The following is a 117,103-nucleotide window of genomic DNA, read 5'->3' on the forward strand; positions in this document are numbered from 1 at the left end:
AACATTCTCGCATTGAAATGTATCCAAGTGTAAAATAAAGTGTCCCGTGTGTCCCAACTGTGAGTCCCCCCTTTTTGTCCATCGTGTACGTTAAAAATGGGGCGCTTGTACTGTATTTGTTTGCTTTTTGCAGTTCCGGAGAATTACTGAGAGGGGCAGCAGCAGACCGCAGTTAACCAAAGAAGCGAGCAAGAATCAACCACAGACAAAATGTAAATCAAAACAGTTGACCTTTTCTCCTTCCTTCATAGTTGTTTACGAATTACATTTTTAAAGTGTCCCATATGAATTGACTATACATTTCTTATCTTTCATTATTTCTGTAATTTTAATGTACTCCTCGCTGTACCTTTGACACGCTGTCCCGTCGTTGAACGTGGATGAGCCACCAGTCAGCGGCCCCTCCCGCCCGCTTTGCTCCGTGCGAGTGACTCTCCCTTCGGCTTCACTACGAGGAGGAACCGGGTGCACCCGGTTCGTCGTTTCTTTTCTTTTTTTTTACAACTATCCCAAGATGGAGACTCACAGATGGCAAGATTAGTTCTTAGAATACAACCGTACCGCCCGCCTGTCTTTAATGACGCCTTGGTTGGCAGCAGTGGAGATTTTTCTCACATCTTTTTACCCATTTTGAAGGATCTAATCGGGAGATACTGAGCTCCGGGGGTCGCGTTTGTGGCAACCATGAGCTCCGGGGAGGGAGCGGAGGAGACGACGAAGGACCCAGGGGACATAACGTTCAGGACAGGTAAGCTCAACGCTGACGAGATCCACCGGTGATGGTGATGGACATTTATCCCCGACTATGGTGACTGGTTTCGGGGTGCTAGACAGTGAACGATTGAGGTCGAGAGGGACCGCTGAACTTGACTATACATTGTATTAAAGTCATAAATCGACTGTCGGTGTTCAACCCGTCGAAATGTTGATGTATTTTTATGTGCAATTGACTACAGTATGTTAGACTGTGTAGCTAAGCATTAGCTTGGGTGCTAATGCTTCGCCCCCCATCTTTTTCCAACATGTGGCACCGTTTATCGACAAGCTCCTAAAAGGAAACACTCTCCGACACTTTTGGCTTTACTCTGGCCCAATTTACATCCATTACACGTGTAATAGATTGTGAGCAATGTGAGTTTTTTACCCAAGTAAACTTGGAAGGCGTACAGCAACCGCGTGCAATGCACCTTCCAAGCACCACAAATGGGGAGGAAAATCGAGCATCTGCCATTAATATTAAGTCGCCCGTTGAGCTTGTGTGCGAACGCTTGACACTTGATTTGTGCTTCGACTTTGTGAACTGTGAGTCGAAAAGCGAGAGAGAGAGGCTATGGGGAGGGCTGACCCAGTATGCACCTCTATGGTGAGCGTTTTAGCTAGGAGTTAGCCTCCTAAAAGCCACCCAAAGCCTGTTTGGCTACCAAATGCTAATGTAGCATCGCTAGCTCACCACTGAGTTGACAAAGCCGGCTTTTACTTTGATCGACTTCTTCCTTGTGAAGGGAAAAAACGTAGATACGATGCGAATAGTTTGAAATCAACGCCCCCCGCCCCAGTAGATCATTTTCTGCTCTTAGTGTTGTCAAAACTAAACAACAGTGCGAGCTATGTAAACAATACATGGCACATCCAACATTCTGGGTGTGTTAGGCTAAGCTAAGTGTGACACATATCAGGCTAAAAACAGGCTTTCGAAACGCTATCACGGTCCGTAACTTTGGAGGTTGCAACCGCAGGAAATCAGTGCTTTAATTGTGTCACAGCGACACCAATGCTTCGCACAATGCTAAGATGACCCTTTGCAACTCAACTCAAACACTAAGAGTGACAGGCCTGAAGGATGGAAAAGACAACAACAATGGGCCATAAACTGTAAATTCCAAGACGTTAAATGGCATTGGCAGGGTCTGAGAACGGGTTTTACAACACTTTTCAGTGCCAACTGAGGTACGAGTGGTTTATTTTGGTAGCTTCTCAGGTTATTCCACTGCCCCACCTATATAGACATTTTAAGTATTCAGACATGATTGAATTATATGGCGGATCTGGATAAGCCCGTGGGCTTGGCTACACTTGTGCAACCATGCCAAGTCACCCCCTAGCACAGTTCGCTCAACTGCTTCCAGCGCCTGATGTCATGCCTGCTTTTGTCATCATGCTTGAGCTTTGCTGCTTAAATGCATTTCAAATCAATTCCTATGTTGTCAGAGTCTCTTCGTGGCATTCTCACATATCCACGAGCATTTTGCAGTGGCTGAGATTTAGGTATGATAAATACAGAGATGTTTTTTAGAGTTAGAAACCAAAAAATGTATGTTATACTCGTACTCTCTCCTCCCCTCTCACAATAGTCTAAAATTAAGAGTTTAACTATATCCCAAACAAATATAATTTCAAACTCCTCTTACATCACACTTAAAAGATGAACAGCTTCCTGATTGTTTGACTCCTGCCTATTCTTTATGTATTGATGTACAAATTCGCAGTTGAGCTCGTGTCACGGGCTGAAACGATCAAAGCTTTGCAGTGCTAATTTTCCACACGAAATAAGGTTACAGCTGACTCACGCACCACTCTGTGTGAGACGAGCTGGGAGGAAAAGACTGTTCACAAAAAAAAAAAGAAAAAGTGAGTGTCATTTCACATTTAAAACTGGAACATTAAGTGCAGTGACCCTACTGCAGAGCAGATCTTAACGTACAACAGCAGCGTGACTACGATTGCCAATAGAATTTAAAATGGCCCTCCAGCACTTGTTAGAATGTATTGTACCGTGTGTATATAATATTGTATATTATTTGACACCGTCATTCTCTGCCTCCCATGTCACTCACCAGGCCAGGGCCTCACATTTGAAAGCCTCACACACTCAGACTCCTGGATGTTGTCGAGTGGAATGTGAGGATGGTGACCCCCAAATGGTTCACAGTAATCCCTGCAAACTCATTTTCGCTCACTCGAGGCTGTTCGAAATGGGATTGGACAGTCAACTAAATATACCAGGCTCACAGTGACACGTGTTGCTTGAAATAAATGTGAATGAAAATGTCCCAAAACCCAGTGCAGCTCTCAAGTTTTCAGTGAGCCCAGATGGAGCGAGATAATGCCAGTTGCGGAACCGCTACAACCTGACTCGAGATCCTGTAACCTTTTGCTTTGTACACGTAGTACAAAGTAAACGGAAGGCTAGAGTGTCACATGCAAGCTCTTGTTTTGCACTCGCAGCTACTTCCTCCATCCTGGGTCTCTTGTTCAGACTTGCACAATTTTGCGTGTCTGGCCACAGGCTATACGCACCCTCCCTCCCTCCCCTTCCCTACATCCACATCTTCAACCTCATCATCATTTTCCCTCGGCGTTGCTTTTTTGTCAATCCGACGTTGTCTGTTGTTGCGCGTTTCCTCCTCTCATTCTTGTTGCATCGTGTCAGGACAATTCACGCTGATGCGCGGTGACAAATGAAAAAAAAAAAAAGCCTTGCCTCCTTTTTCTCCCGTTCCAGACTGGAATTAATATCTTGGCTTCGCTGCACAGAGACGGGGGAGGTTTGTTGTGGCCTCCTGTCAATCATCAAGTCGTTTCATGCCAAGGAACGTCGCTTTGCACATGACTTGAATATGGCTTCCAATCGTTGATTGCAAGTCGGTCATGCGAGCTTTTCTTGTGTGCGGCTGGCACAAAGTCCGTATCATCCAGACTTCATGAATGAACAGCATGGTGGCCGTTTCCGGTATGTTTGAATGAGCGGCGGTGTGTGTGTTTGTGTGTTTAGCAAGCCAGCAGCCCAGGGATGGAAATTTGATTCAGAGCCTACATTTATGACTCAGGCCCATTCACCCAGGAAGAGGTTTATACACACACATAACTCATGCCGGTCCTCACAATGTTGTGAGTACAAGAACACACACACACACACACACCGCTGATCTTGGAAATGGAGACTGATTGAGGTTTCCCTTCAGGTTCAATTCAAAGACGTCTGGAGGGGGAAAAACAACCAATAAAAGGGAATTGCATGCTTAGTTGAGCTTCCTTGAGTGCATTATGCTAACTTAGTTCTGCAGCCCTTTTTCTTATCACAAGGTGATACGACAGGACGACTGGTCATCTGGGTCAGGTTTACTTTGGCTTTGCAATGACGTAGTTCAATGTCTGCGGTTGTTTGCGCAGCTTTGGTAACGCTGTACTTGCAAGAGAGAGAGTTTGATGTTCAACTCGCTTTATCTGGCCATCCGAGTCACGTATTTTAATAACGGGCTGGACTCGACTCCTTAGTTCTCTCCCAATATCAGTTTGTCTTCTGAAGACTTTTTGTTTGTTGACGATTTTACGCTCCCATTGTAGGAACAGCTTGGGGAAGGCCCTTTTCTGTTCCAGCAGTTCCAGCGTGACTCTGCCAACATCTTGTAGCAATAACGTCAGGGTCCCAAAAGCTTCGATTCGTAGAGTGGATGTCATAAGGTAAACCGAGAGAGGCTTTTCTAATACGTACATCAGCCCAGTAATAGTTTCCTGTGTGAAACACTCAAGATTTTTTTTTTTGGTGGAAGCCCATCTGGCAGGAAATTGTGTTAGCTCGGATAAGCGCAAACTGACCGGCCACTGTTGAATTATGCCGGTCGTTAAACGGTGACGTCGTCGGCGTATTCCCATGAAGATGCAAGTGCTGACGCCAAGATTTTGGGCACAGTCATGGGAAGGAACGAGCAAAGACGGGGGGAAAATGTTGTGACCTCATCGTTGGGTTCCATCGGCCCCCCAAAAAAAGAAAGAAATGGAAAAATTCATCCCACATGCCTGGCTGCGCCGCACACTGTAATTATTCAATGAGAGCACTACGAGCGAAGCCATGGAGCGCGCGGCGCTGCGCTCGCCGGGACCCCGAAGCCCGCATGACGTCATGCGCCAGCCTTTCGGTGCACCTCAACAATACGAGCCTAAACTGGAACAAAGCGCCGCAGATTGAATTACGGAGCTCAGTGTTTGCCGGATGTGTTCGACCAACAACCCGATTTGAAGAATGGAATCGTGACTGCCAGGCGTCAGTGTGAGCTCGGGTCGCGATTCGCACGGACCGATGAATCGGAGCGACCCATTTCCTAAGACTGCCGTTGTCCCAACATTCTTCAGCGGAGTAGCAGTAAAAATTTTGCGGTGGGGCCGCGCGTCCAGCATGAACGGCCTCGGGCCTATTTGAGGTGAGAGGTCATTGGATGACACGCTAACCTAATCCAGACGTGTTTGTTCTGCGCTGGCGTGTATTTTTTTTTTTTTTGGGCTTTCAGGAACTGAAGTCCTAGTTTAGTTCCTTTGTGGAAGTTGGTGGGGGGGGGGGGGGGGGTGGATGACGCACACAAAACTAGCCGTTGAGTCACTGCTTCTCAAAGTTTTCAAAGGTGAAAAATGAATATCGTCAATGCTAAATTATTTCCTGTCCACAATTCGGCGTTTCCACCAAGCTGTCTGGTTAACTCCACTTTGATACCGTCGCTCAAATTGTGTCTGGGCTCTTTTGTGGCGAAAGCAGTTGACGCCGTTGCACTGATGCGGTTTTTACGCAACTAATTAGCTGGCTGCGCACTCTTATGCCGCCAATTTGCTGCAAAGGGCAGCGTGAAAGCAGCTTTACAGACTTCACAACGTCCACAGAAAGCCTCCGACTTGATACGTCAAAGGCCAACTGACCTCTAGCGATATGTAGTGTCATTTTGTCGCGTGACTTTGCGCCAGAGAGCTCAAGGATAGATCTCGAAACCCATCAATGACGGGAAGCCTCTTGGAAGACTTTTGGGCTTCGACGAGTCGATTCGTCGTTGCTGCTGCAGTGTTGAGGTGTTTGGTAGATGCGCTTATCAAAGCGCTCATCTTGTTTTGCATTTCCCTCACAATAAACAAAACATCAGTACACTCGTGTACAAACATCTTGCCTCCCTGTGGGGTTGCTTCAAAGGAGCTTGTCCCCCCCCCCCCCCCCCCAACTCCTCTCATCTGCTGAGCTCTCTTCCGCTAGTGTCTCTGGCGCGTCCACCAGTCAGGTGCAAGCTCAGGGTAAAATTTCTCCTTTTCCAACAATTTTAAAGGAGAGAGTCAGGACGTAAGGTGGCGACACGTTGGTTGCAAGACGCCATGACATCACAACTCGGGAGAGAATCATTTCTCAGTGCATTCTTGTCGCAGCAGTGGAAACCAGAAGCCGACGTCCGCCCTGCCTTGTGCAGATATTGTTTGAAAAACCTCCTTGCACTTGAAGCAACTGGGATACGCATTTAGCAGGGAGGGCCTTTGAAAAAAAAAGGCAGTGAAGACTTCACCAAAGTAGGACAGGTCCTGAAAGACCGTTGTACTCCTTTTGCCCGCGCTCTCATCTCTAGAGCATGCAAAGGTGCTAACTCACTGTTGCTCGTTTTTCTTTTTTTTTTGGGTGGGGGGCATTTTTTTTGCAGTTTTTTCCGCAAATAGAAAACAAACTGCGCCGGACCGAGGTAGCCTTTGGCTTTAGTTCTCATTTCCGAGTACGCCATGGAAGTATAAAGCCGAGGGGGGACGTTCTGATCGCCTGAAGTGAAAGTTGTCTGTGCCCGTCAAGACATAAGCGTGTGTTTATTTGCTGCGTGACATTTGGCTGGAATGAAGAACAACTCGCTGGCGTAAAGACGACTGATTCATCTGTTTATGCGACAGCCGCAAAATATCATCTGGCAAACTCCTGCAGTACTTCCAGTGGTGTTTTAAGAAATGAATTTGAAATGAAAAACTCAAACTTTATTCTGATGATATTATGGCTGCGACTCCAGAAAAATGATTGCCCCCCCCCCCTCGCAAAAAAACCCTTACTACTATAATGCCCTGGGCATACCTGTAATCCTACAACGGTGCCACAAAGGCAAATAAATGCCTTTGCTGAACTGGACTTTGAACTCACTTTTTAACATTTGGTGTCACAACAACTGGGCGACACTTCAGGTTCAAGCTAAACGGTTTTGTTTTTGGCAGTTTCACAACTCGAGGGAACGCTCACAAGTGTTTCGATCACATTCTTTGCTCATTCACTAGGATGCCATCCCCGGCGGAACGACCTCAACACCAGTAGGCTATTAATAGTTTTCCTGCCTGACATTTGAATCGGCGTGACCAAGGCGAAAGGTATTCTCCAAATGAAGGGGCTTCGTTCTTGCGCGCCCGTGAGTCAAGCGATGAGTGCGCCTGTCGAGAAGGGGAAAGCAGGGGCCCGTAGCGAGGGCGGTCTTGTGTTCACGTGGGCCGCCAACACAGAAACGGGCCAGCGTTGGGGACAAGAGGGAGCTGTTGTTGTTGATTTTATTTTATTTTGTGTGTGTGTGGGGGGTGGGGGGGGGGTTGATTCTCCCGCATGCTGCCCCCATATCTGGGCTGTGCGCTTTTAAGGTAAACTAAGATGCTTTTTTTTTTCAATTTGTACGGTTCCGTCTCCCATGATTGGCACTCATGATGACGCCGGTTAGAAACCGGAATGTCCCCTCTGGGGGTCTAACAGGAGAGCAGTCCGAGGCGGAGTCCCTTGGGCCAGGAGCGCTTGTGGCCCACTGAGTCACCCACTTGACCCGCTTGACCAGTCACCGTGTTTACATTTAGACACCGCGTGACACTGAGACGCAGCGCGTCTTCGCTTCGGTCACGGCAGCAGCGACAGAGTCTCTTGCTCACGCTGCGTACAGGCTGTGCCTCAATGGCCTGATTGTTGGTAGGGCGCAGTCTTGTCATGAGTCTTTGTGTGTGTGGGGGGGGGGGGGGGGGGTGGGGGGGGTGTTATACATCAGGCCTCTGAATTTGTCAAAGGAGGGAGGAGCATTGTAAATAACAATTTGGAGAAAAACAAATTTTGGTTTTTGGTTCATTTGTCGTTTGACCGCTCCCTCCATAGCGATTGGACCCTCATGAAGAGAATTGATTGGATCGATGGATCCCTTGTTTAATATCAGGATGTTTAGATTGGCTTTGAATCAATGATCCAACTCAATTGACGCCTAAACGGCTCCTTTCGGACCGGAAGTACAGGTGCTGGATCGACAGCAGCACCCGGAGAAAACCCACGCAGGCCCGGGGAGAACATGCAAACTCCACACAGGGAGGCCGGAGCTGGAATCGAACCCGGTACCTCTGCACTGTGAAGCCGACATGCTAACCACTGGACTACCGGGCCGCCCTACCCCCGCCTCATGTGAAGCGAAAATACTAAACAGCGAAGCAATAAAGCTCAATGCGGGATCGTTTGCTTCAGACTTGAAACCAAATTTGAGTCGCACCGACAGATGCTCATGGTCATTTTGATCTGTTTTGTGTTTCTTCTAGATGGATCCCTCCCTAAGGAGACAAAAGGAGATGTGTCCAGTCACATTGCAGGTGAAAACGGCACAAGCTCACATCCCTTTTTTTTTTTTTTGCCCCTCCTCAAATGTGTCTGCGCACGCATGACTCGCGTCTATTTTATTAGTTTGCCGGATGAGGCCTGGCCGCTGTCGTCACGGTAATGTCTCACCACCACACTCACCTCGCTCTCCCGATTGGGTGCCCGTCGCCGTAGCGACAGCGCCTCTCTCTCTCTCTCTCTCTCTCTCTCTCTCACTTGATTACAGATAGATGTGCATGACCATCGAGGATTTCAGCCCTCTGCTGTCCTTTTTGTAATGGGGATTTTATCATGTACTTTGAAATCTGGTGTAGTTGTGTATCTCTGTCCCGAAAGGAGGAACCTGATGGTACATTTTGATCCATCACCTCCCGTTGGTTGTAAAAAGACATCGAAAGGAGGCCAGTGAATTTGGCGGGTTGCACTGAGGCCCGGGGGCAATGCTGGGAATGGCTCCCGTTGACCAATACGATGAAAACATGAATTCAATTGCTACACGGCATCGCTGCCGCTTTGTCTTGGCACGCTATTTTTCTTCAGATTCTGTCACTTTCCAGTCATGAATCGAGATTTGTCAGGGATTAACTCTCCACATCTGTCGGCCCTGCGATACGACTGGTCCGACTGGGCCGGGGCTAGTTATGTCATGACTGTTGCGCCTTCTAAGCCGGACGTGCGGGCGGAAAAGCATTTTTGCTGTTGCTTTTGTATGTATTTGTATTTGTAAATGTAGACGTGCTCCAAAATACATCCCAATTGCATTTCTGCTGTCGGAATGCAATGCCAGTTTCACCTGCAGAGGGCGCATTCGCACCGAGTACAATATAGAGCAGAGGGCCAAGCGCCACGGCCTGCATTGAATCTCCTCTCGTCATTAAAACGTAACCGTGCAGTCAGACCGTATTCACAATATCATGAGATTGTTAAACATTCTGCTTTGTTGTCACAAGGAGATCCGGAAATGAACGTTTGGCACCGACGAGCCATCCTCCTCTGCCTTTTTCTCCTTGTTCTTTTTTTTTTCTTTCCTTCGTCATCTTCTGGTCACTGGGGCAACCTTGGCCTGCTTTTCAATTGCTAAGCCTACCCTGCCATTTGAGGTCTGGACCAAGGGAGAGAACCGAACAAGGCGAAGAAGAAGGCTCTTGGCATCGTACGCCATCTCCAACGAACGAATGAAGGAAGGACAAGAACGGGAGAACCTAGACGCAGTCGGTGCGCTCAATAAGAGTGGATCGCAACCAACACTGGATGAGGCAATGAGGATGTAGGTTAGGATTCCAGGTCACGCATGTCCTATTCCTGTCTAACTCCATCCCACCTTTGAGAAATCCTGCTCTTGCCACACATCACTGCGACAGGAATTTCTGGCACGCGGTCAATGCGTAAACTTGGCAGCTCTGTGGGGGGGGAGCGCACATGTGCAACCGTTCTGGTTTCTCTTGCCCCGCAACAGCTGGCGCGCAGGACGCGCATCCCAATCAGCTGCCAGGGAGCTATTACACTCTTGACACCATGTTTGCCGTCGTTCTTCAACCCGGCCGGACAGCGAAGCTCGTTTTGTGGTATGAAGGGAACCGTGCCCCTCCCTCCCTTTGGACCCGTCCCATCTGTCCCGGTCTGGGCAGCCGTCGCCTTCTCTCTTTCTCCACTGCGGAGGTGTTTGTCACACAGCCGTCTTGCGGTTGACTTAACTAATCTGCTTTGTTGTATCAAGCCCATCTAATGCCCACTTGACCTCCCGAAAGCCCCCCCAAGAGGCTGCGACCATTGAAAACAGTTCTCTGACACGCATGACTCGCGACTGTGCTCGCAGGCAGGATGCAAAGGACGTCTGTAGAATTTCACTCGCATCCTTTGCCCTTTCTCTATGCGAGGGCGTTGTCCCCTATCCATTTCGCCACTGCCCACTTCGTGTATTCCGACAGGAGATAAATCAATTCAAGGGAGTGATCTTGGCACCCCCGCCGCGCCCTGAAACATTTTGGGAATAACTTGCATTCAGTGTACAGTTAACCCTCGGATCTCAAGTCTTCATGCTAAGCAGCTTGTCAGGATGCGTAAATGCTGTGCGGCCATCTTGTAATTATGTGCCGGCTCGAAACATTCCGGATTACCTCCTGCAACCCGGCCCGACCAAAATGCAGCGCAGATGAGCGGCTTGGTGTGTATGTACACCCGGTACCCGACACCTCGAGGCGCCTGTCTGCTCGGAAACGTTAGCCCCCGGCTTTTCCAGGGGGAATGCGTACAGACTGGAGCAAAGCACACAGATTTGGTTGTCTCCCGGATTGGAATATCTCTACAGATGAATGCCGGGATTAGGTGCAGCTGCCGACCGGGATTGGTCAGTCATTCGCGCCAATGGTGCCGTCGAATGACTCCCCCCATCTTTTTCCAATTGGAAATTATTTCTGGAAGAAGTGTGGAGGATGGCTTGCTGGACGGTTGCTCACACACGACACAAGTCTGCTATCATGTGTGTGACAGGTACTAATCCTTGTGTGTGTGTACTGAATTATTTTGGTGGTACTGTCACTTCCTTACCTCTGACCCGGACGCGTGCTTTTTGTTTGCATGTCTGTGCGTTGCTGTGACGGGGGCCGCTCTTTATTTAGCTCCTGTGCTACTTTTGCCACTCTCTTGAACGGGATAAGTAAACGTATGCGGGGTGCCTAAACTTAGCTTTTGTGTTTTGCCCGTGTCCTACTGAGTTAATTGTCTGGCTAAATATAGACGAAAAAAAAAAGGGATGTCGCAGGAACGTTTGAAGGTAGTTGGCACTCTAAGGCATTCTTGGAAAGACTGCAGTTAAGTTGTTTGTTCTCTCTGTAGGAATTCGTGTTTTGCGGAAATGAAACCATAATTCCTGAACTGCCCCAAACAAAAAAAAAAAAAGATCGTTTTTTTTTAATAGTACAAGACAATCCGTGGTTTTAGTCCAATCCAAAGGTTATTGAATTTCTGACAAACTCCATGATTTAAAATGCACGTTTACTTTGCTCTACGAGCGGTGGATTGCGTTGACCGGAAATGTTGGGGCCATCTAACTGCCTTTAACGTTCATGCCGTGTATTTTTTTTTCTTCTTCTCCCCCCCCCCCCCACTTCGTCTTGTCAGCATCGGAACGCTCCATTGACCTTTTGGTCATCCCCACGCTTAGTGGCAACCTGCCAGACTGCACATCAGAGATTGTCCTTTTTATTTGAAGATGACTCACTCGGGGGGGCAAAAAGACACTGACGTCGTGATCATCCGTCACTGGCATTCTCCCTTCTTTCGTTTTCCCCCTCACACTTTTCTGCATTCATTCGCACGACGATTAATTGCTGCTAATTTAGCATGACTCAGCAACGGACAAAGTAGCCGGCTTTCGGGAACGCTAATGACTCTGCGACGTTAATAAGCGTTCACGCTAAAAATAGCTCATCTCTCATCCATAACGGAACAAATGTGTCTTTACATCTTGACTGAGGATTGGTCCCCGGGCATCCCTCCATCCTTCTCATTGATCATCTGTTCAGAAGTGCAAGCTGTGTCTTTTGCTGGAGCGCACTGTGGGAAAATGGACTTGATCTTAGCAATTTGTCTTTGTGGCACCCTAAGAGGTCGGCAACAGCACAGCGGCTGGCCGGAATAAATGCATCCATTCTCGGCCGTCGTTATTGTGCTGTAAATATATATAATTATAGTCAGCGCTATGAAGAATAAATGCAGTAATTAAATAGCGATCTCGCTCTTATGTCATACACTTAAAAAGTGCAAGAAAAAAAATGAAATTCAAGTCGCTCAAATGTTTAAAGGTCAATTTTGGGGAGAAATTTTAAAAAAAATTGAGCCTTGGTCAAATGTGACGTTCAGTTCTTGTGATTGCTTCAAAAAGGTGCCAAACCCCACTGCGTCGGGTAGTTAAAGGAAAGGAAACGGCACGCGCTTTACAACATGAGCGGCATTTGTAAATTGATGGAACGGCAGCGCACTCTGTCTCTCGGGGGGGGGTGTTGGCTCATCAGAGTGAATTTCTGAATGCACCCCATGTTGACGGCAACGAACGAGTTCCGGTTGGACCAAACTCCCACTTCTAACTATGGCAATGTTTTTAAAATGGCATACATTAACTAGAATCCCGTGTTGCATTGGGGCCAAAGGTCAAATACTGGTTGCGCGCTGCACCTTTTTAGTGCTGGAAATGCTAAACGCTCGTGGCGGTGTGTAATGGGAATTTCTCGACTAAATCTCATCATTTTTTTATGAGACTTGTTGTCTTGGTTTTCCTGGACAAGACAGGTGTACGCCTGCGTGCTCATGTTTTGTCATCTTTGAACATCTCCTGACAGCCGGCGCATCACTCTTGCCGCATATTAGCAGCACGGCGGAGACACCCTGTCGTCAGTCGTGAGATACAAGTTGACGCTCACAGAGGGGCTGTTTGTGATCTTGATTCGCACTCGTTCCATGTCATATTCGATTCATTCCAGAAGCAACATGTGATGCGCAGCGTTACTTTTATGCTGTTTGTTTTAGGACCGGGACGAGGCATTTTCAAACGCTGCATCATTTGTGTCCCATGGTTTCATCAGACTGCCACTCACTTTGTGTTGTCGTTTAAAGGTTGAACTTAAGCCTCTCGTTAAAAAAAAAAAAACATTTTTAATGCAGTATATATCCCCCCCCCCAGTGATTACCAGCCACTATCAAGTGTGCACTACAGACTCAAACAATGTTCCCAATAATCTGCCTCCAGCGATGACAAAGGCACATTTTCCCAGCTTGTAAAGAATCAAACGTAAATGGGCGTCCAGTTTTAATAAGATAAAAGAGCTTTCTCTCCTCAAGCAAGGCTCGTGGTCTTCATTTTCTCTTTCGTCCTTTCTGTCTTTCAGGTTTCAGGCGAAATGAGGACATGAGAGCGATGGAGGTGCTTCCCATCCTTAAAGAAAAAGTCGCTTTTTTGTCAGGTAAGAAAACTGGACGGCTCCCAAAAAAAAAAATGACAAATACATTTTTGGCACAGCTTGCTTGAGGGATTTCTCTACTTGTACATACAACATTTCAAATAAAGTTATGAACGTACAACGATGTGCCGAAGGCAGACTTTTCGTGAATATTTTGGTCGCACGGCGAACCCAAAAGGTTCCATCAAGAGCTCGAGAGTCAATAGTTGGCCCTTTGCCTTGACCCCGCCTGCCTGCATGCATGAATGCAAACCTCCCCCGCTGGTTGTCTCGTCAGCAGAGCTGTCCAGTGTCGATGCCCCCCCCCCCCCCACACACACACACACTGCATATGTGACCATCCGTCACTGTTTGTATTTGAGTACTGTATCCGTGTGTGTGTGTGTGTGTGTGTGTTTGTGTAACTGTGTATGTGACTTTTCTGTCTGACACACCACCCACAAACACACACACAAACACACACAGTGTGTGTCGTGTGTACCACTTTGTGTCAATGTGTGCGTACGTGCCAGTGTGTTTTCCAATGTGCCGTCTGTTATCACCTATGTCAATGCGGGCCATTGTTTTTCTTTTCGTTTTTTTTAATTTTTTTATTGTCTTTGCACTCTTGATTTTGGGAAGGTCAAACAGAGTAGCAGTGACACTCACGATGACTCAGACAAACACACCGATATGCAGAGAAACAAAGTGGGAGAGACGGCGTGTTGCCATAGTGACGGCAAATCGTCTGCAGCGGCATCCCCCGAGTTGTAATTGGGTTCATATTGAAGAAAGGAGACCCCCCCCCCCCCCCCCCCCCCAAAAAAAGAGATTGCAGATGGGGTCGAATGAGCCGTGTTATTATATCTGTCTCCTAAAACTCTGTTTTTATTGATTTGTTGGGTTTTACATCTTCGTGCGCGCCGCACGCCGCCTCGACTGACTAATTTGTGGGCTGAGCGCATTCATCTCGTGTTTAGCAGCACAGCATCTCTACGTGCTTCCATTTCACGAGCAAAATGTTCCCAATGTTACGCGATTGTGTGGCAGTAGAATGGAAATTCCTCCTGCTGGCCCTTTTTCTGCAAACAGTAAGATGTGGTTTTAGGCAGCGTATGGCGTAAGAGCGCAGCCAGCAGGAAGTCAGTCAGCATACCGAGAAGTTACAGCCGGCTGCCCGCATGCTCAATGTGACCGCTGCTTCTTGTTTATTGCTCCCTTGCAGCATTCGCAACTGATCTGCCGTCTAAAATATTTTAAAAAATGCCTCTGCTTGGACATACATTAAGGCATACGATGTGATGGGAGATTCTTACACACCCTCTACATATCTTTACATTGCACGATTTACTGTGTCGGATGGCGTAATGCGTAGCCGAATTGTGCAAAAAGATGAGAACATTTCCTGTTTCTGATGAAGGTGATGCAACAGACGCGCGGTCAGTCCAAACGGAAAGATGTGATTCATTAACGTAGAATCTGTTTTCAAGCCCTGTGTGGCGGATGCGCGCAGATGTAACGAAAAGTGGATCATGTTGGCCAATGGCAACCATGTAGTAAGGACAAAAAGTAGTGGGTATGAAGTTGATCCTTGTGGTTTCTCACTTCTCCACCAAAAAAAGACCAATGTGCTTTTGTGTCTTAGGTGGCAGGGACCGACGCGGTGGTCCAGTGTTAACCTTCCCATCACGCAGCAACCACGACAGAATACGCACCGATGACCTGAGGAGACTGATCGCCTACCTGGCTGGCATTCCCAGGTCTGACTCTTCAATTTTTTTTATTTTTGAAATGCACATGGATGTCCAAATCAAGTTTGTGTGTGAGCGCGTACGTGAAAGTGCTGAGTGCGGCATGTGACGTATGCGAGGACAAGCGACAGAGAGTGAGAGAAGGGAATTATTCCAGAGCGGTTAGCTTGCTGCATTTAAAAAAAAAAATAATAATTTCTTGGCTGCTAAAAAAATCAGCTGAGATGCCCAGAAAGGACGTGAGGGAAAGCCTGGATGGGTATCGGAGCGCGAGGGAAGGCAAGAAGGGAGCCACTGGGAGAAAGCAGTGAGGAGGAGGAGGAGGGGAAGGATTAAAAACCCACAGAGATGGAAACGCGCATGTGTGAGCTCGTGTGCGCGCGTGCGTGCGGGTGTGCAGAAGCAAAACAAAACGTCTCAGTCGCTGAGGCAGTGCAGCAGTCATAGTCAGTGTGGACCGCTCCTCACTTTGCAGGTAAATCCCTCCATTCATCTCCATTTCAGCATTTCAAATACACGCCTATAAAACTCAAGTTTTTTAAAATTGCCATCCACGTCGTCATTTGGTTGCAAATCAAAGCTGTACGTTTTGTCCTGCTCGTTTTCAGAAACACGCTCTCGTGGCGGACGACCTTTACAATCTCGCGGAAGTAGTTTTAGTAGAAGATGAGGGTTCAGAAATAGTTCACGTCACAGCGGATGTACAAAATGTGCAGATTATTAGTCATTTTTTTTGATGGTGGGCTGAGCGTTGGACGAGTCGTCGCGTGTGTGTGGGCGGCTGTGTGTGAGTGGGTGTGTGGGATGCATGTTTTGACTGCATCTGCTTGTAACGCGATAGAGAATTGCGTCACCTCATGGATTTTTCTCCCCCCCACCCCCCACCCCATCCTTTCCGTCATCCGTCCCCTCTTGCTGGATTTACCTCCAACCTCCAGCGACGAGGTCTGTAAACATGGCTTCACGGTCATCGTGGACATGCGCGGCTCCAAGTGGGACAGCATCAAGCCACTGCTGAAGATCCTGCAGGAGTCGTTCCCGTCGTGCATCCACGTCGCTCTCATCATCAAGCCCGACAACTTCTGGCAAAAGCAGAGGACCAATTTCGGCAGCTCCAAGTTTGAGTTTGAGGTAAGGTGTGGCTTGACTGAAACGATAACTCCATTTTCTTGTTGCTGTATTTTTACTGTCAATCCTCTCTGTATATATTGCTTCACCATAACACACGACTGTATTTATAAATTCATCTGCACCTGTGGCTGAAAAGCGCAACGCGGGGAGACTCTGCTGCCGTAATTCTCCAGCGCAGTAAATGCCGACAGCCTCTCGGATAGCCACACACTCTCCTTTGTCACCCAAAAAAAAGGAAGCTCTCATTGTCCACCGCCAGACTCTCACTGAACTACTATTGTCGCACGTCCGTATCGATTATTTGAGTGGCAAAGTCGCGCGCAAGCTGCCATCGAAACACTGTAAACTTCCACTGTGCTCGTCACACTGCCTTTAATCACTTCATCAGCCGTGACGGTAATTCGTTTATGAATTGCATGTGAAAAATAAATGCTCATTTCCTCACTCACACGCTCACAAATCAATTAACCTGGCAACAATACCCACAACACAATGGTGTCAACGCCCCCCCTCCCGCCCCCTTCCCCGCCGCATCGGTCGGCCCTCAGCGAGCCGTGTAGCCTCGCTTCTCTGCCCATGTGTGTGGGGGTGTTGTGCGGAGGAGGAGGCTTTGCACAAAATGCGTCGAGATGCTCAAGGCTTCTCCTCGCTCTCTCCCGTGCGCAAAAATGCAATTGTTGCCTCGTACGATGTTACGTTGCATTAGTAGATCATCACGGGGGGAGTGAATGGCTCACCCAGTTGCGAGGGATCCTGGGTTTGACGCCGCACGGTGCGGCTCACTGACATAATTGGAGGAAGACCGAGTGTTCGAGTCAACTGCTAAATGCTTAATGAGTTGGCCACACGGTCTGCGGAGATTAGTGAAGACTCACGCATTAATTCTGCTCCATTAGGATCCCGCGTTGGTAGTTTTCGGGAGGTAAATGCTCAGCTCAAGGGCGCTAATTAAAAAGTTCTCAACAGAGAGGATGAGATGAAGCAATTTACACCCATTTGACTGACTTCCGCTTTTGATCTCTCTCCATCTTTTGCCCCAGACTACCATGGTTTCACTCGAGGGCCTGACGAAGGTGGTGGACCCTTCGCAGCTGACGTCGGACTTTGACGGCAGCCTGGACTACAATCACGAAGAGTGGATTGAGGTGAGAAGCCTTTACTGACTTTTCAACAAGATTTTTCTCTAGAGGTGGGAGAATCGCTTTATAGCCTCCGAGTTTCAAGCAAGTTCCAACCTATTGTGGCAGAAATCTGGGTATTAGATGATTATTCTCGCTTAATCAACCCAAGTATTGATACTGATTTACATTTTTTTGCTCAGAAAAAAAAAAAACAATCGTGTCATGTATGTGTTTTGGCCAAAAAACGGCAACCGTTTTGGAAGAGCTAAATGGAAGTTCCTCAGTGAAATGTTCACCATGACCTTGGTCAGATGTGCAGCAGATGCGGGACACAGATAGTAGACAGAATGGGACCCAGGAGTAAAAAAAGTAAACCTAGAAAGTAAAGTTGTCTTAATGTATTTTAACACACCGAGATATGATTTGAATCAATTGGATCATCGGAGTGACTTTGTTGGCTTCCCGTCCAGGTCCGCGTGGCGTTTGAGGAGTTCTCCGGTCACGCCACGCAGATGCTCGCCCGGCTGGAGGAGATGCAGGAAACGGTGTCACGTAAAGACTTCCCCCAGGACCTGGAGGGAGCGCGGAGGATGATCGAAGAACATGCCACGCTAAAGAAAAAGGTCATCAAAGCGCCCATAGAGGAGCTGGACGCCGAGGGACAAAGGTAGCCATGCAATGTTTTACTAACACACACACACGTGTTTTAAAAACCATTTGGTTTATGAATGGTTGATTTCTGCCACGTCGCACTCAATCCAGACTACTGCAGCGGATCCAGAGTAGCGAGCCTTCTTCCAACCGTAATGGCGGCAGCAACACGAGCATCGGCGGCGGCGGCGACGCTGGGGTGTCCAATGTCGACACGCAGGGCTTGGTTCCTCGTATCACCCAGCTGCTGGACAAGCTGCACAGCACCCGGCAGCACCTCCACCAGGCCTGGCACGTCCGCAAGCTGCAGCTGGACCAGTGCTTCCAGCTCCGCCTCTTCGAGCAGGATGCTGAGAAGGTCGGTTGGCCCGGGCGTTGGCGGTGTGTCGCTCACTGCGAGCGATGATGCGGCGGTAATTCGGAACAACAGCGGCCGATCGCAATATAAACACAACCTACTTATGGCCGCGGTGAATTGATTTTCACTGCGTGTGCCGAGCACATCGATTCAGGCCGGCTTTTGTTTTAGAGGAGGAAAAAAGTACAACAAACCCCCCCCCGTTTGTCGTTGGGGATACATTTGACATGCAGCTCGGTATGGGAACAATATGAAAAAGAAATTCAGCACATTTAAGGTAATGTTAATGGGTTATTACAACACCTTTTTTGAATGAAGGTTCGAAACCTGCTACGAGAGGCGGAGTATTCACTTTTACTCAAATAAAGATAAACGTGCGACCGAGGCAAATTTGTAGTGAACTAGCATGGCGACGTTGCCTCACAAAGCAGAGAGGTAGAGTCTCATTTTCTGGGGAATAAGTAGGGTTTTTTTTTCAATTTTCACTTTTATTAATGTATCTTCCATGCCTGTTCAATGGGGAAAAAAATTATATCACCAATCATTTTTAGATCTTCTTGCTTAGATTTGTCATCCCGTTCGAAATAGGCCTGCGCCTTCTTTTAACACACTTTAACTTAATAAAAACACCACACAGTTCCGGTTCTCAAGTTTGTCCCAAAAATAAATGGAAGCCGTTTATTCCTCAACGCCACTGAGGTTGCCAGCGATTGCAAACTTTTCACAAGACGCAGGCGTGATGTTGCCGTCATCCATTTTTCCCGAGTTTGAGTGGGCAAGTAGCAACCACCAAGTGGGCTGGTGCTTGAATAATGAGTGGCCAATCCATGTCACGGTGACCAACTCGGATGCGCTTGTTTTTGCAGTAAAAAACACTGTTATTACAGTAAAAACCACGTAAACCTTGAAACAGCTGCTGCTTTTTGTTTTTTCCTGTACCTGACAACTGATAAAAGCCACTGCATGAAAGAAGACAGAATGAGGCAAATTTACCAGATCAATCTTTGAAGCGAACGAAGGGAGAAAAAAAAATGGAAAAAGCGGGTTGCGATACCACAGATAGCTGCTGTCTTCGATACACTGCAGTAGCAGAAGCTTGTTGCTAGGACACCATAGGCCACCGGTTGTTCTCTGGATGAGGCTACACTTAATAGATTCATTTGTCTGCATGCTGACCTGGAAAGATGGCAGCTCCGCACCGGCTGCGGTTCACCAACGCACCTGCGCTGCTTGTATCCCACCTGGTACACAATCAAGTGTCAACAATAAATTTGCTCTTTCTTCTCCCCGCCCCCCCGTGCCGCAGATGTTTGACTGGATCATGCACAACAAGGGTTTGTTCCTGGCTGGCTACACCGAGATTGGCAACAACCACCCGCACGCCGCGGAGCTGCAAACCCAACACAACCACTTTGCTATGAACTGCATGGTAAGACGCACGCTTACTCACAGCGCGCTCCCGTGACCGGCGCGCTATTCATGGGCCCCGCCCTTACGGACGGTCAAGCATCCAAAGTCACACACATCCATTTTCTGTTTCAATTTGATTCATTGATTCATTCATTCATTCATTCATTCATCTTCCGAGCCGCTTGATCCTCACTAGGGTCGCGGGGGGTGCTGGAGCCTATCCCAGCCGTCTTCGGGCAGTAGGCGGGGGACACCCTGAATCGGTTGCCAGCCAATCGCAGGGCACACATAGACGAACAACCATCCACGCTCACACTCACACTTAGGGACAATTTAGAGTGTTCAATCAGCCTGCCACGCATGTTTTTGGAATGTGGGAGGAAACCGGAGCACCCGGAGAAAACCCACGCAGGCCCGGGGAGAACATGCAAACTCCACACAGGGAGGCCGGAGCTGGAATCGAACTCGGTACCTCTGCACTGTGAAGCCCACGTGCTAACCACTGGACTACCGGGCCGCCCGATTTGATTTTGATTCATTTCTGTTCAAAATGTTTATTGAACAGTACTAACTTGGTATGACAGTTAAGATTGTTCAAAACATTTCTCAAAATAGTGTCCGTTTTGAAAAGAAGAACACATGAAGTCCTCTGATTTGCCCAACAAGTTGAATTAGACTTTGCACGTTCCACTGTATGCGCCTCCTCGTGTAAAAAAGGAGGCCTCGATGTTTGGGAGTTGAACCGGAGCCGCCTCTATTTGCACGAACCTTGTATTAGTCCTGCTTTTCACCCCACATTACATAAGCATTATGAAACTAGTGAGCCCCCGGAGATCCTCTCCACACTTGAGAAATGAAGGCGATGCACAAGTCGAGCCGTAGAAGTTGTTCAGCGAATCTGTCTCCTCCTCAGAATGTCTACGTGAACATCAACCGCATTATGTCGGTGGGCAACCGGCTGCTGGAATCGGGCCACTACGCCTCGCATCAAATCAAGCAGATCTCCGGCCAGCTGGAGCAGGAGTGGAAGGCCTTTGCGGCCGCGCTGGACGAGCGCAGCACGCTGCTGGAGATGTCCGCCAGCTTTCACCAGAAGTGTGATCAGGTTTGTGAAACGCACACTCAAAACTGCAAAAACGGGGCTCATGAAATCAAGGGAACAATGTAGCCAACGAAACCTTGCCTTCGGGTGCCACAAAATGGCGGCCAGGGACTACTGTTGTCTAAATGAAGCTCCCCAACTGACTTGAGCAACATTTTTCTCGAACTCAATGTATCTCCCTATTGGCCGCATTCAGTACTCGAGCTTTTCCGATACCAATTTGACTTGATTAAACCTGCAAAGCTTGATGTATGCGCCACATTTGCATTCATTTGCATACATGACATTTCCATACATCTTGTCCAGCGTTATTCCTGCTCATTAGTGGCAAGATAGAATGGCCGGAAGCCAGTTTGGGAACTTTCATGTCTGTGAGCAGCAATAGAAATTGTTCGGCCTTAATCTCACCCGTTTTAAAGATGCACTCGTCCATCTTGCTTTCATCATGAGAGCAATATGTAAAGGCTCTGATAATAATAATAATCTCACGTGGCCTTTCGTCTCACATATGAGGCTTTAGGAAGTACTTTTCAGTCACTGCAGGCCAATTAGCATCCCCGGTGAGTTCATAAACGTAGTGGGACGGTAAGGAAAAGGCTGTCTTACTAGCACGTGACAGTTTTTCGGGGTTTCCTCCGCCCCCCCTCTCTCCTCCCGCCCCTCTGCAGTACATGAGCAACGTGGAGTCGTGGTGTAAGGCCTGTGGTGAAGTAGATTTACCCTCCGAGCTCCAGGACCTGGAAGATGCCATTCATCACCACCAAGGCTTATACGAGCACATCACCGCAGCTTACTCAGAGGTACCAAAAAAATAAAAAAATCCGTTGGGATGTTACAATTAGACTCCTTTGTCACTGAAAATTGAGAATTCCGCCATCTTTTTTATTTTTTCGAACCCCAGGTGAGCCAGGATGGCAAAGCCTTGTTGGACAAACTGCAGCGACCGCTCACGCCGGGCAGCGCCGACTCGCTGACGGCATCGGCCAACTACTCCAAAGCGGTGCATCACGTCCTGGACATCATCCACGAGGTGCTGCATCATCAGAGGCAGCTGGAGAATATCTGGCAACACCGCAAGGTCCGCCTGCACCAGCGGCTGCAGCTCTGCGTCTTCCAGCAGGACGTTCAGCAGGTGCGCACATAATGTTATCTCTTTATTTATTTGTTCTCATCGTAGTTGTTTTAGTTTGAGTTCGATTAAATTACCCGGGAGTTGACAAAAAGGACCTTAAATTTAGTCGATTGAAACGGTTTGTTTGAATGAAAAACACATTATATCGCGAAAGTTGTCATGTGCTGTCAGTATCACTGAAGCATCCAGCACATTTATTTGCTTCGATTCATTTGAAGCTCTTGTTCTTGCAACCTTGTGACACTGAATATCCTCACCTCGGTAAAGGTGTGACATTTTAAAAGTATCCCAGTGTCACAACTGATGGATTGTGAAAGCTTTTTATGGTGGAGGTTTTTTTGTGTGTGCGCTGCCCCTTACAAAGTGTGAAAATCAACATTGCATTTTGGGGACGGGGGCGAAGCAAATGTGGTTCCGCCAGTCAAAGGTCGCAAAACCAAGTGGATTCAAAATGAGACGTGAATGTTCCAAAAAGGTCGCAACGTATGATAATGTGCATACGGACTGTCCTAAAATATCAGGGGGCCATTCTGCACCGTGTTGACTTGGCAACCGTTGCCACGGAGAGTGCATGCAGATGCTGTGAGGCTGCAAGTGAGAAGCTCCACAGATAACACAGATTGTAATCATCTCTGCAGTGTTTCTTCTTTGAACCATGTTTACAACTGCAAGCGTGACGTAATAGCTCCCCCCCGTAGCAAGCGTGACGTAATAGCTCCCCCGTACGGTGGCCCCTGTGTTGATCGTCTCCCGTTCTGTCATGGCAGGTACTAGACTGGATAGAGAACCACGGCGAGGCCTTCCTCAGCAAGCACACAGGAGTAGGCAAGTCCCTCCATCGAGCTCGAGCCCTTCAGAAACGACATGAAGACTTTGAGGAGGTGGCGCAGGTACACAAACAAACCAAAAAAATTACTGGCATGCATAAGGTCCATTCCGTTCATTAACTTGGGCAAGTGAGGGCTCCACTGTGTGAGATAAATGACAAGCATTGGTTGTAATTTCACTCGTGGAGGCATCACATCATCATCAAGCCTAATGTATGGATCTCTGAATGTGGCGCATGCAGCTGACACCGTTTCAGAAATGGGCAGCTCACAAAAAGAATTGGTCATTTCACACCCGGGTGGACAAGCGCTCCGGGGACCCAAATATCTGTGTAAAAAGCCAATGCTTGTTAATTATATGATCCATTGGTGCTGTAATACCAATAATGATCATCTCATTTCATCGAACTAAATGGCGTCGAGCTTGTCCTCCCTGCGTTCGCCTCCTCACTTTGTCCGTCCGCCCCCCCCTCCCTGGTGTAGAACACTTACACCAATGCAGACAAGCTACTGGAGGCGGCCGAACAGCTGGCCCAGACGGGAGAGTGCGACCCGGAGGAGATCTACCAGGCCGCCCACCAGCTTGAAGACCGGATCCAAGACTTTGTTCGCCGCGTGGAGCAGCGCAAAGTCCTGTTGGACATGTCTGTCGCCTTCCACACGCACGTCAAAGAGGTGGGCAGACGGACGGAGGGGATCGTGGCTTGCTGACGTAATGCTGAAGTGTGGATGGTGGGCTGCCTGTTGAGAGCCGTTCACACCGTCAAGGCAGATCATTTTCACACTGTATTCTATGGTCCTGACATATGATTAGTCAACTCTGAAGCAAAGGAAAATATGGCAGGAAGAAAAACTGCCAATAAAATAATTTTGTCATTTTGGCCCAACCTGTAAATATGTAAGAATCACGGACCAGTTTACTCCATCCATCCATTTTCTGTACTGCTCAAGATGGTTGGGGATGTGGAGTCCTTCAGTACTTCCTGAAGTAAAAATTAATTTGCGCTGCTGCTCTCGCAAACCCCCCCCCCCCTTTTTTTTTTTTAAGCTGTGGACATGGCTGGAGGAGCTCCAGAAGGAGTTGCTGGATGACGTGTACGCCGAGTCGGTGGAAGCCGTCCAGGATCTGATCAAACGCTTCGGGCAGCAGCAGCAGACCACGCTGCAAGTCACAGTCAACGTCATCAAGGAGGGCGAGGACCTCATCCAGCAGCTCAGGTAGCCGCAATGGCGAAGCTGTCACAAAGAAAGAAAAAAAATGTTCGGAAAAATGAATCGAGAACCAGTTCAAAAAGAAAGCGACCGGGAGTCGGAGAAGCATTTGCAGCCGACCCTTGTCTTCCATTTCTGTTTTCATACTCTTCATCCATCTCTTCTTGCTCTGCTTCCCCCCCCCCCCCCTCCTCATTTGTTCTGTTCATCATGGCCTCGTCCCCGGCGTGTTGGCTCCATCGTGTATTGCGTAACTGCGCTTTTAAAAGCTTACGTCTAATTGTGCGGCAGTCTCCTCCACACATCTCTGGTGTACGTGTGTTCGTGAGTGTGTGGGAGTGTTTGCGATAAGCCTCCAAACACCAATCAGTTGTCAACTTTCTCACTCGTTTGCCCTTTTTTGTTTTTGTTTCTCTCAAAAATGAAGAATCCATGCGTCATTTGTTATGCATTCACATCTGACCATACTGTATTATTTCAGACTCAATTTTATTGTATTTCTGGCCCCGTCGCTGTTATCATTTTCCAGCACTGAGTTTACGGCGTCCTCAGCAGGTTGCAACAGAGAGACTGGAAAAGTCACAGAAAGGCATTGAAATGAACATCCTTTGAAATCAAATTCAATAAGACGTCTTCCGGATTTTTCCGCAAGTTAGACATGTCAAGGTTATAGTACATTGAGGTTCATCCCAAAAGCCCTGGCTCCCTAACTTTGAGTGTACTTTAGTATACCATTTGCATACTTTATGTCTCCCATTCCCAGGGACTCGGCCATCTCGAGCAACAAAACGCCGCACAACAGCTCCATCAACCACATTGAGAGTGTGCTGCAGCAGCTGGATGAGGCTCAGGCCCAGATGGAGGAGCTCTTCCAGGAAAGGAAGATCAAACTGGAGCTATTCCTCCAGCTACGCATCTTCGAGAGGGACGCCATTGATGTGAGATGTATTTTCTCTTTAAACGCACATGCCGCCGCTCCGTCGTCTTCCATCACTTTGACATGGCGTCGCTCCCGCCCTTAGATTATCTCCGACCTGGAGTCGTGGAACGAGGAGCTGACGGGTCAGATGAGCGACTTTGACACGGAGGACCTGACGGTGGCCGAGCAGAGGCTGCAGCATCACGCCGACAAGGCCTTGACCATGAACAACCTCACCTTTGACGTCATCCACCAGGGACAGGAGCTGCTTCAATATGTTAATGAAGTCCAGGCTTCTGGTAAGTCCCTTTTGAAAGAGAAATGAAGACCCAAGTTTTTTTTTTTAACATCCAAACTTGAGGGTAGAAACAAGTGTTCACATCTCGACTTCTTGTTTTTCCCCTCCAGGCGTCGAGCTGCTCTGCGACCGTGACGTGGACATGGCGACCCGTGTTCAGGACCTGCTGGAGTTCCTCCACGAGAAGCAGCAAGAGTTGGACTTGGCCACCGAGCAGCACCGCCGGCACTTGGAGCAGTGCGTCCAGCTGAGACATTTGCAGGCCGAGGTCAAACAGGTGAAACGTCGTTGCTTTGACACGCTGTCGCACTTGGTCACAATTTTCCCTTTTGGTGGGGGATTTAATAGTATCTATCCGTGCAGGTTCTGGGTTGGATTCGTAACGGCGAGTCCATGTTAAACGCGGGTCTCATCACGGCCAGCTCCCTGCAGGAAGCCGAGCAGCTGCAGAGGGAACATGAACAGTTTCAGCATGCCATTGAGGTTCCGTTCGTTGATTGCAGTTCTTTCCCAACATTTATTGGGCCAATGCTTCTTGTCTCCATCACCGGCCACCCCCTCATTGTGTTTTTTTTCCCCCACTTTCTGCCTGCAGAAGACCCACCAGAGCGCCCTGCAGGTTCAACAGAAGGCCGAGGCTCTGCTGCAGGCCAACCACTACGACATGGACTTGATCAGAGAGTGCGCCGAGAGCGTGGCGTCGCACTGGCAGCAGCTCATGCTCAAAATGGAAGACCGGCTCAAGCTGGTCAATGCCTCTGTGGCCTTCTACAAAACTTCGGAGCAAGTAGGACATGCAATAGGCCAGATTTCACATTGTAATGCCCCCCACCCCCTTTTTATTTTTATAGTGCATGCTATTAATCCGACCGAGTAGGATGCATTTATGGGGCTGAAGGAAAAAAAAAACACTGGCGTTGACGTTCTCCATTGTAGGAGGCGATCTAATCTGCTCTTCCCCTTGCAGGTGTGTAGTGTGTTGGAAAGCCTGGAGCAGGAGTATAAGAGGGAGGAGGACTGGTGCGGAGGAGCCGACAAACTTGGCCCCAACTGCGAGACGGACCATGTGACCCCCATGATCAGTAAACACCTGGAGCAGAAGGAAGCCTTCCTCAAGGTTGAAATGAGCCCCCTGGAAGCTCAAAGCCGTTTCTACGCGACACCTCTGAGCTCGCCCGTTTTGTTCTTGTTGTCAATCAGGCGTGCACCCTGGCCAGGAGAAATGCGGACGTCTTCCTCAAGTACATGCACAGGAACAGCGTCAACATGCCGGGATTGCTGAGTCACGTCAAAGCACCGGAGCAGCAAGTTAAAAGTCAGTTTTGGCTGGTTGGGGAGCGGCTGCACAATTTGTCCTCCAAAGATGGCAATTTAGACAGCAGATGGGCTGGATGGATCTAATAGATGACAAAGAGTTTCCGTTTTAAAGTAGGAATCCGTAAGAAATGCTTAATACGGATAGGGAATCATTTTCACACATTCAATAGGAATGTTGTCGAAAGCTCTCTAACTCCACTGACTTGTTTTGGAACGCTTCGTAGCGTTACTTTGTAAATACCACTGAGCAACATGCCTTCCACAAACTGACTAAAATGTGATTGCGTCAAAGTATTTGTTCAAGAACAATCAGATCCAGCTTAAGGTGCGAATACACTGGTGCATCAAACTAGAACATACGTACATCCCATAATATGAGGTTCGAATTGTTCGATATCGATTCGGTAGTCCAGTGGTTACCACGTCGGCTTCACAGTGCAGAGGTACCGGGTTCGATTCCAGCTCCGGCCTCCCTGTGTGGAGTTTGCATGTTCTCCCCCGGGCCTGCGTGGGTTTTCTCCGGGTGCTGCGGTTTCCTCCCACATTCCAAAAACATGCGTGGCAGGCTGATTGGACGCTCTAAATTGTGCCTAAGTGTGAGTGTGAGTGTGAATGGTTGTTCGTTTCTGTGTGCCCTGCGATTGGCTGGCAACCGATTCAGGGTGTCCCCCGCCTACTGCCCGAAGACAGCTGGGATAGGCTCCAGCACCCCCCGCGACCCTAGTGAGGATCAAGCGGTTCGGAAGATGAATGAATGAATGAATCTTGACTCATCTTTGCTTCCCTTACGTGTGAGTTTTTGTTCCGCTTTTGCAGACATTCTCAATGAGCTACTGCAGAGAGAAAACCGCGTCCTCCACTTCTGGACCATGCGGAAGCGCCGTCTGGACCAGTGTCAGCAGTATGTGGTGTTTGAACGCAGTGCCAAACAGGTGAGAGAGATGGCAGGCATTCGTCCGGTTCCGCTCGGCTTGACCGGACATGAACCGTTTCTTTTCAGGCCCTTGAGTGGATTCACGACACGGGCGAGTTTTACCTGTCCACGCACACCTCCACTGGCTCGAGCATCCACCACACGCAGGAGTTGTTGAAGGAGCACGAGGATTTCCACATCACCGCCAAGGTGGGTCGCGGCTCACTCTCTCTCGCCCTGGCCGGGTGGACGCACGCGTGCGAGCCTTGTCGCTTTGCTCCTCCCCAGCAAACCAAGGAGCGCGTCAAGCTGCTCATCCAGCTGGCCGGCGGCTTTTGCGACAAAGGTCACAGCCACGCCGGCGAGATCAAGAAGTGGGTGACGGCCGTGGACAAGCGCTACCGGGACTTCTCCCTGCGAATGGACAAGTACCGCTGCAGCCTGGAGAAAGCCTTGGGCATCTCGTCCGACTCCAACAAGGCCGTAAGTCCGTACAAACTCTTGTCGCTCAGTGCCACCCCGTGTTGTAAACGTATCATGTCATCACTACTTTGTCAGAGTAAGGATCTGCAGCTGGACATCATTCCCGCCACAGCTCCGGGCTCGGACGTCAAGCTGAGGGATGCCGCCCATGAGCTCAACGAGGAGAAACGAAAGTCCGCACGCAGAAAAGAGTACGTAGCCACTTCTTCGTTTTACGACCTCTGACCGGGATTTGCCTGTGAAAAGCTAAGATCGTTGCAATCAATACGTGCCTCCATGTTTTTGTTTAGGTTCATCATGGCAGAGCTGATCCAGACGGAAAAGGCCTACGTGCGAGACCTGCGGGAGTGCATGGATGTCAGTTTGAAATCGACTTTTTTTTTTTTTTTTTTTTAAACATCGACAAGCAGCACAATTGAATCTTCATGCGGCTTCTTGCAGACTTACCTGTGGGAGATGACGAGCGGGGTGGAGGAGATCCCCCCGGGAATCCTCAATAAAGAGCACATCATCTTTGGGAACATGCAGGATCTTTATGAATTCCATCATAAGTAAGCTCCTATTTTTTCCCCCTCCGTGCATCTACTGGGCCAAACAAAATACTGAAAACCAAACGGTGTGTTTTTGCGCCTCCGAGTGTTCGCTTAGCTCTTTCCGCATAGTTGCATTGCCACCTTAAACATGCGTTGTCTTGGTGCATCTTCTCCTTTTTCAGCATCTTTCTCAAAGAGCTGGAGAAATACGAGCAGTTGCCTGAGGATGTTGGGCATTGCTTTGTCACGTGGGTATGTGTTGCTTCTCAAGAAACATCATGTCGATCACCCGTGACGAATCCGGATCATTTATGGCTCTTGTTTTTTATAGGCCGATAAATTCCAAATGTACGTGAATTACTGCAAGAACAAGCCAGACTCCACTCAGCTCATCCTGGAGCATGCCGGGAACTATTTCGATGTACGTTTAAATGTCACAGTCATCACAATACAACTGCAGGACATGATGTTTTGGTGTCTGACGTATGTTTTTTTTTTTTTCCTCTCTCCGCGGGGGTTTGACAGGAAATTCAACAAAGGCACCGACTAGCCAACTCAATCTCCTCCTATCTGATTAAACCTGTGCAGAGAATCACAAAATATCAGCTCCTGCTGAAGGTACCTGCATCAAAATGACAACCAAAAAGAGAATAGGTGCTTTGGTATCGCCAGACAACACACACCAAATGTTTTTTGTTGTGTGTTTTTTTTTTTTTTTTTGGTGCTTTTCTAGGAGCTGCTGACATGCTGTGAAGAAGGCAAAGGCGAGATCAAGGACGGGCTGGAGGTGATGCTCAGCGTTCCCAAGCGAGCCAACGACGCCATGCATCTGTCCATGCTGGAAGGTGAACCACGCATTCAGTCGCTCATTGCTGACGTGTCATTCGCTCACGCTCCCTCCTCCCTCCTCCCGCAGGTTTTGATGAGAACATTGAATCGCAAGGCGAGCTGATCCTCCAGGAGTCCTTCCAGGTGTGGGATCCAAAGACTCTGATCCGCAAGGGCCGAGAGAGACACCTGTTCCTCTTTGAGATGTCGCTGGTCTTCAGCAAGGAGGTCAAGGACTCCAACGGCAGGAGCAAATACATCTACAAGAGCAAACTCTTTGTGAGTCCTCCGCAACGCTTTTATCTTTGCGACATTCCCGGTCCACATGATTATTACCCGGCTCTCTCCGTAGACCTCCGAGTTAGGGGTGACCGAGCATGTTGAGGGAGATCCCTGCAAGTTTGCTCTTTGGGTGGGACGCACGCCGACGTCAGACAACAAGATCGTTCTCAAGGTAAAATACTTTTCACTTTTTGCCCACCAAGCAAGTTCATGTCGTACTCTCCAAACTGCACCCCGAAAGACCAAACGAATGACAGCATTTCGATTTTAACAAGTGGACTTCTCCTTTGTTGACCATGGAGGAAAAAAAAATAGCATTCTTATCGAAGTCAAAGCTATGCTGGCTGTATAAAAAAAAGTACGTCAGCTTTATAAGGAAGAAGCGGAGAAAAAAAAGATAATATGCATTGAAAATGTCAACCAAAATTGATTTTCACGCGACAAAAATTGATGTGTTAAAAAAAAAAAGAAGAAAAAAAACTCCGATAAAACTGCTGGACCCAACAGTTCATTCGGGTGATGCATGCGGGTGATCATTGGGAATGACACCCAGCAAATAGCAATGACGATGTTTTTATACGGTCGTTGTGTTTTTTTTTTAAAAAACGACTCTGCTTGGTCTTGCTGTCACTCGGCGACGTCTGCCTTTGATCGCATGAGCGGCTTCAAGGTGGCCGGCCACTTTTCTGTCATCACCATGCCCACCTCAATTCCCCTTTTTTTGCGTTTTTTTTGCACGTCTCCGTTGATCCTTTGCTTTTGATTGTGCCTTGTTAGCGCTCGCGTCTTGTCTATCCGGGGCTGTGTTTTCTGTGGATGTTTAGTCTCCAAAGTCTCTCTGTGGGCTGACATGCTTCCACCAACGCCGCTGACACTTGTTTGACTTCTCAACGCCCACAAGCTGGGCTGCACGCCGTTGTTTCGAAAGCAACAACTCCACTTTTTATTGATTGGACCACCATTTTCGGTGTCATTTTCTCAAATCCCCCCCGCCCCCTCCTTTATTTCCAAAGTGGCAAAAAGGTTGCGATTTGTGTCAGTGTTTGGAAGAGCATGAAGCTAAAGTCAACTTTCCACTGAGTAACAAATGGAGTTGCTCAACTAACAGCTATGCAATGTTCTGTACGTACCATGCGACAAGCTCTCATGACTAACTCCATATTCACCGCCGTCTGCCGCGGTTTTAATCGGGCTACACCGTCTAGGCGGGTTGTTGGTCTTGTGCCGCTATTTTTTTTTGGTTGTTATTTTATTGACTGGTAATCATGTCATTCTATCATGTGATCAAAGAAAATGTATCCACATGTAAAACCAAACCAGTGAAATTGTCTATCTCATATTTCAAATTCAAAGCTAAGTCAGGGATCCAAACACGGAGCGATGGTGAGTACAAAATATCCCCTGCAACACAGCCCTTCAACTTCTCCCAAGTCTGAAACCGCAACGCAAAAGCAACTCTTAATTTTGGGGGTCTGTATTGACTTTCTTCAGCGTGAAATTTTAAAGAACTCCTGTAACTACCGGAGTCCAAACCTCCAGCTGCGAAGAGAAGCCAATGTTTCATTCAGACTTGTGGGAAACACGGCGCGAAACCGCAAATCTCTTGAAATCGCTTTGATTTCCAAATGGCCTTAACCTTTTTGACTGACCTGCTCGTCAACAGGCCTCCAACATTGAGAACAAGCAGGACTGGATCAAGCACATCAGGGAGGTGATCCAGGAGCGCACCATCCACCTGAGGGGTGCGCTCAAGGAACCCATCCATATTCCCAAAGCCAGCACTGCCAAACACCACAAAGGCCGAAGGTAACCAAATGGCAACGTTTAGACGACGCCAACGTGAGGTTTGAGCTCATGCGGCGACATAAGAATACGATCCTTGTGTCAACGCGTGGTTCCCGAGCCAATTCTCAGGGGTAATTACTGCGGGATAGAAAGCGAATCGATGTTGTGCTTTAGGGATGGGGAAGATCTTGACAGTCAAGGTGAAGGCAGCAGTCAACCGGACACCATCTCGCTGGCCTCACGCACGTCACAGAACACGCTGGACAGTGACAAGGTGAGGTGCCCCCGTCTGGCTTCCAAGCGCGCGAGCCGCTCGGTTCCTCCTCACCCTCCTCATGCCGCAGCTCTCCGGCGGCTGCGAGCTGACGGTGGTGATTCACGACTTCATGGCGAGCAACAGCAACGAGCTGACGGTGCGGCGCGGGCAGACGGTGGAGGTTCTGGAGCGCTGCCACGACAAGCCCGACTGGTGCCTGGTGAGGACCACCGAGCGCTCCCCGGCTCTGGAGGGCTTGGTCCCCTGCTCCACGCTCTGCATCGCGCACTCGCGCTCCTCCATGGAGATGGAGGGCATCTTCAACCACAAAGGTAACAAAGAGTTCCGCCGAACGACCGTCGCAGCAGCCGAAATTGCGATCAATATGATGAAGTCCTAGTCGATAAGATGCACCGAGAGTTAATCGTTTTTGACGAGACGTTATGTCATTGCAGACACCTTGTCAGTGTGCAGCAATGACTCCATCTTGCCAGGATCCTCTGCTACACTTCAGCCCGGTCATGGCCACGCTTCGCCCGGGCCCAAACGACCAGGTAGGCGAGACGACGACGCCGCCTGGAAAAACAAAAGGCCGTCCGACTGTCTCAACATGTCGGCGACTTGCGCCGCGTCCGGCAGGCAACACGTTGCGAAAGTGGCTCACCAGCCCCGTGCGGCGGCTGAGCAGCGGCAAGGTAGACGGTCACGTGAAGAAGCTGGCCCACAAGCACAAGAAGAGCCGCGAGGTAAGGAAGAGCGGCGAGATGACCACGGGATCCCAGAAAGACTCGGACGACAGCGCCGCCACCCCTCAGGACGAAAGCGTGGAGGAGGTGGACAGACGCCGCCACCGCCGCCACTTCCTGTCGCCGCTCTGCAGAACGATGCGATTCGATAGGCTGTTTATCTGTGTTGCAGAGGGTGCGCAACGAGGGGCTGTCGAGCGGCACCTTGTCCAAATCCAGTTCTTCGGGCATGCAGAGCTGCGGCGAGGAGGAAGGCGAGGAGTGTCCCGACTCGGTGCCACTGCCTCCGCCGATGGCCATCCAGCAGCATAGCCTGCTCCAGCCGGACTCGCAGGACGATAAGGTGACGGCGCGGGCGCAACGCGAGGCCGTTCGAAGCCGACGCGCAGGAAGAGATTTGCAAAACGTGTTTTGAGCTTTCCCTAAAGTCACCTCCAAGTGATGTTTTTTATTTAGTGTTCAGTTATCGATCGTATGTTTGAGTGATACATTTTCTCAAATAAAATGCGCAGGTAGCAGGTGAAAAAAAAAGGTTTTGAGCCGTGTTTGTGTGGACGCTGACGGGAGAAACTAGATGTTATAAAAAAAATTTACCTCAGAGGTTTGTTATTAAAAAAAAAAAAGTGAGGAGGGGAGGTGACACTCGCAGAACACGTCATTCCTCATCATAATTTTTAATTTGTCCAGGTTTGAATTTACTTTTAGTCTGAATATTTTTGTGATAGTTTGAGGTGGATCTTCCTATTCTTTCCTTTTCTGACAATTTATTTGAGGCCGCTGCGAGTTTTTCTTCTGACACTAATTTGTGTTTCTCTTTTTTTTTCTTTTTTTTTTCTTTTCCTGATTGTATTGTTTGCCATACTGTGTAGCATTACCTTGATTTATGTCCTGTCTTTGCTTTGTCACAGTTTCCGTACCTCTCCATCTGAAAAGCCTCATCTTCCTCCCGCTTTCTTCCCTCACTCCCCCCCACCCCACCCCCAACCCCCCCCCCCCCCCAGCACTCCTCACCTCTAAATGCTCTTTTCCAATTGCTCTTTTTCTTTTGCTTTTTTTTTCTAACAATGTATCGCCACGGATGAAGTCCCCCTTTTTTTCTGATGTGAGCTTCTTGAAACTTTTGTCCGTTTTGTATTCCCCCCCCCCCCCCCCCCCCAAACAATACTCTTAGTATCTTAGTGACTGTTCCCACCGGTGCATCTATTTCTTTTCTTTTTGACTTGATGTTTCTCGAGCACACAGTTGTAGTCAGGGCAACAGAATCGAGAAGCCGTTCTCCTCCCGCCCGTTGAAAATGCAACAACGCCGCAGCTTTTTCTGCGCGCCGAGAAGCTCGAAAGACTTTTTCCAAGCGCAAAACATAGCTGATGTATCAAGTCCAAAGATGGAGCCCCAAGCCCAACGCCGTATTGAAGAGGTTAAAACGTTTGTTCCCCCCCCTTGTTGCCATCACCACTCTCCCTCCCCCCCGCTCGTCCCTCATCTCCCTTTTTTTACCCTCTGTGCGTTGAATCTCATAATTGGCATCTGTATAAATGCTGGCGAGGCCACAAGAGCACACACAGGCTCACCCAGAAAACCTAATTGGGGAAGCACAGCAGCGCAAGGGTGAGACTCTCCTGAAATATGCATATTGATTTTTTTTTTTCTTTTATATACTTTTCTATACTTACGTAAAAGGACTCCATCTCCCTTTTGTCCCATTGTAAAGATGACATCACCTCAAAAGCAGGACCGCATATTGCACTTGAACAGATTTTCTCCCCATTGTTTTGATTTTTTTTATCCTCACATGATCCTGTATTTTCCTTTCTTTACGCATTTTCACTTTCGAAAGAAGGCGGCCCGGTAGTCCAGTGGTTAGCACGTGGGCTTCACAGTGCAGAGGTACCGGGTTCGATTCCAGCTCCGGCCTCCCTGTGTGGAGTTTGCATGTTCTCCCCGGGCCTGCGTGGGTTTTCTCCGGGTGCTCCGGTTTCCTCCCACATTCCAAAAACATGCGTGGCAGGCTGATTGGACGCTCTAAATTGTCCCTAGGTGTGAGTGTGAGCGTGGATGGTTGTTCGTCTCTGTGTGCCCTGCGATTGGCTGGCAACCGATTCAGGGTGTCCCCCGCCTACTGCCCGAAGACGGCTGAGATAGGCTCCAGCACCCCCCGCGACCCTAGTGAGGATTAAGCGGTTCGGAAAATGGATGGATGGACTTTCGAAAGATTTAGTGGCACATCTTTTCAACTTTTGTTTTTAACCCCTAACTTCGTTTTCACTGTGATTAGAACTTTGATCATTTGACCATAGCTCTATATTTTAAAATCACATCACTAACAAAAGAGACCAATCACCCTGCAACAAAACTGTCAATGGACCCGCTTCCCAACACCAGGCTTAAAACGTTGCATTCCATTTATACGCTACTGCTTCATCGGAGTCCACTTTAGACCGGTTGAATGTGAGCTGCGCGGCGCGCGTGACTGTGTTGGACACGGGCCCTAAAGGAAGCAGGTTTGTTTTGAAGCGGAGCTCATTTTCTACCCGTATTCCCGCAGAGCTCCTCTCGTCTGTCGGTCCGCCCTTCCAGCTCCGAGACGCCCAGTGCCGCCGAGTTGGTGAGCGCCATTGAGGAGCTGGTCAAAAGCAAGATGGTAGGAAATTTGAGCGCAAACGAAGGCTAATGAAAGCAGAAATGAATGAAATCTTGAACGCAGCCCGCGCGCCGAATCACATTCGGTTCATTGTCGTTCACCTCGCTGGTGCAGGTTCTCGAGGACCGTCCCAGCTCGCTGTCGGTGGACCAAGGAGACAGCAGCTCCCCCTCCTTCAAACCACCCGACAACTCCCTCCTCTCCTCATCCTCCCCCGTGGAAGAGATGGACGAGCGGCGGGCCGGCATTCTCAAGAAGAGGCAGTATGTCACCTTCCGTTAGAAATCCTGACACATTTTTTTGTAAATCTGTCCTGACTCTGCAATTTCTTTGAAGATGCATCCTGATGGATTTGGTGGAAACGGAGCGGGATTATATCAGAGACCTCGGTCAGGTGGTGGAGGTGAATGAAGCGTCACTCATTTGCCGTCAAGTGTGCGCCGTGCGTGCGTTTTTATCGCCGCCGTGATTGTGTGTTTGTCCGTTAGGGTTACATGAGCAGGATGAAGGAGGAGGGCGTCCCCGATGACATGAAGGGAAAAGACAAAATGGTGTTTGGCAACATCCATCAAATCTTTGACTGGCACAAAGAGTAAGTAAGGGATGTCTGACGAGACTTTCTGCGACAAAGCTTAACGGTCTTCTCGTTTCTTCATTCCTTCAGTTTCTTCCTCGGTGAATTGGAAAAATGTTTGGACGATCCAGACAGACTGGGACCGCTCTTTCTCAAGCAGGTTCGTTGTCTATGTGGTTCCAATCCTGTGTGTTGCTCTTTTTTTTCTACCCCATCATCTATTTCTTTTTTTTTTTTCTTCACGTGTAGGAGCGGAGACTAAACATGTATGTGGTGTATTGTCAAAACAAGCCCAAGTCGGAGCACATTGTGGCAGAGTACATCGATACTTACTTTGAGGTAATGTGGAAACTCCAAAAAAAACGCAAGTGAAACGCGTGCCAGCGAGCTTTCTTTTCACCGAGCTTCACCGTCTGTCGTGCCAGGACCTGAAACGGCGGCTTGGCCACCGACTGCAGATCACAGACTTGCTCATCAAGCCGGTCCAGCGGATCATGAAGTACCAGCTCTTGCTCAAGGTTTGGTGTCTTGTTGTACACTAGGGGGCGCCAAACATTGAGAAATCTTGCTGCCTCGCTGTTTTTGTGGGCTCTCTGAATTGCCAAGATATTCCGCAAGATAGCACCAAACGTTGTGTGATGGAGAAGCGGTCCTCCCTTCCTATTTGACAACATTTGGTCCCAAGCGCCTATGGGGAAGAGAAACCGACTTTGAGTGTTAGGGAGGAGCCAAATGTACCGGCTTTAAAAGAGGACGTTCTGAGTGTTTGCTGTGTGCAAAATCCTAGTTTGGGTGCGCTTTATTTATTCATTCATTCATTCATTCATTCATCTTCCGAACTGCTTCATCCTCACAAGGGTCGCGGGGGTGCTGGAGCCTATCCCAGCCGTCTTCGGGCAGTAGGCGGGCGACACCCCGAATTGGTTGCCAGCCAATCGCAGGGCACACAGAGACGAACAACCATGCACACCCTCACTCACACCTCGGGACAATTTAGAGTGATCAATCAGCCTGCCATGCATGTTTTTGGAACTTGGGAGGAAACCGGAGCACCCGGAGAAAACCCACGGAGGCCCGGGGAGAACATGCAAACTCCACACAGGGAGGCTGGAGTTGGAATCGAACCCGGTACCTCCGCACTGTGAAGTCGACGTGCTAACCACTGGACTACCGGGCCGCCCTGCGCTTTATTTATTTTTTTTCAAATTCCAATCATCATTATAACATTTTTAAATTTAAATTTTAATTTTTCGGACCGTCCTTTGCGGTTATATGTATCCAGTTTCAACCAGTAAGTAGGCCAGGGGTGTGAAAGTCATCTTTGTCTCGGGATTTTGGGGGATGACTGTGCCATATGACTTACAAACTTACAGACCACAATAGCGTCTTGATGGTGCGTTTGTTGTAGGACTTCTTGAAGCACTCGAAAAAGGCAGGGCTGGAGTCTTTGGATCTGGAGGTAAGAAAACAGACGAGACTCACGATTTCCCTCGGCAGCAACACCCATTTGTGACTCTTACAGAAAGCAGTGGAGGTCATGTGCATCGTACCTAAAAGGTGCAACGACATGATGAATGTTGGCCGGCTTCAGGGATTCGAAGTAAGAAATCAAAGCAAGCACCCCCGCCCGGATCTTTTGTTTCGAACACGGGCTCACGCGGCCCGCCGGCTGTGCTCTCCAGGGTAAGATCGTGGCCCAGGGACGCCTTCTGCTGCAGGACACGTTCATGGTGACGGACGCGGAGAGCCGAGTGAAGGAGAGGAGAGTCTTCCTCTTTGAGCAGCTGCTCATCTTCAGCGAGCCGCTGGACAAGAAAAAAGGCTTCTCCTTACCCGGCTTCCTGTACAAGAACAGCATCAAGGTGAAAAAAGGATTGCGGATTTATTCAAGCGCCTTCCGTCGTCCAAAACGTTGATTTGTTGTATGTGCTGCTTCAGGCGAACAGTTTGGGCCTGGAAGACAACGCGGACGGCGACCCCTGCAAGTTTGTGTTGACCTCCCGCTTGGCAAACGGCACCGTGGAGTCGTTCATGTTGCACTCCTCTCACCCGGGGGTGCGCGAAGTGTGGACTCTTCAGATCGGCCAAATATTGGAGAGCCAACGCAATTTCTTAAACAGTGAGCTGAAATGTGAAGGGGGCGGGGCATGTTTTACAGAAGTTAAAAGAACACGTTGCGTCTTGTCTCCCGCGTGGTAGCTCTGACCTCACCTATCGACTATCAGAGGAACCACGTTGGGGCGAGCGCGGGGGGGCCTTGCGTGTCCAGCGCGGGCTCTCCAGGCGGAAGCAGTAGTGGGCCAAACGCACCGGGAAGTTCCACGGCAAGCGCATCGATCCCTGCGGGATCCCAAGGCGGCTGCCGTCGACCATCCAGGATCCCGCAGCCCTCTCGCCTGCCCCAACCCCTCCGCCACCACCCCGGGGCCGATCCCGAAGGCCCCAACAAGATGTCCGGTACGACTCCACGTGCCAGCCACATGCTCTCGTCTGTATCGTCAAACCTTGGCTTGATTGATGTTTTAGTTGTGCTCACTTATGATCCAGGTCCAGGTCCCCGTCCTCTTCCTTCCCCCGCGCTCCCCCCAGGGGGCAGTCCGCAGGGCAAGCGTCCCCTCCAGAACCTAGAGGACCAAGCACAGACCCCTACCAGTATTGTGGCTCCTATGGTCCGGGCCACAGTGGGGCAGTTGCCCTCTATGCCCTCTCCCAAAACGCGGCCCGGAGCCGTGCCCCCTTTGGCCCTTCCGGCCTTTGTCAAGGACGTCCTTCCGCCGCCGCCGCCGGCCAGCCCCGGCCAGAAGTCCGGCTTCTGGAGCTCCATGCCGGGCTCTCCGGCGAGCCGCCCCGGCTCCTTCACTTTCCCGGGAGAGGCGTCTGAGAGTCCGGTCCGCCAGAATTCTAACCAGAACCCAAATCAAAGCCACAGACACTCCACGCACAGCAAAGACGCTGACCGCATGAGCACCTGCTCGTCCGCCAGCGAGCAGTCCATCCAGTCCACGCAGAGTAACGGGGTAAGAGCTCAAGAGCGCCGCTGATCCGACTAACACGGAGGCCGAGGGGAGGCCGGCCGGCCGCATCCCGTCGCCTGTGCCGCAGCGGCCGGCGCCACTAATCTGACCCCTCCTGCGCATCTCCGCTCTTCAGCACCATCTCCTTCTGGCTTTGATCATCTGAAGAATTTCTTAAGATCTCACCTTCTCTGGCGGACCAAAGACTTGAGACCACTTCTCCATTTCTGACTTCTAACCACGCTTTTACTAACACCCGCCCTGGGTCCTTCTCTTGCTCAAATGGTCCACTTTCCCGCAATTAACTCTGACCTTTGTGGGCTGACTGCGAAGGGATGCTCTTACCCAAGCTAACGACCTTTGACCTTCGCCCGGAGCCGCCGAACAAAGAAAACCTTCCCCTTTTCCCAACCTTCTTGTACACTCTGCAAATGATCATACCTTTCCATCTACTGTTTCGCAATGCACTAAGCGACTTGTTCATGTAGTGGTACCTTGTTGCTCAGTTGAGTCACCTCGTCACTCGAAATATCTACAACAGAGACGAGTTAATTTTCTTAATATGATTCATAACGTGATATTGCTTACATATTTTTAAGGCCACATACATTTTGATGTTGAAGTCAAAAAGTTTCGCGTATTTGACTGTGTACTCATAAGCCATGGTACCACTACAGATCTTAAAAGCCTTCCCACTTTTCTACATCCGAAATGAATACGTCGATCCTAGGAGATGGCGGTTGAGTTTTTTGATTTTGATTCTCCCCCCTCCCCCCTCCTTCCGTGTGACGCAGAGTGAAAGCAGCAGCAGCAGTAGCGTCTCCACCATGTTGGTGACCCAGGACTACATTGCAGTCAAGGAGGATGAGATCAGCGTAAGTCAAGGCGAGGTGGTCCAGATTTTGGCCAGCAACCAGCAGAACATGTTCCTGGTGTTTCAAGCGGCAACCGAGCAGGGTCCCGCCGCCGAAGGCTGGATCCCCGGATTTGTCCTCGGTCACACCTCAGCCATGACACCCGAGTGCCCCGAGGGACCCATTAAGTAAGTTGGAATGTCCGGAGAAAAGGACATTCCAAATACACCAAATATTTCATAACGTACTTAAAAAAAAAAAAAAAAAAAAATATTATTGCAGTCGGAAATCTTCTTCCTGGCATACAACCTTGCGCATCCGAAAGAAATCTGAGAAGAAGGACAAGGAGGCCAAGAAAGACGCCAAGTTGGAAAATGGCTATCGGAAGTCCAGAGATGGCAATAAAGTTTCTGTAAAGGTGAGTTCATCTCGCCAAAGTCTTAAGCTGGAGTCACTCCATCCTCTCATATATCGTCTTCCTCTTTCATTTCCAGCTTCTAAATCCAAACTACATTTATGATGGTAAGCGTCTCCCGCTGCAGCCGGCAGCCGTGCGGCATGTTTTTGAAAGAAAATCATCATCATCATCATAATAATGATCATTTGGCTCCCGCCCTTGCAGTTCCACCCGAGTTCCTGGTGCCTCTGAGCGACGTCACGTGTGACAATGGCGAGAGCGTCACCCTCAGGTGTAAGGTGTGCGGTCGCCCCCGGGCTTCCGTCACCTGGAGGGGCCCCAACCAGAGCAACCTCACCAACAACGGCCGCTTCAGCATCGCTTACAGGTAGGCTAGCAAATCAAACTTTGTATGTTGAGATCATTTGGGGGGCTGATGGGCCCCCGACACACGTGATGAGCCACCCGCGAACACCATCGTCAGCGCGTTGTCTCCTGAATGCGTTTGTCTCAGTGACACCGGCGAAGCAACCCTGCGGATCGTGGGCGTGGCCTCGGACGATGACGGCGTGTACACGTGCATCGCCGCCAACGAGCTGGGCAGCTCCGCGTCCACGGCGAGCCTCAGAGTGCTGGGTGAGTCGCAGACACCGGCGTGGCCGCGCGCGTTCCGCTTTTGCTACGCCTGTTTAAATGACGCGCGCGCGCGTGTGTGTGTGTGTGTGTGTGTGTGTTTGTCAGCCGTGTCCACCGACGGATTACGAGTGAGCTGGAAAGACAACTTTGAGTCCCACTACATCGAGGTGGCGGAACTGGGCAGGTAACATGTCAGCGTTGAACAGACAGGCACTGGACACTTCATTAGGTACACGCGGTCCAAAGCACGATGCGTGAATTTACATAAAGTAGCTTGCGGGTTTATTATGTCAACGGACAGTTAGCTCTTTGTTGTTACTGTCAACACTGAGCGTACCGGTGAAATGAATCACTCCAAAAAGAACCTTTTTTCCGCACTATTGTATGACGGGTCTGCCCAAAGTAGGCCAAAGATGTCCATGAGCGGCATGCAGATATCAGCTTGAGCGGTTTAGCACCACAAATAACCTCAAATCTCCAGGTGAGGACCAAGAGAAGACTCTAAAATGGACCTTAAGTTGAATGCTGAGGAGATTGAATTGAAGGCTCAAACAGCTTCCCGCGGACATGATCCTGACTTCCTTTGTTGTCCACCAGGGGTCGCTTCTCAGTAGTCAAGCGTTGTGACCACCGGGCCACGAAGAGGCCTGTGGCCGTCAAGCAGGTGAACAAGAAGCTGATGAGGCAGGACCAAGTCACGCAGGAAGTCAACCTGCTCCACAGGCTCCAACATCCCAACATTGTCAACCTGGTGGACACGTACGAAAGCCCCAGCAGCTACGTCTTGGTCCTGGAGATGTAAGTCGAAAGGCGCACGCATATATGTATTAGTATGACGGCAAGAAGCTAATATGTTTTTTTCTCTTGTTGTTGTTGTTTTTAAATCAGGGCCGACCAAGGCCGTCTGCTGGACTACATCGTCAACTGGGGCAATTTAACCGAGGAGAAGGTGGCCCGTTACCTCCGAGACCTTTTGGATGCTTTACACTACTTGCACAACAGCAGAATAGCTCATCTGGACATTAAAGTAAGATGAAACGGAAATGTGTTTTGACGAATGTATTCAGTGTTTTTGTTTGTGTCTGGACTGGACTCAAAATTTCCAATTTTCAGCCCGAGAACTTGCTGGTGGTGCACGGTTCCAGTGGCCAGCCACTGGTCAAACTGACGGACTTTGGCGACGCCGTGCAGCTGGGCGGCGCCCCCTACGTCCACCCGCTGCTGGGCAGCCCCGAGTTTGCGTCCCCGGAGCTGGTGCTGGGCGAGCCGGTGGCGCTGACGTCGGACGTGTGGAGCGTGGGCGTGGTGGCCTACGTGATGCTGAGCGGCGCCTCCCCCTTCCTGGACGAGAGCGCGGAGGAGACGTGCCTCAACATCTGCCGGCAGGACTTCAGCTTCCCCAAGGATTACTTCCGCGGCATTAGCCGGGAGGCCTGCGACTTTGTCCGCCTGCTCCTGAGATGCGAGCCCGCCGGGAGACCCCCCTCGGGGCTGTGCTTGCAAGAGGCGTGGCTGCGGGCGGCCGGCGACGACCGCGCCGCCGCCGAGTGCTGCCTGGACACCTCGCGCCTCGTTTCCTTCATCGACCGCAGGAAGCATCAGACGGACGCGCGGCCCATCGAAGGGGTGCGCGGCTTCGTCCGGAGTCGCCTGCAGAAGCGGGTCTGAACCGGGGTTGCAAAGGGCTGCGAAATTTTTTAAAGGTCAATTCCCATGGGAGGTTTGTCGTGGCGAAACTCCGAGCGCCCCGTTGTCTGAATGATGCAGAAGCACGTCTTCCAAGTATGTACAAGTCATCAATTGAAGGCAACCTTCGATTTGGCCAAGCACCGTTTCGTCCATGGGAACTTTCCAACTTTGGAAAAATCCAGTCGTTTTGCAACCCGAGTCGAAACAAACATCGGGAACGTTGGCTGCGCCAAAAGAAACGTTGAGCTCATCCTTCTTTGCAAGAAGAAGAAACCCCCCCCACACACACACACACAAACAAAACCCCCAAAACAAAGCACGAATGACCCAAAGTCCTTTCGGCGGTCACACATGCTCTCGTCTACTGCTGCTCGCTGCTTCACACTCACATTTGGTAGGGAAACTGACCCCAACAGGAAGAAAAAAAACGTAAATTGTAAAGAATAATGCAAAGTCTATATACAATACTGTATTAGTAATTTATTTTTCTGAGCAATGGTTCAAACGCGACCGGTGTTGAGCTTTTCCATAGAAAGTGACCCCAGCGTGTGCGTTTGTGTTTGCTCTCCATGCACCAAGGACGTTTTGTACATTTCTAGAAAAGGACAGCCACAGACTCCCGATTTGAGGACCGTTGCCGTGGAGACATACGAATACGCTGTCCAGTGAGGACCCCCGCCCCCAACCCACCTTGTTAAAAGAATAAACGTTGCGTTTAAAAGCCTTACCATGTCGATACCTTACTCTCCGAAAAGTTGGGGTGTTGGGTTTTCCGCCGAAAGTCCCGAATGAAGCTATACTATGACTGAATGGTATTGTGGAGTTGAGGACCACCCTGAAATCGCGCCTAGACATCCCAAACTTTTTTGTAAGCAAAGTATTTGACTCCATCGCCTAAGGAAAACACAAGTGGAAATGCACTCGTCTTAAGTTCTTTTTCTCATGTGCAATTTTACAGTTTTAACGTTGAGTGCAACTATTTATGAAGACATCCGTCAATACGTTTGAGCGAGTGTGGAACGCAGTTATGGACCAGGTACTGCAAGAACTGCCGCTTGTTGCGTGCCACCTGCTACAATCATCATTCGCTTTGATCAAAAGTTGTTTGTTTTTTTTGTTACTGTCTGTCCTGCGTAGTATTGGTACACCAAAGTTGCTCGCCTTTAATCGTACTTTTTTGTTTGTTCCTAAGGGTTAGATGTGTGTAAAACTGTTGGCTATGTGAAAAGATTGTTTACACAAGGCAAAAAGCGGCGTTGGGAGGGGAAACAAAACTCGACACAAATGCAAAAGAGAAGTGGAATTGGAGGAGCAGTTTTCTAAATTGTTTTGTTCCACTCAGTTGTGGATAGAAATATTTCTTGCCAAAATCAAGCTCAGAAAGTCTTTCTGTGTAACATTGTATTTATTTTGTGACAAAGTGCGCATACTTGAACTGGATACCTCAGTCGAGGGCTTTTTTTTGTTTTTGTTACATGTCCACATTTCACTTGTTTGACAAAGTGTTTGCTCCTTGTTTTCATTTTGTACTTTTGCATGTATATTTCATTGTACAGATCGAGTTTAACTTGTAAATAGTTCCATTTTGCCATCAGTTATTTGAAGATTAAACATAAGGTACACGAGCCCTGTTTAGTAGTGTCCTCACTTTTGATGGAGTGATTGATTCCTTCTTTTAATGACAGTTGTAGTCCAGGGATAGAGCGACAAGGTTTTGAGCCGAAAAAAACGACATAGTATAGTAAGGCGTTTTTGAGCCCCAAAAAACGACATAATATAGTAAGGCGTTTTGAGCCGAAAAAAACGACATAGTATAGTAAGGCGTTTTTGAGCCGAAAAAAACGACCATGTATAGTAAGGCGTTTTTTAGCCGGAAAAAACGACATAGTATAGTAAGGCGTTTTTTCAGCCGGAAAAAACGACAGTATAGTAAGGCGTTTTTGAGCCAAAAAAAACAATATAGTATAGTAAGGCGTTTTTGGCCCGAAAAAAACGACATAGTATAGTAAGGCGTTTTTGAGCCGAAAAAAACGACCATGTATAGTAAGGCGTTTTTGAGCCCCCCCAAAAAAACGACATAGTTTAGTAAGGCGTTTTTGGCCCGAAAAAAACGACATAGTATAGTAAGGCGTTTTTGGCCCGAAAAAAACGACATAGTATAGTAAGGCATTTTTGCGCCGAAAAAAACGCCACAGTATAGTAAGGCGTTTTTTAGCCAGAAAAAACGACAGTATAGTAAGGCGTTTTTGAGCCGAAAAAAACGACATAGTATAGTAAGGCGTTTTTGAACCGAAAAAAACGACAGTATAGTAAGGGGTTTTTGAGCCGAAAAAAACGACCATGTATAGTAAGGCGTTTTTTAGCCGGAAAAAACGACATAGTATAGTAAGGCGTTTTTGGCCCGAAAAAAACGACATAGTAAGGCGTTTTTGAGCCGAAAAAAACGACCATGTATAGTAAGGCGTTTTTTAGCCCAAAAAAAACAACATAGTATAGTAAGGCGTTTTTGAACCGAAAAAAAAACACATAGTATAGTAAGGCGTTTTTTTAGCCGGAAAAAACGACATAGTATAGTAAGGCGTTTTTGGCCCGAAAAAAACGACATAGTAAAGTAAGGCGTTTTTGAGCCCAAAAAAACGACCATGTATAGTAAGGCGTTTTTGGCCCGAAAAAAACGACATAGTAAGGCGTTTATGAGCCGAAAAAAACGACCATGTATAGTAAGGCGTTTTTTAGCCCAAAAAAACAACATAGTATAGTAAGGAGTTTTTGAACCGAAAAAAAACACATAGTATAGTAAGGCGTTTTTTTAGCCGAAAAAAACGACCATGTATAGTAAGGCGTTTTTTAGCCGGAAAAAACGACATAGTATAGTAAGGCGTTTTTGGCCCGAAAAAAAACGACATAGTAAAGTAAGGCGTTTTTGAGCCCAAAAAAACGACCATGTATAGTAAGGCGTTTTTGGCCCGAAAAAAACGACATAGTATAGTAAGGCGTTTTTGAGCCCAAAAAAACGACATAGTATAGTAAGGCGTTTTTGCGCCGAAAAAAACGCCACAGTATAGTAAGCCGTTTTTGAGCCGAAAAAACAACATACTATAGTAAGGCGTTTTTGAGCCGAAAAAAATGACCATGTATAGTAAGGCGTTTTTGAGCCGAAAAAAACGACATAGTATAGTAAGGCGTTTTTGAACCGAAAAAAAACGACCATGTATAGTAAGGCGTTTTTGCGTATGTCGTTTTTTTCGGCTCAAAAACGCCTTACTATACTATGTGGTTTTTTTCGACTCAAAAACGCCTTACTATACTATGTCGTTTTTTTGGGCTCAAAAACGCCTTACTTAGTATGTCGTTTTTTTCGGCTCAAAAACGCCTTACTGTACATGGTCGTTTTTTTCGGCTCAAAAACGCCTTACTATACTATGTCGTTTTTTTCGGCTCAAAAACGCCTTACTATACATGGTCGTTTTTTTCGGCTCAAAACGCCTTACTATACTATGTCGTTTTTTTCGGCTCAAAAACGCCTTACTATACATGGTCGTTTTTTTCGGCTCAAAAACGCCTTACTATACATGGTCGTTTTTTTCGGCTCAAAAACGCCTTACTATACATGGTCGTTTTTTTCGGCTCAAAAACGCCTTACTATACTATGTCGTTTTTTTCGGCTCAAAAACGCCTTACTATACTATGTCGTTTGTTTCGGCTCAAAAACGCCTTACTATACTATGTCGTTTTTTTCGGCTCAAAAACGCCTTACTATACTATGTCGTTTGTTTCGGCTCAAAAACGCCTTACTATACATGGTCGTTTTTTTCGGCTCAAAAACGCCTTACTATACTATGTCGTTTTTTTCGGCTCAAAAACGCCTTACTATACATGGTCGTTTTTTTCGGCTCAAAAACGCCTTACTATACATGGTCGTTTTTTTCGGCTAAAAAACGCCTTACTATACATGGTCGTTTTTTTCGGCTCAAAAACGCCTTACTATACTATGTCGTTTGTTTCGGCTCAAAAACGCCTTACTATACATGGTCGTTTGTTTCGGCTCAAAAACGCCTTACTATACATGGTCGTTTTTTTCGGCTCAAAAACGCCTTACTATACTATGTCGTTTTTTTCGGCTCAAAAACGCCTTACTATACATGGTCGTTTTTTTCGGCTCAAAAACGCCTTACTATACATGGTCGTTTTTTTCGGCTAAAAAACGCCTTACTATACTATGTCGTTTTTTTCGGCTCAAAAACGCCTTACTATACATGGTCGGTTTTTTCGGCTCAAAAACGCCTTACTATACTATGTCGTTTTTTTCGGCTCAAAAACGCCTTACTATACTATGTCGTTTTTTTCGGCTCAAAAACGCCTTACTATACATGGTCGTTTTTTTCGGCTAAAAAACGCCTTACTATACATGGTCGTTTTTTTCGGCTCAAAAACGCCTTACTATACTATGTCGTTTGTTTCGGCTCAAAAACGCCTTACTATACATGGTCGTTTGTTTCGGCTCAAAAACGCCTTACTATACATGGTCGTTTTTTTCGGCTCAAAAACGCCTTACTATACTATGTCGTTTTTTTCGGCTCAAAAACGCCTTACTATACATGGTCGTTTTTTTCGGCTCAAAAACGCCTTACTATACATGGTCGTTTTTTTCGGCTAAAAAACGCCTTACTATACTATGTCGTTTTTTTCGGCTCAAAAACGCCTTACTATACATGGTCGGTTTTTTCGGCTCAAAAACGCCTTACTATACTATGTCGTTTTTTTCGGCTCAAAAACGCCTTACTATACTATGTCGTTTTTTTCGGCTCAAAAACGCCTTACTATACATGGTCGTTTTTTTCGGCTAAAAAACGCCTTACTATTCATGGTCGTTTTTTTCGGCTCAAAAACGCCTTACTATACTATGTCGTTTGTTTCGGCTCAAAAACGCCTTACTATACATGGTCGTTTTTTTCGGCTCAAAAACGCCTTACTATACATGGTCGTTTTTTTCGGCTCAAAAACGCCTTACTATATACATGGTCGTTTTTTTCGGCTCAAAAACGCCTTACTATACATGGTCGTTTTTTTCGGCTCAAAAACGCCTTACTATACTATGTCGTTTTTTTCGGCTCAAAAACGCCTTACTATACATGGTCGTTTTTTTCGGCTCAAAAACGCCTTACTATACTATGTCGTTTTTTTCGGCTCAAAAACGCCTTACTATACATGGTCGTTTTTTTCGGCTCAAAAACGCCTTACTATACATGGTCGTTTTTTTCGGCTCAAAAACGCCTTACTATACTATGTCGTTTTTTTCGGCTCAAAAACGCCTTACTATACTATGTCGTTTTTTTCGGCTAAAAAACGCCTTACTATACATGGTCGTTTTTTTCGGCTAAAAAACGCTTTACTATACATGGTCGTTTTTTTCGGCTCAAAAACGCCTTACTATACACTATGTCGTTTTTTTTCGGGCCAAAAGCGCCTTACTATACATGGTCGTTTTTTTCGGATCAAAAACTATACATGGTCGTTTTTTTCGGCTAAAAAATGCCTTACTATACTATGTCGTTTTTTTTCGGCTCAAAAACGCCTTAGCGTTTGAAACGCGTTTGAAAAATGATTTCACCAAGGCATCTTTTCGCTGAGCCGGTGCTCATTTGAATGCTGGGCTCACACATGCGCGCACGCACAGGCTATGGCGACAAACCATCCTCTTCCCCGAAGGCATCCCCAGCCACTTCTCTGAATAATTCACAGAATCTTGTTTGTCCATCGATCCCCCGCCAATGCACACACAGACACATCGAGCAGTGAGCCCGGGGGGACATGGGCACATCGTAGCCGCCTACTTCATCACCATTCAGCGCCATGCAAACTTTTTCCTCCGCTTGCACCTTGAGCAGCACTGCAGCTACTTTGCCACAGCGCCTTTGTTCCATGTTCACGGGCACCAATTAACACACAATTTCACAACAGAGCCCTGAACTCACCGGTCCTAATGAAAGCCACTGTTCCTTTGAAGGTATTCCCGAGCACGCCGCACCCCCGCAAGCACCCATTCGCAGACTTTCATCTCGGCACGGCTGCGGCTTGACCTTTCTCTTGCCGTCATTATTGCCTTCCTCATACTCAAACGGCACACATGATACCTACGTTCCACCGGGATGGAGTCTGTCTGTCATGAGACCCCGCCCCCCCTCCGTTTGCAGGAACACACATTCAGCAGCCCCCCCCCCTCCTTCCTGTATATGTGAGGCAACATTTTCTTTTTTCCGAGAGAATGACTGATTCATTGACGCTTTCAATTTGAAATCAATTTCAAGATGACATTTTATTTTTATCTTTTTGCATGGATGATTCTCAGTTATGACTTCAAACTCACCATATTACAGGACGGTACAACAACTGCAGACAATGCTCCTTATATAGATGTCAAAAAGTCTCAACAGAAGTTTACATGACTTTTAAACATTAGGCAAAGAAAAGCCAGCGTGAGACCAGCAGTCACGTTTGTTTTGATTATTCGGCCGAGTAAGTCTCAACGTACCCCCCCGACACCACATTTCCGGCACTTTCAAGACAATAACCAAATGGGAGACAGAGAGGCAAAAGTTTGGCATATGTATATTGCATTTAACAGTACATTACAAACAAATGTACAACGTCATCAGGTAAACTGTTGTGTTTCATGTTGGAGCGTTTCCGTTCTACGAGGAGTACTCGTACTCCTCCGCGCTGCGCCGTCCAAAGTCCATCCAGCCCATGTAGTCCCTGTCCGCTATCCGGTGGTTGGCGCCACTCGGCCCGCCGCCTCTGCTGTTGGCTGACAAGTTCCGACGCACCGAACCTGCGGGAGACGACACAAATGCAGGTTTTGATTGACATTTTGTCGGATTTGAGGAGGAAAAGGTCCTTTCGAAGCCATTTCGACTATCGCGATCCTTTCACTGGAGTTCATTACAGAGCGCTAATGCACACATGAGAGCCCCCTGGCTGGTGTTCTTAATATTGTGGCCGGCGAGTCCAACGAAAAGTTTCTCTCCCGCTCCCGTCATATTTTATTTTTATTTTTATCGCGATTGAAGTCGAGCAGCATTTCTGCGGATGGAGATGTTCTGCTCCCCCCCCCCCCCCCCCCGCCCACTTACTCCTACGCACACGCGAAGCACAACCTTTCAAGTTCCCTGGTGTGCTGAGAAAAATTGGCCGCAGAAGGCTCGACAACGACACCTCCCACACCGAAAACATGCAAAGTGAACGCCGGAGGAACACGACTCCCCGCGCGGGCGCGCACGCCGGCGCGAGTCGCCGAGAGGACTTGCTGATCCTTGTGACCTTTGCCCTTTTTCTCGAAAAGCCAGAACTTTCCTTCTCGAAAGCGATCGCAAGAGTCAAGTCGAAAAATACTAAAAGCCCATTTTGGGAAAATGTCTCGGATGTACAAACGGAACAAGTGCCCCCCCCCCGTTCTCTCTGGAAAAAATAAACATGAATTCAAGTAGCAACGTGTCGTCAAGTGGCCAGAAGACTTTGATCCGCGCACTTTGGAACCACAAAAGCTTTCCAGAACCGCTAATTCGTTTTACAAAGCCGCTCAGCACTGGGGCCAATAATTAGTGAGACTGATGTGGTGGTGACGGGTGGGAAGGGGGGGGGGGGCATCAAGTGAAGAGCACTTGTCTTCAGTAATGAGAAGCGCATATTGTTGATGCCACATGCAACCCCCCGACCCCCCCCCCCCCCTCCCCAACCCTTGCCGGAAGGTGAACACGCACCTTTCCTGGAGGAGATGAGTCTGGCCAGCAGCTCGCGGAGATTGGCTCGCGACTCGCCGTCCTCCTGTGAAGCTCTGAGCTGGGGGACGGAGCGGCTGTGTCGGAGATGCGGCTGCCCCAAAGTGTGGGCGTCGGCTTCCAGGTGGCCTGCAGGCACATCGACGCACACACACACACACGCACACACGTCACATTTCCGTGGTTGCCATTGATTGACACGGACGGACGGGATGGTGTACCTTCTTCAGGGGAGGAACGCCGGTTGTCGTCCCCAAGATGGGAGGAGAAGGGGAACCCCAAAGAACCTGCGCACAGGACCACCAGAACCACACACACACTCAGCCCTGCAGGCATCTGCAACACACACACACACACACACACACACACGGGGCAAGTACAGGAGACAATATAAGCTTGATGATAGAGCGCTCTCTCCATTTGAACGCTCATTGCAGCAATCGCTGAAATAAATGCAACGGTCACGTAACAACGGCCGGCATGCAAGGAAAAAAAGACGCAGGCCATCTATTTCAAGCGTTACATCATGACAATCTAGTCCGAGTATGATTACTTTCCTTCACGTCAAACAAATTGCATACCAGCAATAAGACAAAGTTATAAAATAAAATTTGCATACAATATTTAACGTGCATATAAATACTGATAATAAAGACGTTTTTTTGTTTTTTTCCCTACCTTGAGAAAAGAGGTTTGGTCCGTTGAAGGGAGTGTGTGAGCGTTCGAAGAGCACTTGTCTGCTGAGTGGGAAGGATGCGCCTTTTATACTCTCTCACTGCTCTGCTTGTGTGTGTGTGTGTGTGTGTGTGTGTGGTCAGAGGCTAGAGTGTGTGTGAGTCTGTGTGGTTTTGCAAAGACTAATATGAACGTATTTTGCACATCATAAACGCAACATGACGGCGGCCGCCTTGTTGACTTGGACTATCGGCGTGTTACGACTGTGTCATAACCCGTCATTGTGCTGTAAAATTAATAATCTGCATCAAAAGCATACTTTAAGGTGTACAGATGTATAGGTACAGATGCATGTTCATAACAAACAACTATTTTCCACTCATTCATAAAAGTAACAAAAAAAGACTCTACTGTGTACTTCATTAGAGTGTGTCCGTACCTCAAATCAACTTTTCTTTTAGTTTTTACCGGATCCGCATGGAAGGAGGTCTCGCCCGGCTTGTGGGTGAAATTCAGGTTTGGCAACCACTGCGATGACGTACGGGCTCCCATAGATGGCAGCACTTTGGAAAATGGGATCAGCAAAACTTTTGAGTAGAAGATCAAGATTAGGCCCCGGCCTGTCATAGTAAATGTTCCAGAGAGAAATGTCGACATGTTGGATATTTGAAAAATGGAGGTAGACATAAAAGTCCATTGGACCCCCCCCCCCCCCCACACACCCCCCTACACTGTCCAGCCAAATGGGATTACCCAGCAGGCCCATCGATCAGCCACCGCGCAGCAAATCTTTCGGCGCTGACTCCATGGATATTGATCAGCTCTTGCCACTTCAGATTTTTAGGAACAAAACTGTTGTCGAGGATTAGCCGGCCTTCTCATCGGAAGCGGGGCGGATTGCTTTCTGCACGGAAGAGCCCCTTCCGGTCAGAGACGACTACACTGCTGGGAAATAACAAAAAAACGTGCATTCAACACAACAAATAGGTTTAAAGAACACCGTCCATGAGTGAATTCCCACTGGCAAAATGTATTTCCGCAATCTCAAGTATGGCGGCTGTGGGAATGTCGGCCATGTTGACGTCACAATGCTTACTGGACTGTGATTCATTAAGCTTGCGGTGGAGGTAAAGGGGGGGGGGGGGCAAGTTGCGGCATTATTGATGCGTCATTGCTTTTCTGTCCATGAGCTCGTCGGATTTAGTCAATGGGCCAATGAAAAGCGTGCGCGCTATCTGGAACGTTGCGGGGGGAACAAGGTGACAAAAACGTTATTTTGTTGATTTTTTTTCCTTTTTGGGATTCCAAACATGGATTAAAATGAGCTCTCATTGCAGAGCGACGACTTACAAAAAAAAGTACAAAATGAATTCATCATCATTCTCACGAGTCTTGATAAGCCTTTGGAAAAGACCCCCCCCACCCCCACCAAAAAAACAATGACGCTCTTTGTTCTTGTGCTAATTGCGCCACAAGTGGGATTCGGCTCCGCCTCGCGAGAGCTTCGAGTTGACTTTGAAATCAAAAGCAAAGGATTCCGGTTGAGGTCGGTGAGCTGACGAGATGACTCACGGCCTGCAAGACTCGTTAGCATGAGGTCGTGATCGGCCGAGGTTCCGCAGCGCACGTCGCCATTTAAGTTGCCCGGTGGGAATTTCACAAAGTCTTTTTCATCATCGGCAGTCGACAATTGCGCAGGAAATGCCTGAGAACTCGCCCCCCCTCCCCCGCCCAAGGCTCGTCTTTTTCTCCCCAACTTCCACATTGCCTACATGGATGACTTTGCTTGTAAAGCCGCCACAACGCGAAATCCGGTCGGTGTGGGAGGCCAACCAACGCTAGTTGCGCATGGAGTTTATTAGCCGTGTGCTGTGGGAGGTCTGCCTTTTTAAACCCGGTTTTCAGGCACTCTGGAGACTTTTTTTTTTTTAACTCGGGACACCTGCGCACCTTTGGGGATTTGATATTTTAAATGTGAAAGGGGAATAGTGGCTATTAAGAGGGGGGGGCAACGTATCAGCTTTAGTTTCTGTGCTTCTTTTCTATCACAGTCAGCATTTTTACGGAAACATACGTATATATGATCGATAGCGAATGGTCCGCAGACCAGGACGGGGGGGGGGGGGGGGTGCATCGACAAATTTTTGGAAGCACTTTCAAAAGCGACTGGCCATCATCCTGTGAAGCTCGGAGCTGGGGGACGAAGCGGCCGTGTCAGAGATGCGACTGCCCCCCCCCCCCCCCCCCCCCTCTGAGCCTCCCTTTACTTCTTGCTACTTCTAATCATGTCTGGTCTGCAGACTTGAGGCAGATGAGATCAGAGAGGTAGGGTGGCGCGGGGGTCATTTCAAGATTTGAAACCAAATCGTAGGGATCTTAAAAAGAACTCGAAAAGAACTCACGGCAACCTATTAAAAAGCCGTTTTTCTTCCTGCGTCTTTCTCCGGTGAGCAAAATACTCGCAGCACACCGCAGGTCTGCGAGGTTTGAGGTTAAATGCTCTTTAAAAGCGTCTAATTGGCTCGAGAGACAAGTTGGACTCATAAACGGGCAAATGTCCAGCCATACCTGGCTGAGGCCACTTGCCACAGCTAGAATGCGGCGCGTAAGTAAACACACTAAATAATGCAAACATCCAGTCAAGTACTTGTCGCAGCGACGGCATCCTCCGAGGATCGTTTGAGCATAAGGTTGCAGTCTTTTGGAAGGTGCGTGCGGCTCAGCGTGAGCACATCACGCAGAACATTGCATACAGCACACCCATCTGCTAGCACGCTAGAAGAATATCGCTAGGTGTGCAGTATAAAGGAGCTGTGGGCACATTATGTTGGTCTCATGATGATTTATGATTTATCATATCAACTATATGATAAAATAAGGATCTATGTGAGAGTGTGCTGAAAAAATGGTTACAATGTTACATGACTCACATTTAATTATGACTAAAAATGAAGTTTAAAGTCAGCTGGCTGTTGCAAATTATGGCAGTTTTTTTGGGGGGGGGGGCTTTGACACTCAAGGCAATTCCATTGTACTATTACGGAAGCATCCTCAAGTCATGCATCCTTGACGACAACCAAACCACGCCCACATCCAATCCATAAAGGGTACGTTTACACTTCCAATCAGCACGGACACACGGACGGCCGCACGCGCTCGTTGTGACGCCGGCTGCCAAAATGATGGAGAGCTGCAGCTAGCGCGTTGGCGCAAGGAGCTCTCGAGACCAATGAATACACTCTCCAGCGCTCGCCGCATGCGGAGAGCCGACAACACGCACGCACCGAAATGATCAAGCCATTTCCATGCGATGTGTGACAAAGCTGCTGCATGTCTGAGAATAATAAAACAGGATGACACAGTATCTTGAAACAGATTGAAATCCCGTGGATTCGTCCTTTCCTTTTTGCTTCGTCTTCCCCGAGACGGGTCGTCAAAAGTAAAGCCCATAGGCAAGGACCAAGCGCACGGAGGTACAAAACATGAACAGCAATGACAAAAATCTACTTTGACATGAAAAGAGTAGCTTTTTGGCCAATTCCTCACCACTGCCATCTACTGCAGTGGATGTGCTATTACACTTGCATGCGCCCTGAGGTCACACACACTGCCCCATGAGGCATAGCCCCCACCCAACCCCACCCCACTATTTGAGAAGGACACTTCTCAAGTGAAGGGTGTAGTTCGTCAAGGAGAGGTCTCAAGGGTCCTCCAAGCAATCGCTCAGCAATTAAGGGCCAAACCTTAGCGGTCGCACAATTCTGAACTCCTGCCCAGGGTCAATACTATCGACTAGCTTTAATTAAGTGGACGCCTCAGCAGCTTTCAGCGGGTGGGAGGCCCTCCCGCTGATATCCCACAATACCCCACAATACGCGGCCGTTTCCCGTGCGTGTGTGTGTGTGTCACTCGAGTTCAATTTGCTCCTGTTAACATGATTGTGGCGATTTAACACTCTTGTCTTTCTGCACGCGTATGCTGCGCAAGGCTTTTTAGAATCACCTTCCTTTTCCCCCCACTTTCATATCCCCCCCAGTCTAATATTTACTACGTTGCGCAGCCACATAATTGCCTTACGGAATTACACACACATAAAGGAATTGCGGTGCACGTGGGAACAGGGAGGAGTTGGGACGAAGAAAGCTTATTGATCATATATTATTCGGAGCTTGTGTAAAAGGGCATTTAGGCTTTAGTTACAGTTGCTGCGAGCGCACCTCTCGAGAGATCTTGCCCGTTTGCATGCTCGGCGTTCCCGCTGACGAACGGCGCTCGAGGTGCGGCGTAATCTACGCTTTGTTGACAGCTAGTTAGCCAAGACGTACGACCGAGCGCCGGCCGCGCACCGCGCGCCGCCAAACGTGCCCAATTAGCAAGCAGAAAGCAAGTCGCTGCATGTCCTGCATTGCCGCTGCAATCGATGAATGCGATTCGTTCGGCACTTTTCTTGCTTCGTCACTACACTGGGGGGGCTTGGGCGCCGTCACAAAGCCAGATGAGGCCCTCCAATATTTTTCTTTTATTTTTTTCTTTTATTTTACAATATGTTATATAGTGTATGTGAATTATTTTCCCTATTATGGCGGCGGGTTCTGTGTGCGTTTTGCTACTAGGAAGCAAGTGGAGTCCGCGGCTTACGAAGAGGTGCGAGCGCGTGCACGCGGATCTCTTTTGCATCCAATTAGGCCGATGAGGCTTCATTAGGCGGCCGCGCTTCCCAATTAAAAGGCTTTTTTCACGTGAGGACGGGCCTGGCGGACACAACGGACAAGACAATGCTCCAAATGGTTGCCATTTGTCAAGCGTGCAAATAAAAACAAAACAAAGACACAAGCCAAAAGGAAAAAGGGCGACGGCTTCCGCCGCTCTTCGGGACGCGTCGTCATCGCCTCTGCGTGTGGATTTCAATACGCGCACGCCGCTCAGACGGTGACATCTCGCTGTAGCATCGAGATGTGGTCTTGCCGCTGAATTATAAATGAAAGCGTGGCGCGGACGCGCATGAGCTCCCGTCTCGCAACGAGTTTGTTGGGTCATTTTGGTCGGCAAAGCTCGACATTGATTCTTTCGCAAGGCGCAGAAATGACTTTGAATCGGCGCACGGTGATTCCATCCCAAAAAAGTGATTCCAAAAACACCGAAGCACAGGGCAAGAATGACATCCTTCCATTTTTCCTGCTCTCCTACTTGCCCACTGCTGTCAACGTGAGCACGAATGTTTATTCGTCGAAGCGCCCAACCCATCCAGAGTGTACCCCGCCCGTCGCCCACGGTGCCGAGAGTCTGCGGTGTGTAATTAAAGCCGAGTGACGGTCCGATGGCGGGCCGTGACTGTGATGGAACATCACTGCTGCTCCGTTTCGCCTTATTTGAATGGGCCCTCTTCAAAAGCGTCTCACCCCTACGCGGCCGCATAAATTAGCGTCCGTCATCTGCTCGTCGACGGGCTAGTTTGGCAAAACACTTGCGCCGGTCAAAACTGATCAGTAAGCTCCGGTTATATCAATATAACTATGTCAATATTTGATTGACATACGGTAGGTAACTAGGTGGACGGAGGTGTGACAGATATACTGTAAATGCAGAGTCAGTAATTTCATTTCATTGTTACATATTGTTAGCTAGCAGGCTACTTCCTGGTTGGCTCAGATTGACTAAAGATGGACTGCATCCACCCACGACTATGGATATATACTGTATATATATATCGGTCAATATTTGATTGACATACGGTAGGTAACTAGGTGGACGGAGGAATGACAGATATACTGTAAATGCCGAGTAATCAGTAATTTCATCTCATTGTTACACATTGTTAGCTAGCAGGCTACTTCCTGGTTGGCTCAGACTGACTAAAGATGGACTGCATCCACCCACGACTATGGATATATATATATACACTGTATATATATACATGTATACAGTATATATATATACAGTATGTTGAGTTGCAAAACAAGACTCCACAGCTTGCCAATTTCATAAACCATGCTCAAGAGCAAACGGACAAGCAGCGCTCAATAGAGCGAGCGGCCTTTGCCTTTACATCAGCTTGCGCCATAGCTTGGTTGGAAAACTTAAATGAGTCTAATTAGGGATGACACAAAAATTCGATACACTACTGAACACACACACACACTCAGTATGCACTCCGTGACTGTGTGTGTCTGAATTTTGATGAAAATGTTTTATTTGCGTCTGGCTAAGCAGATGGGGACTGGAGAGTGTGAGTCTCCCGAGCACCTGTTCTCATATTAAAAATCTTTTGAGGACGTCTGGTGCGTCTTTCGCTCGAGTTCAAAACCATCCAAAATGCGGAATGCGCAAGCCTGATTAGTTGAGTGCGTGGCGACATCAGCTGCGCTACGGTGTCCATCTCCTAAATAAGACAGAGCCTCGGGGGCATGAGATTCCAAAGAATGACGCACTCTCTCCGCTATTTGATGACTATTATTATTTTGTCGAGTCATGCTTTTGGTAATCCAACCTGGTCAGTGGTATAGGACGGTTATCAAAATATAGGAGATGACGTCAAGAGGACGAGGATGGACAGTCAATTAGGCGCATGTGCACAATCCACTGATGCTCATTACTCATTTCATTTACAAAGCTCATGATTGGTCCTTACCTTTTAAACTTATTCAATGTGCTATTTTCCAAATGTCATTTATTTTATATTATATATATATATAGGGTGGCCCGGTAGTCCAGTGGTTAGCACGTCGGCTTCACAGTGGAGAGGTACCGGGTTCGATTCCAGCTCCGGCCTCCCTGTGTGGAGTTTGCATGTTCTCCCCGGGTCTTCGTGGGTTTTCTCCGGGTGCTCCGGTTTCCTCCCACATTCCAAAAATATGCGTGGCAGGCTGATTGAACACTCTAAAAATTGTCCCTAGGTGTGAGTGTGAGTGCGAATGGTTGTTCGTTTCTGTGTGCCCTGCGATTGGCTGGCAACCGATTCAGGGTGTGCCCCGCCTACTGCCCGAAGACAGCTGGGTTTGGCTCCAGCACCCCCCGCGACCCTAGTGAGGATCAATCGGCTCGGAAGATGATATATATATATATATATATATATATATATATATATATATATATATATATATATATATATATATATATATATATTTTTTTTTTTTTTAAACTGTACTTCCCACTGTGTGTGATCTATTATGCTCACTAGGAATGGGATAAACTTGATTTATTATACACTATATTATTTACTACTACTTTGCGGCTTTCACACAATCAACATTGCAAAGAGCTGATGATTATCTGATTCGGTTGTCTCCCAACACTGTGCTGCCGCTTTACGGGGCCCAGGCGAAGCTGGCGAGTAATCATTCTGCCACAGTTGCATTGTGGGAATTCGCCGCGGAAAGGACGCATGGTCGAGCGCTTCACTCACATCTGAAGGCAGCGTCGAGCTCAACTCCAATATTCATCATGACGCCGAGGTCTCGGTGCCACTCAGCCTCCATTTACGTCTGCCTCGGAACGTCTCTCTGGTCTTCATTACGCATTTCAGTCCTGACGTGTTTCAACAGAGGCCCAGATGAAGACGCTGGGAATAAAAAGGGAGAGCAAATGAAGGGAGATGAGAGAGACGCGTGTGGCGAATGACAGCCGACGCGATTACTTCCACACACTGCGCGGGCCTGATGGTCTTTTCAAAGCGCAGACATATTGGATGCGGAAAACATGCACGGCGGGCTCACAGAGTGATGCGAAATGTCTTGAACAGGCATCGCCGCGCTGGTGTCTGGTGATGGCCGAGTCGCTGAGGGAGACATTAAAGCTGTTCAAACGGGTTGCAAATCAACAGCAAACGGGTTGTCGGTGTCAAGCGCCTCCCGTCTAGCCTCTTTCAAGGGCCGTCACTCACCAAAGGCATCAGGCGACATCGGACCGCTGTCGACTTTCTGCATTTCAAATGAGGCCCACTTCAATATTGATGACTCCTCACGCCGAGCACGACTCCTGTCGGCTTTTGAGACTTGGAGGGGGGCCATCTCGAAGTCTGTCGTGAGTGTCTTCAACATTTCTCTTGGAGTTGCCACTTTAGAATTTATTAGAACATGGGGTTACACATAAAACTAAGAAAATTACATTCTATATATCGAAGAACAATGCCTTAGGAATCTCCGCTAGCTTCACGTCAACATAACGCCAAACACCACGAGCAACACAACTGCCATCGCCTTCTCGGTAACGTAAGCCTTCAGATTTATGGAAGACTGAACACAAACGGTGAAGCAACATGTATCCATTCATTAAAATGGCTGCCACTTTCTCCGACCGAGCGACGAAACACATCGGTTTCATTTCAGAAGACTGAGCGGCCGCTTGTCACTAAATCAATGAGCGATCTTTAAGGCCGGCGGCGCCTGCTTGGCCCTGTTTAACTGATATTGACGGAATCATTATCCCAGCGGCAAAAGTGGGCTTTATCTCATTATTAGACGGCATTTTAAACGTTGAGCACACACACACACACGCGTGGCTCGCCAATCATTGACAGCGCCGCTCCATGCCAACATGCCGGATACATAATAGCTCCGAATTTTGCAAAGACAGGATTGCCTGGAATGAACCCAAATGTTTAGGGCACTTGGACTTGAGATAGATGGAAGTGATTCAAACTTGCTTTGTTAGAGGGTCCTCTGGAGTAAGTCAAATACATACTCGATAAAGTTTAAGTCTGCATATTTTCTTTATCCTCAGCATCAAACGACTAACATTACTGACTGCAGCTTACTCCATTGCGGCAAAAATAGGTCCATTATTTGTCTTACTGAACTATGCCATTCCTGTATGTTTTCATCGTGTACAACATTATAGAGTGTAATTTTTAAAAAAAGGGACGGGGGCGGGAGGTGAGGGGGGTTGTATTAATGGTGTCTTAATAACTCGAACAAATGGCTGTGACTCAAAGTAGCCGTAGGGACAAGTACACTCTGCTGCCGTTCAAACATTACATTCTATCGATGAGTGGGCGGTAAAAGCTGCGAGGAACACAAGGAGGACACGTTTCAAGGACGTCAGGGGGGCAGGGGATGTAATCTCGCCTGTTTGCGCGCTGACCTTTTTCCACACTGCAGCGATTTGGGGAATATGTTAAGGAGGGTCCGAGTCCCTACGGCTGTTTCTGTTGAAGACCTACAGACATGAAGAAATTCGCATATGGACAGCAGAATTTCTGTTACATTGTGGGGTTGAGGAATAACTAGTTGGCTGTATCAACTCACTATCAATCAGTGAATGAGAGTCTGCGCTGTTGACAAAGTGTTATGTAGCTTCAAAAAGCCCCCCCCACGAAAAAAAATCCCACCTAGATCACATTTCATTCCTACATCTAACTGATTATAAAGTACCTCAAAATTGGTTAAGCGGGGTTGACTCACAACCTAACAAGGTTGTTTTTAAAAATCAAGTCATCATTGACTTGGCTTATGTAAATTACTTGCTACTAACTAGCTATGAAGCACAGGGCAAAAACGTAAACCCAAACACTTTCTTAAGATTGAACTTTCCATCTTAGCAGTACTTCCTGTTTGTGGTTTTGCCAAGCATGACCGCTCAGGATGGACCAGCAGCTAATTTGCGAGGAGGGCAACAAAGGTCAACGAGCACCACCGTGACTTCCGATTCTACCCAGCATGCATCTGTCACTTTTGATCAATGCACTCGCGGGCTACTCGGTTCGCAAGTTGCGCTACATTACGTGTACGTGTGTCGAACAGACTGATGCGTCGTGACGAGGTGGAGATGCCGGTCAGCTAAGACGATGTGAGGGGTTAAAAGGCCGTTGTGAAAATACGAGGGATGTTATTGGTGAAGCCCTCCCCCCTCCTACACGGACGGCGCAGTTGCCATGACGCACCCTGAAAGCAAGAGCCATGTGAGGTTCCAACTCATCTGTGGAGGGATAATGTGATGGCATAATGACACGCGTCCCCCCACTTCCGCTACAACATAAAAACTTTGAGGAGCGCCTGTCTCCAAGAGGAAGCGCGTGACTCAACGATTGTACAAGACCCATTATTAGGTACACTTGAGAATTGTACAACCAACTCCGACAATACTGCATTTTGTATATATTTTGGCCTGTTTTATTGCCGCTTCTCTGTCCTCACAAAGTCGCTTGTGATCAAGACTTACATATTGTACAAATTCGGATTAAAACTCATTTTTGGATACTGCTTTTTACAGATTGTAGATGTGCAAGTGTACCTCAAGCCACCAATGAGTGAGAAAAGGAAGCCAATCACACGGCGTATTCGTACGGATGGTGACACGGAAGGTAAATACGACTCTAAATTGGAGTCAATGTGGACTTGAAAAGTCTTTGAAGGATTTGAAATTCAAGACAGGAGCAACCTCTCCATTTCCTCCATCTGCTTGTGCCATCTCCTCCCCTCTGAGGAATGACTCGTCACCAGAAACATGGCACAGGTCACGTTCCCAAAACTAAGGGCCTTATACACCAAAACCACCTCCCAAAAAAGTGCCGGCAGATGATTTAATTTATGTATAAGTATAAGGAAGGGATCTTTACATGGTGGCATTCACCTCCATGATTTGAATTTCCCTTTGTGGCTTAAGCTCAACAAGCTCAGGCAGTGTACAAAGACACAATCCCACTCCCCGCAAGTGCCTTTTGCTGCCGGTCTGCTCCTGCTAATTAGTTCCTCTGAGAGCTGCGTACATTTACACACAACTACTACCACAGATGGTGTGCGTACACACACGAACGCACGCGCGCGCGCGCACACCACCTCTGCTGCCACCGTTAGCTGTATGGGGTGTTGGAACACACATTTGACCGACGTGTCACTTCAAAATTCAACCTTCCATCCCCCCTCACAATGCTGACAATGCTGACATCTAGCGGTAGTGGCAGGGAACTACAGTACAATCATTGGGGCGGAGAAAAAAGTCCAGACTGAAATGTGCTAGAGTAGAAAATTGTGAGTTGCAAATTACATAGATAATTGATCACTTCTTATGATAGGAAAAAAAAATCAAAAAATAAAGCTAGTGTACTGTATATCGACACACTCGTTTCCCTGTTCACGCCCGAGTTCGATCACCACCAGGAGGTCATACTGAGACACTATTTGAATGCACGCATGGGCCACAAAAGACCCGCTCAAAAGATGTGAAAGAACGCCAATCACGCGTGTTGAAGTCAGACATACAATCTTTATTTAAGTGTAAACAAAAAAACCAACAACAACAGCAAAAAAAAAACAAAAAAACTGCATAGGAAATGTTTAAAGTCCAAAGAGGACAGCGCGAGCAGCAGGTGGCCGAATATATTCTACAGTCTCCTTTGCCTTTATTTAGACTTACATCTGCACTTCCACTCAGCACAAAGTGTGTGTCGGTCGACTGACAAACACACCCACACCCACACACACCAGGCCTGATGAAGAAGCGCCAGCAGCACTCATCTAAACTCGGCGGGCCACATGCAGTCGCGCTGCCTCTTGGGACTGTGAGGGGTTACATTCAGTGGAGATCTGCTTTGACAACAGATGAACAAAGAAACAGCCACTCCCTCCACGCCGCCTGCTGGACCATCACCGGTTGGACTAAAGATCCATCCGGACAGATGTTAACGCTGGTTTGTGCCACCCGCCGCTACAAATATTGCTGATGTGGGAATGCAGTGGCAATGAATACGGACTTGTGCTGCGGTCCAGCGGCAGGTTGTCGAGAGCGGGCGTCGACCGGATGCTCAACCCTTTTCTTCACAAAATACATTCTAAAAGGGCCAATGAGCATCAGATGGTGTGTGGTGTGTGAAAATTGTGTAAAAGAAACAAAGAGGAAATAATGGGGGTTGGGAGGGGGGGGGGTCGTTAATCAAAAGAAATATTTTGGATTTCATTTTTTTTTATTATTATTTAAATGGGCACACAAAAAGAATCAGACTAAGGCTAAGATCCAAAATGGGGAAAGGGTTGGTCGAAGGGGTAGGGGCGATCTACTTTTTATTTCTAAAAGACACGTTTCAATGACGCCAGCAGCACGCGGCTGCTGAGAACTACCTGAGATATAATTTTAATTTCATTTCTAAATTTTCACCAACCATATATTTTTTTTGTCTTTACGTTCGATTATACAATCATTAAAAAGGAGGTCTAAGACCTCGCACACAACACCCGGTGCAGCTTTGATTCCCCCCCCCCCCCCCCCACCCTCATAAGTCACAAGAGGGCAAGAAATGACAACCCGTCACATCGTTAGCAGCCGTCACCCAACTTCCTGGATTGTCAAGAAGAGGAAGACGGCTGGCTGCTGGTTTGGGGCTAGACGGGCCAAAACTGGTGACCCTGTGACAAGGGGGGCTCCGAGAGGCTGCCCCGTGTGAAGCGGCCAAATCAATCAATTCAGAGTGGCGAGTTTTAGAAGTTTCCGCATGTAAAGCGCCTGAGCTGCGAGGCACGCAAAAGAAGCCTCAAGATGTTTTCTGCCTGCGACGTTTGTTGGGAATCGAGGCGTTGGCTGACCGAACGGGTTGTGCTCTGCCGCCGATTACAAGGGCAAAAGGTCAATCCCATTCTAGCGCACGCATATTCGTTCTTTGGGTACATTTCCTGATCTGATCCATCTCCCAGAAAGTCAGCTTCCCAACTCGGGTTTTGCCCAACATTCACCCAAAAGAAAAGACATCAATATGAGAAGGATCTCTTTCTTTTAAGCATGCAACAAAAATGAATAAGTATTTAAAAGGTTAAAAATATGGTTTTTTTTCCTCTTAAAGAGAGAAGATCTAAGGATCTTAAAGATAGAACTCTACAATCTTAGTTTATCGAAAAAGGATGCGGACGTCGATGAACATAGTAATACTGAAAACGCAAAAACAAGCACGACTGTCGGTATTGTTCCCTCCGTGTGCCAAGTAGAAAACCTTTTCGTTAATGACGTTCATCAATGTTGCCACCGCAGTCCAGACAAGTCCCGCCGTGGCCATAAATATTGGTCAGTTGTGCTGAAAGTTGAGCAAAGTCTTTGTGTAATTCTTGTGCGGCGAGTGAGGGTTTTTGTTTGTTTGTGTTTTTTACACCCCCTCCCCCACCCCCCCGCTGCCCCCTTTAACTAGCGTACAAGCGGAACTCTGCGGAGGTCATCGTCGTGAGGTCAAAGAGAACCAGGGCCCAGCCCTCGTAAGTGCACGCCATCGGAGAGATGCAGGATTTATCCTGGGCTGCCCGACTCACTCAACATTTATATATCTACGATATCGTGGTCCAGTGGCGTTTTATCATCAACAACAGAGCGGTCCTTGGCACACAACTCCCAGAGATTTTGGCAATATATTATTGACGGAACTATTTGGTTTGGTTGGTGATTTTTTTTTCCAATTAAAAAAAAAACGACAACAACAAAGAAAATAGGCAATTAATCGTACAGCAAAGTCAACCTCGCGGAAAAGCTGCTCAAGGTTGCCCGTTGGGGACACGCGACCGCAACAAGTTTTCAACGGTGCCACAATCTTTGGTCCTCCGGCTACGGGCCACGCGCTGTACTGCAGCGGTCAAAAGAATGAGGTATAAGAGTGATGTATACACATCTGATGAGGTATGTCAACACATGAAAAATGCACAAAATCAAAAGTCAAAATGAGGTATCGAAATAGAAACTACACAAGTTTGAGGTATATGAAAAAGAACAGTAGCTACAAAGTGAGTTGAGGTCCATAAGCTGACGAAACGCCGAGGCTGAATCAACGTATTTCATTAGAAGGTGTCGGTCGGGATTATGTGCGGACAGGTCCTCTCCTCAGAGAAGAGAGCCCGTCGGTAATTCTTTCCACAGTTTTTGCTCCAACACGAAAGCCGCCAAAGAACATGAATTGTCGAGTGCGTTCAAGCGGGGCACAGATTGAAATAAGGGCGAGGAGCCAACGCCCACCCCCGCCCCCACTAATTGGAGGATTTGTTCACAAGGGTATTTTCGGGGCACGACGGATTGTTCTACATCGGATAGGTGGGGTCCAAAGGGGGACGGGGAGGGTTCTCTTTGGTTTTCTATGCGGCTGGATTCAGAGAGGATATCCAAGTACTCGTGCAGTGTCAGCGGGCGGCGCTGCCAAACGCCACGAGTTACAACCGCTAACGTTTCCCAGCATTGAGGATTATTGAAGAATGTGACTTTTTAGGAATCTTTTAAATGCCAGTTTTTTAGTTGGCCACTGTGCAGATATTCTAACTTTGGTTGAATCTCGTTAGTTGGTCGATAGACCTCCATCTTTAGAGGAATGGTCTACTAGCGCACAGGTCTGAAGGTGCTTCCTGAGACCTGAGCGTTAATAAATTGGGGTGAGCTTGGGTGGTGGCGCCCTTTCGTTGGTTCCGAAGAGGGCGGCTTTCAACCACAGCTTACGTCCAAAGGATTGTACAGTGAACCGCCGCGTATTCGCAAGGTGCCGGGGAAGGCGAATGCCACCAAGCTATGTTGAAGCGAGTTTGAGCTTCATTCGGACAAACGGTGCTTTGTCACCATCTAGTGGCGTCTAGAGGTAATTAAACCCTTTCAGGGGGGCGGGGCGTGTCATTTAGGCATGGATTTTGGCGACAGGGCTCAGTCCATATCCCCCGCGAACAGGAAGCGGTCACTGTATTGTCAAGTCTTAAGTCTATTTGATGTTCGTCCTCTGGACTTTCTACTTCAGAGGCATTTGTCAAACACTGCCTCGGGGGAAAAAGGTGTCATTTAACTACGATCAAATCTCTAACTTTAGGATCCCTAATAGATCCGGATCTTCGAAAAATGTATACCCCACATCCATTTGTGGGTCCTCCCTTTTCGGAGGAGAGCAAGCGGTCCTCGCATACTCATCTTGGCATCCTAGTTGGTCATGCAGTTGACTGGACCTTTACGAAAACACAAATCCAGTCGAACAATAGGTCGAAAAATCTGCGGCCTCGGGTAAAGGGCACAACGTTTTAGAATGTCATCACAGGCCTGATCCGCTCTAGTGAACATCCGAGTGAAGCTTAATGGAGGCCTGAAAAGCGCCGATCTTTTCTAATCAGCCGACGTATTACCTGAGCTTGTTTATATTTTTCTTTTAAATCATGTCATTGTGGCATTTTCTTCCCACGTTCTGGTTGGGCCGTAATGCCTATGCAAACTCAAGCATAGCGATGAGGGGGCAATGTCATAAGCCCCCCCAAAAAACAAACAAAAAAAAAAGTAAACATCCCCCCAAAAAACATTTGCCTATAATGGAAACGATGAAGACACTGCCGTCCTGTACCCTAATTCCTTTTTAGCAAAGCCTTCGAAAAACAAGGAATCATGCAGCCTCGACAGCAATCTGAGTATTGTCTCAGCAACAACATTCAGGAGGTTCACTTAATTCCGATTTTTAAAAAAAAAATGCACAGCATGAATTCCATTAATCCTGTGCAAATAAAACGACCAAAGAGTCTATTTTTTTCCTTAGTTTTGTCTCTCTTAAATAAAAGTATAGAGGTAGACTTTTCTTCTTTGTAAAACTTCACGGACTTAATAGACCTCTGCTCGGTGACTAGGAGTACATTCATAAAGAGCTCAATGAGGTAGGTGTGGAGCAGAGGGGACGAGGTTTCAAGAAAAGTGAGAAATTCCCTGAGAAGGATGCTCGAGAAGAGCTTACAGACAGAAGAGAGCAGCTCACTGTGAAGAAGGGAAATGAATGGCTCTTTTGCTGCTTCTGATTATCCATTTGGAGAGGTCCGCGTTGAAATTACATACCGCATAACGGATTGACTCGGGGTGGGTGGGGGGGGGGGGGGTATTCAGATTTGATTTCCCTTCTCATCAACGTGCTCTCAATCCTCTGAGCTCTCCTCCTACCATTGTGTCACTTTTTTAAATTCATTCTCTGGCCTCCATTTCTTTTGGTGAGAAAAAAAAACACCCAAAAAAACCCAGCAAAAGGCCAAATAGAGGGAGCCAATGTTCCGTTTCCTAGAACTTGAGGATGCGATTATTCCCAAAGTCCACGACCACAATGACGCCGTCCGGTGTCACGGCCACCCCGGAGGGACGATCCATCTGTCCAAAGCCACTTCCCTGGCTTCCAAATTTGCATAAGAAATTTCCATTGGGCTCAAACACTTGCACGCGGTGGTTGCGCGAGTCCGCCACGATGATTCGGTTCTCCTGGTCCACGGCCACGCCTTGGGGCCTGAGGAACTGACCGTTACCGATGCCCTCGGAGCCCAGGAAGCGGGCCGACTGGCAGTCGGGCCGAATGACCAGGAGCCGGTGGTTGTTGAAGTCGGTCACCACCAGGTGGTCCTCGTGGTTGAAGGCCACGCCTCTGGGTGAGTCAAAGTGTTTCCACAAAGCCCCCTCGAAGCCGTACTTGTTGAGGAACGAGCCGTCGGGGGAAAATAGCTGCACGCGGTGGTTCCTTGTGTCGGAAACCAAGATCTTACCCTCAGAGTTGACGGCCACGTCCCAGGGGTAGTTGAACTGCCCGTTCTTGGTGCCCTTTTCCCCAAACTTTAGCAGGAACTGCCCCTCAAACGTAAACACCTGTCAAGCAGAGCAAATCTGTCAGGGCACATCCTGTTTAATTGCAGGGGGGCGGGGGGGGGGGGCGGGCGAGCGGCGAAGGAGGTTTGTTTATACAAGTGCCGGAGTGAGTGTAGCCACTTTCCGCGGCCGCTTCGGAACTCGTGGCCACAAATATTTGCATTTGTCAGCATGCGCGTTTTGGCGAGCGCAATTCTGTACCTGCACACGGTGATTGTCCTTGTCGGCCACAACGATTCGTCTCTGACCGTCGCAGGCGACCCCGGCCGGCCGATCAAACTGACCGGGTCGAGAACCCAGAGAGCCAAACTTGTGGTGGAATGAGCCACAGGGCTTGAATATCTGCACAGGGGGCGAGAAAACTCGTCATTAAATTATTTATTTATTTTTTGAATCAAGAGGAAATATTTTTTTATATATATTATTTATATTCATTCATTCATTCATTCATTCATTCATCTTCCGTACCGCTTGATCCTCACTAGGGTCGCGGGGGGTGCTGGAGCCCATCCCAGCCGTCTCCGGGCAGTAGGCGGGGGACACCCTGAATCGGTTGCCAGCCAATCGCAGGGCACACAGAGACGAACAACCATTCGCGCTCACACTCACACCTAGGGACAATTTTTAGAGTGTTCAATCAGCCTGCCATGCATGTTTTTGGAATGTGGGAGGAAACCGGAGCACCCGGAGAAAACCCACGCAGGCCCGGGGAGAACATGCAAACTCCACACAGGGAGGTCGGAGCTGGAATCGAACCCAGTACCTCTGCACTGTGAAGCCGACGTGCTAACCACTGGACTACCGGGCCGCCCGGTATATATTTTTTTAATATATTATTTATATATAAAATATATTTTTTTAATCAAGTGGAAATATTTTTTTATACATTATTTATATATAAAATATATTTTATTTTTACCTGTATGCGGTTGTTGCTGCGGTCCGCCACCACCACGTATCCCTCCTTGTCCACGCTGATCCCCCAGGGACGACACAGTTGACCATCGCCCTCGCCTTCGCCCCCGAACGACGACACTTGGGAACCCAGGGAGCCGTAGCTGCGGCCCGATTTCACAAACACCTTGAAGGGGCTGCCTTGGATGTGCTGGTTGCACACCAACACCGACACGAGGTGCTCCCCCTCACTCCTGGCCACGTAGCTGACCGTGTACGAGCCGTTCTGGTGGTCGGTCACCTCTGCGGCCGAGAGGTTGGCGTCTGCCACGGACATGACTATGGCGGTGACCATATCGCCGCCCGAGAGACGGGGCTCGCCGTCGTGGTCGTAGCCAATCACGGTAAAAGCCGCGTGCTTGCCGCGAAGCGCGCCGTTGAGCCCATCGCCGTGGGCTTTGGTGACCGGGGCAAACGCGCCGCTGCTGATCAGGCCCATGGATTGGATGGCGATGTAGAGAGCCTGTGGGAGCAACGCACAACGCGTTGGAATCGGTGAGCGTCCCCCTCACAAGTACTGGAGCGCGCTTGTTGAAACCTTATCGCGTCCTACCTGGTCCGGAGGCGTGAACATGAAACGGTCGTCCTCCTGCGGCTGCATCAGCCCCCTCAGTGCTTTGAGTTCGTGAATTTGGGTGAGCATGCGCTCTCGGGCCAGCAGCACGTCAATGTGGCGGCCCTCGTCCAGAACCTGGCTGACGGCGGCGATGGTGCTGTCCAACTTGGTCAGACTCTGGTGCAATTTCTCCACCTGCAGGTACAGCGACTTGGCCTTCAGCTGACGGATCTTCTCCAACTGCAAGAGGGCGGAGAGGAAGGCCATTGGTTTAAGCGAACAGAAAATACACAGAGGAGAGCTTGTTGATCAAGTAGCAGCAAAGAAAGGGTTTCAAACTGCAACATTAAGCTTCGATATTCTATTTTTGGAGGGTGGGAAATGAAAATATTTCGCATTAAACAGATGGCGTTTTTAATTTTTTTTTCTTCTATAAGTAATAGATCGTTGATCTATGTAAAAAAAAAGGTGCTCATGTGCCTTTTTTCTACTGTAAAATTTGTAAAGCTTGAGGAAAAACTTCATTGTGACAATTTGACAACATGTCCGTCCACAGGATGGCAGCAGAGAGCAGAATTGGTTTTAAGCACATGAAATGTCTCAAAAGCCAGTCGGACTTGAATGAAAAGGAAATGGCCACATGCAGCGTGAACCGTCTAATCTTTTTCATTTTTAAATATTTTCCCCATGATGGGCTTCCGCGGTCATTTTTGGTTGGCAGAAAAATTGGGAGTGTGTCCAGCAAAACCCAGCCTGCTGTTAGTTCCGAGTACTCAGTCAGGAAAAGAAAAATGGTCAAAAGTGTTGACGGTGGCCGTAGAACCAGAGAAGCAAGCGTTGGCTCTTACTTAGCGTCACCTAACAAAAAGAGTTGAACACAATAGGATGACCGCCCTCGGTCCCTCCCGACTCAAGATCCAAAAGAGGGCTCTTTGTTGAGCCTTGGCCTCGGTGGAAGTGCAATTTGCACATGTGAGAGGAGATTTACACTTTATAGTCCGTGACGACAAAGGCTCTTGTTGGCCTTTATGACGGATACCGTGAAGAGGAGCCTCCGCGCCAACACGTCGGGAAGATGGAGAGATAAGTAAAGGGCCCCGATAATCACGCCCGTCATCACGCTCGCTGGGCAGGAAGCTCCCACTGAGCCAATCGCGAGTGAGCCGCACTCATCTCATGGGGGCTTTTGTCATGGCAGGGCAGAAAGCATGCCCAGGAAGCGGACCAAAATCGGGGCTATCTGGTTAATGAGCCATCTTTAACCTCCAAATCTCTCAACGAAGTGACTGTAAAATGAGCTGGCGGCTAACACAGCCGAGTCCTTAGAGGAGCAAAGGAGCTGATGTTGTTCTTGTTCTCATTTGGGGTCCAAACTGAAACCTCACCTTTTGGTCTTTTTCCAGAATAGACCTTCCGTAACAGAAAACAGAGGCTCTCATCTTGAATGGATCAACCGAGTTCTCCTGCAGAGATCTCAGGTTTCAGGCGCGCACGAGGCTCTGTGGCATTCCACTAAGTCCGCACTCCTTGTAGAAAAGCTGACAATTTACCACAGCGCGGCACAGCCTTTTCATGGCTAGAGGATTCAATTGAATTAAAGAGACATTTACGGCCACAGCGAAAACCATAAATACATCCATGTGCTCTAGCTGGGATCCAAATCTCCACCAGCGCAGATGTAGACAAGCCAAATTGGTCACATTGTTATTTTTTTTATTATTACCTGGTCTGCTTATTTCAGGCCAATTTGACATCTCCACCACACTTTAACAGCCGCAGGGTAGATAGGAAGAGTAATCGGATCAAACGGTAGGTTTCATAGCGGCGTGGCGCTCCACAACAGTAAATGCCTTCCTAATCGAATATTCCAAAGGCAATTCAAAACTATGAACCATATGCGAGATTGACACGGAGCCGTACGACACCCATGTACACCTTTCCCTACTTGTGACTCAGCTTTCATCCGACCCGACTGGTATTCCTGCCGCTCTCGCCCGGCATTCCTTCCAGTTCAGTGAGCAGACAGAGAAAGTGCAGAGCATCGCAAATCTTGCTGACAACCGCCCTCATAAACGCAACAGTTACGGGAGACTGGAGAAATCTATGGCACCTCTCAACGCGTAGTAAGTCAGTCGGTCGGTTGAGTCACTATTGGGGTGAAGGGGGGGTGTTACACGGGTGGTTGGTGTCTAATGACTTTGTCAGGGCGGCTGTGTAGGAAAGACTGAACGGGGGACTGACCCGCAAACTCATCACAAATGTGGGGGCAGACGGGCGGGCTGTAAGCAAGGTGAGACGAGGTCAACAAATAACAGGAAGAGGTTTACCTTCCACAGTAGTTCACACTCCCTCTCCTCCAACGCCTTCTTATGTCGGAGGACCAGGGCCTTCACTTCGGTCTGGACCACCTTTGCCTTAATTTCCACCTGCTCGGCGATGGCCTGGACCTTCTCCATGCTCAGCTGGATGGGGGAAATAACACGGGTTGATGTGATCTAACTTTTGAAAGGAGGACATATCCTGCATGCCGTGGATGTCGGGATGAGATGAAACAAAAGTAAGCTTGGCCTGTTATTGCTCACAAGGGCTCAAGATGACCCCCGCACACAGGATGCGGGGAATAAGGCAACAATCAAAGCAAAGGGGGGCTTGGCGTGTGAATGCGTAAACATCTGCTTCAATACGCCCAGCATATACCAAATAACCTTTCCAACAGTTTTGCATCACTTTGCTTAATAATGCGAAAATACATTTCGCTCCCTGTGGTCAAAAGATGCATGTTGAACATGATCCTTACTCAAAAATCTGAAGCATTTCAAGCATGACAATGAGCCGTCAAACTGGATGCTTGTCACGGTATCAACGCAACCCCCCCGCAAGCTTTCATGGTTGAGGCGGGCCAGCTCATTTAAATATTTGCAGAGCTCAGATAAAAAGTCAGTGAATGGCAAGTTTTGCGACGCATAAATGGGCAACATCCTTTTTGGGCAATTTTCAGCGCCATTTACTCCGTGCTCGCCTTCCACAGGGCTCATTTCTTGTCATGCAGGAACAATGCGAGAATGTCTCGGCACATGCGGTTTGTTTCTTAGCAAGAATGAAAGTTGTTGGGCGCGTTTTTTTTGAAAAGTAGTTATTAGAGGGGTTGAAAGAGGTGCTAAATATAGCGACAAAGTAAATACTTTGGCAACACTAACAGTGCTTTACTCCGTTCACAGTCATTTTTCCGTTTTTTAGAAGGTGCTTTAACTACTCTTAACAAATTATGATAACTTGCATCATGAATATGTTTAAACTTGACAATGCACAATTTGTGCCAATATTTATCTGTCTGCTCCCATGGCGTTTGGTGGGGGGTCGGGGGGGGGGGGGGGGGCGGGACCTCACAGGGACAAAGGGGAGGTGGGATAAGGCTGCCTTTGTGAAACTGGCCGCAGGGCTCAAGGGTCAGTTCAAGCTTACAGGTCATGATCTGCAACCTCTGTCTTAGGACACATACCGCAACGCCCCTCCCCGCTGCAAACCCTGACAGAACAAAGACCGGCAAGCGGGGTCTTTTTCTACTCTTTGAGGTGGCCATCTGAAGCGACGACTAAATTAGCCTTCCGGAAGGTGCGATAGAAACGTCTTGTGTGTCACCGCACTCCAGTTGAGCAGTCAAAATGTAATCATATTCCCGATCTGTTAAGAAAATGCTCCGGGGGTCAATATTTACTCAGGCAGGAGAGTTTCGTCACTCGACCACTCTTTCTTCTTCTTATTTGGCAGTCTGGGTGCCCCGTGGCAACACGCTGCCTCCCACAGGTCAGTCTTGGTACTAGACGACACATCTGGTTTGCGGGAGGACACTTGGATTGCCGGCGGCGATATGGTTGAGTGTGGTGTGCTCCGTTGGTCATCTCGAGCACATCAAATGAGTCAACGTTTACGGACGTTGCCTTTGAGATTTTTTAATGAGATTGTCCCTTTAACTTAATATTTGTTGTATTAAGTCCATGTTACTGTTACAAACGCATTTTGGTCAAGCTCCCACACATTTTAAAATCTTCAATAAGAGCAAGCAGAGTAAGCCAAGTTGATATTTACTGAAAATGGAATGTAAATGATCAATATGACTTACTTTTATCAAATAACTTGGTTTGAAAGGCAATTGAGAGTGATGTTAACCCAAACACCAGCCGCTCTTTTTCCTGCCTATGTCGTCTGTGACAATATCAAAAGCGGTTCAGGTGTTAAAGATCAATGTGTACACATCCCACTTTAAATAACTACTCTATACAAACGCAACATTATTTTGTTATTTTTGTTCAAACTCCATTGATGACTAGCCGCGCACAGCTTGCTACACAAAGAGGGTCAAAGTGGCCAATCAGATCGCAGAGGGCCAGAGCTTGGGCCAAAAGGGAGACTCACAAGACCAGGGTCAGAGGTCAGGGAAGATAATGGGGGTGGAGTGGGCGGAAATTTCCTACCTCAGGGTAGATGAGTGTGTGTGTGTGTGTGTTTACATATTATCTGGCGTCAGCATTTACTCCTGCGGTGACCTCCGACAGAATGGACAAGCAAACACTAAGTACGCGCACGACGTGTCGCCAGATGGTCGGCTAGCTTCTCTTGAAGCTCAGCTGCTAGCTTGAGACCCTGGGATTTTTAAAAAGTAAATAAATAAATAATGCGCCCTCTGCGGGACCTGGTCTCAATTTCAAAGTCTGCTCCACGTGGCGAGAGCGCTCTGACATTTGCCAGAGAGACGTTCCGCGTTAGGCTAAAGGTTTTGGAATTTGGGTAAGACCCCGGGTGAACTCGGGAGCCGCACATGCATGAGCGGAGTCACACAGATGTAGGTCACCGAGATAGGAGAGAGGTGAGGCGCGGGTTCTGCTGAGGAAATTGTGTGCGCTTGCATGTACCATGACCTTAGATAGCATTTCATGTTTCCACCATGTCCTACCAAGGTCAGAAGTGTGTGTTCTAAGAGGACTGACTGATAGGGGAGTTGACTTAAAGAGCACTTATCTGTTGGAATGTTGACAGTTTTTATAGATTGCTTTTTACACACTTTAAAATGACAGAGACAATTAAAAAAAAAACCCCACATTGGCATAAAAGAAAAAAAGTCTCCGTGTCTATTGGAAAAATGGCTGAATTAGTTGGAGATCAAACAAACAAAAATAAAATGCTCATTTGGAATTGAAAATGACTTTGGATAGACGTAGCATCAAAACACACCAAATGACTTCATGTGCAACGTTTGAATATGTTTCTCTCTGTGTAACGTGGGCCCTAAAAGGCCAGCCCTCCCCCTCTACATTCCATAATTGGCTAAATGGAAAGAGGCAGTAAATGTCTGTGAGCATAAGGATGGGGGGGTGCACGAGGGGCCATGTGAACAAGACGTGGGCAAAGCGTTCCACGGGTTTCAATGAAGACGGGATTTTTCCTTTCGCCCAAATCCTTTAAATACTTCATCTACCCTCCCCCGTCATTCTCCTCTCCACAACCCCTCCCCCCTATGACCTTCATCCCCACCCCCGCCAGACCTCACGCCCGTGTGACCCGCCCCCTTTCAGGACCAGCTGGACTTCTCCGACTCAAGCGGAAAAAAGAAATCCAGGGACCGGTCACGACTGTGATGGATACACACATTATCGGTACTTCCTGCTACCTAGCCGAGTAGCATTTCAATCTTCTGCCTGTTGCTACGTGTTGCCGGTTCATGACACGCTAAGGTCTCACTGCACAGTGGTTAGGAATCAAGATGTAGACATGCATACGTTTGGAATTGGGCGACTTCACATCAATATCGTCAAGCAAAGGAGGACAACATGGCTGTCGAATTCCGCCTATTCACTCCATACTGCGCAAAGATCCATTTGGGGTAAAAAAAATGGGTGCTCAAATTTCATATAAGCACCTGCATGCCCTGCTATAAAAGCCCCTTTTTTTACACTGGCTATATAAAAGCCTTTCTTACTGCGTCGCTGCCGTGTGTAAACAGAACGAGGTGGAGCCGTCCATTTTCTGCCTTGCGAGCTAGTTGGGGAGCCGTAAGTGGGCGAGTTGGTGTTCTACAACGTCTGTGTTTGGTTTGACACTCGACACTCACTTCTGCTGCTCTGCTGTGTCGAAAGCTGTCAGGTAACTATTGACTACATCACACCAGAAAAACTGTTACCCCCCCCCACCCCACCACCCCGCTCCAACCATCTTTCATGCACCATAAAGAGCCTTTTATCCATTTCATTAGTCATTTATACTTCTTTCAGATTTTCTGCATGTTAAACTATAGCTCCCTTCGATGAAATGTGCTTTACTGGTATTTTTGGTCAACTGGAAAAGATGATTTGGATGCGCATTTTTACGGACAGGAAATAGTCATGTAGTCAGACTTTTCGGAAGGGCCAAATTACAAAACCGCGCTGCCGCCGTACAGTGCATGACGCGGCGGCGTCCGACTCACCTGTACGGCCTGTCGTCCCTTCTGTGCGTCGGCCAGCAGCTGGATGGTGACGGCCCTGCAGTCCTGCACGGCATCTTGGAGGTAAACAAAAGTGTGGCCCACGTGGCGGCTCATGCTGCACTCCCTGCAGATGGGCACCGAGCAGCTCTCGCAGAAGAACAGGAAAACCTGGGAGGAAAAAGCAGGCGGCCCTCGTTACCATTGCTCCTCGCGACAGCTCTGAACAGGATGAAAAAACGCAAGGGATGCTATGCAAAACTCACGTCCAAATGATCGAATGCATTTCCATTTTCTTGAAGGATTGCTTGCTACGTGCACTACAATGCTTAAGTTGAATGAATGAATAACTGTAGTTTTTGCTCAAAATACTGTAAGTTGTAAAAAAAATTATTCATACTTTTCCTGTTATTTTTCATCCAGAACCGTGCATGTTTGGTGAACTGAAGATTCGAAAACGGTCCACACAGTACGTGTCAGCGGTTGTTTGGATCTTAAAATAATGAATGGTATTCGATGATTCAAAGCGATTTCCTTGAGGCGGAAATATGATAAGCTCAAGAATACAATGTACTTCATTTAAACATATAATTCATGCACACAAGTACATCTGCTTGAGTGTAACAGCCCCCCGCATGACCCCCGCAAAAAAAAGATCAATGAGTAAAGATTGAATGAGCAAAGTCATCCATATGCACGTGTGACCCGCAAGGCTCATAAAAACCCTTCTGTAAAACAAAAACCGATGGAGTGAAGTCAAACAAAACTTGATCAATAACCATTCTTAACATGTAGGATGCTCATATTGGTTTTAGTCTAGCGGTGGATGCCACAGCAGCATAGGTGGCGTTTGACAGAAAAGTGTCCACGTCTCTTGAGGGACGCTCGCTGAACCTTTGTTGCCAAAACTTGTAACGAAAGGCTAATTAAAGATGCGCTGACCATCATATCCCAAGGAGATGCCAGATCAATGGGCTGCAAGAGCAAGAGAGCACTGAGTGGATGGGGATGGGCCTGCAATCAACCCATCAATAACAACCATGTTCCCCTGGGGGATTGGGCAGGGGGTGGGGGGGCGCATAATCTAATGAGACGCACGTTCACGCACGCACAGACTTTTATCTGACTTGCTTCTCCTTTCTTGCGCTTTCCTTTTGACCGAAGCTCCATCATTCGAGAAGCTCCTCTTTGCCTTTTCCATCCAGCCCTTCTGCTTCTCCTCTATTGACATCTCCTAAATTCCAAGGGGACGCGGCATACAAAAGACAGGAATGCGGGGGTGGTGCAAAACAGAGGCTGGGCGACGGCGGACAAGGAGAGCGCCATTTTGGTGCTTCAACCACGGCCCGCGCGCAGTTCTAGGCAAAAGACGCTTATCGGTTCGAGCCAACCGGCCACACCGCGTGCATCTAACTTTCTTAGTTGTGGGCAAAAACAAAGATTTTAAACGGTTGCGAGGAAACAAAAGGAGGACTGTCCATGACTCTCTTATTAGAATCCTTGTGCTTTTGGCCTGGCGTTTCCCTGCTGTTCCCCGACATGCCACCACCACCACCACACGCCATTTTACTCTCGGCACCAGGCCTGAGCCACATGATGGGGGGGGGACAGGGAGCTGGCTGGCGGTGAGTTATAGGATTTCATTTGCGCACCGGATGTTAGGCTCTCTCTCGCCCTGCCCATTAATCTCTCACGTTACCAATTTACACCGAGACACCACCCGTGGTGTTCACCGATCGCCGTTTGGCAAAAGCCTGCAAATATATGACGTGTGAGCATTTGTTTTATTCTGACTTAAGCCTCCTTTGTTCAAGCCAAACCAATGAACGGATTGATATCTTGTTTGTGAAATCGAAGGTGGCGTTGGGTTAGGATCATTACAAAGCGGCATTAAGCCATTTGAAGAAACGACTTGCCTCCAAAATGAGACCAAATGTCTTTTCTGTCATGATTTCAGTTACGAGCTTCCTATATTGTCAATGCTTGTTTTTTTTGGGGGGGTTGGATTCTACATTCTGCTTCAATCGTCGGACAGCATTTTACTGCTTGCCATTTGACAAGCACATACAACATACATAGTGTTGATTTTTTTTTTTTTCCAATGTGATGTATGATATTACAGTGAATCGTGGAGACTATCTACAGGAACTGGGAACTAGGGGAGAGGACACAAACCCAAGGAGCCAGTAGAATCCCTCCAAGCTAGCCAAGTTGGGGGAGGGGCCGCCGGCCTCGTAATGTCACACTGCGCTGCCAGAAAATAAGTGGGCCTGCTCGACAAGAAGCGCATGTACAAAGGGCTACACCGTTTGACCGACACCGGCAAGGAGACATTCTACCCCGTGTAAAAGGCATTTCCCAACTGTTTCCTCATGAACCTCGAACCCACATGCGCAGAAAAGGCACCAAAAGTGCTCAATGCGTATAAAATCAAAGTCCAAGAAAACTAAACGTTACCTTGGAGTTTGCAAGGGGCTTTTTAATCATTCAAAATACCATTGTGTCGCTGTCCTGTGAAGGAATCTCAAAAGTTGGTGATTTGTTTTTTTATTTTTTAAAGCTAAAAAATAACACGATGTTACATACAACTATGATTTTATACATCTTTCGGCGCATAAAACAAGACACGACAATTAACTCCAATCAACATTTGCCGAAATGTTTTATCTTTCAACGGCTGGATTTCTCTATTTGACTTGTCCACAGGCAGTGCCTGGGGCTTTTTTCCATTTAACGACGTGTCAACAGGCAGAAGACAAGAACTGTTGAGGTGTGGGCGCACGCACACCGACGCATCACAAAGTGACATTCCTGCAGGCTGTTCACGTCCAATATATTTGGCAAGCGCAATTTAGAACTTCCTGCTCTAAACTGGACCTGCAGACACCAAGTCTGGCTTTTGTGAAAGGAAATTCCTGACGGCCAACTCGCCCCCTGTATGCGTGTATATACACATCTATCTATGTATACACACCCGCATATATATTACAGTTGTCCAAGCGTCTTAGCACTGCTTTTATCCTATTTGTAGGCTCATTGCCATTGTCCATTGATGTTTTATTTGCCCGATTGTGCCTCGAGTGCAATGCTGAGGCTCCGAGCGGCTAACGTCAACGCTACATCATGTGATGCGGACGCCATTTATTTGTGCACATTATTGAGAGCACTATTGGCCAAGAATATGACCTGACAACCCCCCCCTCCAAAAAAAAACTGCCATGCTAAACGGTTGCCAGCCTAAGTGTGATACTCATTCATCAGCTTTCAAATTATTGTATATTAGCTTTTTGAGAAAATGTATAAGACGCGTCAAGGTGGGATCCAGTCTTCTGGGTTTATTGTGAGGATACAATGTAAAGAGTATGACCCAATACACTGAGGCGTATTGGGTAATAGGATTAAAACGAGCCGGGTACCACTCAAGTCTCTCCGCCCCCCATCAGTTTTCCTTCTTTCTCTTCTCCCTCATTCCAATCTCGTTTTCTCGCCGGCTGGGAGGCGGCCGCCTCTCGTGGCAACCTTCTGCTGGCCGTTTGCCATTTCCGGAACGCGCATTTGGACACGCCTGTTGATGTTTTGAAACTCTGCCAGATACGAGACGCCCGAGTGCGGCGGCATGTCGGGGGAGGGTGGGGGGTTTATCCGATCCGGCGATGCGATTGGACGGGCCTCCAAGCGCAGAGGGAAAACAAACCCGCCGTCAGCTGGTCTTCATAGTAAGCACGTGACGAAGTGTGCTATATTATCTACAGTGGGGGCGGGGGGCGAAGGCGGGGAAAAGGATCGGGGGGCGTGGGAGAGGATACAGTAGGGAGAAGCCTGTGTTGTGGCCGCATTATGAACACGTGCACTTTGCAGGTGCATGTTGGCTTGTCATAGTAAGGCGTGTGACAGAAACACACTCATGTAGCATTAGCATTGCAAATTTAGTGTTGCAGTGAAGCGCAATGGTCGGAAAGGGCAAGCCCTTTCTGTCTATTAACTTTATAAGGACCAAAGTGCTCGGTTGGACATCAAAAGCCAGGACACACACACACACACAATCACACAGGAAACAGGGCAACACCATCTAATTACGCGCCACATGTTGCGCGTTAGAAGCCTGGAAGTCAGAACTTCATAATCCAACTGCGCTAACTATTTGTGCACTCGCGCCGCAGTCCTATTCAAAGGATAACTACGTGCAGATGGCAGGGGTGATCGGAAAAGGGAACGCCTCCGCCACACTCTCGCACGGCCACATTCAGGAGTGACGAAACCAAATAGCGACAGCTGACTAAAGGGGGTGTGTGGAGGGGGGGTCCTTTAACTTGCATTGTCTCACAAAACAAAAGGCAGGATACAGCGGGCAAAACTTCAAGACATTCTAGAGGCCTTACTTGAATCAAAAGCATGCGGGGGGGGGGGGGGGGGCTCAAGTGTCCCGAAATGATTCTGGTGCCACATTAGCATCGAAGTAATTCATTCGACCTGACGCACGACTCGATAGAATACAGTCACAGCTACTCAATCAGACTATTTAGTGAGTTTGTGGGAGGTAATTCACAGGCGCAGTGACTCCCTTTGTCGCCGTGACGACCGTTTAATCTATGGCAAAGACTGACAGAGGATTAACATATCATTAGCCGCTCCTCTGACCGAGCGGCGTGGATTTGGGTGTCGGAGGGCGACGTCGCAGCAAGAGCGGGGGCGCTCTTTTGGTGTAATCCCATTTTCCATTTCAAGTTCCAAACACAAGCAAGCCGCTCGCTTGTTGCCCTCGATGCCATTGACGCCTCAGACGCAATTAACACTTGGGGTATAATACGGTTTTTTTTGACGGGTAGAATCACATGAAATGGAGGATTTCTTGAAAACATCCCGGGTCAACTTTTGGTACAAGGGTCAACTGTGCACATCATCATGTAAACCTTGCGTCAACTGAGACAGGTCCTTAAATAATTAGCTGTGCTACTACAAAATGCCCAGTGGACCCGTATATAAAAAAAAAAAAGTCAAGGCTTTTTAGTTAGCGATAGTCCATAAATTATTCTGCGATATTATTTGTACTCATACAATAAAAAGGGAGTTTTACTAAACTGCGAAGGCCAAACAACAATCATGATGACGTGCCGCCATGTTGGCTGATGCGTAGCCCCGTGCCACACGCTCGTTGCTACTCGACTCACAGGTAGAGAACGCCTGACCTTCTCTCGTGTCACCCCCCCTAGGGGGACCACAGTGAGTGAGGGCGGCGTTACTGGGAAAAGAAGCTCTTACTGGAAAACCGAGCCCACCTACTTACTGGCAAAGCAGGGGGAGGGTCACCGCCAAGCCTTAATTGGTTTCAGCAATGCATTGAAAACTGCAGATTAGGCCAATTGACTTAACCGATGACAATAAAGCAGATCTTGGTTGCTTCCACGCTATTGTCGAAAAAGTCAATTGAAGGGCGTATCAGCATTGTGTTCCTCTGGGCTCGGGTTTGGAAGGAATGGACAATTTCCTTTAAATTTCCATGGTAAATTGATCGACCCCAAATTTGAAACTTTCAACAGCAACCGAAGATGATTTTAGGGAAAAGTATCATTTTAGCACAAGTATAAATATTTGTTTTGGCACAACAAATCTCACTCGTTGAACACGTGCATAATAAAATACAAATGTGATATCCGGCTTTACTCACAATTACGAAGAAAAACATTTTCACAAGATGGCTGCCTACTATCTGAAGTACACAAATTACAAAATGGAAGACCTATCCTCTCCCCTCATGACGTAGAAGATACAAAAAAAAATACCGCCACTCCCATCATACGTTATTCATTCAGACCATATGGCTCCACCAAGATGGTTTCCATTGCAGCCAACTTTATCCTGATCACATGATCAAACAAATAACTTGAGCGTGGGTTGTTACTTTGGGGGTCGGTTGGGGGGGGCAGCTTCTGCCCCGAATGCCTTGTGTGGTACACATTAGGCAGACTCTGCATACATTTGTGTGTCAATGCGGCCATTTTGACAATGAGGAACTAGGCCAAGAGTCACTCGGCTCCCTTTGAACTTCTTGCCATACCGAGTATGGTTCTTCGCCATAATGCTACGGTGAAGTGCCAACCGCTTAGCCGTGAGATATCATCGGGTGTGCTGTGGGAAATGATACTCTTTTTCCATAATTGGCCCGAAGATCATGTGACAGGCAAAGCTAGTAATTATTCTTCAATTAACGAGCAGAAGGTGCAGAATTGACCCACGCAGACACTTTTTGCAACAGTTTGCAAACGCGCACTGTGGCTCAATATAGGTTGGGAAACACAGCATGACAGGGCTGCAGCTATCAAGTACTTTTTTTTTTAAATAATTGAGCACTCTGTTCTAATGATTAATCAGATGAAAACAGAATAACACGCATGTGAGGCACAGAGAATATTTCATCCACTTACAGTCGCCAGCCTTACTTTGTCCATTGTGCTATCTGAGATTTGGCTGATGTCGCTTTAAAAGGCCTGGTGAGTGACACGGGCATCTGTGAATCAGTCAGTGTGCAGCCGTGGTTAGCTGTTAACAGGACAAACCTGTTAGCCTGTCTGCATATTGAGGGACGAGCTACGGACATCAGCAGCTCGTTTATAAACGTGCTCGTTTGGCTCGTTAGGCTAAATAAAATTGGCTAACTGCGCGCGTATCATAAGTAGTACTCATTGCATTTTATCATCCTTGTAAAGTGTGAAAGCATGCCAAAGTTTGACATTGCGTCTTTTATGGACTGTTTTTCTACACAGAAGTGGTGCATGACGGTAATAACAAATCGGTGATCCCTACGAAGCTTCATTTTGCTTCAACTTGTTCTTGTAATAGAATTATTTAAGTTGCTGAATTAATCATTGTGGCAGCGAGTGAGTGTATTTTGTTTTATTGCCCAACTTTAAACTGTATCCAAGTTTGTCGCCTTGAAGTTTTTTTTTTTTAACAGTGCAAGTGTTTTTTGCTCACCTCATTGTCATGGTGTTGGCAGAAGCTCATGCGGTCCTGGAAGAGGGAGAGCAGCGCAAAGTTGTTTTGCAGGGACTGGGCGAGGGACACCGACATGCCCGGTTGGCCTGGGCTGCTGTTGACTCGGCCCAGGTGGAGGCTCTCCCCGAGGCGCTCGATGAAGTGGTCCTTGGTGAGCCTCACCCGTTGATGTGCACGCACGCAGTTGTCACACAGATACTCTTGGCAGTCGAGGCAGTGGGACGTGGCCAGGTTCTCCTCGTCGCATGAACTGCACTGAGGCTCTGCCATAAGTTGCGGGGGGTGCAGATGGCCTCCGTGGGAGGGATGGAAGCCCGAGGAACCCATGCCTCCTCGATTAGGGTGGTGGTGGCCATTCTTGTTCTGGATCTGATCCTTGGTGCTCACCACCACATCCAACAGGTTGCTGAAGAGGAAGTTGGAGGAAGGCAAGGATTCCACGCCGGCCTCTGAGATGGACACCTTCTGGTCACAGGTGGGGCAACGTAATTTGAGCGGGTCTCCCGGACAGCGCTGGCCTTCCAGGCACTGCCTGCAGAAGGCATGGAGGCAGGGCAGGACGTGGAGCCTCCTGTTGGTCTGGCTGGAGGAGGAAGAGGTGTGGGAGGAGGAAGAGGAGGTGGACGAGCTGGAGGAAATGGGGGCCGAGGAGCCGCACAGCTCCTTGCAGAGCGGGCAAGTCTGCAGTTCCGAGTCGGGAAATGAAGCCATCTGTGGCGTCGTCGCCTCGAACACAAGGCTCAGTTTACAATTGAGGTATACATTTGGGCACACGGCGAGCCGATGTGTCGAGCTGGTGAATAGCTGTTGTTTGAGGTAGATTCATGAGGCATTCAAGTCACTTCACCGGGGAGAAGGGTGTTCATCTGCGCACAGATAGGTCTCTAATACATAACTCAGATGCGATGCAAAAATCAACGAGGTAGTTTTGAAACTGAACTAGCAGATGGCAGCAAGACGTTATCAATCAATCCCTGAAACGTGACAACATCAAACAACATATGTGATTCTGCGTGGGAGGCAGGAGGTGTTAACCTAAGGCAAAAATATATCTTATCTAGCTGGAGTTATCGAGTGTTCCGCGTTCTAGGTGGAGGGGGCACGGCTTCTCCTCCCCCACCGGTTCGGCAACATGACCACGGAGCTCGGCGTTCTGGTGGGGAAACAAACAGCAGCGTCGTTCCGTTCAGTTTTTCTTTTAGCCCCCAGTGGGTCACTATCGGTGGGGATTGGATTCAGGTCGGAGGAGAACCTCGAACCCAAGCGTGGTCGACAATTCACCAAAGCGACAACTACGGAGCGGACATTGCGTGAAAAAAACGTTAAAAACAAACATGTAGTCTCTTATAGATAACGATCATATGGAGGGGAAAGGGAGGGGGGCGGTCTACCTCCTAGCTATCCTTCTTTCCCCACGGTGGGCTCGTTTTCGGCGTGGAGGAATTTCACGCAGGCTTTTCCTCAGACAGCATGGGGCAAAGGGGAAGGGGAGGGGGAACACGCCAGACGAATGCTCCAAGCCTCCACTCGGTCGTCCACGCTTATATTTGCTTCCTCCGGGAAAGAACCATCAACACTCGCTGAAGATACGAGCTCCCACGGGCGCGTGCTGCCCTGCCTGTGGCTCCGAGAGCAGCTCCAGTTCGACTGAGGGAAAAAATGGACTCACTTCCGCTGCAGGGACTGGGAGGAAGGGGAGGAGCGGACGTTGGGGGTGCACATCACGCGCTCGTACCCGAGTCTGTGTGCTTGCGCGACCGACGTTCGCATTGGGTGGGGGGCTGTCGAATATTCATTCATGACTAAAGATCAATTTGTTTCGACACTGTTACGGCTCCATCTAACCAGAATTAAACGCCATCGAATAAAAGCCAGCGTCATTCATTGTATTTGATTTACAGTCCCCCAGGATGTAGCCTTACTCTGACAGCACATCGAGCTAACATGATTGATGCTAATATTTTAGTGTTGGCCTACTAAGCTGTTAGTTTGAAGTAGGGGTGCTTTTACTCGGCTGTACGTGAATGTTTAGCGTGTCAAATACTACTCACAAATCACCGTGTGGTCTGGAAATTAGACTATAAATCGAAAAAAGTCCCACTCAATCATGGACTAAAGGGAATGAAACACACATTTATCAACTCCTTTTCCCATCAGGATAATGCCAACCAAACCGGACATCCAAATTTTAACATCGAATTGAAAGACGTCATCAATTGGGGAAAATACACGCTCCTCACTTAAATATAAAGCAGCTGATGCGTTTCCTTGTTGCTTTTTTTCCTTTTTACTAACTTGTACTTTGCGGGGGGAATTTAGTATGCAGTTGCTACGAACTGAATGAAGTCCTGCGTTAACAATTCCACTTGCTATCTTGTACTTTTAAATGCGTGGCCAATTTTATTTTCCGAAATTAAATAAAATGATCGTCATTCGACAGGTCCGACACTACTCATCTGTATTTATAGAGGAATTTCAGTCATAGCTGCATACAAAGTTCTGTACATGGAGCAACTATCATATATACAACAATAAATCCGTAACAATGACGGTAGAAAGCACCAAACAGTAAAACTAAGTCTGAGTCATGCTGAGTCAAATGCCAAAGAATACAAGTGAGTTTTTATGGCGGGTTTTAAAGATGGGCAGCAAGGGGGCTTACCGAATGTTCAGTGGGAGGTCAATCCAGAGAGAGGGACCAGCAACACTACATATTGGTCAATTCATCTCTGGTCCAAATGAAGAAAACAGCAGCTTCTTAGGCCCAAAGTCCCAGAAGATGACAGTGAGGTGATTTATGATAGCACCTCAATGATTCAAGTAAGATGGATTTGTAAAAAGCTTCAGAACAGGGCAGGGGTTATGCTGATATGCCATATTGGGAAAACATTCCACCTGATGGACTACACCAGAGAGCTTTCTTAAACAAACATTTCATCCATTTTGTCACTACTGTACATACAATGCAATGGGATAACAGCTCTGACTTTTCTTGACTAGACATAAAAAGAAGACCCATCACTTAAAAGGCAGAGGTGGGGGATGGGGGGGGATACTTGCACAAATGGTTCCGTCAACACTTCTTATTCATCACTGTTTACACAGTGGTCTTTTATCACTTCGCAGGAGCATAAGACCCTTCATAATGCTTATGTCAAATGACATCAGACATGCATTTATCTTCTCCTGACCACATGACGGTCTGTGTTGAGTTGCCCTGGGGTAACTTTCACAAATTAAAAACAAAACAGTGCTGTTGATGGCACTAAAATTTGCCTAAGTCTGACAAGTCACAATTAGAAGTTAAACAGATGGAGTGCATATGACATTGCCAGACACACTTTCTGATTTCTTTCTCAAAGACAAGTGGCTAACAGCAGGTTAGCAACAAGAAGAAAATGTCATTTTTCCCCCTTTGTCCAGCCTATGCCTCATAAAAGCTAAACTGTAAAATATGTCGAGAAGTAGGCTAATTGCACATTAGATACATAGCCACCCATATAATGTGTCATGCCTGGGCTTCCCCCGACACATACAAAAACAAAAAAAATAAACAGTTTGGTTCATTCAGAGCCTGTGATAGCATTTGATGAGGCTTGCCACGCAATTCTAAAAAGACAAACTCAGAGGAAATGTATAAATATAACAGACAGAAGAAGGAAAAGCTTCCTGCTCCTTTTAAAACTCCTGACATCTGGAAAAGCGGGACAAAATACAAAGTAAATCCAGAAAACGGAGTGGGAGAATTGAACTAAGCATAAGTCACACGTCTTGACGTTACTTTGCAGGTTGAACCCCCATATTGTGTTATTCTCAAATGTTCAGTAACACCGTTACACTTTTAGTATAAGAATGAAAACCACAAAGAACCATTGTGGAATAGAACTTTATACCTGAACACTGAGAACATTTTGTAAAAGTATGACAACCAAACTATACAAAGTACAGTAACAATACTTACATAGCTCATACAATAAACCAATCACACTATTGTCAAAACAATAACGCTTACATTGCATTACTTTATGAAATTCTTCTTTTTTTTTTTTTACTTACTTACTTTATAAACTCACTCCACAACTTGTTTGCCCACATCTGATTTCTACGCAGCCATCGTAGGGCCGAGGCAACGCTAAGTGTGAAGACTTGTTCCTGTGAGGAGTTTACAGTGATGTAGTGGACCTCCAGATTGGGCTGAGGAATGAGGGCCGCTGAGAGCAGGCGGCTACCAGCTGAGAGGTACTCTTTCTCGCTCTCCTGACTCCTGTTAGGGGGTGGAGGGGGGGATACGTCAATCGCATGTAACAGTTACAATAAGTACATCCAACATGAGTAATTTCCGGTGTTACCTTTTCAGGATGATGTTGAAGGTGGCGGGTGTCATCTCAGGAAGGGGGAGAATGAATGAAGCATTGACAGTGATGAACATCTCAAATGTGAGAGCTAGTTCCACCTCCCCCAGTTGACTGGGAACGATCAGGGACATGAACTCAGCGGGGGCCGACACAGCTGGGTAATGGCCGGCGGTTAGAGAGCCTTGGCGGGAGTCAAGCAATGCACAGAAAATGAATTCAATAAAAAAACGGCAACGGTGTGTATTTTATTAATCAATGAAAGGGTGTTGGACCGTTGTCCTCCACTTACGCCCGAAGAGTTCGCGCGCACGTTGCCACTGGTTTTGTTTCCCTAGCTTGTGCAAAAGCGCCTGCAGCACAGCGCCATCTACGGGTACCTTTCTGGAAAGCATTAAGTACGCCAAGTCTGAGGCCACGGGGAGCACCAGTCTGTCCACACACACTTGCAGGTGAGTATTAAACAAGGGGGTGTATTTAGAGATGTCAACCTGGTCTGGAGAGAAAGACACCCATGCAAAGTAAGACATCCCGTCCATCCGTAAAAAAAAAAAAATCAGACAGTAGTTGGTGCTACACGGCGGCTTAAACTGAAAAGAAGTTTGCAAACCACGCATGTGAGCTCACCGTTAGGCTTTTGTATTCCCGGGAGATTACGCAGGACCTCTAATGCATCTCTGTGTGAGGCTTTCTCAGCCAGATGGGCGAGTAGGCGACTTCTTCTCTCCAGGTCGGGCTCCTTACACGGCCAAATGTTTGAACTCACAAACCACTTGCTTTCTGTCGTCAAAGATAAAAGTTTGGCACAACACTGCGGTTAAAACTAGTTTTGCCGATGCCCTCGGGCTCCAAGTCACTAACCTCGGAGAGTTTGCAGAGCTCCTTCCAGGCTGCCGCCGAGGAAGAAGAGCTCTGCTGCCAAGGTGATCAGGTTGCAGCGTGAGCCGCCGTCCTCATTGGCAAACAAACCTCTCTGCATCGAGTAGTTGATCTTAAACCGGGTCAGCACCTCCATCAGACTCCGACCCTGCCACACACACACACATACACACAAAAGGTAGTTGTGAGCACCCCTACCGGATGTGATCATATTTCAGGTGATTTCATTTGCTCTTCAATTAGATACTCTTGCAGAGGGTAAAATTAACCTGGGTTGTTTTTGTGACATTTGTTTGGCGGTGCGCCAGCAGACTGTAAAACGCGTGCCTTGTGTCAATAAAGTTTGGGAAACACTCTAATAAGGTGTAGCAATATTTTATGTACCCCCCCCCACCACCCCATAACATCAAATTCCAAATGTTTGTTCACATGGGTCCACTTACCTTGGCCCACTGTTGAGTTTTATGGTATCTTTGCATGAGAGAGACTCCAATTCTGCCAATGAAACCCATCAACAGGGAGTTTGGATCTTCAGTGGGACAAGCTTCATAGCAAAGACACGAGAGTGCATAGATTATAGGCATGTACAATGAGTTAAAAAAATAGTTTTTAGGGAACCCCCCCCGCATCTTATTTATTTATAAATCAAAGTTGCTTACTTGTCTCAGCAAACGCCGCAAATGGCACAGACAGATTGTCTTTGGTCTTGGACAGAAGAGCGACAGCGACATGCCCGCTGATGCGCTCCACTTGGCTGGGATGTTGGCAGGGTGTGCAAACGGAGCGAAAGGCTTTCCCCAGGCAGCACCAGTCCTCTTGCTGTGTACAAAGCTGGCGAACACAACAATGTCGGGCAAGCTGAGGCCAGAAGGAACGCAAGAAATAAACTGTGCGATCTTGCGGGCGGGTTTGAAAATGGCTACGGTGGCTAACCTCGATCTCCACAATGACATGGGCCAAGATCAAGGAGCATGAAATGGGCACGCCGTCGGACACAGATGGTCTTTGATATCAAAAGAGACAGACGGTGAACTACTACTACGGCATGGACAAAATCAGGTCATACAAATGGATGCAGAACAATACAATCACAATACAGTGTTCCTCCTATTATTCGCATGGGAAATAGGGAAAATTCCGGAGTAATTGTCACCCCCGTGCCCCCTGGAAAAAAGTTTTTATAGTTGCCTCGAGATGCCATAAAATGGCAAAAAAAAACTATTTTCCTATTTGGGCAAAGCTGTTGCCTGTCAAAATGAAGCTCCTCCCCTCACTTCAACATAGTTCCTTGGCACCGAAATAATCAAGTAAATTGCACAGGGTTGAGGCCTCCCGAGCGCAAAAACAGCAATCTTTGAATGTTGAAAAAAAAAAACCCTCACCTTTGACAATCAGGCACATTTGGATCAATGATCTGCTGGAATTCGGGAATGTTTCGAACACCATCGAAGCAATCCAAGCTCAGCATTAGATTTTCACTGGCCATCTGTCCGAAGGCGAAAACCTTATTACGGATAGACCGGCATACGTGGACAAAGGAGTTCATTTACCTTGTATGTTAGCTGCAGGAGGCGAGGCACGCCGCTTGTGAAGCCTTTTTCTCTCACACAGGTGAAAAGAGCGAGCAGGAACTCATGAGTAGGCTGAAGAGAAGGTGAGAGAAACACGTTTCTCCTCAGACTCGTTTTCTCCGGTCTTGTGAACCCAAAACATCAAAATTTTCTGCCATCTGCTGGCCGACATGACAAATTACACGGTAGCTCACTGGAAACTGACCACGATTTTATGAGCCAAGGCGACACAGAGCACCGACAGAACATCAGCTATGATGTCCGCTTTCAGCAGAGTCCAGAGGAGGGAGAGAAACACGGGCACGGAGAAAAACATTCCGGGGATGTTGTGCTGGTAGTAGCTTGTGAACAAAGCCACTGAAAATACAGATGTAGACCAATTATGTGCAGATGAATTGAAGGATGCTTTGATTTAATTCGGATGCGCGAATGGAAAACGGCTCACTGGTAGGACGGAAGGTCCGTTTTAAGTCGTACCTGCTTTCTGGAGGCACAATGGATTTTTGGTGAAACGCGACACTGTGTTGACACAGAACTGTGAGGAAAAAGAGCAACCGTTACTTTGATCTATGCAGGAGATAAAGAATTTATCTGGAGGTTCCACTGAGCATTCAAAGGTTCTGATTGCTGCCGAGTTTACCTTCTCGTCGCCCTTCATCGGCACATGCAGAAAGCGGCATATGTTGTCGTGACAGGACTGCGATCCACCGAAGAACACGTTGCAGTACTGAATGTTTAACGGGGCGAAAGGAAGTTTTCACATGACTCAAAACGGCTCCCGAAAAACAGACACGAAGGCACCACATGCGAGATGAGAAGCTCTGATATGAATACATCCACAACTCACAAAACGTTGGGGATATTTTGGCTTTCAACACCAGCTCTCATTGAAACGGGACATTTATCGGTTGATTTAAGGACCAAATTTTGCCGTTAAGCTCCTCATTACAGAACAGCAACTTGTGCAAAAAGTACTGAACATTTTCACAGTTGGACATTCAAAAGCTTGGAGAAGGTCACATTAGGGTAAGTTCACCCGTAAAGATTCGAATGCATTTTAGGGTGGTCCTCAAAATTTCACCTCAAAGCCAAATACCCCCAACTTTTTGTGAGTGACGCGTGTTGGTCTGCAACACTTGAACCTTTTTTCCTTATCGACGCAATACTTACAAAATTAATTTTCGGACACCTCAGATCAGTCTTGTTTGCAGTTTTTGGCCTCGATGGACCTGCACAATGAACCACCCAAAATAATGGAGACAGCCATTGAAAGCATACCCCTTCGCCAAATCCCCAATGCTGTCACGCTGCTTGAATTCCCACTCACCTTTCCACGCTGGCCCGAGCGGAGGGACGGGGTGACGCGATTGGCTCTCTGCCTCAACTTGCGCGTCCCTGTTTTGGAAAGGACAAATCAACGCAAAACCAGAAACCCGCGGACGTGCTGAAATGTGCCAAAACATACCTTTCCTGGATGTCTGCGCTTATGCGATCTCTGCCGGCGTAAGATGCGTCCTGTTCAATCACCGAAAGTAACAATTAAAACGCTGTCGGTGTCTATGTAATAACCCGAACTGAGTTTTGATCCACTACCATCGGTTTGGTGGCGATTTCTTTTCCGTATAGGTTGCGTTGGCTTTTGGGAGAAGTGTTGCTCTTCTTAGGCCGCCAGGGCCTGCTCGGGTTCTCCTCTGGAAAATTCACAAGTGGCGAGGTGATGAGGCAATAACTTGAGGTCGTTTCTCAAAACAAACAAACAAACAAAAAACAAGAACCCCCCCCCCCCCACATCACTCATGTATTCATTTTGTCACAACGCAATGAGATTGCCGTCAGTCTGGTAAAAACAATTTCTTTGCTGCGTGGCACATCGTGATAACTTTCAGCAAGGTCCTTAAATTGGCCATACCGTTGTCTGAGCTGTCGCACGGACGATTTATATTAACTGGGGTCCAACTGAAACACAAGTAATATCGTAGAGTATGTTGTCACAATAAGCCGTTGACAACTGGGAGATGGCGTCAAATATGAGGCTTTACCTTTGTTTGAAGGTCTGCGACGCTCCATATGCGGTCAAAGTCTTTGGGTTTTTGTGAACTATGTTGGAACCCAGTTTCAGCGGACTCTCCTGGGGTAGGATGTCAAAGAGCTCCGAGTCGTCGTGGTCCACATCAATAAGCAGGATGTCCCGTTGATATGCCGTGAACTCGTCCAAAACGCCCAAATGAGCGCCACCACCTGTCCCGGATTCGCTTGGACAGCATTCTGCTAGCTCAGTCGAAGGCGATCCTTGGTCACTAGAGGAAGGCGACCGGCCCTCGCCGTTGAAGGATTCGTCATCGTCATGATCAGAACTGCTGATGGGAGGACTGCAGTCGAGTTGTTCCGCGTTACCTCGTACCTCAGTGACCTTTTCATCCATTTCCTCCACAACGCCATCGCCGGCGTCACCGCCTGTGTCGAAAGAGGGCGACGGCTCTCTTGGAGTGAGAGAAACAGGCGGGATTTCTTCCGTTTGTGCAAAGTCACTCGTGCGGGTTTCCAGGTTCATGAATCCACTCACAAGCAGTTGCTTGTCGTGCCAGGTGATATAAGTGCGTGCGCAGGAACTCTTTCGTTTCCAAACATAGAGCCTCACTCTCTGGCAGGTTGAGGACCGTGGGTCATCGTCGAATAATCCTGTTCCTACGGTGTTACATGATGTCCCAGGGCCGGAATCAACGCTCTGGTGCTCGTCACTTCCATCTTTCTGGTGGCCTGAACAACTGGACCTGAGCCGCAGTCCAGAAGCCGCTATGTCCTCTTTAAAGCAATAAACAGGCTTGTTCTCGAGACCATGTGGTAGCACAAAGCCACAATTATAGCACCTTGCGCCAGACATTCGGACGACGTCACAAAGGTTGACCGTCAGGTCGGGGACTTTCTTACTTGTTGGAATGGATTTGTGCTGTTCTGAGCAAGGGGACAATTTTTGGGCCACCTGCCTGACCAGTGTCCTCCTCCTCCTCCTCGGAGAAATGATTTTACAGTTATCACATAGCTCACAGCCAGAGGATTGAACCGTTCTTTTCAAGGAGGCTTCTGAACCAGCAGGGGAGGTCGGGATCGGATTCATATTTTTATCTGCAAAGGAAACGGAGCATTGTCAAGTAAATTCGCCTCGATTGGGATTGCTTATTCACAAGACCAATCTCAATATGCTTGAATTGAAACAAATTGCACAGTGACAGTAAAGTAAAATGACAAAACTGTTGTCAATCATCTGTATGGTATTGCTTGAGTGCATCGGGTTGACAGAAACATCTGCTTGCAGATGAAATGTATCCAAAAAGCAGTGGAGCTCTGCTCATCACAAAGATAAGTTCAATACACATGTGGAGGACGCGGTTAGCTATTCAAATGTCGTTTTTAGTTAGTCCATAAGTCAGGATGACTGCAAGTGTTAAAAAGATGTGCTCACATTTTTAGGCTGAGGCCTAAATAATTGCGGCGATGGGAATTTACATTAAAAAAAAAACATGGTGGTCATGCAAGTAGCGTTGAAGGGACATTATCAAATATACAGCACTTCGAAAAAGACCAGTAAAAGTTTGTAGCCAATACACACAAGTCACAGGCACCTTATTCACCTACTAATAATGCCAGAAAGTCTGAAAGCACAAATTAAAGTGGTTTTTGGGAGGTCCAACCATCCATTTTCTTAAGTGCTTGTGTACTTATTAGGGTCGCAGGAGACTTTTCCAAAGTTGATGTGCCTTCGACCATCCACTATTGGCGGTGCTAAACATACCTCCAAAAACAAAAAGTGGTTGCGTACTGTGGTTAAATTATTTTAAAATGGCAGCGCCATGCCAATTGCAATTTTGAGGGGGGGTCGGTACAATTAGATTTTCCGTAATTGTTCAGCCCCAATGTTTACTAACAAATATCTGCAGAATACGGAATCAAACAAGCGTATAAAACGAATTCATTACTGTTGTTGTTTCACACGGTTTGAAATACTTGAATAGATTTTCAAATCAAGAACATAAACCTTTTGGTGGCGGTCCAAATCGCATCCTGTCCCAAAGGTCCAATGATCGCCGGACCAAGCAGCTAAAACGTTTAGCATAATAGCTTGTAGCATCCCCCTCAAACTCATGCAATTATCTAGAAAACGCGAGCGTAACAGTAAATTTCTACATTTGTCATGTCATGCCCCAGAAATTATTCCAGACGTTTAGGATGAATTCCATGAAACTAATGCAAACAACAAAGTTGAAAAGCATCTTTTTTTTTTACGAACTTGGTTGTCGCGATGCTGCATCACGAATATTATCCAGCTCGGGCCACGCCGTTCGGGCCTCGCTTTAAGCGTTTAGCGAGTTTAAACTTTTGTCGAAACGGCTCCGAATATACTCGCCTAATATCCACCCACGCCGCCCGGGAAGCAACTCGGCCGACGTCCCTTGAAAAGCACCGGGCTCACCTGAGCTCCTCCCCACGTTATCGCATAAGGCTGGGGTACGTCTGGCCGTTTCCTCCGCTTGCTGCGGCCCGGTACTCGGCTCCATTTTGTCGAACGTCCTGTCACGTCCGACCTCTGACAGTTTTTGTTGGGTTTTCAGTCTTGGTGGCGGCATCATGTTGGGGCAGGTTGTATCTTTCAATTTGGTTCGATTAAGTGCGACCTTGCGGGTGGACGGGAACATTATGAAAAGACCGATGTTGACAGTCGGCGGCAACACAGCGCATGCGTAATTGATTGTTAGTCGAACGGTATTTTGGTACCTAAAATGGTGAGACCCAACTTCGACATGACACCAGAGGTTGCAAAAGTACTCACGTTGCCCCTTCATGTTTAAGTACTGATTCTATGCCAGTACTTGAATAAAGTTCAAGAGCAGCGGCTGAATTTTTTATTTTTATTTTGACGATTTTATGTTATGACCGTATTTATGACTTGGCACAACTAATAAAACGACACAGAAAATATTTAAACTTTTTTTTATTAAAGTGCAAGCGCAAACTTCACACAGGAAGGCCAGAGTTGGAATCAAGCCCTGCGCCACTGCGAGGCCGAGATTTTGGCATACGGCAGATTAGTACGGCACGTTCTTGTCTAGTTGTATATACTGTCGTTTTTTCATAATGGCTGATGCGTGTTGTTTATTTCATCATTTTCTGGCATTTGTAGTCGTTCGCCTTGCACGACAATCGCCCTGGAAAATGAATGGATGGGTACCTGAATCACAATAAAATCTGATAAAAAATCCAGAATTTGTCGGTATTTTCTACATCGGCAATCCATCGATCATCCGATTGGCATTTCGGCGCAGTGAGGTCAAATGTGTGCGCGTAGTGAAGGAGAGACCCTGGTGTTGGGAAGTAGCCGTTCCCTGGAATGCGGCGGCCTGATTCACAACACCAGCTGTCCCGCCCCACCGAGCCAGCAGATGGTGCTCAAGTGGTGGAGAAATACTCTTTCCATTAGGGAGAAGAGGAGCGGTTACATCTCGCTGCTTCTCCTTTGGGGGGGGGGGGGGGGGGGGCGCGGTGTACTCTTCCCGCTCTCCCCTGGTTTCCACTTCTCGAATGACAGCTGTGAGAAGAGAACATGCAAATGAGAAGATGAGGCGTGAAAACACACTCGAGGGAACTTTCTTTTGAGTTGCTATTTTATTTTTATTTTTTTGTCATGAATTGGGAGCCTCGGCTAAACTTCTCTGCACCTGACAGGCCACTTGCAAACCTCTCTGCACTTGCAAAACATCCTCTATGCAAATTTTATAATCACACCACTGAGAGGTGTGTGCGCAAACGTGAGCGCTATAAGCTTTTACTTAGCATATGAAATGAGCTGGGATTAAAATGGGATAAAGAGCGGCGGGGGGGGGGGGGGGGGCGTGTTACAAGAGGTCAGCGTTCATTTTGATTCTGTGAAGCATTTCATCTCTGCCGCCCGCTCTCACAGGCATCGGCCCCGCTTTCATTTGCCTACACTTACATATTCATTGAAATGTTAAATGGCATAAAAGGCAAGAATTAGCCGCTCGTCCACAGCGCTGCTCAAACGTCACGTTTGGCATTTACCTGATGGGCATGTCCACATCACACCAGGGTGCCGTTTGTATTCTTGCAGCCGTCAATAGGTTGAAGAGGGTTAACGAATGTGTGCGAGGCTCCAAGGCGCCTCCATATTTACGATCAACAAATGGATCCAAGCATGTTTGATGCTGATTCTATTTGCGTTACATTCCCATAATGCGTACAAGTGTCTTGCTTTGTTGTACTTTGACAGCTTTTTTTTTAAAACCGCATCGCTTCTCCTCTATATTTTACAAAATAGGTCAAAAGGCACCAAGTAAACTCAATTATGGGATATCATGACAAAAGAAACCCATCAAGACCAATGAGATGACGCCTTAATGTGGACAGAAGGTACAATTAAAGAATAGTCTATTATAAAAAATAATTTCACATGTTCAAATAGAGCCTCCTGCTAATTTTTGAAGGTGTCACGATGCCGTTTTAGCCCATCTTTATCGCTTTCAATTTTGTACGCGAGCACCTTATAGTGCGCGCCTGTGTGTGTCCTTAAACACCGACGGTGGCACGTTCACGTGCTGATTAAAGGCCCCTGTTAAATAAATCTGATTAATTTAATTAGCACTACGGGGGAAAGACATTTTGCTCGGAAGATAAATAGGAACTATGCATCCAAAAAAAAAAAATCCTGATTGCTCTTGGTAGGGGGGCTGAATAAACCCGGACAATTATATGATGTGATTCTAGAACTTGTGCTATTGATTTTTTTAACAGATATTTCTTTTGTCCTACACCGGGCCGTACGTATACGTGTGCGAAGGCGAGCGGCGGCTGAATTCCTTTAAATATCCCTGCCCGCCTGCCTGCCTGCCCGCCTCATCATATGGTTGCCATGGCAGCCGGCCTCTCTGCTTTCCAGATAACGTCCACATGCTGCGAGACGGCTCCTCTACCTGAACGCTATGGATCCCATTGGGGTGGGGGGTGGGGGGGGAAAGGTGCATACGACACGTACAACCGCGCTCCTTTCCCCAAGAAATAAAGACGGAGAACCATACCCGAGGTAAATTTGACGTTCGGAGGGGACGGATCAAATACGGGTGCAGATGGGGAAACAGTTGGTAGAAGAAATGCTTTGATCTAGGGACAAAACCGAGGGGTGAAAAAGTGGATGTTTTGTGATCGGCGGCAATTTCCCCCCAGAACAAAGACAAATGAAAGGTAGATGGAGACACCCTCCCGGAGGTGAGAATAACAGGTGGCGTGTTTTCAAAAGACACCCATTTCTTTTCTTCAAAACTCCTTTCTTCCCCATCCCGTTCTGCCGTTTCTGCGATTCCCAGCCCCCCCCCCCCACCCCCCATACTTTCCTTTGTCTGCCTTCCTGCCGCTGGTCTCGTTCTCCCTTGCTTCCATTTTTTTTTTTTTTTTTACTCAAGCTCATTTAGGCGTAGGTATTCCAGAAGGCCCGCCAGCCACATTAAGGGTGGCACCTTGTTGGACGTTATTTTTGTGCGCGTGTGTATATACGGTAAATGCATCAACGCACGTCAAGTGAGAACATTTTCCATCCGCCTGAATGTGCTCACAACAGTATTATGTATGAATCTTGGTGAAATGAACAATATGTGCACACTTGAGACTGTTGCGTCGACGGACGACATTTTCACAAATGATACGAGATATTCGCGGCTTCCGATCAATTCCTGTTAATGATGCCAGTGCAAAACAACAATCCGGGTTTTCCCTCTCCGTAGCAAAACCATTTTTTTTTTGTGCGCTACGCTATTGAAAATGTTTCATTTCAGACTTTGAATTAAATTTCAAGCGGTGCTTTAAGAGATTCTTGGGCTTAATCTCAAATTTATGTGTCGTTTTTCAAACAGGAGTGGGGAATTTGAAGATCGGGAACATATTTAGCCTCTAAACACTGGTTCTATTCCGATTGTTTTCCTACATTTAAATCAACTACCGGTAGGTTCCCCACCATTTATTTTAAATACTCACGTTTGTGGAACTTACCTCGGTCAATCTACGAGACACATTTTTACAAGATGACGTTCCACATCCATCTTTGCCCTTTTAGCGTGGCCTGAAAGGGAGACAAGTGAGTAAAGAGCAGCCGGCGAAGAAGTCTGTAAGCAGCCGTTGCGTACGTTACACTGGCAGAAAAAGCGAGCCGACACGGGAGCAAAGTGGGAAAGAAAGTCGATAACGACGGCACCCTCAATTTCCTCTTAAAGCACAAAGGAGGCCTGATTGCATTTGAGAGATATGGGTGCGCCTCAGCCTCTCCTAATGCATCTGTAAATTGAGTTGGAAAATGACGACGTCTGTTGTCTGCGCTCGGGATGGAAGCCAGGAGGGGGTAGGCCAGCATCCTCCCCACCCCTGTCAGCTGCAGACCTCCGCAAACACTCTCGAGACACATTTTCTCCGAAACATCTCGGGGTGGAGAAAAATTAGTCATACACAAAATCCGGATTATGACCCGTTTTTATGTATTTATTTATGTATTTTTCGCGCTTGCTTCAAATGTAGCAAAAACGCCGGAAGGTTGCTTCCTGTCATCGAGCACATAAGTAGCAGTGTCCGCCTTTTAGGTACTTTTATGAAGGATCTGTGGCAGTCGGCTGTGATAAGCGTGCATTCATTTCCTCATTAACTTGGGGGGGCTAAATGTCAGGTACACAAAGACGCGCGCATTCATACCAACGCATGGGTCGGTGTCCTTAAATTGCCTGGACTAAAAGTGAGAACATCAATCAAATCAAAATGACGCCGCGAACCTTTTAGTGTTATTTTTAACTCGCTGGATAAAAAAAAAAAATAAATAAATTAAATGCGCCCTCTTTTGAAAGGAAGCAAACACTCAGGAAGAGTGGAAGTCATTTTACAAAAGCATTTTCGACTTGAAATTGCAATACAGGATTTTTCCTCCCGTGTAAAAAAAAAATTCAACCATTTAACTCGACTGCCGATGAAACGCCGCAAATAGGAAGGAAAAGTGCCAAAGTAATGCACAGCCAACATGGCTGCCGTCCTTCAGTGGCATCTTATGTACGCTCGCTGCGATTGAACACATTTTGAGGCTGCCAGATGCATTAGCGGCAAGGGCAGAGATTTGAACGCGCGAGCCTGTCGGTGGTCCGTGCACGCGCACACGCCCACACGCTACAGATAAGACCGACAGTCATTTAGTTGGAGCTTTGCCTCTCTTTTATTCCCCCCCCCCCCCCCCGCAGTCTCCCACAACTGTGTAAAAAATGCTCAAACTTGCAGTCTTGAAATTAGAAGCTAAACAGCCAATCAGGACTGTGCGTGAAGACCGATGATAATTGATGAAAATGTCGACATTTAAAAAGGAGACGGACGGGCGTTTATCTTGCGTAGCATGCGGGTGAAGAGACGAGATCGTCCCTATGAAGCGTCATTTCTGTCTTGGTGTCTTAAATTTAATCACACACACACGAAAACCGCTTACTGTCGCCTTTGGTGACTGACTTGTTTTAAAGCTAATGCACCCCACCCTTCTCTCTTTTATGCCAGATGGATTGTTTGGCGTTGTGTTTGAGTGCACGGCTATAAATTTACAAGTTCCCGCCTTGCCGATTCGGACACCGAGGGGTGCCAGCCGAGCACTAACCCTGATGACTCCGTGCAGGATGCCAGCTGCTGGGCAGGGCAGGGCAGGGCGGGGCGGGGCGGACCAGGCCGGCCGGGCTGGGCGGGCGCACGGGTTGCGCTTGGCTTGGCTTGGCGAGGCACCGAAACTGGAAAGAAAGCACAAGATCATCCTTTTGAGGAGAGGTCACTGACAAATATGCAAATGGACGCTTTATCTCCACCGCTCAACGTGTCTTTTCACGGTCTCAACGAGAAACAATCGACAATTGTTCCGCCCCCAATGACTGGTACATTCGAGGTTGCGTACGTTGATGCTGGTAATTATGGATTAGTGCAGACTGCCCACGACACACACACACGCACAAAAAAAAAAGCCGAGTAACGGGATTACGCTTGCCACAAATTGACTGGCAGCAGCAGCAGCGACGTATGCACACGCATCACCCTCAGACCTCCACGCCAGTCGGCCATTACAGGCAGCGTTGGCTCGGCAGCCATTTTGCACGACGGCTCTGGAATGTGCAGATAATTGACGTTTCTCCAATCATGCGTCAGTGTTGCAAAAGTGTTGCTCGTCAGCCCTAGACGTCAGAACCCACAATATATTTAGATTTTTTCTCTTTTTGTCCCCCCCCCCCCCCCCCACCCCCTCATTGGTATAAAAGGAGCACACACACACACACGCAGCCAGCCTGCAGCCAAGCGTGAACTCCACTTGGTGAGATATGTATATATACAACATGGAGAGTAGGGCTGGTGGGGTGGGGGGTGGGGGGGGCACGCCCTACAGCTTGACAGCACTCGCATATGGAAGGAGCATGGAGGGGTGTGAGGAGAGAGGAAATGGGAGTTGTTCTTATAGGGCCAGCATTTTTAACACAAAGAACCCGCACTTTTGCTGGTGCTGCTGTATGCGCGTGAAGGTTTGAGGTGGGTGGAAATGACCCCCGTATAAAATGTAAATCACACACATCCACACACCCGCACGACAGGGTGTAATAAATGTCGACTCGGATCAATACGTAGCACCGGAGACGCCGTTTCAGATCATTGACAACCCCAGTCTTTGTTCAAATTTATGTCAGCCACAACGATTGAGAAAGATGATCAATATTACCTCATTCAAATGTTTTTTAAAATGTCCGACTGACCCGGACTGCGCCCCCCCCCCCCCCCCCCGGCCCCCCACCTTGAATAGATGCACTGATATCCTCCATCACATGGGCAAGACGTGATAAAGGCCACTTAAGGATAAGATCACATCTCTTCGAGTGGTTGGCACACAGACTGCGCTGGTGGGGGGGGGGGGGGGTTGGGGTTTGACGATGTCATGGAATATGACGCTGATGGTGGAGGTTAAGGCGAAGGATCAATGGGGGTGTCGCATGACCAAGTGGAGTGCGTCTATGATGTAGACGGCCAGCCGTTGTACAGTGCTGGTTGAATAAGGGTGTTGGGTAAAGAGCGAGTGAGTTAAGGGGGGGGATGGGGGGGGTGCAGCGGTGCAATGCGCACATGGCATCTTTCCTAGCCCAGACATGAGGATCACATGTGCATGTGCGTGTGTGTGTGTGTGCGTGTGTGACGCCCTCCATACATGTGGCCATCCCCCCCCCCCCCACATCCATACCGACTCCGTATACGCCATGAAACTGCACATATGATTGCCGCCCTTTGTCTGGGTCAGTGATGGCCGTCGGTTCAGCGCATCACGCTGCTGTTCTTTCGTTCCACGGTTGCACTCACGCATACTCACACACAGTCATGTGCGTGGCAGATGACCACCCCACCCAACTCCCCCCCCCCCCCCACCTCTCTCTTGGACCCATTTATTTAATCTCATTCTCCCTGGTACGTCTCTCAAAGATGACAGTAGTCCTCCTTGTCATGACCGACAAACCAACCCGGCGTGTCCTCAGATTGCACCCCCACACCCCCACCCCCACCCCATGGTCATCATCATCATCATCATCATCTTCACCATCTTCTGTGAGCGCGTCCTCCTCTCACCATGAGTCAGGAGTGTTGGGCAGCAATTAAGGTGGAGGTGGTTGTGGGGGGGGGCGGATATGTCGTGAAGAAGAGACCCTATTTGACTTCTTTCTTCTCACCCACCCTCCCTCGCCTTCCACAGAACTGCTGGTTGGTGACAGGGGCTAAGTTTCCCACCCAGCGGCGACTGTGTGCACAGCGTCAAACTGAGGGGACCCTTTGTCTCCCACCACCACACTGGGAGAGATGGTGTGTGTGCAGACACACACACACCACACACACACACACACAGATACAATATATATTCTGTACATATTTACAGATGACACCCATCACATAATGACGCGCACACACTGGAGGTGCCAATCATGATATCCCGGAGCCCCCCGGCACCTGCACACCTGTATAATGTACATGCGTTTATTTCATTGTGATGCCATGTGGCTTTTCACACCCTCCCGTTGCAAAGGCACATGGCAAAAGTGCGCGAGTGCGTTCGGACTCACCTGGCCTCGACGCCGTGCCGTGCCATCGTGGGTTGTGCCGCCTCAAGTCGGGTGGCGGAGCGGCGAGACCTGACGTCGGCTCCTCCGCCCGCCTGCTTTCTGCAGTAGTGTATAGGATCAGCAGCTACACCCTAGCACTGACAGGAGAGGGGGAGACAGAGAGGAGGGGGTTCTTATCCAGCCTGTCGGATCGTACCACCTGCCTAGAGGGGATGCGGGGGAGCAAGCCGGGCCGGCCAAGTCCTTGTGACGCTCAGTCGGCTACCCCGGAATCGTCCCTGCCGTCTGCATGGCCATGGGCTCTCCCGCCTGCCGCTGCTCTGATTGGATGACGCGCTTCCTCCTTCATCAAAATGTAAAATTCCAAGACAGAGAGTAGTGCAGCTTTGTGCGTTTATGTGTACATATCGCTGTTTGTGTGTGGGAAAGGCAGACAATGCGAGTGGGGGGGGGGGGGGGGGGGAGATGTCAGGAGCCTTTTGTGGGCATTACAGACATACATGTCAGTGGCGCTCGTCTGACTGATTGCGTTTACAGCGGTGTGTGTGCGTGCATGACAATGTGTCATTTTGCGCCTTTGTGTGTCGGGCAGACCATATACAAGATGCCATTGTCTGCGTGGGTGTGATAGAGGAAGTCGAGGGGGAGCCACAAGACAAAGAGCGCAAGTGATAGGAAGACGCATCGCGCGCAGAGAAATGGATGTGTGCGGCCAACGAGATGTTACATTTGTCTTTGTGATAATTCTCGCGTTGGACCGCTAAAGATTTCCGGTCGGTCACTTTCTATCACAACAATCGGATGCGCACTCCCAAAGGAGACCGTGGCAAGATGGAGGGCCGGCTTACCGCCCCCCGCCACCCGCCAACAACCTCTCACCCCCAACTCCCGGCAGGGAAAGAGGGCAGGTAGACGAAGGGCGAGCGAGGAGCACGTCACATGGAGGGTGACGGGCACAGCTTTCACATACTCGAGCCGGTCAAATACTGCTGACTCACAATGCCTGCAATGGAGGACAGAAAGAAGAAAAAAAAAAATCAAAAACCATCTTCTGAAAACGACCTTAAAATCAAACGCACTCACAATCCTCCAGCAAAGTCTTACGTACATTAACTCTTGGCGTTTTTAACCCCCGATACAATTTCTTCCACACAATGACAAAAGGCAGACCTCCACCAAGGCCAAAGTTGCTCACTGCCCCCACTTATGTAAGAACATTCGGGTCTATACGCAAAGTCCGCCCGCCGACTTTGGGTGGGAGTCCGAAGAAAAGCCATGGACCTCTGCGCTAGCCAATCACGGCAATTATAGAGGCAAACAGCATCATGACAATTAAGTCAACAATTTAGAAAACATGCAAAGTGGCGTATATGCAAATACAGGGCAGGAATTCAAGACGTGCCACGTGATTTATTCAACTTGAGACACATTTGCAAGGGCTGATTTTGCGTCTCTAAATAGCGCATAGAAAAGGCGTCAAGGGAGACAATTTCTGCTCTTGGGAATAATTCCTTGGTTGGTCATCATTTGACGTCAGGAGTCATTTCGGCGTGCCGTCTCAAGTTTTGAATGCACTGCTAATCAGATGAGGATTTGGAACGAGTTTAATCCGAGGAAACACGGCTTTTCATGCATTCCATCACTTCACATTTTATTTTTGCGCTTGTGGCCATCTTGTAAATGTTTCATGGTGGAAACCATCGGTGCAAGCTAGAAATATGGCGTTCTCTAACAATTTTCCTTGTTGTAAGATTCCAATCCAATCACGCCGATCACACCGATAGTGTGCGGTCTACACAGAGTGAACCCACCATTTTTGGTCACACTATTTGGGAAATCCTCAAATCCGGCCCAATCTTTCCACAGTGTGCCAAAAACGCAAAAGAGACGATCCATATCGCCATCCGTGACGCCACCGACTTGTACTCGTCTGCTTTAGCCTCCTTCTTGAAAACAGACCGTGGCTCTTTCCTGGCTTTTCTCCGCCTCTCTCCCGCTGCCGATTTAATTACCTTCTATATTTATCGGCGCTCGTGACGCTATTTTGGTTTCTCAGAGTCTTCTGGCTGATACCGGTTGGGTTACATTATTCCGAGTGGCCCTCGCACAAATCGAGGAGCTGCCGTTTCTAGCCCTGAAACCGAGAAACGGGTGACATCTCTTTTTTGATGTATGTCACATAGCGGTAGCATGAGTGTGTGTCGTAATTGCATTTCAAGGGGGGGGGGGCAGTGTCTGTATTTGGCTGAGCAGCATGGAGATAACGACGGCAGACTCAAAAGGTTCTTGCAAAACGGGCGCACGGGCCGCGGTATGGATCGGCTGCCTCCATATTTGCCTGTGATTTATTATTGTTCCTCGGCAGAGGCCACAGTCATCTGAGAGATGATGGCCATATTGATCTGATAAACAGTTTCATTTACTGCCAAAGCCTGCCATTCATACGCGGGCGCACGCACACACACACACACACACACACACACGAATAAGCTAGCTTTCTGCTCTATCAATTCCCCACCTCCTCCTCCGCGTCTGTCGCGCTTTTCCTTCCCCTCGGGCCACCTCAGCCTCGACAGTCTTGAACCTGCTCATCTTCTACTCCTTCCTTTGTCCTTCTCGCCAACCCTCTTAACTTCTCTTCTTTGCTCATGCCAAGCGCGTTTCTCACAACATGAAGATCACCCGGCAGCAACCGTGTGACAGCACGAGAGACGTCAGCGTTTAACCTCACCCTGCGAGCAGATACAATCTGTGAGTTTGTCTTCTGGCGTTGCCGAAAGGAGATTCTCATGAAGAGTCTCGCATTTGGCTACATTTGCTATAGTGCGCAAAACCTTCGCAAGCGTTCAACAATGATCACAAAGGAAACATCACAAAGTGTAGCTCCACTCCGAGTTCATCACAAGGCGATGTGAGGACCGTGACGCATATTGAACACATACGAGAAGAATCACATGATCGTCGGGATGTTACAGAATACAAACGTTCATTTTGGGCAGTTGTGCAAAAACAGGACAATTCGTTAGACTTGTATGATAACAAAAGGTTCATTTGTTGCTCGATCATTCTCGGAATGCAAACGATGCAACGCTCAGATCATCTTTCTCCGTTACAATGGGAACGCAATTAACGTCGGTATCATGGCTTATTCATGTTGGAACGTTACCGCTTTGAGCGTTTGCAATTTGGTGAATGTACACACAATCGATTAAAAATAGAGAGAGACCTGACGAACTGAGCAAAAATGAGTTTGTATCTCCAAATCAGATATCGAAAATATTTATTTTGGATGGCCGGCATTTGCAGTGGTGTAGAACAGCGCAGCATCAGACTGAGGGCTGTTTCTAATATTTTGACCCTCTCGTGTAACAAAATAATGCGGGCTAAATGAATACATTACCTCTCAAAATGGTAATTTACAAAAAAAAATTTGTAAATTACTGGTTTAGGTTTGAATACAGTGTCAATAAAACACCTTCAAAACATTCCGTATAATGATTACAAAAAAATGCGGTAGCATTTTGTAGTTCTTACATGGGACATTCGAATGATGGGGGGGGGGGCTAATGTTAATAAAACGAGGGATCATTTCTGCTAATTAGCGGCCACTTTAAATGAATTTGCAGACCACCCGAATGAAGTGCAAGCCCTGACGTCGTGACTTAATCGGCCACGAGGCACGACTTTGTACTCGGTAGAATCGCTGCCTGCGTAATTGATGTGATGGGTCACACTTCTTTAATTAGCCCGAGTGCTAACTGACATCGACGGGAGGGTTACGGCGAAACTCGGGCAATTCAACAGTTTTCAAATAAGACGACGCGTTGCGTCCACATTGATGTTTGGCGCTGTGGGATGTGGGGGGGGCGAAACTGGGTGGTCTGACGGACTTGACTGATGTGTGGCTTCCATGGCTTTCTGTGAGTGTGCACATTATTTGAGAGTAAACACTAAATGGCATCCACCAGGAAATGCATAACATATTCACACACACACACACACACACACACTAGAAGGCTTTCAGTTTCTAAATCAATCCCACATCCGTAGCTAATGCAGTGCTGGGCCCTCTTCAGGAAACATTAGGCCTATTAGTCAAAGTGTATGCATTCCTGTATATGCATGTGTGTGTGTGTGTGTGTGTGTGTGAGGGTGTGGAAGGCGCACACTCAGCACGAGCCGATCTCAGTGGATCCTGTGAGGTCAGCAGGAGCAATAGGGAAAGAGGGACCGTCTTATGTGTGTGTGTGCTCTTTATCGCTCTAAAATTATCCTCCATTTACTGGAAGTCAGGCCGTGATGGGGGAGGGGGGGGGAGAGAAATATGGGCACTCTTGTTTGAACGCCCAACTAGATCACTTTGTGGTTGCACAACTTAAGAGACAAATCGCCGTCTTCCTCCGTCAGATACTGCAAGCTCATGTAATTCAATACTGTCCCACAAGGATACAGTAGGCGGCCCGGTAGTCCAGTGGTTAGCACGTGGGCTTCACAGTGCAGAGGTACCGGGTTCGATTCCAGCTCCGGCCTCCCTGTGTGGAGTTTGCATGTTCTCCCCGGGCCTGCGTGGCTTTTCTCCGGGTGCTCCGGTTTCCTCCCACATTCCAAAAACATGTATGGCAGGCTGATTGGACGCTCTAAATTGTCCCTAGGTGTGAGTGTGAGTGCGAATGGTTGTTTGTCTCTGTGTGCCCTGCGATTGCCTGGCAACCGATTCAGGGTGTCCCCCGCCTACTGCCCGGAGACGGCTGGGATAGGCTCCAGCACCCCCCGCGACCCTAGTGAGGATCAAGCGGCTCGGAAGATGAATGAATGTATGAATGATTGAATAATATCCAGCTGAATATTGAACATTTGATATTTTCTGGGCCTTACATCTCCCTTCAAGATATTCCAGATGGAAGTTTTTGGAGTTACAAGTATGGTCATGGAACAAATTAAACTTGTCGATCCAGGCGGCACGATCTCTCCTTGGGTAAACTAAAATCAGAACGTATAACGTCGACGCTGGACCTTAAACGTGACATTTACATCAAACGCCATCCAGTGTCGATATCCATACTCTCTCCGAGCTGCTTTTGTTCCCTCGCCTCACACGGTCATCTGCCCTCCTCCTCCTCCTCCTCGTCTTCCTCACACTGTATTATATCCCCGCGGACAACGTGAGATGGATCAAGTCTCTGCAAATCAATATCGCCCATTCATGTGGCCGCAGCTCATGCATGGTCATGTGAACCGGCACTCTCGCACATGCACGCACAAAAATTGCTGAATCGATACAATTGCATCTGGACGAGCGCGGCTGTGGGAGGCTTGAGGGGCGGAAATGGACTCAAAATGCGTTTTATGGTGATTGCGAAAGAGATGGAACTTGCTGGGAATTTCTTTCTTTGGGCATCAGCGATATTAGCCTCGACCGGCCGGCGGAAGGAAGTCTCCAGATAATAGACGCATAGATTGGCCGGGCCTGCAAAGCGTGGAGGATGGAAAAGTGAGAGGGAGGAGACGGTGGAGGAAACTAATGGAGAGAGCAAGACAGTGAAGCCGGCCGTTATAAATCATATCCACTCTTGGCGCCGGCCGCGTATCCTAGCAACCAGACAGACTCCACATCCCTTCCGCCCCCTGTCTACAATATATATATACCGCTCACAGACTGGTAACTCTTACTACCCATGGTGCATCGGGCCGTGCCACAAAAACTCCTGACACACTCGCTAATGGCGCGAGCTGCCCCAACCGCTGTAACATTTGCGTTCGTTTCGGGACGATGAGACCTAAACCGAACCCACCGTTGGACCAACAAAGAACTGCACATGCACATGGAGGGGAATAAAAAAGTGACTTGTTTATAAAACAAAAATTCTATTTCATATTTATGATCCGAGCCTTAACGTGGATAATTAAAAATTTGTCAAATGTCCAGCTTTTGGGGGGGAGGCTACTTTGGACAAGAGGTGGGGAACACCCTGGACTCAGATGGAAATTAATTTGAGCAAAATGACATAAATTACGATAAGGCAAGGCATGAAGTTCACGATACAGTTTCAATCTAATTTACTTTGGCTACGCTTAAAGGTGCGCATATCATTCAACACTAGCTGACAAGAATTGCTTGAATACAAATTTGTGGGTCTCTGGAGTGTCTTCCCACTCAACAAGTATAAATTATAAAAACCGAGCGAGTTTTTTTGTGAGCAGACTACTTCTGGAAATGCGTATTCAAGTAAGCCACTTGGTGATGAAGTACCGCTTCCGTGAGTGAAAATACATTTGACGCTTTTACTGCACTACAGGACATCTCGGGTTACTCTTAGAAATTTCAAAAATACGATGAGGGGATTCAAACTGATACGCCTCTGGTCATCATAACGGTGTTAAGTGCACTATTATTCTGGATCCTCAGAGTGTTTTCACCAGCCTACAACACAAATGTTGAAAAGATTTCATTGCATCTTTTGCTGCGATGTAAGATTTAACCGTGAAGGCCCGTCTTTCAAACCCCTTAAGCGCGTTTTGGCAAAACGATGTTTCGTCACGGTTGCAGGTCATGCCCACAAAGGTGACGAAACCTCACGCCGTTAGCTTGTTTTGTGTCCTTTTAACGACATGTTCGAGGACACTAAACACACACTGTACGCTGCGGTCTGCCTACTTTTCACATTCTGAGGGATCAGGAGGACACAAACACACCATACAGTATACCTGCATGTGTGTGTGTCTGCGTGCGAGCGCGGCAACAATGACGCACTCGTCAGCCACTCTCAGTCATCCCATAGCCTAAGTGCCACCAGAAGTGGGTGGTTTGAAAGCAAAATACGTGTTTCAAGAAGTGAAGGACAAAGTAGCCAATGTGTGAGGGCAAAGTATACATACAAAGAAACGCAAGCACGCCACCTTGTGGACGCCGACAGGCACGAGTCTCCTCCCGCGGTGCTTTTCCTGTCGAACGAATCGAATCAAATGATTTGCATTCGATTAAACGCGGAGCATCACGCACGCCATTAATTTTGTTTGTTAACAGTCGGTTCGGTGGATTTCTGCCAGCACATATAATTCTTTAATTTAACGCTGTGTGCAAAGTGACTGAAGGATGCCTTAGAGGTTTTCAAGGATACCACTTATTTTAATCTATAAGATAAAACCTCTTTTAACATTTAATGAGATTCAGAGCAAGAGGGGAAAGTAAAAGTAAAAAAAAAAATGAAAAAAGAGCAAAAGCGCTCTTCCTAAAGCAATGGGATCATACTGTACACTCAAATCCTGGAGGATAATGAATTAAATTAACTTTCCATTTAATCTCTCGCCTCTTATCTTAAAACTGTAGAGCCAAGTTTATGCAGATAAGCATAGGTTTAATCTCTGACTTGGCAATTATGTTTTCTGTCTATTGTCAGCCTTCAAAAACCTCATTCCGGGTGTGTCATTGCACAAGGTGGACACCGTTCTTTAAAAAAAATCCCATGGCTTAAACCCACGACACACTTACTTGGAAACCGCTAACACACTTTTTCATGGCAATCTATAACAATTTGTGTTCAAATCTGGCTTAAAGGGTTATTACTACAGCTACATCAATGCTAGTTTTGCCCCATGCTGCCTTGCGGACAAACTCTCAAGCAATTGTAAACATATTTAAAAACCTCAATGATTAAATAAATATAAATTACATTCACGAATACCTACAGTATGATATATAATAATAAAGATGCGTTCTAATACCGAATCAATTAATTCATCCTATTTAGTATGCCACCTACCTTTGATGTAGACTTGATTGTAAAGTTGTTCTTGTTGGGACCTTCGGCGCTGTCCAGCATGGAGGCCTTCAATTTATAGAGCTGTTTAAACAGCCTGGGAGTTCTACACAAACAGAGCGCTCACATTACTCCCACTATCGCATACATCTAAACACATGTAATATTGTAAAAAGGAACTGATTGTATTGTACTCGTCTGTAGCTCATGCACCATTAAAAGCGGGAGGCCTAATGCAAATATATTTTTTGTCTTTTCTTTGTCGTATTTTTGTCACTTAAATGTGCACGTTGTTATAAATAACTTCTGTTCTGTCTGAGTAAAATTTTGAAGGAAACTAAATTGAGCTAGCCAAGGGGGTTGATCCTATAAGGAGTCACGCATTTGGTTGCGGTCACTCTTTTTTAAGTATTTAGCTCTAATATGTCATTATTTTGTGTCTTTTAGGGCGTCATTTTAAGGGAAACGATTTGACTTCCGTTGTCATTTTTTTAATCAAACACGTGACCACTACCTCGAACAGCGACGTCAATAAATTAGCTTTGTTTTCAAAAGCACTGCTGTGTTCAAAGACATTCGGAAAAAAATCGTAAAAATAGTCAGACCGGCAGAAAAAAAAGCACTGTCGTTCTTGAAATTGTAATCGAAGACTTATCTCATTAAGATACCTTTAAACCTGGGGGAAAATGATCCCATTGTAGCGTGTTATCCTGCTCCATGTGTTCCTGAGTCGTAATCCCAATTTGCGGTTAAGGCATTTTGCACAGTGTGTACCTGAACGCAACACGAAAAATTCGAACAATTTTCCTACTCTGTCGCAGGACCACCGTTAAACATGCGAAGTATGGCGGAGTGGGATCCACCTGCCAACGAGCAGAGGTACGTTTATGTTTTATGAAGCTTTTAAATCCGTTATTGTACCTTACGACGCGATTATAACACTGTTGCGTTGTTTACTTGAACGAGTTGACAACCCAGCCGGAAGCTACTCGCTTTCAGTTCGTCTGTTTTGGGAAGCGCACCAAACCTCCATCCCAAATAGTTATTTTTAAGAACTTCTCTTTTTGTGTGCTGACTTGATTACGCATGTGTGCTTTCGACAAAGTGTTGCAATCTTACGGCCTATTCGGCGCATAGTTTGGCTTGATCCGTCGGTTGTTTTGTTGAAAACAACTTTTAAATTCATCTTTTTGACTACCAGTCAATTCCATCAATGTCGATTTTTATCAATGGACTTATTTGGGGGACGTATGTTTCTTTCGAAAACAGCCGACTATACAGTACGTTTCATGTGTTGTTTATACATGTTGTCAAGTTCTGCTAGAATGGATCGTCAGGGAAGTTCCAGACTGCATGTCAGCAATGATAACGAAAATGTCATGGTCAAAGTTCAATGTGTAGACAAGGGGTAAAGAACCGAAGACGAGTGGACTAGATATGGCAATAGCCCTCTGTCGATTTGATCCAGTTTGCCGCACAATTCTAAACCTCAAAGAAAACGTCTCGAAAAAATGTCCCCGAAATCCTCCGAAATCAGTCCATTTCACCGTCAAAAAAGCCGTCGAGAAGAAGACCAAACTCACCATTCGAGCCATTTTCCATGTTTCTCTCAATCGCCATGTGTGTTGCAGCTCCTGGTTATTAAGGTGGCTTCCATCGTGGTGCCCCACTTCCCTCTCTCAGCTTAAAGATGCGGAGGAGAAAATGCTGAAAAGTAAGTGACGTCAAAACTTCACGATTGTTCTTTTGTCCGACAAGCGCCTTATCCATAACCGCTCCGTTCTCCAATTCTTCACGCCGCAGGTGTTAAGCAGCCTTTCTCCAGACGGCACGTCCGCATCTCCAACGGAAACTACCTGTGGACCATCGCGTTCCAGCCATCGTCCGCTCTGCAGTCCAGACCCCCTCTGGTTTTGCTGCACGGCTTCGGCGGCGGCGTCGCCCTATGGACTCAAAATCTGGACTCTCTCTCCGGCGGCGGTCCGGTCTACGCCGTGGATTTGCTGGGCTTTGGCCGAAGCAGCCGCCCGCTGTTCAGCGGTGAGCCCGAGGGGGCCGAGGAGCAGTTCGTGGAAGCCCTGGAAGAGTGGAGGGAGGAGATGGGCCTGCAGGAAATGCTGCTGCTGGGACACAACCTGGGAGGATATTTGTCTGCTGCCTACACCCTCAGATACCCAAACAGGTACTTTTCCCCTTCTTTCCTGAAAGCATGACGACGAGCTGAATACCGGTACATCGTGCGTACAGGGTCAAACATTTGCTGCTGGTCGAGCCGTGGGGCTTCCCCGCACGTCCCGAGAACCCCCACCATAACTCCATCCCAGTGTGGATCCGAGCCATGGGGGCCGTCATGAGCCCCTTCAACCCGCTCGCTGGCCTCAGGCTGGCCGGGCCTTTAGGTTGGTACACTACACACGCTGATTTAAAACCGTAGAATAATAAGCCATGCATGTTTTATGCCAAATTCCTAATCATATGCGAATAAAATTGTACTTTTTTTTGGGGGGGGGGGGGGTGTAGCATGACTGTAAGATAAGAAAAAAATCAGCTAGGGTGGGCTCAAGCTCTGCCGCAACCAAAACTGTCGAAAATGAATCAGGAAATGGGCGTCCTGCCCAAAGAACTCCAGTATTGCGAGTGCTTTCATTCCGCCCCCCCGCAGGTCCGACGCTGGTCCAAACAATCCGGTCCGACTTCAAGCAAAAGTATTCCTCCATGTTTGACGACAACACCGTGTCCAACTACATCTACCATCTCAACGCGCAGACTCCCAGGTAAGCGCGTGGTGCACCACGAAGCCCGCCCCCTTTTGCTTCACTCAAGACGCGGCCCCGCCCCCTTTTTTTTTTAGCGGCGAAACGGCTTTCAAGAACATGACCATCCCGTACGGCTGGGCCAAGCGACCCATGCTGGAGCGCATCGGCCAGGTGCAGGCGGGAATTCCCATTTCTTTCATCTACGGCTCCCGCTCCAGCATCGACAGCGCCTCGGGATACGCCTTCAAGAAAACCAGGCCGGAGGTGGGAATCACGGTAGGTGAACCCCCGTCGACTGTGGAGGAGGTGTGCCGGACCACGGGTCTTAAACTGCACTCCGCGAGGGCCGCCGTCCAGCATGTTTTCCCATGTTTTCTTCTTCCAACACACCTGAAACAAACAAACACATTTAAATTGAATAATTTAAAGAAAAATAAAATAAAATTTGTCTTAAGTTACATGACTGTAACTTACTTTCAATTCAGATTTTTTTTCAAGCCCCGCCCACCACCTAAGTCGATTCATTGTTATTTTAAACGCACACACACAAAAAGCTGCAAATCAAAAAATTTTTAGGTGGATTGTTTCAATCATTTGGCACGCATATTTTAACTCGTTTTTTTTCTTTCACCACATCTCCGAATGACCTGGCCTACTTTAAAAGTGAGGCAAAATGTGAGGGAAATGAAACATTTCTTGAAATAATTCCATTCTCCTTTCTCCTGCTTGTCAGGTGATTCGAGGGGCGGGCCATTACGTTTTTGCCGACCAGCCTGAAGACTTCAACCAAACAGTCCTCCGCATCCTTGCCAGGACCGAGACGAACAGTACAGATTTTGGCGGCCCAAAGCCATGACAACGCCTACGTTTTTTGTTTTGTTTTTGTTTGTTTTTTTCTAAGCGGACACACACTTTGAACTCAACCCCACTACCTAACAGGGACGGTCGAAACCATTCAAGCTTTTCTCTTATGCACTTTAGACGCTCATTTGCCAGTCGGGAGAAACTCTTCCGAGGGCCACCGAGGATTGCACCAAATCGGCGCTCTGAAAAATGTGATCACGTGCCTTTGGGAAAAGATGTTGGGCAAATCTTATCGGGATCTGGAAGGACAATTCTCCGAAGTGGACGTCTTGTTTGGAGCACGGATCTATACGGAATGTTCTCGCAGATACGAGGGAAAAAGTCAATAGGACAAAGGACAAATGCTCGTCTGTGTATGTTGTCGAAATTGTCCACTCTCCCAACCAGCAGGTGGCAGCACAGCACGCCGCCTCGTGTACTGTGCTGCACTAACAAAATCGGCCGTGCATGGGTGTTTTAAAGGACAGTCTCGGCACAACAGTACATCCACACAAAATCGGGTCGCGTTTGACTCAAAATAGACTTCTTGTTTCAAGGACACACAGCAAAAGTGAGACATCCTGCTCCCGTTTTGGGGAATAAATAAATACATGCAAGGAAGCTGTTACCTACATTAAAGAAATGTGCTGCCTACGCACACATGGTTTTTGGTTTGAAATAGCCACTATTGCTGGAACATTTCTGACACCACTTTGGATTGTTCCGCCGTTTTCTATTTGATCTTGATTGATTTTTTTTTTTGCATTTCCTTTAAACCCTGCTATAGACCAAGGGTCAACAAACTTTTTGTTGTGAGAACCACCCCTCCCCCCAGCTACTCAAATGTACTCAAGTATATCATGTAATATATATATCATGGCCATACTCTCATCATAAACAACACAAATGACAAACTTGAACACTTATTTGCCAGGAAGTGTGTGCCTGTTTCAATAATCGAACGTTTGATTGTAAATAAAAAAAAATCCCAAGCCGAAGTTTGAAACTATTGATGTAAAACCATTGATTTCCGGGGACGCCCATTGTCATTTATTGCATATGGTAGCGTGGGACTGCCAACGTGGCGTCAACATTTGAAACTGGCAAAAACATTGGAATGTACTCGCAAACTAAATTTCAACATTAAAATACGGGCATTTGGGTGTTCCTAGTCGAGTCCAGAAGGCAACTGGGGCGGTGGGACTCATGCCGGCCTACCTTTGCTCCGAATCCCGTTACTTGCACGGGACACAGTGGCCGACCAGTTACAGTATTTGTGTCTTTGTCGGCCAAAAGTGGCACTTCAAGTGGAAGAAACATTTACAATTGTCTTCCCCGTGACCATAACGTGCGCACGAGTACACCCATGGACCTTCAACTGGACTATGGAAGAAATGCCGGAGCGATTTTCCATACTGATTTACACAAACAGTGTGCAGAGCACTGAGCGCAGTGTTGAACTGGGCGTCTTGACAGTACTCCCACACACAGGATTATTTTAGTTGGCTTGGACTGGACTGTTAAGTTTTACCCCGCTGGTGGATGCAGCCAGGCTCCAAATGGGGACACGTGTCCTACAGAGAGGTATTTAGGCTCACCGTAGGACAAACGGGTGACAACTGAGTGCTATTAGCATTGTAAAGGCGCTTGTATGATTGCATAGGGCGCAGTAAAAAAAATACAAATAAATAAAATTTGCATGGCCTGGCTTGTGAGAGAAGGCTCCGGTCTGCATCTGTCAGCTTGTGTCAATGCACAGACATCGACGGCCCCGCACTTGCAGCGTCTCCTGGCAACAGCGTCGTCACGGACACCAGATCTGTTGGACTGCTAAGCTCCCGGAAGTAACGCTGCGCTCGGACACGGTAATTATGGCTTGTTGCTACATGCAGACGCCCTGAGAGATGCGCGTTTGAGACGGCGAAACAACGCCTTTGATCCCTACAGCCTGCATTCTCGCGCATAAAATGACACATTATTTCAAGATTGACTTTGCAATTACAAAAAGTTAACGCCCCCGCACAAAAAAGAAATATATTACTGTATATACTGGTACTCGTTTGTGTGTAGGTGCGTCTACAGGATACAGTATGTACATTTAAAAAAGCATTTCTTTACATAAAGACACGGCAAGACATATACGTTACTTATTTTTAAATACATATTATGTTTATTTTAATTCTCAAATTGATTAATAATATGAATTACATAATTTATTTTAGTGTGACAAAATAGTTGTATTTTTTTATTATTCTTAATGAATTATATATATTGACTGTGAGTTTTATTTTTGTGATTTCTCCAAAACATTCTAAACAAATAAAAGCAGTTAAAAAAATAGCATGAATTACTACAATAATTTTTGGGGTCAATGACATTTCATAATTGATTCAAAAAAATTCATAAACTATGAAACATCTCAACAAAATGCGTTTGTTTATTTTTTCTTCACATTTAATACGATATACCTGCATATTTCAGCATCAGGCACACGCAGAACATGTGTAGCTCCTGGCGCCTACACGCTTATTCCTCGTCACTCATACAGTCGCCCCCCCATGGGAACATGATCATTCCATTAGCGCAAAATGAGTGAGGTGACAGTCACTCACATCCTGTTAAAGGCTCCATTAACGCAAGCCCAGCAGCAACTTTGACTTCTTTCAGTGGTCATCAGCAGCAATGCATGCTGCGTTACCAACGGCGACAACAGATGGTCTTGGCCCGCGCAATTAATCAAAAAGCATCGTTGGCCTTGCTAGCTTACGTAGTGCTGGACTCGGCCTCACATTAGCAGCATAGCGGTAGCAGTTTGGTGAACAAACTTAATAACAGCACATTATTATTTGACAGAAAATAAGTAAAGAAAATGCCAAGAAAAAAAGTCTGCTCGAACATCTGAATTTTAAGAGGGGGGGTTAATCAGAAGCACTTTGAACGGTTGCAAGTGTGTGCTGACAAGACTTGCTATGAACACCACTTGTAAAAAGCAAAGCAAGTACCTGTAACTAATTAAGTAACTTTAACTGATTAACTATAACCCAATAAGCGTAACCAACCGCCACCTAAAGCCTAGTCCCATAGCTGAACTTTTTGCAGGGTTAATGAGAGGCACTCCGTTGGCCAATGGTTTCATCTTTCGCAACACTCTGCATACTTTCGCCTGTGGCATTTATCACTCGAAAGCTCGGGACACAGAGATAAAACAGACATTCATTCATTCACGAATACGCTGCTGTCGCGAACCAAATAATGGAGTTAAAAGTGCCAAAGCAGCTGCTAGGCAAATAGGCTGAAACTAAAAATAAGATGAAGACAGTTGCCAGGGAGGAGGAGGAGGAGGAGGTCGGCTGTGAGATCCAACGGGCAGCGGGGGGGCTCTGAAGGCCAGACAGGGGATATATATACACATACACACACACACGATGAATAGTGCATATTTCAGAGCAGTAATAGGATTAAGTGAAACAGACTGTCGGTTCACTCTGACCCCAGCACAAGCAGATCAAATAGAGTATCACGTGGTCATGTTCTCAGACAAGTGGGACAAAAAAAAAATAGTCCAATGCATAAAAAACACAACTGTTTTGTGCAGTATGTTAAGTGCTCTGTAAATAGTTTGGAAGTACGGAAGTACAAATAGTACAGGTATCTGTGCTTTACTTGTCTATTGTTTGTTTGTTTGTTTCCTGGTGACTTTTTCAGGTCATTTCGCAGGAGGCTCATTTATAATTTGCTGGCTTCGATAAAATTAGAGGGATTCACAGTCATGCTGATTTGGAAAGTTTGAGACCTTGAGTGGTCTGAATGCAGACGTTTGTCAAACATGTCAACGATTCATGAAACATGATACTGTAAATTCACTGACACCATGAAAGAGACACAGGGGCACCCAAGCTAAACACTACTTACTTTCTGAACTTTGTTACGGCCTCGGTTTTGTTTCTTGCACCTTTTTGCCTGGTTTCATTAGGGCGGCCATCTTAGAAATGGGAATTGTCCCAGGGTGGCACTGACCAATCAGGAAACGTGCCAAGCGCTCGAGTGGACTGCCATCTACAGGTCAAACGTGGAATAAAACCATCTTTTTTTTAGCCAGTACTCATTTGAATTATACGACTTTTCTTAACTTAAAAAAGACAAAAGAGCACTCTTGGTATCACTAGCGTGGTGCGTTAGCGGACATGTGGTTGAGTGTGCACGTGTCATGACAGACTGCCAGTGGCGCATGATGGGAAGTGAGTGCTCCATTCACAATTTTAAAGTCACGCGGTCACAGTGTGCGTGTGTGTGTTTGTTTGATCCTGTGTGGATTACACGGGCCAACTCGTGTTTGTGTGTTGTCGCATCAGGATGCGCGATTTGTGCGCGAGCGGGCACATCCTCGAGCTCCTGATCCGATCGTCTGATCCCATCTCTTTGTGGCCAGATGTTGCACAGATTACAACTCGCCGATTTATTCATGAAAGGGAGTCTAAAAAAAACATTCAGGAACGGCTCCTAAAACGGTTTTGTGTGAATTATTACTTTTTGCAGTAATAAAAGGCTATTAAACCCGAATCAAAACACTATTGTGCAGGCTATTTCCTCATCACAGCACAATACTTATTTAAAAAAAACATTCTAAACAACATCATTAAAAGATACTCTGCACACCTTATGTCAGA

At 47.6% G+C, this 117,103-nt stretch overlaps 6 protein-coding genes and 2 long non-coding RNA genes across 11 annotated transcripts; 2 read left to right on the forward strand and 6 right to left on the reverse strand.

Moving 5' to 3' along the window:
• The first annotated feature begins 211 nt into the window (after nucleotides 1-211).
• On the forward strand, nucleotides 212-43,805 carry trioa (trio Rho guanine nucleotide exchange factor a). Of its 3 annotated transcripts, XM_052069905.1 has the most exons (63): nucleotides 212-748; nucleotides 8,329-8,379; nucleotides 13,270-13,344; nucleotides 14,966-15,080; nucleotides 16,010-16,202; nucleotides 17,243-17,347; nucleotides 17,794-17,990; nucleotides 18,086-18,332; nucleotides 19,639-19,761; nucleotides 20,656-20,847; nucleotides 21,513-21,644; nucleotides 21,746-21,976; nucleotides 22,744-22,866; nucleotides 23,287-23,478; nucleotides 23,852-24,021; nucleotides 24,779-24,953; nucleotides 25,038-25,233; nucleotides 25,343-25,509; nucleotides 25,596-25,715; nucleotides 25,828-26,019; nucleotides 26,200-26,349; nucleotides 26,433-26,547; nucleotides 27,366-27,481; nucleotides 27,550-27,672; nucleotides 27,751-27,945; nucleotides 28,021-28,136; nucleotides 28,236-28,302; nucleotides 28,387-28,496; nucleotides 28,661-28,730; nucleotides 28,810-28,899; nucleotides 29,004-29,096; nucleotides 29,212-29,323; nucleotides 29,395-29,585; nucleotides 29,659-29,760; nucleotides 30,942-30,971; nucleotides 31,252-31,394; nucleotides 31,548-31,647; nucleotides 31,718-31,961; nucleotides 32,085-32,183; nucleotides 32,269-32,462; nucleotides 32,548-32,718; nucleotides 34,921-35,016; nucleotides 35,131-35,279; nucleotides 35,353-35,419; nucleotides 35,505-35,608; nucleotides 35,681-35,750; nucleotides 35,840-35,929; nucleotides 36,016-36,108; nucleotides 36,999-37,049; nucleotides 37,113-37,190; nucleotides 37,273-37,452; nucleotides 37,529-37,709; nucleotides 37,790-38,047; nucleotides 38,138-38,607; nucleotides 39,399-39,646; nucleotides 39,741-39,876; nucleotides 39,953-39,980; nucleotides 40,081-40,243; nucleotides 40,370-40,491; nucleotides 40,597-40,675; nucleotides 41,089-41,289; nucleotides 41,380-41,518; nucleotides 41,605-43,805. In XM_052069905.1, the coding sequence occupies exons 1-63, from the start codon at nucleotides 685-687 to the stop codon at nucleotides 42,157-42,159; spliced, it is 9,249 nt and encodes a 3,082-aa protein (XP_051925865.1). In that variant the 5' UTR covers nucleotides 212-684; the 3' UTR covers nucleotides 42,160-43,805. The 3 variants fall into 3 exon arrangements, with proteins under 3 accessions (XP_051925865.1, XP_051925867.1, XP_051925866.1); XM_052069907.1 differs by lacking the exon at nucleotides 30,942-30,971; XM_052069906.1 differs by lacking the exons at nucleotides 38,138-38,607; nucleotides 39,741-39,876; nucleotides 39,953-39,980; ... (4 more) ...; nucleotides 41,380-41,518; nucleotides 41,605-43,805 and having other exon boundaries at nucleotides 39,399-39,548.
• A 4,672-nt stretch (nucleotides 43,806-48,477) lies between these two features.
• LOC127604672 (cholecystokinin-like) lies at nucleotides 48,478-50,797 on the reverse strand. The gene is made up of 4 exons (XM_052071882.1): nucleotides 50,637-50,797; nucleotides 50,180-50,294; nucleotides 49,941-50,087; nucleotides 48,478-49,012 (listed from the first exon to the last, which is right to left on the reverse strand). The coding sequence occupies exons 2-4, from the start codon at nucleotides 50,292-50,294 to the stop codon at nucleotides 48,873-48,875; spliced, it is 402 nt and encodes a 133-aa protein (XP_051927842.1). The 5' UTR covers nucleotides 50,637-50,797; the 3' UTR covers nucleotides 48,478-48,872.
• A 15,219-nt stretch (nucleotides 50,798-66,016) lies between these two features.
• trim71 (tripartite motif containing 71, E3 ubiquitin protein ligase) lies at nucleotides 66,017-83,868 on the reverse strand. Its single transcript, XM_052069917.1, has 7 exons — nucleotides 82,106-83,868; nucleotides 75,137-75,304; nucleotides 71,004-71,138; nucleotides 68,674-68,916; nucleotides 68,086-68,583; nucleotides 67,368-67,508; nucleotides 66,017-67,166 (listed from the first exon to the last, which is right to left on the reverse strand). The coding sequence occupies exons 1-7, from the start codon at nucleotides 82,835-82,837 to the stop codon at nucleotides 66,594-66,596; spliced, it is 2,490 nt and encodes an 829-aa protein (XP_051925877.1). The 5' UTR covers nucleotides 82,838-83,868; the 3' UTR covers nucleotides 66,017-66,593.
• Nucleotides 83,869-86,006: 2,138 nt separating this feature from the next.
• Nucleotides 86,007-91,300, reverse strand: topaz1 (testis and ovary specific TOPAZ 1). The gene is made up of 18 exons (XM_052069932.1): nucleotides 90,968-91,300; nucleotides 90,838-90,884; nucleotides 90,394-90,619; nucleotides 90,256-90,323; nucleotides 90,099-90,157; nucleotides 89,569-89,655; nucleotides 89,406-89,463; nucleotides 89,134-89,285; nucleotides 88,908-89,000; nucleotides 88,740-88,843; nucleotides 88,291-88,360; nucleotides 88,017-88,188; nucleotides 87,801-87,901; nucleotides 87,340-87,505; nucleotides 87,106-87,258; nucleotides 86,771-86,974; nucleotides 86,476-86,662; nucleotides 86,007-86,390 (listed from the first exon to the last, which is right to left on the reverse strand). The coding sequence occupies exons 6-18, from the start codon at nucleotides 89,584-89,586 to the stop codon at nucleotides 86,183-86,185; spliced, it is 1,686 nt and encodes a 561-aa protein (XP_051925892.1). The 5' UTR covers nucleotides 89,587-89,655; nucleotides 90,099-90,157; nucleotides 90,256-90,323; nucleotides 90,394-90,619; nucleotides 90,838-90,884; nucleotides 90,968-91,300; the 3' UTR covers nucleotides 86,007-86,182.
• On the reverse strand, nucleotides 90,589-93,756 carry LOC127605077 (uncharacterized). Its single transcript, XM_052072656.1, has 3 exons — nucleotides 93,397-93,756; nucleotides 90,968-92,051; nucleotides 90,589-90,619 (listed from the first exon to the last, which is right to left on the reverse strand). The coding sequence occupies exons 1-3, from the start codon at nucleotides 93,617-93,619 to the stop codon at nucleotides 90,589-90,591; spliced, it is 1,338 nt and encodes a 445-aa protein (XP_051928616.1). The 5' UTR covers nucleotides 93,620-93,756.
• Nucleotides 93,757-94,197: 441 nt separating this feature from the next.
• LOC127604674 (uncharacterized) lies at nucleotides 94,198-102,210 on the reverse strand. Of its 2 annotated transcripts, XR_007963383.1 has the most exons (4): nucleotides 101,081-102,210; nucleotides 98,602-98,728; nucleotides 96,978-97,047; nucleotides 94,198-94,509 (listed from the first exon to the last, which is right to left on the reverse strand). It is a non-coding gene; the product is annotated as an uncharacterized LOC127604674 (long non-coding RNA). The 2 variants fall into 2 exon arrangements; XR_007963382.1 differs by having other exon boundaries at nucleotides 96,978-98,728.
• A 5,633-nt stretch (nucleotides 102,211-107,843) lies between these two features.
• LOC127604676 (uncharacterized) lies at nucleotides 107,844-110,531 on the reverse strand. The gene is made up of 3 exons (XR_007963385.1): nucleotides 110,421-110,531; nucleotides 108,841-108,943; nucleotides 107,844-108,022 (listed from the first exon to the last, which is right to left on the reverse strand). It is a non-coding gene; the product is annotated as an uncharacterized LOC127604676 (long non-coding RNA).
• Nucleotides 109,586-113,434, forward strand: LOC127603586 (1-acylglycerol-3-phosphate O-acyltransferase ABHD5-like). The gene is made up of 7 exons (XM_052069945.1): nucleotides 109,586-109,716; nucleotides 110,469-110,551; nucleotides 110,641-111,019; nucleotides 111,085-111,236; nucleotides 111,500-111,611; nucleotides 111,689-111,869; nucleotides 112,327-113,434. The coding sequence occupies exons 1-7, from the start codon at nucleotides 109,673-109,675 to the stop codon at nucleotides 112,447-112,449; spliced, it is 1,074 nt and encodes a 357-aa protein (XP_051925905.1). The 5' UTR covers nucleotides 109,586-109,672; the 3' UTR covers nucleotides 112,450-113,434.
• Nucleotides 113,435-117,103: the final 3,669 nt, after the last annotated feature.

The sequence above is a fragment of the Hippocampus zosterae genome, chromosome 7 (assembly GCF_025434085.1).
Source record: "Hippocampus zosterae strain Florida chromosome 7, ASM2543408v3, whole genome shotgun sequence".
Lineage (NCBI taxonomy): Eukaryota > Metazoa > Chordata > Actinopteri > Syngnathiformes > Syngnathidae > Hippocampus > Hippocampus zosterae.

What these genes read in the sequence shown, in the direction of transcription:
- trioa (XM_052069905.1), top strand. Translation starts at nt 685, where the DNA reads ATGAGCTCCGGGGAGGGAGCGGAGGAGACGACGAAGGACCCAGGGGAC. An exon ending in TCGAGCAGGATGCTGAGAAG is followed by an intron (nt 18,333 to 19,638) that starts GTCGGTTGGCCC and finishes CCCGTGCCGCAG; the next exon opens with ATGTTTGACTGGATCATGCA. An exon ending in ACCTGCGGGAGTGCATGGAT is followed by an intron (nt 28,303 to 28,386) that starts GTCAGTTTGAAA and finishes GGCTTCTTGCAG; the next exon opens with ACTTACCTGTGGGAGATGAC.
- trim71 (XM_052069917.1), bottom strand. Translation starts at nt 82,837, where the DNA reads ATGGCTTCATTTCCCGACTCGGAACTGCAGACTTGCCCGCTCTGCAAG. An exon ending in GCCAACACCATGACAATGAG is followed by an intron (nt 75,305 to 82,105) that starts GTGAGCAAAAAA and finishes TTTTCCTCCCAG; the next exon opens with GTTTTCCTGTTCTTCTGCGA. An exon ending in AGGGACGACAGGCCGTACAG is followed by an intron (nt 71,139 to 75,136) that starts GTGAGTCGGACG and finishes TCCCCCATCCAG; the next exon opens with CTGAGCATGGAGAAGGTCCA.
- LOC127605077 (XM_052072656.1), bottom strand. Translation starts at nt 93,619, where the DNA reads ATGTTCCCGTCCACCCGCAAGGTCGCACTTAATCGAACCAAATTGAAA. An exon ending in TAACGTGGGGAGGAGCTCAG is followed by an intron (nt 92,052 to 93,396) that starts GTGAGCCCGGTG and finishes TTTCCTTTGCAG; the next exon opens with ATAAAAATATGAATCCGATC. An exon ending in TCGCAGACCTTCAAACAAAG is followed by an intron (nt 90,620 to 90,967) that starts GTAAAGCCTCAT and finishes TGAATTTTCCAG; the next exon opens with AGGAGAACCCGAGCAGGCCC.
- LOC127603586 (XM_052069945.1), top strand. Translation starts at nt 109,673, where the DNA reads ATGCGAAGTATGGCGGAGTGGGATCCACCTGCCAACGAGCAGAG. An exon ending in GGAGGAGAAAATGCTGAAAA is followed by an intron (nt 110,552 to 110,640) that starts GTAAGTGACGTC and finishes TTCACGCCGCAG; the next exon opens with GTGTTAAGCAGCCTTTCTCC. An exon ending in CTCAACGCGCAGACTCCCAG is followed by an intron (nt 111,612 to 111,688) that starts GTAAGCGCGTGG and finishes TTTTTTTTTTAG; the next exon opens with CGGCGAAACGGCTTTCAAGA.
- LOC127604672 (XM_052071882.1), bottom strand. Translation starts at nt 50,294, where the DNA reads ATGCCTGCAGGGCTGAGTGTGTGTGTGGTTCTGGTGGTCCTGTGCGCA. An exon ending in GCGTTCCTCCCCTGAAGAAG is followed by an intron (nt 50,088 to 50,179) that starts GTACACCATCCC and finishes ATGTGCCTGCAG; the next exon opens with GCCACCTGGAAGCCGACGCC. An exon ending in ACTCATCTCCTCCAGGAAAG is followed by an intron (nt 49,013 to 49,940) that starts GTGCGTGTTCAC and finishes CGTCTCCCGCAG; the next exon opens with GTTCGGTGCGTCGGAACTTG.
- topaz1 (XM_052069932.1), bottom strand. An exon ending in CCTTGGCTCATAAAATCGTG is followed by an intron (nt 89,001 to 89,133) that starts GTCAGTTTCCAG and finishes CCTTCTCTTCAG; the next exon opens with CCTACTCATGAGTTCCTGCT. An exon ending in TTCAACATCATCCTGAAAAG is followed by an intron (nt 86,391 to 86,475) that starts GTAACACCGGAA and finishes ACCCCCTAACAG; the next exon opens with GAGTCAGGAGAGCGAGAAAG.